The sequence below is a fragment of the Phaethon aethereus genome (genome assembly GCF_964289735.1).
Source record: "Phaethon aethereus genome assembly, chromosome: 1".
Lineage (NCBI taxonomy): Eukaryota > Metazoa > Chordata > Aves > Phaethontiformes > Phaethontidae > Phaethon > Phaethon aethereus.
Window position 1 is genome coordinate 84,224,531 of NC_138575.1, and position 144,179 is coordinate 84,368,709.

The 144,179-nt window shown below is 40.4% G+C and overlaps 5 protein-coding genes across 6 annotated transcripts; 4 read left to right on the top strand and 1 right to left on the bottom strand.

Annotated features, from left to right (window-relative positions):
- Window positions 1–3,848: 3,848 nt before the first annotated feature.
- On the bottom strand, window positions 3,849–24,540 carry FERRY3 (FERRY endosomal RAB5 effector complex subunit 3; the record flags this gene model as incomplete). Of its 2 annotated transcripts, XM_081999899.1 has the most annotated exons (13): window positions 3,849–5,203; window positions 6,202–6,269; window positions 7,473–7,530; window positions 12,487–12,689; window positions 14,251–14,319; window positions 15,434–15,562; window positions 19,059–19,256; window positions 19,990–20,096; window positions 20,964–21,085; window positions 21,178–21,277; window positions 22,922–23,103; window positions 23,939–24,084; window positions 24,363–24,540. In XM_081999899.1, 13 exons carry the CDS (start codon window positions 24,538–24,540, stop codon window positions 5,111–5,113), a joined length of 1,653 nt encoding a protein of 550 aa, XP_081856025.1. In that variant the 3' UTR covers window positions 3,849–5,110. The 2 variants fall into 2 exon arrangements, with proteins under 2 accessions (XP_081856025.1, XP_081856026.1); XM_081999900.1 differs by lacking the exons at window positions 15,434–15,562; window positions 22,922–23,103; window positions 23,939–24,084; window positions 24,363–24,540 and having other exon boundaries at window positions 21,178–21,264.
- Window positions 24,541–26,080: 1,540 nt separating this feature from the next.
- Window positions 26,081–35,527, top strand: RAD51AP1 (RAD51 associated protein 1; the record flags this gene model as incomplete). Its single annotated transcript, XM_082012960.1, has 9 exons — window positions 26,081–26,100; window positions 26,886–26,935; window positions 29,935–30,076; window positions 30,876–30,985; window positions 31,316–31,390; window positions 32,033–32,188; window positions 33,327–33,482; window positions 34,377–34,523; window positions 35,400–35,527. The coding sequence occupies 9 exons, from the start codon at window positions 26,081–26,083 to the stop codon at window positions 35,525–35,527; spliced, it is 984 nt and encodes a 327-aa protein (XP_081869086.1).
- Window positions 35,528–59,063: 23,536 nt separating this feature from the next.
- On the top strand, window positions 59,064–87,379 carry DYRK4 (dual specificity tyrosine phosphorylation regulated kinase 4; the record flags this gene model as incomplete). Its single annotated transcript, XM_082007754.1, has 14 exons — window positions 59,064–59,087; window positions 62,983–63,066; window positions 64,419–64,568; window positions 70,078–70,213; window positions 71,378–71,541; window positions 71,925–72,061; window positions 72,983–73,123; window positions 75,131–75,269; window positions 77,568–77,649; window positions 79,455–79,627; window positions 80,447–80,507; window positions 81,061–81,190; window positions 86,556–86,710; window positions 87,144–87,379. The coding sequence occupies 14 exons, from the start codon at window positions 59,064–59,066 to the stop codon at window positions 87,377–87,379; spliced, it is 1,812 nt and encodes a 603-aa protein (XP_081863880.1).
- An 8,950-nt stretch (window positions 87,380–96,329) lies between these two features.
- LOC309405993 (DBH-like monooxygenase protein 2) lies at window positions 96,330–111,889 on the top strand (the record flags this gene model as incomplete). Its single annotated transcript, XM_082000974.1, has 11 exons — window positions 96,330–96,494; window positions 99,473–99,619; window positions 102,566–102,649; window positions 103,845–104,012; window positions 105,421–105,523; window positions 106,194–106,360; window positions 108,175–108,266; window positions 109,902–109,998; window positions 110,211–110,270; window positions 111,293–111,423; window positions 111,709–111,889. The coding sequence occupies 11 exons, from the start codon at window positions 96,330–96,332 to the stop codon at window positions 111,887–111,889; spliced, it is 1,395 nt and encodes a 464-aa protein (XP_081857100.1).
- Window positions 111,890–116,419: 4,530 nt separating this feature from the next.
- Window positions 116,420–132,518, top strand: LOC309406071 (uncharacterized protein; the record flags this gene model as incomplete). The annotated part of the gene is made up of 7 exons (XM_082001088.1): window positions 116,420–116,501; window positions 119,403–119,471; window positions 123,970–124,059; window positions 126,979–127,094; window positions 130,832–130,936; window positions 131,593–131,702; window positions 132,277–132,518. 7 exons carry the CDS (start codon window positions 116,420–116,422, stop codon window positions 132,434–132,436), a joined length of 732 nt encoding a protein of 243 aa, XP_081857214.1. The 3' UTR covers window positions 132,437–132,518.
- Between the last annotated feature and the right edge of the window lie 11,661 nt (window positions 132,519–144,179).

The following is a 144,179-nucleotide window of genomic DNA, read 5'->3' on the forward strand; positions in this document are numbered from 1 at the left end:
AAAGCTGGGAGAAGAGTGAAGGGGGGAATGTTTGGAGTGATGGCATCTGTCTTCCCAAGTAACCGTTATGTGTGATGGAGCCCTGCTTTCCTGGAGATGGCTGAACACCTGCCTGCTGATGGGAAGTGGTGGATGAATTCCTTGTTTTGCTTTGCTTGCATGCACGGCTTTTGCTTTCCCTGTTAAACTGTCTTTACCTCAACCCATGAGTGTGAGAAAGGTTATCTCCACCTCCACAGGCAGCAGGCACCTTCCTCATGCTTATTTAATGGGACACAAGCAACAGACCAAATATAGTTTTCCTTACGCAGGGTACACTGATACATCTGTCTGAGCTGATGGGTGGATCATTCCTGCTGTATTCTTCTACTCCTGCCACACACAGCATCCTCTGTAATGATACTGTTGGTAGGTCCTCCAAAGCAATGGACTTTGGACATGACACTTTGTCCGTACAAGATGTCCTGGAGCAGCTTACACAAGGCTGAGCTTGCAAGACTTCACATCTTACATCAACTAATTTCAGTGGCTTTTCTCTTTCAGAGCGTTTATTACAAAGGGTGAATGCTGTTTTTCTCCCTTTGCAGGTTATTCTGACAGATAGGGGAATGGAAATAAAGAACCATGAACCATCTTTTTTTTCCCCATCATCTGGCCTAATCTCCGAGAAGTAACCTTAAAAATTTTGCAGGCTTCTCATTGCTTCCTCTACAGCCTAAAATCACCAGGATAGCGTGGATCATGTAAAGAAAGAAGTTAGCACATCTCAAATGGGAATTAAGATGCAATTTATATGCCTACTTCAGATGCTGTGAGCCTGTCACCCACGTTTAGCCTGTACCGACCTATAGAAGTGCTTGGTACTGCAGCATGGGAATGAAAATGTTTCCAGGAATTGAAATGCTCTGCTTCTGAGCATTCATAAATTCATCTCCTTTTCAACAATAACAATCTCATCAGCAACTCGCTGTGTCCAAGCTCATTCAGATTACCAGTTAGGTTACATGCTCTTGATGACCCAGTCTGGTAGATGTGCCAAGTCTGTGATGTCCATCCTGGCAAACACTGCTGTCATATGAAGGTCCCCACTTAATATAAAACCCCACCCATTTGAGCACTTCATTGAGTCACAGTTCAATTTGCTTTTCTATCTGAGGGGACTTAAAGCCACATTTGCTACCAAGTTACAGACTTTGCTGGCAGAGGGCTATTAGCCCCTTTGGCCTGTCGGAGCCGCCCCTTGTGCCAGCAAGCACAAGGGAGCACAGCTTATGACAGGTGAACTGATCCCATCTACCTGTAACTGCTAGACTTCTTTTACCTTCTGGGTCTAGTCCATCTCTCCAAAGTAATTTTGATAACAAATAGCTCAGGCCATAATCAGGACAGAATATGCTCTTCTAAGGGCTCCTTCATGTATAGAATACCACCCTGTTGCTGGACGTAGTCCCTTCTTTCTCTCAAGCATAACAAGTTTCACCAGGGTACTCAGGTCATCCCCGTCTTGCTTCTGATGACTGTTGTAGCTGGTCTCCGAGTGCTGTTCCTTGGGAACTGTGTTTGCTTTGTTCCACTTGCTTCTAAATGTTGGGGTAAGATTACAAATTAGCGTTTAAATGCTATTATAGCATAAAGTCAAGCCCTTGAACTTACACAACCAGAAATAAGTTTGTACTTGCGCATAATAGTATGTTCTTCTAATTCTGTGGTCCCATGGGACCACAATTCTGTGGTTGCTACTGACTTCTACCACATCCAGTATACAGTATGAAGTAACAAACAGGTTTATTTTTATGCAGCCCTGATGGTCTGTCCCGATACCTCAAGAAGGCATAATAGATAGTACAGGCAAGAAATAAGAGTAAATGTGGCATGCAAGACTAATGCTCAAAATACTACAGAAGCATAAATTGAACTTTCTTCTAATGAGGGGAAAATGAGGTACAGACCAAACAAATTGATCGACTTTTAAGCTCACAGAAATAACAGAACTGGGTTAGAATTTGCAATCTTAAGTCTCCTTTATATTATATCCCCTCTCTGTAATCACCTTCTGTGGCTTCCCTCATCTGCCATGCAATGGGAAAAGTTATAACATCTTTCAGCTGTGCTTCATTAACTTAAGACTCTGCTATCCAGAGTCAACTATTGCAGACGGAAAGACCTCCGACACAATTCTTACCTCCCTGGGCAGTGACATCTAGCAACAGTGAAATTTCTGGAATTGCAACAGGGTAAAAGCAGTCTGGTCAGGACAAGGTCTCTAAATCTGTTTCTCAGCTATCTGCATTCTTCTCCTCCTGTTTGCCATCAGTCACCATGTAAGCAAAGGGATGCAGATCATATAGCTGAAGACAACAGGCTGAAGGTCAGTTAGCCATGTCCTTGACAAATTGAGACTCTCTACACTTTTTTTTCTTGTCATAACCTTAGTTCAGATTCTATAACAGGCACCTGCAGTTTGTACTAGTCACCACGAGCAGGTTGAAAGAGCTAAACAATGGCATTCGCTCTTCATTTCTCTTAGTGGCAAGGACAATTTATTCAATACAAGCCACATGTACAGTTTTATGCAACATTTTCATGGCATTAAATACTGTCATCCTTCCAAGGAATGCTGCACTGCATATACAAATAGAAAACCTCATGCCCATTGAGTCATTTTCCTCTTAATCTCAAATAGCTTCTCATGACCCAAACAGGATTTCTCACGTGGCTTTACTCCTGTAAATTGCAGTCCGTATGCTACTGTTCTGTATAGTTGCCAGGTACAGATCAAACAGAAAGTACAGTTTAGGTCATCCCATCTCTATATTGTTTTCCTACACAGACAGCTAAAAATCTGCTGCTAGCACTACTTCCTTCATAATAGATATGAAAAAGGGGAATAATAGATGTATCAAGAGCCCTTCAGTCTGGCAGGCTAATTGAGCATTTACAAGGGCCAGGCTTCAGCACAATTTTAAGCTGAACTCATAGTTTTCCCGTACCATTCCTACCACTTTGATTTTCCAAAACCTCACCAATAGAACTTGTTTGTTCATTTTAGTATCAAAGACCAATTCGTTATTATGCCAAAAAGTTCATACGTAATCTGCTGAGGACTGAAACCACACAGATTCAAAAAATGAAAGGCAAAAAGCTTAATTATTTTCTTAGAAATTACTGTCAGTTTTACGTAAGTGGTACTAAATTGAATGGTGTCTTCATGTTTTGGCAAAATAACAGGTGAATTCAGGCATAATTTTTCTTAACAAAGAGTCTAGAAGTATGAGAGAGATGATTTGCTCAAGAACTTTTCATGTTCCATAGGCTACTCGTTGGTAGATGTCCTCACAGAAGGAAAAAAAAAAAAATAGAAGTACCAAGTATGTAACACAGACCTCTTTTACAACACAGACAAGTCTAGTCTTACGACTTCTAAAAAAGAATACTTCTGCTACTGCACCTTTCACACACGGAATAGTGGTTAGAGCACTTGCTTTTCTGGGACCAGAGTTTGATTTCAGCTTAAGGCCAGCAATGTAAAATGAGCTTGAACAGGATTAATCCAGCTCCTTCTAGATGAATTTACATCCTTCTTTTCTAGAACACCAAATTAGGTGTTCATCACATTACTTGCATGATTCTTCTTTAGAAGTTGCTGGCAGAGGAAAAGAAAGCATTTGACAGTTCAGCTATAGATGTTTGCTAGGTCACTTACATGGCTTCTGTACAGCATGCAGGACTCGATAAAAATACTACGCTAAGAGTTCATTAATTACATAGCAACTTTATAAACATCATGAACTGATTAATATTCCTTTGAGTCTCTGTGAGAATTTTACATTTTTTCCCTAGAAGAGCTTTACAATCTTCACATTTATAAAACTAAATGATAATAATATATATTTAAAAAGAAAAAAAAAAAATCACACTGAAAACAGAAAGTAATTTGATTTTTAATTGTCTTCCAGGATCTCCAGTTTTCAAGTGCAGCATTCTTGCAACACATCGCAAGAGATTTCGGATTCAAAGCCAGCTCTGCCTGGATCCCCGTGCTTCCTACTGAACAGAACTGTGGACTTCGGAAGGCTGCCTGCGACCTTCACTATGCCAGCTGCTTCGCTGTGAGCCCAACTCTTCTGGCAACCCCGAGAACCCCAGTTTCAGACAGGCCTCTCCCTGTGGCCACGCTCTGCACTGGAGGAGTTCACTCCTTCTTCCATCTGCTTGGGTCTGCAGCCGAGTTCAAAAAGCTTGACTGTCCATCATAGGGAGGCAGGGGGGTGTTGGCTTTTTTTTTGGACTGTATTCAAGTTTGTCCCAAGAAATTTCATAGCTGTATCTTGAGTTCTGCCCAGCATTTCTGATTAGATTGTTTACTCATAAAACATCAATAATTAATAAGCAGCAAAATATACCTGTACAACACACAGGACTGCAACACAATAGTGCTCCTATTAAGTTGTTCATTTGACAGACTTGTCACTGTGAAATCTTGAAATAAAGCAAAACTTAAACATACTAAAATATAAAAAAAAAAAGGAATTTCCTTGATTTACAAAGTGCAGCATGTTTAATGTTTGCTTCATGGCTTTCATTTTCTAACAGTAAAATGGTAAAATGATCCAGTAATACATTCTATTTCACGGTCACTGTGACCCTGAAAAGACAACTGTGACAAATTACGTCAAAGTTATTCTAAGGTGACACCTGACATTGTTCATATTTTTTTAAATGTCACTGAGCAAATTCAGAAAATGTTTTTAAAACCCAACAACCTGAAGCCCACCTAGAAGATCCTATTCCTACCATAAGCTCTTACTCCTACTACTTATACATAAGAATCACTTATATTTCTGTAATCACATAAAGTTACACTGAACATCTTTCAGATAAAGGTGAGGAATTCAACATTAATACTGTGCGGAAACAGAAAGCAAGAGGCAAAAAATAACGGTTAACACCCTAGTACAGAGATCATTTATCTTTTATTACAATGACAGGATTCTTGAAAACAGAACAAATACCAATTCAGGGTCATTATCCCTCAGAAAAGAGACATGCCAGTCCAGAATCTCTAATCTCGTCCTTTCCCAACAGGATGCATCTTACTGCTGCATAAAATTCAGTGCTTAGAGGTCAGAGTCAATGTAGAGGATACTCTGAAGATTTGTGGAAGCATATTACTCAGTTGGTAAAACATTTCCTCAGAAATTGTCTAGGGGAAAAAAAAAACAAAACAAAACAAAAAACAACAAAACCACCAAACAAAAAAACCCGACCAGTAAGCTTTGGCTTTTTGCTGTAGATCGGAAGAATTAAGCCCCTCTCAACTTTGTTTCTTGACATTTAAGAGAATTGCTGTTTTTCAGAAGACCACAAATATTATTTTCAAACTATATAATTCTCTTTAATTCAATCAAAAGAAGACGACTGACCAAAAAATTAGTTTGTATATTTATGTGACATATCTGTTTCCAGTGGATTTCCTATTCCAGTAATTGATTATTTCTGCCTAGCATAAGCAGGACAGCGCTGTTTGTTATCTACAGGTCTGCTGCTCTCTCAGTTCCAGGATTAGATTCAACTTCACTACTTAGTTTATTCTTGGCTTCCTCCTGACTGAAAATACACTAATTATATTATATTACACTGACTATATTATATATTACTTCCAGTACTGCTTTTTAGAACAAATAAAACTTAGTGATGGCCACCTTTGGAAAACTTCCCATTTCTGAAGATCATCTAGAACTCCAGATTAAATAATTTCAGAATTTTAATTACAATTAGCTTCAAATACCTAGAGTCATTAATGACTTTGTGGAAGCATGACTGAACTCTGTGCATTGTAACTTTCCAAGTTGTTAGACAATATGACTAATAAATGCCTCAACTTACATAATGCAAGGTTATGTCCAACCCTTTAGAGTAAATAATAGCAAAAAAGTACCCTTCAAAGGTGAAGTATTCACCATTTGTAATGGTGAACTTCCCAGTTTGAAATTTGAGCATCCTCAGAAAATACTACAGGATATCCAAAAATACAAACCCCTCTTATTCCTGTTTCATAGGCAAGGGACCAAACCCACAGTGATTAATTTAAGATCACGGAAAAAGAGCAGGGCATAGCAAAGAAATCAAAACTAGGTCTGTTGACATTTAACTTCTTGTTCCAACAGTCTCCTAGGTTGGTATGAACTTGGTTTAACCTACCTGGGGTACCAAGAATTGTACAGTCCGAGAAATTCCTCCATCCCATGAGGCCATTTCCATCATGAAACCTAAAAAACAGCATTCACACTACATGCTTTACCTATGCAATCTTCCCCATCAATTACACCATTATCAAGCAGTGAGGGAATTTTCACATACAATTAGGATTTTAACTGCCTTTACTAGGGATGTCATTATTTGCATTTAAATCAGACTTGGCCAATCTCCTGACTGAAATCTGCTTTAACTGGAAAAATCTGTCTTATGGAGAAAATCAATATATCCTTGAAAAGGAGAATAACCAGTCCTGCTGTACAGCACAGTGCTAGCTAGCAGAAGTGAGAGGTTTCTCCAAATATGTGTTACGAGTTCTTTCAATGGCTTGCTTTCATTGAGAAATAGCTCTTTCCTTTAGCTCTGCTGTGACCACATTCACGTGAATGAGTACAAGCCCGTTGCCAAAAGCACACTGACAATCTGGCAGCAACAGAAACTACCTGGACTTACTTACATAGTGAAGGTTCAGCACTCCTTTATTGCTCAAGTTATGGCATGGCATTTTTATGCTAGCATTTCCTTATAAATGAACTACAAGGTCCACAGGAACACACTAGTGGCAAATAAAGATACTAAGAAAAATACTTGTTTAATGAAAGTGTCTGTCGTGAATGATATGCCATTGTGAAGTACTAAAGGTCACAATAGGAAGAAGTTCTGCAAGTAGGTGGTAGAAAGAACATTAACACTACTAACATTTTAAATACTCTAAATGACTGGTTCAAGTATTTAAGTGCAGCACACAAGAATGCAGTAAGTAATAACACCACTTGGAAAGACAGAAAACCAAGCTGAGTCATGAGGCCTTTCCAGCAAAGAGATGAGTTAGAGTATAAACTAGTCTTGGAATAATGTGGGGAGCCATTGTTTGGGGCAAAGTACAAAGCACACTGGAAATTATACTGTAGAGAACCACCAGCTCTTGTCCTCCTTCAGAGATTGCTCAAAGCAACAGTAAGCACTTTTTCTTCTACTGTCCATGTTTAAATTTTAAAGATGCTTTAAAAACATTTTTCGTCTCCATTCTAAGTGTCTGAGACTATTTCCTGGTATGCCAGTTAATGATTTTAAAAAGAAAATATATACACGTATGTTTTAAAAAACAATAAATTATTGAAAAACACTTTTTTTTTTTAAATACACAGCCTGAGTTAAGGCTGGATGTCACCAAATGCAACACAAAAAAAACCCAGCTGAAGCATCCACTAACATACCTTTGATGCACTTGAACACAAGCTCTGCCCTCTTCAAGCACCATGGAATGGTCATTTCCTAAAAATTAGTAAATGAAAAGCCTCAATGCCCAACCAATCTAACTAACAAGAGTAGCAGGGAAGTTATTAAAAATCATACACTTTTGCCATAGAGAAACATTTTCCCATTCAAGCAGTATTACAGGCCATGAAGATGGATTCAGTTTTCCAGAGTATTCTAGGCAGGTGGTATATAGGTGACCACAAAAGTACTGCCACTGCTTATTGATAGGCAAGCCCAGTATCAGAACAATCTATACATTTTTTTAAACCGAGATCTTGAATAAAAATATTGCAAATAATCCTATTAGTGTAATTGGAAATGGGTCTATTTAATTCCCCCATGGAGCTTCAGAAAAATCTATAATATCCAACAGATAACTGTCAGATTCGTGCTTCAGCTAGCCAAAGATACGCTCTTGACCACAGCTTAACAGCAGTAACTGATGATTCCTGGCTACTCTTCATGAATGTGGTAATGGTTTATTGGCATACCCACCACTGTCAGTAAACACCTTCCCTCTAATACTGGAACTGGAAGAAGCCCTTCTCGCCTACAGATGTATTTATGTTAAGAATTAAAACAAACAAAATCCACCTTCATCTGATGGGAGAGTTTCATATATAAACAGACAGCAAATTCTTACTTAAATACCAAGATGGGATATGAAAACCACACTGGTTTAAGATATCTTAAGATATGGCTACAAGCACTGGTCTAAATAATTTAAGTACCTGTTTAAATGCTTTAGTACCTTAAACATTCTTTGGCTGCATGCTACAAAGTGAATTATATCAAGATGAACATGCCTAGTCAGAGACAGAATGTCACTGTAAAAACTTCTCAAAATGAAAATAGTACCTATTTGTTCTGATGTACTCTTCAACATCAAAATGAGCACTTTCTAGCCTGAATATAGGAATAAATACATGGAAGCAAATTTGTCATTCTCTGTACATTTTCCAATTTAAGCTTTACATAATTTCCTATTCAGTAAAGCCAGCTTTTATTTTGCAATGTCAAACACTGTGCAATCTGCCATTTTCAAAGAGCTTAATTTCAGGATTAAAAAAGTTATTTGAGAAGCAAGGTTATCTAAGAATGCCCGTATACTGAACTAGTATACTGAACATGGCAGCATTAAACAACTACTGAAAGTCGAAGTTCCTACTTAGATGGGAGTATTTCCTGCCATCTCCAAAATACATAATATGTTAAAAACAGCATAAGATAGAAATATCTCTTCTGAAAACTTTCTTTCATGATGTAAGTCACTGCATCAATAGATGCTGCTTTCAGGGTATACAACACATTAATCAGACAGAACAAAGCTGGGCAACTTTTTTTTTCCCCCTAAGCTTTCTGGAAGAAACACTTGGTCTTTGGTATAATTCATCTGCCTCTGTGTGCTTTCTGTCAAAAGTAACATAAGTGTTTATTGTTGGTTTTGATCACTGTTTTGGCTTAGGTAAAAACCAACTGTCTAAAAAGAAGGGTCCTGTTGCTCTGAAGGCAAGTCAGGAGTACTTTGTGTAATCAATAAGGTGAACTAAGCCTTAAAAGGCTTATCGAAACAGCAGGATATGACAATATTCCTTGGACTATTTCAGAGGAACATATATGTTAAATCTTGTGGGCACTCAGGGAAATAACAGGTTGAATCCAGAATGTCACTCTGTGCAAGCCACAGAACTGAAAATGACGCAGTAGCAATTCAATTCTAATCCACCTTTAAAAAGTTAAGTTCTCACTATTTTGCCATGATATCAAGATTTTTTCCTATATGCAAACTAAGTAACAGTTGTGGAAATGATGAAGGATTGATTAAGTACCAATTCAAAATACAGTGCAGGGGATAGGAAAAAAAAAGCAGCAAACACCATCTCCTAGAGTGAGGTTTGGTGAATAGCATTCAAGAAAGTAAAAAAATACCTGGAACTTCTGATTTTGTTCATTAGCAGAGATACCACCTCACTCCTTTTTAGGATGCAATGATTTGTTGTCAAATTAAGATTTATTCTACTTATTAAAAAAGCAGCCAACTTCATTGATTAGAAAGATATGCTGCAAACCTTTTTATTCAAACAAATTTGTGAGAGACTACATGGGGCTGCTGCTTTTATGAAGTTAAGGGTTTATGCCTTTGCAGAACAATGTCATAACCCAGTAGTGAAAACACTGAAGTCCATATATGTCTTGTGGGAAAAAGACTCCAAACCAAATTTCAATGGTTAATTTTAGTAAGTTAAAAATTAGTAGGATGTTTACTCTAAGTACATCTATGCAAATTCTGAACACTGTATGAGCAGCTATACATATAAGGCAGGAAACTCAGATGAGAGATATCTGAGATTAATACAGCCATCAATAACCACTCTATATACATAAACCATGTTCATAAACATTTGTTACACAGCTTACACTCCCTCCATCTCTACTTTTTTTCAAAACATTTTTGTCCTAACTTCTGGTAACAGTCAGGTGCCCGAGATCCCCGAAGAATCACATTTTTCTCAGTGTTGCTGTGTGGACAACAGCAATGGCTCCTATGTTGAAGCTACCAAGGAAGTATGCCAGCTCTAGCATTTTTTAGCAACACCATGCTATTACAGCCATTTCATTCCCCAGTTTATGTATCAGTTTATATTACATCCAGAACAGTGATCAGACAGTAATGCTTCAGTTGCCCTGAATTTGAACTTGTCTGCTTTTGCCTTTCCCAAGAATCAGACACAATTTCTTTCCTTTGTTTAATTTCATGATCAGAACAGAGAAATCTGTTTTCTTGTTCTTGTCAGAAGAAAAACTAAGGAAAACAGAATTCCCGATTTTTTTAATAGAAAAAAAAATTAGCTTTACATGAAAGTCTAGTAATAATGAAATGTAATGTCTTCATTGAGATTGATACACACATTTCTGTGAGGTTATAAACACCACTCTTCCATCCATAAAAGAAGAAAACCTTTAGGAAAAGCACAGAAAAAACTCACGATGAATGCCTGTAACAGTAAAGCATGCAAACATCTCTGCAGCTGTGCTCCTGGTTAACCACTTTACAAAAATGTTTTTATGTAGGTGGTAAACACAGATTCAAAACTGGGGCTGCTGAAGGCACCAAGTTCAGGTTAACTCTCAGAAATCTGTTATTATTCACTTTTCCGGCAACAACAAGTTACATATTCATGTGTTCCAAATGAGGTCAGCCAGCTGCAAAGCACTGTAATAAGCAATGTTGCTAACGCAATTCATACAATGCAGTTTTGGCTAAACATACACTTATCATACAGGTCACTCTCTGCTTACGCTGCAAAGACTTAAAACTTAATACAAAAGGTAAATTGTTTTACCAGAACCTTTTTAAGAACCCAGCACTAGACAAGAAGATAATTCTTCAGTTTCACCCACCCAGGCAACAAGACACTCTCAAAGCATGTTGAACACTTGGTCTTGTGCTTTATTTCTACTTTGAAATACAGATGTGCAAATGAAAGCTAAATCTAACAAGGTTTAAAGAAGAAATAAAAATAATATAGTCAGATGGCAACTTGATTCATAAAAAGGTCAAGCTGTGAAACACAGTAACTGGGTCCCATGAGTAACCCAGGCTGCTGTCCTGCAAGTTGATTACTTGCATCTGTGCCCCAAAAAAGGTCTTGATACCAGGGAGATGAAAAATTTCAGAAGTAATATCATCTGTTCCTAAAAGTCTACTTTTATGTATGGAAGGATATCCTTTAGAAGCTTCATTATTGGACATTTTAAATTTTTCCATTGCTTGCACTTTCACAATAGACCCTGATCTTGCAAAAGGGGGACACTTCTACACTGTGTTCCAATCCATTTCTGTTATAAAAAAAGTCACTGCTAAAGGTAATCCACTGGTTAGCCTTTATCTTGCTATTAAGTCAGGCACTTTCAAAGAAGTAAGTTTCAATGCTGCCTTTCCAAGTGAAAAATCAAAGGGTTATTTAGAAAAAAACAACAGACTATAATTACCCATGCAAGCGTATGAGTAATGGCAGCATTATCTTATTTTCCTCATTTCTTAAAATTTATAGACTTTTCACCTCCTAAGAAGGAGAGGCGTGAAGCTGTAACTGCCTGTCCGCTGCTTCCCTCCTTGCCTTACCACCTCCTTTTCTTCTCTGCTACAATCTTGTGAGCCAGATGCGACAGAGGACAGAGGTCAATGGCATTAAATTACTATGCAGTGTGAAAAGTTACAGTTGAGTAAGAGACAAGCTCTACATTAGTGTCCCACTGAAGAAGAGAATGCAAAAGCTCTGCACAATAAGTAAGCACATTTGTAACAGCAAAGAGCCTCAGCAATATGCTGCTTCTTGCCCAGCTGGTATTTGGGTGACTTAGAGAGGAAACAGGGACAGAAATTAAGGATGCAAGTGATTAAGCAGTGAAGAAGGAGACAGTTCAGAGCAAAGGTGAAATTTGGTTGCTGCTGTGTAGGGCTGAGGTGATAAAGAGTGGTGTTTAGGGATACAGAACTCTAAGCCAAGCTTTGCTAGTTCTGCTGCTCATAAAAAAAAAAAAAATCTTAGTTTTAAGGTTTTCTAACTAGCAACAATTAAAACTGGGAATCTGGTATCACTATTGCATCAGCAACTCTGAAGATATAGTTTCTCAGCAAGAGCTGTTGCCAGAAGACTTCCAGGCACGTAGTCCCATCTTTCATCAATACTTGTGCAACTGTGCAATGAGCTGGATCACGGAAGTGCAGTTTCCAAATGAGGGGTGGGAATAAAATCACACAAAGTGATTCAGCTAGCTGAAATGCTTTGAACCGGTTCAGTTTCTTCATTTGGGTCACCATATGAGTGACCAGCACAACGATGTGGCAGGAGCCAGTGACTGGGATGAACTGTCCTATTTGGCTTAAACCAGCATGAAACATACCCTCTGCAAAAATCACTTTTTGTTGTATCCTAGAAAATAAACCAAATTTTTACATTTACTTACTTCTGACATATCGTGCACCAACAGGAGAGGAATACTAATGGTAGTAATGTCGTGTGTGCAGCAAACTTTGAGAATGTTTCTGAGTCCCATGATTGCAGGATCCCGAGCAGTAATGTTACCAGACCTTACATTATCATCCACACAGAGGTGAAAAGCAACATGAATTTCAGAAAGATTTGAATGGCGTGTGATGTAGAATTCTCCTACAGAAGAATATAAAACAAGAAGGCAAGATATCACTGTAGTGATCCGTACTGAAATACAATTGTTACATAACATGAGGATAGGGTCAGTTAAGACAAAAGGCAAATACAAATATACAACAGAGATCAGAACACATACATAAAAGAGATTAAAAAAAAGCTAGAAACCAACTGATCTAAAATCTCTTGGAATATCATTGTTTTACATTCATCCTACACTCACTTCCCTGGTTTGATGTGTTTCAGTGGCATCACGGACACCTGGTGTAATAAGACGTAACAGTGCCAGTACAAGCGGATATGATCTATATATAGCACGAAACAGAAAAACACAGAGGAGGTGTAATACTCAAAATATATAATGTAAGCACTGAACTGCAGACAGATGTGGGAGGCGGAAACACCCAAAATGGATGGGTTAAAATAAAGGATGCAAAAAGTCTGTGGAAAAAGATAGCGGATTACATTACAACTGAGATATGTACTTTAATACAAACGTATCAATGATTATTAGGATTTAAAATAACTCATAGCAATGGGAACATTAGTTACAAAAACATTGTTTACAAAAAGTTACCAAGACATCTTGTTGGGGGTATTTTTAGACTTGGTATTCTTTTATCATTGGTAGAGAAAGAATATGGGTCAGTGAAATGTAGGTGTCTCTATCTTACCTTTCCACTGGAGATCAAAAGTCTATACTAGGGTCAACAGAAAAGCAGGTATGCAATACCCCTACTGTTTTGGTCAACAGATAAACATCTTTCTGCAAACCTATTCTCACTGGTCATTTTATTTAAGATACTACCCTTTGTAGTGGGACAGCTGAAGAACAGGTATGTTCTCCTTTCTGATGTCTGCTAAGGAGGTAGTAATCCCAGCAATGACCATCTAAGAGTAATAATACAAAAGCCACTGCAGCAAGATTCACCTGCTAAGGACCCAGGTTGATTTATACTCCAGTTATACTAACAAGACCTAAGACAGTCATGAAAGCAATTTTAAGAAGCCCTGTTATTCAACCATGTGTTGTATGTATTTAACTCCTCCCTCCTTGAACTGTGTATACATCTCCGAATTCCACAGCAGCTTTCCTTACTAAAAATCACAATATATACAGAAGGTATTTCCTCTTTGAGATGAATGGATCTGTACATTCTTAGGAGTTAAAAAAATACATTCTAAAATGCTTTGTTGTATCACAACAGTGACATATATACAATTATTTTCAAAAACAAAATTAGTTGCTAGTATTTGAGTTTCACCTTTTCCCAAGATGCTCAGAGATCTTTTTTTCACCCTCAAATTCTGAAAAGAAATTTTAGGCATAGAGAAGTTAAGTGATTTGCCCCAAATCACATGATGCAGTAGCAAAGCTGGGAATAGAAACCAGATGTCCTGACACCCAGTTCTCTGCCTTAGCCACAAGAACATCCTTCTCTTCTGATTGAGGTCAACTCAGGTTTAGTTTATAATTTATGTTCTGACTTTAGAGCTAAAAATGGGCATCTATAAAAGACAATTTGCTTTAAGAAAAGGGGGAAAATGCAACAGAACTCACCCGGCAAAATATTTGACTGGTTTCGTTCACTATTCTTCAATTTATCTTCATTTCCACTACTTCTGTTTTCTGTGTATAAATACATAGCACAAATATTAAACATATCATCTACTAATTATGCTTTCGCATGAAAGTTTGATGTACTGAGATGATACCTGACTTGAATTTTTACCATAAAGGCCCCAAAAAGCAGGGGGATGGTGTTTTCGCTGTCTTTTCAATAGACACGGAACTGAACTCTATCTCAAATCATTAGCTTTCTTACTTAATCATCCTATGATATCTCTTCATTTGGACAAAAGAAAACACAGTATTCTCAGACATAATACTAAACTTTACAAATTGCCCCCACAACTACATAGTACCTTGCTATTGCTTTCTAAATAATGTAACTGTTAAAAAAAAAATTGTTCCTAGTATTATATGAAAAATTTTAAAGATATTTACATAAATCATCAGTATAAAAACACCCTCTGTATTTTCCTCAAGACCGCAGCAATATGCAGGTTCCTAAGAAAACTTGTTTCTCTATGTACACTTATGAATCTAGTTGTGTTACTGATATATTTAAATCACAGAAGTAGTTCTCTGCGAAACAAAGTTTCACAACGTACAAGTGCTGCCTTAACACCATGTGGTCAGAAAATTTCACAGCCATTTGTAAATATAACTGCAAAGTAAACCATTCACAAGGATTTAGTCAGCACTAAAAAGTATACACATTTAGGCAATTTGTTATTAAATTTTCAGCGTTCACTTTTAAGGAAGCGAAAAAGCTGTAACTCCTCTTCTGCAATTTTTAAAGCTTTACATTTAAATAGAAATAAAAATAGTAAAGTCAGATAAAGCCTGTGTTGCTACAGGCAGTTTAAACAGTTTAAACTGGAAAGCACAATGGCCCTATGCACTTCCAATGCTGTTGAAGTGTGATCAGAACCTAAGGACTTACACTTTTTTTTGGGGGGGTAAGGTATGTCTGTTATGGCAGCAAAGACATCATGTGAACATGCTGTCCGTGAAGAGAGAATTTCATGCAGACTTCTCAGAGTTTATCAATAAACTCAAACATTCAATTTTATAGATGAGGTAATTCAAGAAGAGTGAAATCAACTTGCCCATAACCATAAACATTCAGCTGACCACTATTCTATTTCAAGGAAAAGTAATTTTGGTTGTCACTGACCATGATGTCTTTTCGACTTACTGCTACGCTGTGCTCTGGCCTTAAGTACAACCTTCTGGACAATTTCAAGCTGTTCTTGAATTCCAGGAAAATGGAAATCCGTGCATTCTTGGCAAACAGTTGCAAAATCTAGGGAAAAAATAAGATTAAAATCCACCTCGTAAGGCTGTGCTTAGTAACCTTACATAATTCTGCTCTACTGCTCAAGCAAGGACAGTTACAAAGGCAACCCCCTCAAAACAAAACAAAACAAAACCAACCCAAAACAGACAAAGCCCTGCCGTACTCCTCTTTTAATTCTAAAAAATTTCTGGCAGAGACAAAACATTTTTTGAAAGAAATTAATTGCTTGGGGGGAAAAAACCCCCACCAAACCCTTGAGTGTTGTTGTTCTTCAAACAAAACCACCCAGACAAAAAACAAACCCCAAAATAACAGCAATAATACATGTGCATTAAATGCAATTGCTCTTTGAAAATAATGTCTTATTACTAAGTCCTTTATCTGTGATATTTCAAACATACATAATAGATACTTCCAACAGCAACAACAGCATTCCTGTTTGTTTTGAAAAGTGAGAGCTATTAATCAAATTCATAAACAGTATATTTGGAAAGCTGTAATTACAGTTCTTCCCCTTTAGATCTCAAAACATAGATCTGAAAGCTAAAGAAAAGTATCATCAGCTGAAAAAGACCAGCAAGTTCCTTTTCCTGATAAGCAAGTATTATGTCAGACTTGGAAATATTGCACTGATAATTAGGATCATAACATACTGCCTCTCTGACTGGTGTTCTAAGCTTCTTACTCTAATGTCCAGACATCTCTCCAAGTAAGTCAATGGGAGCCAAAACAAGCTGTTAGCAAGGAGCTGGACTATACTAAGCAATTGCTACTTGCTTCCCGTTTTGAGGTACCTGCTCTAATGCTCCTTAAAGTTCTTAATGTACTCTGATTGACTATCCTGGGAGCATCGTATACTCCTGTGAACAGGCTGTGATAGGAATAGTCACAGTAGAGAGAAAGGTCTTAATCTATTTTATCTTTTTACATGAATTCTCCATCATAAAATCTATTTTCAAAAGGTTTTATTAAATTCTGGTGTCCAAAGCCAAAGGAGGAAGAAGGTCATATTCCAAAAGATTGCGTCTTCTGTGTCTATCAAGATAAAATAAGGTCACAAGACACTCTATTTGAAAGAAGCAAATGAAAAATCTCTTGTATTTAAATTAAAATTAACTTTAATTTTAGTTTATCATTTCTCTAAGTGTGCTACACCTACTCAAAACCTCAGTCACTGTAGCCCTACAAATTCCTAATATAAGACACCAGAGCTAGGCAGTGCATAGATATAAAGTATATAAAGAAACTATTCACCTAGCTTAGAAAAAAAAGTCTGAAAGAAATTAGCATGTTGAAAGTTCACACACAAGTACAACTTTCTGTTTGAGGCTGTTTTCTAGAGATGTGTCCAAATCCGATTTCAAAGGTATATTTTGCTAGTTGCTGTTTACACATTTTAAGAAACACAGAAAAACATTGCAGTCATGGTTTTTAGTCCTGCAAATACCTCACATCCTGATTTTGAGATAAATTGAACTATTTTTGGGTAACAGATTTACCAAAGACGCAACATCAAAATGTTTGCCAGACACAACAGAAGTAACAAAATACACTAAATGAAGCACATTCTTAAGCTTCCTCCAGATACAGCTAAGCAAATAAGGTCAACCAAGTAAGTTGCAGGACTCTGCACCACTGCTTAGTGCTTGCTGAGTGATTGGTGTTCTCAAAACAATGCAAAATGCTTGGATAAATAGCATGCTCACAAGAAGCTGATCTACTCCAACTACCTTTGAAAATCCAATAGAGGTTTGAGGGAGCTTCTAGTCCATCACAAAATAAAAGCTCTTAGGTTTGTATTTTTTCCCAGCTTTAAAACAGAAGCAGAAAATTGTTTCTGCACTTTTGTAACCAAGAAACTTAGACTGCACAAGCCACGACCTCTAAACAGCACATGCTTCTTACCTTTATCATGTAAAGGTCTTCTATATAGCAATTTTATGAACCTTTGAACCCGCTAGCATATTTATTTCTTAAAGATCCTTTTAGGAAGAAGAATTGGTTCTGGCTAGTGCTCTTGCAACAAACAGCTTTAATAGTTTAAGAGCAAAGTGTCCTCTCAAAGGTGTTTATTACTGCTCTTCTGCCAGAAGTTACCACTGTCACCACAGAGTGGATTTAAAGAAATGTGCCCAAACCTCAGTTGCCGCCTGTAGTGGTTTGGGGTCTCAGTACAACCAGATGTTCACCCGTACTTTAAAGTAATACATCCAACTAGGTCAGAGGAGCTGAGACATGAGTCACATTCATTTTTGCAAGGTTTTTAAAAAGAATGGTGGTGCAGATAGCTGTGGAACAGTTAAGTTTGCTAAAGTCCCTTCGGAACTCAAAGAAATCAAAATTTATTGAGGGTAGTATTTTAAAGACTGTGATACAGTCCCTTATTTTCCCTTCTACAGTAGCTGCAAGATGTTACTGGTGGCTAGAAGATGCAATTTTGTGTTTAATGGTATTCCTTAAATGTCCATCTCCTCTTATCACTTAAGATTTAGCATAAAAACAAATCTTCTCTATTTGTTATTAATTTAAATATTTAAGCAGTAAAAAAAAGTAACTGAAAATGAGTACAAGTATGAAATAATACTGTCAGAATTAAGCAACTTGGAAACAATAGCGCAAATGCAACTTTTACTGGTACACTTCCTTTTCCTTCTTGCTACAAGTCTGATTCCACACTGTTTTATCAACCATCAATTTTTTTTTTTTTTACAGCATGCTAGAATAATGACAAATAATAGTGGCTCCAGACAAAAAGACATTTAAAATATATATAATTTGGTATTAAAGTTCAAGACTGAGGTGGGCAAGTCAATAACGTGGTTCAGAGAAAGCCTCGGTGACCAAAATTGGAAGAGGAACAAACACGTCTCATTGGTTAACCTTGATACAAAACACCTTCATCATAGTGTCCAGTTACTCAAAAGACATGCACTTAAAATGGCTACTAATCAAGCTTTCCAGGGGTAGGCAAGCAATATTCCTACTGTTCATTTTAAATGGAATTTATAGTGCTGCAGATATCTAAAGGACATGGTATTTTTATATATTTACTTATCAATTTAAAATCTTAGCACATTTAATTTTCATCTTTGCAAATAAGTTTCAGTATGCTAATCTGACATTAGAGAGTTAGAAGGCCTTGTAATAAGTCAGTCTAACACAGGGAAATCAACACTGAAGTGTTCACTCTAATATGCTTCTTACTCAAGCACAAAACCTAGGAAAGAAATGAGAGAGATAACAGCACATCAGAGCACAGCTCTGTCCCCCATCCTTATCCATTTCTCTTTTTGCATTTGTTACCCTTTTGCAATGCCATGTCCAAAACATTAGGGTCTCCAGTAAACTTTAATTTTACAGGGAATATTTTTTGTGAGAGAAGACAGTAAGTTTCTAAGTGACATTTGTTTTCACTGACACGAATATACCCCATTGGATTAGATGACCTTAAAAGGTCCCTTCCAACACAGAGATTCTGTGATTCTATGATGAGAGGACTCACCTCTTTTGATGCCGCTATATGAACTGATACGGTTATCTACCAATAAAACCAGGCCACAGAGAGAAGTTGAATAGAGGGACATTGCAGTTTGAAGTCTGTGAAGTTTTACTCCACTTCGATGATTGCGCTTATGTTTACAGAAATCCAGCATATCGGCTCTCAGTAATCTCAAGTTATGCATGGTCTTCAACTGAGCTCCTGTACAGAATATAGAAGATTTTAATACATACAGCAAAAGAGAAAACTCAGGATTTTTATTAAAATGCAAGGGATCAAAGTGCACCCCTTAATTGTTGCGAAAAAGATCTAAGGGAAATTTAAATCAGTCATACTCAAAGAAAGTTCTTAAGCATATATTCAGTTTTACATACGTATCAGCAATTTACAAAACAGGAATAAAAATGCAGTATTTTCACATACTGTCACAAAACAAGGCTTATCTATACCCGAAATGAGCCTTGTTCCCTATTAGAAGGCTATGAATGAAATACTAATACAGGCAAAACAGAAGAAGTCTCTATTCCGCAAACAAAAAGTAAAAAATTTAAGTATCTATTTTTCTGTTTATTGATCATGGGAATTGAATTTAATACCCGCATTGTCTTACCAAACATAAGAAAAGTTAAAATATAATTTTTAACTGCTACATGTTTTGATGTTAGTGTGCTTTTCTACAATAGTGACCTTGCTTGAGTGGATAAAACTTGCTTCTGGAATGCTTTCCATTAAGTATATTTCAGGTAGCTAGATACTGTTTGATACAGTTTATACTGTACTGTACTTCTCTTGCACATGTAAAGAACAAATATAAAACAATTACAAACTGTATATATTATATACATTGACGGTTAAATACAGTAAATAATACATGGCTTAGATACATTCTATTAGCATCTGTTATTATGTTTGCTTTTCATGTCAGTTTACTTACCCAAGTGAATAGTAAAACTTTCTTCTAACAGCCTTTGCTCTTCATAAATTCTTCCATTTCCTTCTACAGATTCTCTCAGCTGACTGGGCTGAACCTTAATTTCATCACTAAAATAATGAGAAACGTACTGGAAAGTGTATCGTAATTTTTGTTCAAGACCAGCAATAATTTGTGAAAGCAATCCAAAGTTTTCTCAGCTACTCTGGAAATCATGAGACTAAATCCATTAGAATGAGCTCTAATCATCTGCAGTTTTACCCTTCTGGCCTGCAATACTGCAGGTGCATACCAGCAAGGAAGAGTAGAATCCACTGTTAGATTTACACTACCTAGCTCATTTGTAAAGCATTCTGAGATTGAGAAACAAAAATAAGAAAGGAATAAAAGGAAAAAGTATTAATTATTCTCAGCCTATTAATAATACCCAAAATCTTATTTCTGAAGTTACTAGATAAAACATTTCTTTTTTCCCCCGCACAAAATGGGAAGTTAAAAAAAAGCCAAATCAAATACTTCACAGTGTTCAAACTAGCAGGAAATATTTCAGATATCAGTTTTTTTTTTTTTCCTAAATTCAACTGTCTCATAGTAAGTGAAAAGCCAAACAACACCTATTAAAAAAATTGTTATACTGTTATCATTTATTAAGCTACAATTATTGTGTAGAACATCCTTAAGTGGTAACAGAAAGCCTTGTGAAATAGTGTTGAAGATAGACATTGTAAATAAAGGCAAAATAGGATGAAACCCCATTCAGTACAAGTTGTAGTTTAGTGCATTAGAACACTTTCTGGTACAGAAAGTTTATAACATTACACTGTTAAGAAACTCATAAAAACACATTTAATTATGATGTTTTATTTGCCTTTGATTTTCTTTGACTACCCTAATTAAATGGCTAATCTGAAATAAAGATTATATAAAAGCAAGTCCTTTGAACAGATGGAAGTAAGCAACACAGAGAAATTAAATACCTGATTAAGCTGTTGTTTGGATTCTTTAGGTCCTGATGAAGCTTTATCACCCATTCCTGATATTCCTGCTTCTGGATAGCAGTAGATTGTTTTAATTCATTGGTCCATTTGTTCTCCAAATCCTAACAAAATAACAGTGATAATCTGAGTGTTCTGGGTTTTCTTCTTATAGACAATTTGCGTGACATATTCTAGTTCACTGAACTTAGTTTACCTGCTGAGACTCAAAATGCTGAGCTGCTAATGAATTTACATCTTGGTCCGTTAGTGATTTCCCTAGCTCTTGCATCACCTTATCCATTTCTGCTCCTTGTCTGAAAGGGAAGCAAACACAGGTTTACAACAAGCAACACTTTCAAAAAACTGGCAGAAAACACCCATTGCTGTCAATCCAGTTGCTGATACAATGATCAGTTGTGTCAGTCAGCTGGTCAATGCTCATCTCAAGCAGAGATACAACTGAACACATAACTGAAAGATACATTATGCAGCACACTTTGTCCATCTGCTCGTTTTGGAGTTGGAATTCATACATTTAAGTCTACCCTCACAGATACTCAAAAGATATTAGAGTATCTCCAGATACTCTAATAAAGCATCATACTATCCTTTTCATTAGAGAAGTTTTTGAAATGGACCTACTCAGTCCCTTGCTTTCCTCCCACCTCAACCACAGTTGGTAAACACCAGAAGTAGGCGAAACACACCTATTTTTAATCGTCAGATGAGCTTCCAGCTCAAACTACATTCAACAAGGGGACCTGGAGTTGAAGGACTGCCCTGCTATCATCAAGGCATCCAATACCTCGTCCCTCCTTAGTCTTCTTAATCCCTGGCTTCACTTAGTCTTTCACATTCAGCCCTGTCTTCAGCATGGAATTGATTGCCCTAGCACAGATTTAGCAATGAATATCCACAAAACAAATTTGAGCCGAGGGTCAGGGATTCCAAGTCAGCTCCTGTGTAAACAGAACACCACCTATGCTCATCTGGGATAGTGTCAGCTGCCACTGACATATGGATTTTCTTGATTATGACAAATAGATATGATAAATTCCACTGGAGTCAATACACAGCTACATCATACCAGAGCTCTACAACACTACTGCTCTTAGGATTAAGTGCTCTTTCTGCTATATGCATACTTGAGAACAGTCAATAAGCACAAAAAAGGTTTGCTAACACATTATTGGCAACATTTATACCCAAACTAGAAATATGTATGGTTCAGTCCAGAAAAAAACTATTTAAAGAGATATGCATTATATAACACGAGCTTAAACACACACAATTCAGGAGGAATACTGCACTTCAGTGCTGAAACAGACCTACAGGAAATATTCTGGCACCTCACACACACCTATAGTATTTAGTATTTATACTATATGTATATTTGTATGTATTCATTTTCCTTAACTGAGTCTCCTTAACCAAAGGAGGGGGGGGGGGGGGGAAGAAAAACCCACATTCTATGTGTCCCCTCTTGTGGACAAAGCAGCCATCTGCAGCTATTCAAGCTTACTCAGAAACTCGGGATCCCACATAGACTTTCCTAAATTTCAAATTCAACAGTTTCTGATTTAACGTTGGTTCAAGTCTTCTGCTCATCCTTTGTTTTCTAGATATCCTAAGCACTTTATGTTGCTATACCACTTACAACATGGATGAAACAATGGAAATACAACCTTATATTACTTTGACAGCCTTAGCATTTATTATTTTCAATGACCGAGGAGAATACAACATAGCTGAGCCTAACAATATAGGTATTATGTGACTTTATATAACAATGTAAGTATTATATGACTTTAAAGAGGGAAACCATGAAACTAAAATAGGGCTTACATGGACAATTACAAGTTGACACAACTTGTCCTATGAGTTGCATACACACAGTGGCATGAACCCCTATTTAATACGAGGCGGGGGGGGGGGGGGGGGGAGGAGGGGAGGAATACCTTTCCCGTAGTTTTTTCAGTTCCACATCTCTTTCACTGATTAATTCTGAGATGCTAACAAAATAATTGTGTTCCAGGTTTAGCAGCATTTCAGAAGCTGGAGAATGTATCAAATCATGATAAACATCTGCAAAATCTTCATCCCAGCTGGTTTCTTCAGGTTTTGCATATTCTAATGTTGTCTAAAAATTATAAGAGATTTTAAAGCATATGGTACCTTAAAGGACATATAAGGATCCTTCATAATGGTGGGGCAAAACCAACTGGGCATGCACAACCTTCAACATACATGAATTACCTTTCCTAATTTGAGCTTTCTGTATTCTGCTTCAGCTTTAATATTTTTTCCCTTCCCATATCCTTTTTCTTGCAAAGCAACTAACAGCAGACGAATATTTTGGAATGTTTCAAAACATTCTTCTATATTCCATGGTAAGCAAATTCAATTCCTCTAAACTTTTCCTCAAAGGCAGCATTTTTTGTCCTTCTTTTTTTTTTTTTCTGCTAGGACTCCTGCAGTTCTTTTACATTCCTCTGTTTTGAGCATCACATGCAAAACTGGATGCATTACTCCAGCCAAAGCCTCATCATTGCTAAATAATGTAAAATAGTCACGAGAACTTAGAAAATGAGCTGAAGTGTCTCTTCCAACTATACACTTTCTCTTTGGAATCTTCATTGCTATTTTTGAGATTTAGGATAGGAGTACCACTTTACTAATCTCTTGCTTTGATTCTAATGCACTATAACCTTTATGTCTATTTTTGTTTCACTAGCTACTTGCCTCTCAATTTTGTATGTTTTAACGCTACTAAATTCAGAAAAAACCTGACTGAGAACTTGTAGGATGACCACTTAATGATCACTTTCAGATAAATAGAAAAAATTCTAAGAATTGATCAGTAAAAGTGAATTTCAGTGTAATTTTGCATCTTCACAGATGTGATTCTGTCTGTACATGCACACACACTCCCACAAAGCAAGTCCTGAATATTAACTTTTCAGTCTTAATCTTACCTCTTTATAAGCTTTAGCCCAAGTATCTGCCAGCTGGTTTATGTCTACTTTTCCTGATTTCACTGCTTCCAGAGCCATTTCAGCTTCTCTATCATAATCTTTTATAGTTTCGTCTTCTATGAACTTATTAAGAGACTGCTTCAGGTCTATTATAACAAGAAGAAAATGGTCCATCAACAAAACATGTCAGTGGAAATATCAGTAATCATCTATGAAACATGCAAATAAAGTTCTACTGAAAACCTTTTACTTGGGCATCTTACTTGCTAGCACTGACAGTAATTTTCTTTAATGTTTTGCTGTTTTAAAAACAATTTTTTTTAAGACTGTTCTAGAAAATACCCTTCTTGCAGTTTCTTAAAGCAGGCTGTAAGACACTTATGGACATGGATATATGATACTAATTTAAGAAATCAATTCTTACCATTTTCTACAAAGCATGGCAGATTGTGCAGAAGCATTAGACGTCCATGCAAATGACTAATATTCTCTTGCACAGGGAATTTGAGAGGCACAGTAAGCACCAAATGTTGATTTCCAGCATTGAATTTGTACACATAGTCTCTCTCCTTAGTGCAGGTCTTTCCTTTATTAGGCTTCATCTTCTTGAGTTTATTGCCTGCATTAGCAATGAAAATAACATGAGGTACATTCTTGTAAAGTCCTAAGTAAAAAATGCTAACTAAAACCATGGCTTTGTTAATAATTAAAGGCTTCTAGCAAGAAAACTTAAAATACCAAATTTTTTGTAGATACTCAACCTCAATTTTGACTTCCAAATACACAGGTTGGAGCTGAAGCATAAATACCATAAATTTTGGATAAATTCCAAAACACTGAATGCTTCTCAACTGTAATTGCATGTATCAATATATGAATTTGGCTAATTACTCTTACAAATTACAGTATAAGCCTCCTGACCTAAAGGCAGAACCAGGACAGAAGGAATCCTCATAAATAGCAAAGTTTAACTGAGACACTGTAACTGCTGCCAAGCATGTCTCAAAATCTGAAATCCTTCACAGTGCGTTAGGGTTTTATTTCCTCCTTTCTGCAGGTGGCAGACTCGGGGGTGGGGGAAGGGGGGCAAGTTTGCAATAATTTTTAGAATAGGTTTGTTTTTTCATTTTGTAATCTCCTTTAGGTTAGAACATCACTGTTATTAAATAATAACATTAAAAATGAGCCAAAAGAAATGCAAGAGAACTGTCTACAGGATGAAAATACAGGCTAGGCATGCATACCTGTATCAGTAATTTTTCCCTGCACCATCACTTCTCCACCCAATTTACATGCCTTTTTTTTGAACGTTGCCTGCAAAGCTGGACACATTATTCCAACTGAAAGCTCCCCAGTGAAACTTCCCCAGAGCTAAAAACAATCGTCCAAGGAGAAGAAAAGCAGAAAACTAAAGGAAAAAACCTGTACTTTCCACAGCAAAATTCACAGGACCAGTTTATAGGTTTGGGGTTTTTGTGAACAAACCTACATGTCGGAAATCGGTTACATGAATCAGTTAAAAATCGCTTCACAATAGTAGTAAGAACATGTCTCTGACCCCAGTGCAGCTGAGCAGCCGGCCTGCCCCCGCAGAGAGGGGGCCAAACCCTCTCTCCAAAACCGGCGCGGGTGCCCCCAGCTCCACCACAAGCTCTGGGGCGCCAGGCCGGTGGCCCACGCCAAGAGAGGCGAAACCAGCTCCCGTCACCGAAAAAGCAGGAGCAAAGCTGACGGCGACAGGGAAGGGCCTGCAGGCTCACGTCCCCCTTTAACTCCCCGCGACAAGGCTCCAAAACCCCAGGGTAAACACAGCCCCTCAGCTCGGATGGGGCAGCACCCGCAAGGACTGGAGCCGCTTCCCCGGCCGCCAAGGGCGGGAGCGGCAGCAGCCTCCTCCCTCTTCGCTCACCTGGATGCCGGGAGGACAGGCGAGTGGGCTCGGCCGCTGAGGAAGGAGGCGACGCCGGGCAGCCCCCGCCTCGCCGTCAGAGCCTCCGCAGCCGCAGATTCGGCACGCGCCCGCTTCGTGGCGAATGTGCCGGGCAAGAGCCCAAGGCAGGAGAGGCCGGGCCAGCAGCCTCGTAAACGCGCAGGTGCCCCGCCCCCGCGGCCGTTGGCTGCCGCGCGCCGCCCGGAGCCGGGATGGCGCGGCCGGTGAGGAGGTGCGTGTGTGCGTCGGCTCGTGGCGCACCGTGCAGAGCGGGGTGGGGGGCGCAGGGGCGCGAGCTGCCGCCGCCCGGCCGGCCCCGAGGCGCGCGGGCGCCGGGAGCTCGCGCCCAGCGGCGCGGCGCGACGTTTCCTAGAAAGCCGCAGGCACGCGTGCCGCCGCCGGCCGTTGTCCGCCCCTCGGCCCCACGCCTCCTGAGCGAGCTGCGCCGTGGCCTGCCGTAGCGCCGGCCTTCTCGTCCAGCTGGAAGGAAGCGCGGGGCTTCTCCTTGGGGCGGGCGGAGGGGGCGACTGTGTCCCGCGAAGAGCAAGCCCTGGCGGGTGGCGGCCCGCGGGTGGCTCCCTGGCTGAAGGGTGGGCGTGAAAGCGCTTCCTGCGTGCCGCGGCCCCCCCGGTAGGTAACGCCTGCACCGGCGGCAGTGCCGCGTAGGAGACGGCCCAAGAGGTGCGCGGGAAGCGCTTTTCAAGCGCTTCACCTCCACAGGTGACCCAGGAGGAGAGAGGGTGTCGGCTGCACAGTGCCAGCTCTGAGGCAGTGTGGACATAGGGAGCATACAGTGCCCCCGCAAGGAGAACAACAAAAAGTACTGCTGTTCTGAGGTCTCAGAAAAATCCAGGAGCTATTCCGAATGACCGTATTGTGTACAATGGCGCTGGTTATACGCACATTTGAACATACATTGCTTTTTTTCTTGTAAAACATGACTTGCACAAAGATCGGGTGTTGGCAAGTCAAGATGCTCAATCTGGAGGGATTAATAGTGTATGTTTTCTGCCACAGGAACAAGAAAATTGTTGATTATTCTCAGTTTGGGGATTTGGAAGATGATGGTAAGCAGCATGTTCTTGTACATAAAAAAAATGCCAAACACTAATGCAACCACCCAAAATACAATTCTTAATGAATTAATTCATTGAGAAGGCTGTTACTGTTTTCACTGGAAGTAATCTGGGAACAATGTTAAATATCCTAATATTCAACAAGAGTATGATGGCTGTAAACCAGAGTATAACAAGAAAACATTGTGTCTTGTTGCGGGAAAATCTATTTCTCTCCCTGCCTCAATTTTCAGTGGTAATTGGTTGCTCCGTGTCCTCCTGATGTAAATCGGAATAGAAGGCAGTTGTGAACCATCTGTACGTAGATCGAACATTTCTCCTGCAGCTCTGTATCTTGATAGGTTTTGAGTAAGGTCATAGCAGTCAAATTTTGAGTTTCATTGATAAGAAAAATAGATTGCGAGCTATTTGTTTTCACCGCAGTCCTCCTTTACTTCTAAGACCTAATGGGTGTTAATGCATTTTTCTTACAGAATTTGGTTGCTTTCATATTTTTTTTTCCCTACCCCCATGCTGTTTGCAGGATCCAGGTAACAGTTTGAATTGGTGGGAAGGGGAGGGCAAAAGAAAGTAGTGGTGAAGGTCTTATGTGAATCATATGCATTAATGCAGATTCTTAGTTTAAATGTGGTGCATGGCTTTTCTTGGTTTATAAGTGACCTCTTGTACTATTAGAGAAGTGTGAATTCGCAGAAACATTAGTGATCTTTTCTAAGGTTCTCCATCGGTTAGAGAATGTTGAAGATTTTTTTTTCCTTATTTGCACTGTGATATGCAGTGTCGTCAGAAGGAAGGCAGTTTTCATGCTTTCTAATTGTCATTGAAAAGTGGAGAAAGGCACTCAGTCTTTAATAGCCAGTCCAGGTATCCACAGGATATTCAGCCCCCTGAGCTGGAAGACAGGGATGGAGAGCACAATGTACTCCTCATAATCCAGGAGGAAGCAGTCAAGGACATGCTAAGCCACCTGGACACCCACAAGTCTATGGGGCCTGATGAGATCCACCCGAGAGTACTGAGAGAGCTGGCGGAGGAGCTTGCCAAGCCACTCTCCATCATCTATCAGCAGTCCTGGTTAACAGGAGAGGTCCCAGAAGACTGGAGGCTTGCCAATGTGACGCCCGTCTACAAGAAAGGCCGGAAGGAGGATCCTGGGAACTACAGGCCTGTCAGCCTGACCTCTGTACCAGTGAAGATTATGGAGCGGTTGGTCTTGAGAGTGCTCACAGGGCATCTGCAGGACAACCAAAGGATCAGGCCCAGCCAGCATGGGTTCATGAAAGGCAGGTCCTGCTTGACCAACCTGATCTCCTTCTATGACCAGGTGACCCGCCTAGTGGATGAGGGAAAGGCTGTGGACGTTGTCTACCTGGACTTTAGTAAAGCCTTTGACAGTGTCTCCCACAGCATTCTCCTGGAGAAACTGGCGGCTCGTGGCTTAGATGGGTTTACTCTTCGCTGGGTGAGGAACTGGCTGGATGGCCGAGCCCAGAGAGTTGTGGTGAACGGTGTTAAATCCGGATGGCGGCCGGTCACAAGCGGTGTTCCCCAGGGCTCGGTTCTGGGGCCGGTCTTATTCAATATCTTTATTGATGATCTGGATGAGGGAATTGAGTGCTCCCTCAGTAAGTTTGCAGATGACACCAAGTTGGGTGGGAGTGTTGATCTGCTGGAGGGTAGGAGGGCTCTGCAGAGGGATCTGGACAGGCTGGATCGATGGGCAGAGGCCAACTGTATGAGGTTTAATAAGGCCAAGTGCAGGGTCCTGCACTTTGGCCACAACAACCCCATGCAATGCTACAGGCTTGGGGAGGAGTGGCTGGAGAGCAGCCCGGCAGAAAGGGACCTGGGGGTGCTGGTTGACAGCCGACTGAATATGAGCCGGCAGTGTGCCCAGGTGGCCAAGAAGGCCAACAGCATCCTGGCCTGTATCAGGAATAGTGTGGCCAGCAGGAGTAGGGAAGTGATTGTGCCCCTGTACTCGGCACTGGTGAGGCCGCACCTTGAATACTGTGTTCAGTTTTGGGCCCCTCACTACAAGAAGGATGTTAAGGTGCTGGAGCGTGTCCAGAGAAGGGCAACGAAGCTGATGAGGGGTCTGGAGCACAAGTCTTATGAGGAGCGGCTGAGGGAACTGGGGTTGTTTAGTCTGGAGAAGAGGAGGCTGAGAGGAGACCTTATCGCTCTCTACAACTACCTGAAAGGGGGTTGTGGCGACGAGGGTGTTGGTCTCTTCTCCCAAGTAACTAGTGATAGGACAAGAGGAAATGGCCTCAAGTTGCGCCAGGGGAGGTTTAGATTGGATATTAGGAAAAATTTCTTCACTGAGAGGGTGGTCAGGCATTGGAACAGGCTGCCCAGGGAGGTGGTGGAGTCGCCATCTCTGGAAGTGTTCAAAAAACGTGTGGATGTGGCGCTTCAGGACATGGTTTAGGGGACATGGTGGTGCTGGATTAATGGTTGGACTTGATGATCTTAAAGGTCCTTTCCAACCTAGTGATTCTGTGATTCTGTGATTCTGTGATTGTATTTAGTAAGAGGCAATATGAAAATGGTAGAAAAAGCAGAGCAGCTGACGTTTTTTAAGAAGGGGAACAATTCCCAAAGCACCAAGAACTCTAAAACTGTTTAATGACAATGATTATATATATGTAATTGATTGCTGTTCACTTTATCAAAAGGTGTATTTCTAGTTACTGAAAATCTGGTAACACATTGGCCATTGAAGCTTTATTGCTGTATTGGTAATAAAAATAGAAATAATTACCCCTTGAATAAAAGTATACGCAAAAAAGATCTTGTTAAATTTTCATTTAAAATACATTTAAGAATAGTGTAGTTATTGTGTTCTTTAAAAATAGAATTAATTTCAAAAAAGGTCATCTTTGGTATATTTTCAGCGTATGATGAATTTAAGTTGAATTACTTCATTTGGTCATATGGAAGAATACAGGAAAGCTCATTAAAGCTTGTTGCTGTTTCCCGAACAGATGAAGACTTTGCATGTCTAGCTGCACCGTCAAGTAAAAAATCCAGAACACAGCTCAAGGAACTAAAGAAGGAGAGAAAAGAGAAGCAAAAACAAACACACAAAGAATTGACTCCATCACAAAAGCAGACACCTAGTAAAAGGTGAGAAATGTTGAAATGTGGTCAACTCTATGTAAATCTGGATTTCAATAATGGTATTTGGTTTTTTCCTTTTTTTTCTCTGGAGTTTTAAGCAGCTGAGAATAAAGTAACATACCAGTGTGATAAAGTTTTTCAGCTTTACTTTTTTATTTTTACTTTTTTATAGTTGCAAATCAGAGGTAATGTAATTATGCATAGAGTCTTGTCTGAGTTCAGTAATGAGCTGTGTCTATTTTGTTACAGCTCTAAAAAACTCCAGCAAGCAACCTGCATAGGTGCAGAAACAGGTTTGCATTCTCTTAGCTTGTCTTGGTATCTCTACAGTGCAAAATAACTGTAACAATTCTGAGTTACTTAAGGACTCCTAAAATGGAGAAATATAGAGACAAGTTTGACTCCTTGAAAGCTTGATAGAAAATACAAAGTCAGTGTCAATGAAAAAACAAATCTGATTATTTTGGTGGTAAAGTTGTGTATGAATATTACATTTCAGGGTGGTATTTCAAACACCTGTAATCCCTTTTTTCTGTGATAATACCAGTTATTAGTTTACATATATACACACACAATGTTTTGCTGTCATAATACTTTTAAATGTAGTGTGCTTTAAATATTAGTGTGTACTTTGTCTAAATCTTTTCAGGAGGTGGTATTCATAATATGATACGCTATAAGAATGTATTGAAATATTAATCTCTTTACAAGTATTTGAATTTTAAAAAGTTCAGTGAGTCAGAAATAGATCTGTAACGCTCATGTCCTTGTTTTGTCATTTAGCATGTTTGGGTTTTTTTTCCAGGATATCCTTGGATGACAAACTTTATCAAAGAGATTTGGAAGTTGCCTTAGCCTTATCCATCAAAGAAAAATCTGCAAATATCCTTGAAGTGCAAAATCCAGAAGAACAAGGTTACTTTACAGTTCAATGCAACACACTTTACATGTAGTGATTTCAGACATTACTATTTTGCAGTGAAATAGGTTGAAAGTCATGTTTTATTTCAAGGTGTCATGATATGGAAATGAGAATTTCTAGGTAGTGCCTGTCTTCCTATGTTCTTGTTTTTTTCTGTGAGAAAAATAACTCTTCTATAAGATCTTCCAAACACATAGTTTGATTAGAGACAGATAAAAATCTTAGATATTTTAATTTCTCATCTTGACTTTTTATAATTTGGGTTTTGTATACTAATATTTTATATTATTGTTTGTTTGTTTGTTTTCTGGATCCTAAAATAGGTAAGAATATTGAGTCAGAAAATGTACACAGGAGACCCCTTTTTTCCAACTGCAGTGTAGACAGTGAACTTTTAGGTAAGCCATTCTCATACTCTGTCTTTTCAGAAATACCATTTCAAGATACACTTAAGTAGTTTATCTCTTCTTTGTTTCCATTGGTTTCTGTTTTTCACTTACGTGGAAAAAAGAGTGTTTATCTTAGAGACTGAAGGATGCATTCATTTTTTCATTAAAAATTTGCTCCCAGTCTTAAAATTGGAAAACCTGTGATTGGTGAAGGAGATTGTTACAGATCACTAGAAATTAGTTGGAAAAAGTGACAGACGTGATGTTTTTAGATGCTGAGTTTATTACTTCTTCGAGAAGCTACTCTCCACTGCTTAATGTGTCCATGATGCCTAAGCATCAAATAAATGTTACCAAAACACTTGCTGTGCCGTTGGAAACTTTTAAATTTTTCCAGTTTTATTTTTGGTCTTCTGTTCTTTTATTAGCTTGATTACAGATAAATATTGATAACTTTCATAACCAGAAAGTATAGCTTGGTCAGTTAAAAGAGTAAAATGAGAATCACATGAAAAGAAGTGCTGATGATAAGCTTCTGGATAGTACACTTCAAAATCACAAAAATGAATTCCGGAGACTCAAATACCTGCTCCTTTTTGAGAATAGATTTACTGTGAATTTTTATTAATTAGACAACCTTCTCTTTGCTAGGTCTCAATCAGGTTATGGATGATGATGTACCTAGGGGTGACTCCTCCAGGCAAAGGACAGCAGCATCCAAAGTTCCAGCATGTCAGAAGAATTTACTGACCATTGACAGTGATGATGGAGAGCATGCTACTGACTCTGAGCCAGAGTCTGTACCCAGTAAGCTCTTCTCTATAAAAATCCCCTCCTTAGATGTGCTTTGAATGTGATGCCTTATATTTAGTTCATATTTTCAGTGAAATCCATGCTGCTTCTATTGTATCTTCCCCCCGTGCCTTACCGAAGCATTATGTTTTAATAGTAGTGGCATCTCAGTTTGCACTTTGACAGTAAATCTAAACATTGGAGCTTATTCATACACATTCCCCAAACTAGTAAAATGATACTGCTTCTCTGCATTTGCTGCAGTATGTCAGAACAAATTTCTTCTACTCTCTTTGTCCAGGAAAATTTCGTCTCTTTAAAGAGCGTCTGTTCATTTTTCTAGCTGTCATCTGGGGTTTGTGTCAAAACAGTGACTCGAGAGTAGTGTCAGACGTTAGTGCTTTCAGTATTGGCTTTGTTTAAGCTTATTTAGAAGAATAAGTAGCCTCCCTTCTTTCCTCCAATTCTCAACTCTTGGAAAACCGTGCTTCATCTAATGAGGTCTGTCTAGCCTCATTGCTTCTGGTAGAACCCTAGTATTGAAGTGCCTGCAGAGTATGATAGACATCTCTCTCTCATTCCCCAGTGGTTAACATGTCTGTATCCATTCTTTTATTCCTTACTGCAAAGTTTATTGGAAAATATTTTTAGAATTGTCTGAAATAAAATATCAGGGGAATAATCCAGATATTTCTGTCGATAGAGAACTGTTTTTAAGATTTGCTAATCTCTGGGGGTTTTTTTAGTAATAAATCTGTAAAATCTTTCTTACAGTTGAAATTACACATGGAGTTTTTCTACTTTAAATAGCCATGAGTGAGAATATGTAAAAATCAGAAACCCTGCCAAATAATTTTAACTCTTTCATCTTGCACACATGGAATATTGGTAATTCTGCTGTTAAAATCATTATTGTATGCAGTTTATACCAGGGCATTCCATTATTGAAGTACAGAGCAAGAATTCTGTAAATACAGAATGTTTTATGGAGGCTATTTCTTTCTCAAGATCCTCATATAAATATGTGCACATTTGTTTTACTGTATCCTTAAAATACTCTGGGTTCTTTATGTCCAGAATGTGATTAGAAGGCCCTGGAGTAATATTAAATTGTATTTGCCGTAAAGAGATGACATCCCTTTCCTTGCTGTAGGTGAGGAGTCAGAAGACGACTCAGATTATAGTGAAGGTGATGATGAAGACTTTGCTATGGAAAAGAAGAAAGCCAAAGGAAATAGAAAGAAAACCAAACAAAAGATGCCAGCTGAAAGACAGAAGACAAGTCCCAAATCCAAGATTAATACTACAGGTATGTTTGTCCTGTGAATTTGAAATAGACTTCTTTATTATAAAAGCTCCTTTTATTTTCATGGAAGGAATAGGTAAATTTGATTGACAAACTGACTGTGCAGGGTTATGATGAAAATGACTACATGCAGAGTAAAGGGAGGAGACTAGGAAAAAAATCCTGAAAGAAAAAAAACCCACTTTATAGTAAACTAACACTCCTTACAATAAAAGAAGACAAAAGCAAATAGACAGTTAATTTATTTTTATATAACTACATCTAGCTTTTAAGAAAAGGTTAAATAACAATGAGTGGTCTGAGGATTTCTTTTTTTAATTATAATCTCAGAGCCTCCTCTTGCAGTTGCATTCATGAATTTTTAATTCAAGGATAGCTAAACAATGCTAGTTCTACTAACCACTTGGCAAAACACATTAAATGTGCATGCCCTTCAGAGTTAATTGTTCACTGTGTTGCTAACGCAATTGACTTTTAAATAGCTTAAGAAAATTCTTATCATGGTGTTAATCTTGTGTTTGACTTGGTAATGTGTTTTAATTTCAGGCCTGAGTTTACAACATGTAATTTAGTTTAAATTCGTTTTAATTATAACAAGGAATGGTTTGCTTTGTGTAGCTGACAGAAGCATCTTCTTTCTTAGAAATTTGGTATCTGGCAGGTCTTCAAGAAGAAATTGTTACACTGCTTATTTCCAAACCGGGATTGAAATTCCAGCGTATAACAGGACTGACTGTATAAATACATACTGTTAAAGATGTGACAATCTAGTAACATACTTGTTATTTCACTCAATGTAGAGAGCTCATGCTGTACAATGATCTATCACTTTATGCAGTGTGATGATTTCTCTGCTAAAGAGTACCTTTCTAAGGTTGCTTTTATTTTCCAACTAAGTATCACCTGTAGTTTCTCCTTCACGGATAACAGAACAAAAATCTGAACCAACACAAAAGATGATGCCCAGTTCTTCAGAAACAGTTGGGAGGCCTCTACATACATCAAGTCCTGTAACAGACAAGAAGCCTAAATGGATACCACCAGGTACCTGTAAGATTGTGACTGTAAACATTATACATTAGTTGACTTAAGCTTTAAGCAATCTCTCCTAAAAGCAAGCAAACAAATAAACAGTATTTCAGAAAAATTACTGCCTTTTTATAAGGAAAGTTATTCTTTTGAACTTAGATTGAAAAAGAAAAAACTATCTCTGTGCTTCTTTTCCTCTTACAGCATAATCCTTAACTCCTTTACATGGGGAGGTTAAATAGATTTTTCCAGAGTGTGGATCAAATCTTCATCAAGAGATTGTCTTGTGGCCATTTCTCTCTTATTGAGAGCTTGCTTTATCTCTGGTAAAATGCTGCATCTTTATGTACTCTAAACAAACAATATTAGAAAAATGTTGGGAGTGTTCTAATTGCTCTAGTAAAAAGCAAATGCTTAGGAGCTTTATTTTGTTAAGATGTTTGAGCATGCTGCTGCTGACTCCTGCCGCTTTGATTTTTCTTCATGTTTACTCTTCTTTTCTGTATGCATTTCTTTCTGTTTGTCTCCTTTCTCTCAAGCCTTCCTTTCCAACTTGGAATTGTGCTCAATTGTGTGATTCTCTGTGGAGCACCTGAAAATGAACAGCACACTGGGAACAGTTTTTCTGTGCTTGTCCAGTGTTGTTCCACTGTGTTGCTGGTTACTTAAAAATGTGTAGCATACCTGCTGCATTGGCTTCCAGATTGATTCCCTGTGAGTATGCTGATTTTCACGTGCTTCTGTGGTATATTGTTCAGACCTTTTTACAATGTCTTTGGAATATTTTTTTTGTTCTACTGTAGAAACTATAAAAAGACAGCAGTTATATGATTCTTTTCTTTTTTCCTCTAAACTTCCTATACCTTCTTTTTGTTTTAAAATTGTTTTCAGCTGCATCAGGAAGCAGTAATAACTCCATGAAATACGTTTCGGTTAAGTCACCTACTCAGTGTCTTAGACTCGGCCTCTCCAGACTAGCAAGAGTCAAACCACTGCATCCCAGTGCTACCAGCAGTTAAGTGGTCAGTGACAAGGTGCCACGTGAAGGAAAAGACTTTGGAAAGTGTTTTGCTTATAAACAGAGGATGGGCAGCAAAAGCTTCATGGCATCATCCGTTTTTGGAGGACTTTTTTCTGTACATGTCTAATACTATAATGAGTTTTATTCTGCAAAATGCTAGGCATCCTTGTGTGCTACTGAATAATAATATTATTTTATCAAGGTGACATCTGCGTCATACTCAGAGATGTGGATTTGTGATAATTTTAATTCTCTGATATCTAAACTCTTGGCATTAAAATAGTCTAGACAGCACTATGGCAATTATAGAATTTGATATCTGAAATGGATTCTTAACACAAGTGAAAGTCACAGTTTAAGAAGTATTTCTTGGAAGAGTGAAGTTATTACTTTCCACCCCATTCTTGGAAAGTTTGTCACCACTCTCTTAAAATCTGTTAATGTTTGCATACCTTATATGTGGGTTTTAATGAATTTTTATGTATTATAGATATAAATGTTTTTTTAAATGTTGTATTTTTTAAAAAACAAAAAATACTTTTTATAGTCTAAATAATTATAGTAATTGACTTTGTTAGTTTTGAAAATCAATTCTAAATTTTGGCTACAGTCCTGCAAATATTTTCGCATGTGCATACTCTTATTGGAAGTCAACAGCATTAGTCAGGCTCAGACAGTAAGGATTTTGCTTTGAACTCCTTGGTCTTCGTTGAAAACCGTGATACCATACATAGTGAGGGGACTTTGGAAAACGTTTGAAGTGACAGTTACTGAGTAATGTGCCTGAGTTTTCAAACTTACTAGTCCACAATGTAAATAATTTTCTTTCTGAGTATATAGACTATGTGAGATGACACAGCAGATGCATTTGTCCCTGGGTTACTTAAGGAATCTGGTCATGACTGAGTGAATTGCATTAAAAAGGAACATACAGCCCTATTCAGAGTAATTACACAGACAAAAGCATGGTGCTGCTGAAAGTAAAACTGTGGTATGACAAATTACTTTTTAACTGCATAGTACTTACATTATTAAAACAAGATACTAATAAATACATATTTATTAAAACCAGTATGCATATTGCCTTATGGAAGGAATGAGAAGAAATCTGTGAATGAAAATCTGTTTCTGAGAAACAAGGAAACCTGGGCATTGTGACATAGAATCTTGCATCATCCGCATTTTGGATGCCTGACTTCTGCCATGGAATCTCATAGCCCTGAGTGAAGTGTGATCCAGTGTGCTGGGCGAAGTGAGTTGAGGAGGGAAGGCACATGCCTGCTGTCTCTAGTGCTTGTCCGACTCATTCGTGAGTTGACTTAGCTCGCTAAAATGGCACAACAAAAAAATAGAAGTTTGCAGCAGGTTGACATCAGATGAGCTTGAAACTGCTTCTAGACAAGGGTGAAGCAGGAGTACCCACAGGAGGAAAGGTAGGTATCCAAAAGTAATGCTTGTGACAACTAGTATGCAATATGTATGTTGTGTTATTCCTCTCTTGATTCCTTTTCTTTGTGCTTGCTCACTCAGCCCCTTTCTGGGGTGTACGTGAGCACATGGCTGCAGCAGAGTGGGAAGCACAGAGAGCCGTGGGCCCCAGTGTGGTTTGTTGCAGCATCCCTATCCATTGCCCCTCGTTCACACTTCAGTCCTTTTCTTTCCAATGGGAGCGGTCACGCAAAGAGCAGCTCTGTGGTCCCTCACTGCATGGCAGTCACCAAGTCTCTTTCTGCTGAAGCTAAACTATCATGAATTGTTTTGCTTTTATGTTTTTTTCAGGGATAAATAAGATTTTGTGTCATTGCGCATTTTCTTGCTACAGGGAAATTTATGTAACAATGCAAAGTATTTTCTCAACGTGGTGCTTCAGGAAAATATTTTTACAGCTGGAAGATTTAGTAACCTTTTTACCTCACTTTCCTTTTCATCTCTTCCCCCCCCCCCAAAACATACATTTGAGATTTGTGTTCCTCTGTTTTCAATCTTGTAATCTTTCAAAAATTATGTAATTTTAAGTCTGTCACCTGTCCTTGAGCCTCTCCTTGAGTTTGTATGGGTTTCCAGTTCATGAGGATTTTCCAGTATTTCTCTAGGGTTTTTTTCTGAGTGAATTTCCACATAGGCAATTAGAAAAAATGTCTTTGAAAGGGAAGTAGGAAGTGTACTTGGTTGTATGTTACAAAGCTACTCTGTACCTGACCTGAAGAAAACAGGTCTTGCTGGTAGGTGCAGATTATTTTTAAAAAAGGCAACTTCTTTTCTGTCCTAGGTTATCAAAGGACATGGTCAAAAGCAGCCAAATTGATTTGGGGGCTGTAATTGTTACAGTAATTATTCTCTTCTGCTAGTTAACAGAGAGGTTGTCTGTGTTATTCTAGCTGCTTTCAACCTTGGAAAATTAATTTTTTGCTGAAAATAACATTTACAGTTCCCTCATTGCTCTGAAGTCTAGACAACACTACATAGAATTGTCCGTGCATCATTTCTCCAATAGTTGCACAATGGTATGACATGAAATGCATTTTGATTTCAATTTGTAAAGCAATCAGACAGTGTATTGGTTTGTGTGTCAGAGTTTACAGTTTTCACATACTTCCTGTTTTAGAACTGCATCTGTATTAGTAAAAAAGAACAAGGTCGTTAAAGAAGAGATTGCTGTTGGTAATGTAAACTTTGTTGCCAACATCCTCAAAGTCATGACTGTGAGTAGATAACCTGTACGATCTAGCGATTACGTCTTGCTTCAGAAGAGCAGAGGGGTTTTCCAGTGTTGATTGTGACTCCGGATATTCCTAGAGACGGAATCAACTGCACGGTAGTTGAAAGCTGCTGTTGCACAGCTGTGTGAGTGGATCGTTTGCTGTGCCCATGGGGATGCAGGCTGGTCATACAGAACAGGGCTGCATCACAAAAACACTCGGCAGAATTCCACCAGCCTGAAGACGCCATGCTCCAAGACTGATACATAGGCTTGGTCTGAGACAAGCTTAAAAAAAATAATAGTTGAAAATGGCTAAAATTTAGGGACACATCAGCATGAAATTGCTTTGACTAGTCATAAAGCAGATCTATGTACCTCCAGACGTTCAATGTCACCTGTGCATCTCTCACATCCCGCTCTCCCTGAGAGTACTGATAACACCATGTAAAAAGAGGAGGAAATGGCCAGACAAACAAGACCAGCAGAAACCTACAAAGCAAAAGTTAAAGTTAATTACGGCAGATTGGTGGGATAAATCTGTGTGTCTGGGGACACCTATGGCACCTCTTTGCTCTCTGTGCCACTTTTAGACAGTGGTGATTGACTGGGCATTTCACAGAAGACACATCTCTCTGCATTAAGATCCATGAATGACAGCTTGGCAATTAACATTGATGTTTTGGCATGGTAACTCGTTAAGAACTGCTGGTTTAGCAGTACCTTTTAATGCATTAATGTTTAGACTTTAGATTTGATATTTCTGATAATAAATGCAGAGCATTATTTAAAGCAGAATATTCAAATAGGATACAAAGCAAGAGCAGAGCTCAGCCTTCTTGATTCAGTTGAACATAGCATTTTAGAACATGCTGAACAGGCTGGCGGCAGATGTGTATTTGGAACCTCCAGCATCAGAATGGATAGACTAGAACAGAACTGAATAGAATATTTTAGTTGGAAGGGACCTACAGTGATCATCTAGTCCAACTGGCTGAGCACTCCAGGCCTGACCAAAAGTTAAAAGCATGCTGTTAAAGGCATTGTCCAAATGCCTCTTAAACACTGACAGGCTTGGGGAATTGACCACCTCTCTAGGAAGCCTGCTCCAGTGTCTGACCACGCTCTCAGTAAAGAAATGCTTCCTAATGTCCAGTCTGAACCTCCCCTGGTGCAGCTTTGAACCATTCCTACACATCCTAACACTGGATACCAGGGAGAAGAGATCAGCACCTCCCTCTCCATGTCCCCTTCCTCAGGAAGCTGTAGAGAGCCATGAGGTCACCCCTCAGCTTCTATCTCTGAACTAGACAGACACTGTCTCCTTGGCTGCTCCTCATAGCACATGCCTTCCAGCCCTTTCACCAGCTTTGTTGCCCTCCTCTGGACGCATTCAAGGACCTTGACATCTTTCTTAAATTGTGGGATCTGGAACTCCAGGTGAGGAGTTCCTGAATACAATGCAACTGTTGAGCCTCTGGTCAACCAGTAGCCCCGGGTCCCTCTCTGTAGGGCTGCTCTCCAGCCTTTCCTCTCCCAGTTTACACAGTGCCCAGCATTTGTTCTTGTTAAATTTCATCCCATTAATCATTGCGTAATGCTTCAATCTGTCTAGATCCCTCTGCAAGGCCTTGTCACATTCAAGAGAAGAAAATCATGCTCTTGGATCCAGCTTCCTCATATATGTTCACTGACTCTTATCCACACTTGAGAGCTCCATTGCATAGTCAACATTCGTAGTCCATAGAAAAGTGGCATTTATTTTCTGTGGGAGTTTTGCTCACTAATGAGGTTTGAAAATGTGCTAAGGAAATCTGAACCGTTTTTATGAAGCCTGGATTTTTCACTGATTTTGAATTACTCTGTGGTGTTCAGAGAACAGCTGAGAAAACATGGTCATAGATGATTATTTCTATGGTGTTAAAATATCACAGTGGGGTAAAGGAGTTAGGGATCTTGATTTGGAAGAATAAGTATTCTTCCTCAAAACAGTTTTATCAGTGTTACGATTTTTCTTCATCCTGGTTTTCTAGTCTATGTACAAAGGTAAATAATTTCATGACATAAACAACAAACATTAGGAAAAATATAAATTAAAGAAAGTAATTGTATACAATTCTAATTGAGGGAGTTGGGGATAGATAAATAATTGGTGTAGTGACTGATGAGTTGTAAATTAGTGGAATAAATTATTTAATGTGCGAGTAATCTTTGTGAAAAGCTGTCGTTTAGCGTTTGAGGTGCTTGTTATATAATATTTTTCTACTTATACGTTCTTGAAAATAGTTTTGTTCGGCTTTGTTTCTATGCTCAGACTCAACACGGCACTGAATTTCAACAAAGAATATCTAAGAACTTGTTGCAGAAAGTACCTGTTAAAATTTCCTTTCCTGGGGATCAGACAAAGTAAGTGTGGAAGAGATTCTGAGCAGTTCGTATTCCCAGTGTGGAGGCAGGATCCATTAGTCCTGTCCTGACAGAGGCGTGTCTAAATCTTCTCTGAGAGTGGTGGAGAGTCCCCAGCTTCCTCGGGTGATCTGTTCAAGAACCTGAGTCTAGCAGAGCACACTGTTAGAAAGCTTTTCAGTAGCGGCCATAAGATGAGATCTTTTGAGTTTTTCGTGGAGCCTGTAGGCTTGTTACATGCTCCTACATCTCCAGGTGTAAACTGATCTCTTCAGACTTGGTAGAACTGGAGTCTAGTCAAACTCTAATGCTGACATTGTTTGAATCTCTCTGTGCAGTGTAATTCTTCCTCAAAACATTATTAACAAACTCCTGGATATTGCCTTAGTAGTTTTATCAGTTTGAGTTTTTTCTTTGTGTTTCTGTCTTATCCTCACATTTCTGGTAACAAGTCTGGGAAGGGGCATGAGAGAATATCAAAATTTTGCAGCTGCAAGATTAATGCAATTTAACTGACCAGCAATTCTTAGTGAGCAATCATTTCCATTGTTTAGCATTATCTTGTAGAAAATGGTATGTGCAGAGGATAATATGTGTCCCATATCTATGAAATATGAAAAATCATTAGCTACCACTAAATATGTAGTCAAATACACATGCTGCTACCATCACCATTAATCCATGCCTTTGCAAAGCATTCCATTAATGGCTTCACTGATTTTTTGCATGCAGATTGGTTGTCTACTTGCTCTTGATACATTATCAGTCATGTTACCGTCATCAGGCAAAGATCACTATTTCAACTTCGATTATTTCTGAAAGAAACCTGAATTTATTTTTGATTCAGAAGCTGTCAGCTTGTGAATAATTCATTATATGATTCAAAAGGTCTGAAACCCAGCCCTCATTTCCATGGTCTGTATTGGTTATTCTCAGATATTCTGTTAATATGAAATTCTGTATCTTTGGTGTAGCTAAATAACAAAGTTGTAACAATGCTTACTCAGAGCCATGAGATTTAATAAGGGAAACAAACCTTTTCCTGTTATTTTTGTTACAGGAGTAAGAATGCCCAAATACCGTTTCCTGACATCAATTGCATCAGGAATTCCATGCAACTCTGTGGGCTGCTCTTCCCCAAACTGCACCTTAATTTTTGATGGAGGGTTTAGGTGTAAGTAACGAGATGAGATGCACAATCTCTAGGCAGATAAATGTCACCTGTCTTTCATGTTTGATCACTTTTGTTGTTTCAACCTTCTTTTACCCAATAGTAACGTATCTGCTCTCTACAACTACCTGAAAGGGGGTTGTGGCGACGTGAGTGTTGGTCTCTTCTCCCAAGTAGCTAGTGATGGGACGAGAGGAAATGGCCTCAAGTTGCACCAGGGGAGGTTTAGATTGGATATTAGGAAAAATTTCTTCACCGAGAGGGTGGTCAAGCATTGGAACAGGCTGCCCAGGGAGGTGGTGGAGTCGCCATCTCTGGAAGTGTTCAAAAAACATGTGGATGTGGCGCTTCAGGACATGGTTTAGTGGGCATGGTGGTGTTGGGTTAGTGGTTGGACTTGATCTTGAAGGTCCTTTCCAACCTTAGTGATTCTATGATTCTGTATCAGTGCAAACCACAAAGATGAAAAACCTGCGTTGCCACTTCCTGTGATCCTCTCTGCAGAGACCTCCTCTTTGCATTTTAAAACAGTTTGTCCTGGTACTTCAAAGAATTACTGGTCTGTCTCTGCTCGTGTGTGGCATTGCTCTCTTGAGGGGAAGCCACAAAGCTGTGAAAAAAGCAGATCTTATTTGAATTAAGACTGTTTCTGCCGTGTTGAATCTTTCAGTCCTCACACAACCAATATTCCTGATGCTTGTGTATATTTTAAACAAAGACTTTGAGCATGCATTGTTCCCATATATTTGGGATATTGAAAATCTGAAATTTCATTTTCTTACCTTTTGTTTTTTGCACACCATTTGTGTTTTATTTTAATTGTTTTTGAATATAACTCTAATCTCCAAAAAGTTAAAGGTTAGTTTTCCCTAGCCTTGACTGAATAAGAGCACAGAAGGACTTGTGACTGTGTGTAAAAGACAGGATCTACATGTTCCTTAGTGTATTTAAGCTTCTCTCTATCTGGTGCTCAGGCTTCTCAATTCCTCTCACAAAATTCTTTTTTCATAATTACAGTCCTTGGGGCCAAGGCAATCATATTTATGGTGTCATTAAAAATTCTCAGACTCTGAAGAACAAAGAAATCATCTGAAATAGGAGACAATAGAACTGATAAAACATGAAAGACACATGATATTTACCTGTTTGGAGATAGAGCATGTTGTAAAGTAGAGCCAAAGATGACAGATTATATTTCCATTTCCCTTCTTAAACAGATGAGATATCTTACTTGAGTATCTCACTTTTTTTACTTCCAGTAAATGTGTGTAAATCTTGCTTTCATTCTGTTAATTTTGCAGGTTTCATTAAACTGAAGGATTCTAAAGAGTTATAATCAGGTAGTTCTTTAAGAAATACCTTGTGAACCTCATCTCAGCAGAAACGTTAGAAGATAGGTGCACATTTCTTAGAATGCAAACAGAAGCTTGTAACTATGTCAGAAATCAACATTAGAGGGCAGTACATTTAGTATTCCAGTACATTAGAGCTATATGGTTAACATTTGTATTTGCAGTGTATGCATATCAAAGAGTTGGATGACATATGTGAGCACCAGAGGATGTAAATACAAATAATGCACTACAATGAAATTAGGAAAAAAGAAATAAAAACAGACAGTGAGACTATTAGGTGGTAGTTGCCAGTGTAGTTAGCTGTTCCTCAGGTCTGCTGTAGATTTTTTTTAATGTAGGTAGTATTTTGGCAGAAAGCAAAATAAGAATGAAGACATTCATATATCTATACTCTTCTTGCATTAGCAGTAACTGGTGCTGCTCAGTTCTCAACAGCCTACCATTTGATTATCCAGTGACAGTGAGTCTTAGAAAAGTGAGATTCGACTCTAATCCCTATAGAAAACAAATATGCACTGATTGAGGATGATCTTCTAAATCTTTTCCATATTTGAGATCTATTACTCTTGGAACACAAGTGCTTTATAAAAAGGGCAATTATCACTTCATAAATAAAATATTACATCACAGTACTCTACTAGTTCCCTAATGTATCTTGCAGCTTTAAAAGCCTAATATGTCTTGCTGAACAGGAAAAAAGTAACCAGAAGGTATTCTAACTATCTATATATTTTGCAACAATTTCTTTTGAATAAAAAATATCTAGAATAGAAAAACAAATAAATATTTAATAAGCATTAATCATCTTACCTTTTGTCAAAGTATATCAACAACACAGTTTTACTCATATATTTTCATAGATGAAGTAAATACCAATGTTAGTAGGTATTTCCTGCATTATTTCCTTCAGTTCTAAACTTTAATGTATAGTTCTTTTCCAGATGTTTGATACAATTTTTCTCAAGCATTTTTACCTGGGTAAAAATCATATTGATGTAACCGGTGGGTGCAGTCCAGCTGATTCAGTTTCTCTGTCACCATTTCATAGGGAAAAGTTACCTACAAGTCAGAAAACGTAAGAATAGACAGATTTTTCGTCTTCCCCAACGAGTCAAGAAAAGGAATGCATTCAGCACAAGCAAAGGTAAGAGAACTGCATAGACCGCAGAAGTTGGAGGCGTAGATTTAACTTAGCAGTAATTCGGAATGCCATAGTGCTTCCCTGTGTTGAAATTAGGTAACAATTGGCAGCTATGGTATGGTATATAATCACTCAAATCCTCCTTCATTCTCTGTGTGCCTCTCACAAAAGCCAGTTGCAATTACGCCCTTGTACCTGGAGCAGTGCAGGGAAAACTGTCTTCCTGTGCCTTCAGACAAACTTCTCTCTAGGGACTCGAGAGGACCAAGGCCCCTATAGTGGCAGGGTAGACCATGTCTTAGCTTGGCTTGCTCCTTCCCGCTTACACATTTGATCGATTGCTGTCTCAGTAAGGCAATTCTCTCCTGATTTTGCCTGTGTAGGATGTTCAGAAGAGCATAGCAGGGGACTCCGACCCTCCTTCACAGCCTGGCACCTCATGTTCTTCAGTGCGTTGCACCTCCCACCTTCCCCTGTGACACACCCAACATATTCTTGACCAACACCGACCGTTGTTGCCCAAAGATTTTCCAAAGATGTGTTGATCTGTCTCTTTGATGACTGAGGGAGATCCAGAGGTCTATTGTCTGGGGGAACTGCTGACTGTGTGTTCCCTGCGTGAAAACAAAAAGTGATAGTATTAATACCAGATTCCCAAATAATCCTGTCTTCTCCTCCAAAACTGATATTTTTTCTGACCCATGGTTGTACAAATAATAGAAAAATCAAATCATTGCTCTACGCAATCATTTATATATTTTAACCTATGCTAGTGAGTGAGCCATGTTTTGCCACAGGTGTTATACATCTGTGATTATTATGAAGGGGATTGGAAGGATTGTGTTTTGCTGGAGGACCAAGAGCAGAGTGATGATCCATATGCATTGTGGGGAAAGTAGTCTTTTTTTTTTCTTATAAATGTCAATGAAAGTGAGGTAATCAGTAACTGAGAGACTTGTGGAGGTAGCAATAGAATAAGAATGAGAGAAAAATTCAAAATTATATATTTTTTTTGTATTAAATGTTTGTTCCAATCAAATTTGACATATGGGACAACTTCCATATGTCAGTAGTTTCACAGGTTGAGAATGAGAATTCTCAATACTGAGAATGCAGAATAGCTGCCTTACTCTTACTTGAATTCACTTAAGTAATAACAGTACTCCTGATGTCGTCAATTCATTCTCAATAATAAGTCATTAAATGTGGAAGTCATAGCTGATTCCATGATATTGTGATTTCTTCAAGTCCTGATTAATTATTAAAATGTTGATGATGTTGATTCTTGACAATAAAAACAATCTCTGCTTGAGTGCTGACAATTATTCTTTTAATATCGTTAGCATTTTGGCACAGATTTTGTTCTGTTATTTTGGTGCTACCAGGGAAAATCAGTGATCCAATGAACTGACTGCTGGAAATATTAATGCTTGTGTGGAGCTTCCTATTGAATAGTTACACAATATGGAATACGAAAGGGACAAAACATAAGAAACTGGAAGCTAAACAAGTTCCTGCTATACATAACACGCTGTACGGTCATTTCAAAATTAAGTAAGAATGAAGATTGTTAACACTGCCTCAGCTAATGTATGCTGGCTGCCACAGCTCTACAGAGCAGGGACACAAGCTTTTACTTTCTTCTAAACGTAATCACAGGAGGGATAACATTTCAAAATTTAGTAAAAGTCCATTTTAAAATAATGGACAAGTGGTGAAAGTTTTTAGGTTGACACAATTTATGGCTAAGAATTATTCACAAGCTGTAAGACAGTATCTCTCTTTTTCTTTTCCTCTTGACACCTTTCTCACCTGGTATGGCTGCCTTTGAGACCATGAGCAGTTAACAATTAATATTTTCAATTCCTATAATCCCCAACAAAACAGGCCACAGCTGGCTGAGATATTTCTGTGCTCCCAGTTTAAATGTCAGACAGTAATAGCAGTGTCAAAGCACGACAGAGATGCTACCAACAGGGTAGTTCCATTGGCATGGCGAGGCAGCATAGGCTGACAACCACAGCTGAAAAAGGCACTCGAATACCTCCCTGACCCTGATCACTTGTCCTTAACCGCAGGGAACGTTTCTGCCACTGTATGGTGAATTGGAAGAGCACTGATGCAGGTTAAAACTAAGCTGAGTTTGCTTTGCTGATTTAATTTTAACCTGAGTTATTTTTTGACCCAATTTGTTGTAGGACTTCATGAACATTTGTACTGGCATGAAGAAGGGGACAGCTGAGGATTAAGAATAAATAGCGAAGGGAGAAGCAGACTTTCCCCCCCGCACCCCAGCCCCCTTTTAGCAACAGTGCTAGTTTAAAATGCTCATAAAACTCTGGTGCTCCTCTCTGTCCTGCTGTAGCCTGTCTCAGTGTGCATGAAGAGACATCTTGGACATCTCCATGTTGTTCTCAATTGTTCTCAGTCTAGACCTATCCAGACTGCTGTTTTTAATTCTAAATCTTAATTCGGTGTATGAGAGAGTAACATTTTTTGAAATGTGTGTTAATTAAACCCATGGTGGGCGAGAGCAGACAATAGCAATGTTGGATATATGCAGTTTCTTCTGTATTTGGCATTTTATCTCTGATAACACGTCCCAATATGAAAAGATGTGATATGTGATGGATATCTGCCAATTACCTACATTTTATCCTCTCAGAATATGACACTGAATTTCAACGAACTCAATTCAGGAAATTCACTCTTAACGATAACAACATGATTTAGGCTACCAGGTCCAGAACTTTAAAGTTTGCTTCAAAGCCAACTGAAATTGTGATCAGTCTTGATTTTGGGAGGCTTTTGGTCAGGTCTTTTGAAGATAATACCCACTATGTTGGTTTTTTTTTTTTAATTATTTCCTGGTGACCTTGGAAAAGCCCAGCAGAATTCACTGAATGGAGCAATTCTGAGCTGACCTATGGTGGATACCCTAGGAAGGAATGAAATCAAGGCTTCGTTGTGTGCTCACTGCTTGGCATGTAGAGACTTAATTTTACCTGTCATCTTTTGCACTTGGTTGCTCTTTTTTAACGACGTGGATAATTTCTCCCAGCATGGCGGGGTATCTCTGTTTAGGACGGAGCCAAGATAATGAAGGAGTTGCCTTTTAGGGTGGCTGAATCACAGTCTCTTCAATGTAGAAGAGTTTGGCTGAGCATTAAATATGTCTTTGTTTAATCAGGTTATGGCAAGAGGACACAAAGGCTTTCGACACTGAAAACTGCTTTAGTCTCAAATCTAGCAAGACAATAGAATTACATTAATCTAAGGTGCAGAGGTTCTTGCTTCCTGCATCAGTGTCCAAATAGTATTGTTAAAATGGCCTTAAGGACTATTAGTTGAAGACTCACAGGCATTTTTATTTCCCCATTTTCCATTTATAGAGACAAGTGATACTTAGTTATGCTTGGTCATAAGATTCCAAACTTAAAAAAAGAACAATTTGGGGAATTATCTTTCCTGTCCCAGACCTCTATTTCAATCCCATAAACTGGAGAGCTCCAAAGGAATTGGTAATGTTCTGAAACCTTTTAAGCAGTTTTGGAAATACAGTAAAGTATTAGAACCTCATCCATAGAAATCTACTGAAATAGATCACATTCACCGCCTCCAGTGTACAATTTGCTCGATTATGGGTTACTCTGGCTTTAACAAATCTTTGAATATTGCTTGTTAAAGGTTATAACTTTTTCAGGGAATTGAAGATAAGACGGAAATCATGACGATAGGTTTATATAATCTGTAACCATTAGGGTTTTAAAATTCTACTTGTCCTTGACCACTTCAGCATTCATTGAATTTAGTCGTATCTTACATGAAAAACATTGATTTTCTGCAGGACACGACATATGCTAAAGCTTGTGTCCATGTATATGAAGACCTAGCAGGTTCATCCTAATAATCTTAACATTATCTAGTAGTTCTGTAATGGCTTTAGGTAGAACTCAAATCCCTTGTAAAAGATGTTTTCTTTGTCTCTGTTCACATGGCTGAAGCCACTGCAAGCCTGCAGGTTTTTGAAAGGCAGGCCAGCTGGTATGCTTGAGAGAAAGATCCTTAAGTGAGCACTTCTGAGCTCATTTTCCTGCCACGTGGATGTGTCTTAGCGCTCTTGTGCCTTGCCTGGCTGCCCTCACCCGTGCCACTTGCCCTTCTGACACATCCCTGCAGCCGGCGTGGGGCAGACACGGCCCAAAGCCTTGTCTAGGAAGGCTGAAGTGTGCCCATAAGGGAAGGGCAGGTGAGATATACTTACTGAGGCCTCGCTAAATTTAGGCTACCTGCAAAGAAACTGTGAATGTGAAGTGGAGAGCTGACAAAGTTCCTAGGAACATTTAAATCAGCAAGATATAGATATAACACTGATCAGTTTTGAAACCATCATTTAAAGAAAAACCGTGGTCTGTATGGGATGTATTTTCTACCTCTAATTTATGCGGCTGTATATGGAAAACCTCATTCTCCTCATTTATCACCTTCGTGTACTGTATCTGCATTAGCCCCAGTGAGGTTGTAATAAACAGTAAGTGGTAATAGAGTGTATATTCTCTGCTGAACTGTGTACTCTTTGGAGCATGAGTGAGCTCATCTCCGCTGAGATCACGTCCTGCTTCCCCTTTTTTTCATTTGCTTTGATTCATCTTTCTTGCCAAAGAAATTTGGAGGCAGATTTTTCCAGCTGCTCCTGAAAGAGTCGGGAAGTATGAAGTGATGTGAAGCATTCTGTCCTCCACACATCACAGCCAGCCTGCTCCTAAGCAGGAACTGTGCCTAACTCCCGAATTTTGATCCGTGTCATTCCTGAGACATGTTACGCAGCAGATACTGCAGTAGTTCCTATGTACACTCGTCATGCTTTCTGTGCATCTCCCTGCAAAGGAAAAGGGATTTATGAGCAAATTTTTGTTGTGTTAACATGTGATATGATTTATTACTGTTCTGATTGTGATATTATTTTACACTCTGTAGTTGAACGTGCAGGGAGTGTCTTTGACACAGGGTGAGAAAATGAGTGTTATAGTCCAAAGTGTGAGACAAGACTGTGGTAACACCAGTAAAAAGACAGGTCAGCACAATCTTTGTGTGTATGGTAAGAAGTGATATTGCAATGTTACAGTCACAGAACTGTGTAGGTTGGAAGGCACCTCTTGAGATCATCTACTTCAACTCCAATTATTCTTTGTACAATAATATATAATGGTTAAGGAAATAGTTCTCCTTTGACATCTCTCTAATATTCCGTGTATTTGTAATGTATGTGAAGAGAATATTATTAAAATATTTCCCCAAGTAATAGGAAAGTTCCTTTATTAAATACATATTTTTACTGAAATGCCCCTGGGGCATGATTTCTAACACGTTCCTCCTCTCCAAACAGAAAGTGAGGCAAAATATATACTTAAAATCTTTTATTTAAATTAGCGGTAGCAATGCACACGTGCCAGGTTTGGCACATCTATCTTTAATATAGTGACATATAATGTATAAAAATTCAGCATGTGTACTGAGATTCTGTCCGTACCTGGGTCTAGCAAAGGCTGTAAGCACTCCCCTTTGAAGTACATAGAACTGCTTGCATACTTCAAATTGACTGTCTGCTGAAATATCTTACTGAACCTGTGCCTCACATTGCCAATTAACTCATGTCTCCCCCACAGAGGTGTTGCCTTAATCACATGTTATTCAAGCCTTACTTGGCTGCTCAGTTTAATAACAGCACATGAAGCGTAGACGGCAGTCTGAATCCCGGGGGTTTCCCACGGTGTCCGGGCACTGAGAAACATCTCTCCAGGCCAGTGGTTGCCAGCTGATGGTGCTCATCAACACCAGGGGTGAGTCGAGGAGGTCTGCCAGGCTTGCCCATGTGGCCGCTTTGACAAACACAGCGCTGCCAGGAGCTGTTAACACCTCGAGGAGGATGTTCAGACTCTTCTCACGTCTTGTGAACCCATGGGAGGCAGTTCAGGCCCTTCTCATGTCTTGTGTCCCTTCCTCCTCACACTGCAACACCTCTGTACCTCTGGCTGCAGCCGTAGCACCGTGCTTCTACGGAGGCTCAGTGCTGCTGCAGGTCTGGGGAAGGAGGTGGACATGGACTCCTAAATGAGGCCCTGGATGAGAGTGGGAGGACGTGACAGCAGTGAACCACTGCACTCAGCATGCACCTGCATTTCTGAAACACCTAAGTGCCTACAGCATTTCTGAAAATTGGTTTTTGGCCACTAGAACCTGTGTAGCTAAGTGTAGATACCTTGCAATAGCTAAAAGTAGATACCCAGACAGTCCAGCCTCCCTAAATAAGGTCCCTGGGCTTCACATACAGCCCTTGCAGGAAGGCAGAACCATTCAAAACACCCAGAGGGAATCACCCAGAGCTAGTGAAAAGCAAAATGTAGGCAGAGGTATGTGCCTGGAAGTTGCATCTTGCCTTTACATACTTCCACCTAATCATTAGATCTCTTTTTATTCCGAATCAAAAATATATGGAGAGGGCTGTCTCTATTTTTCAGTAGGAGACATGTACTTGCAATTGTGATAACTAAGGATATAAGTGAAGTAAGGCTTGGAGAGAGAGGTAATTTTTTTCATCTGTCTAATTCAAAATGCTGGAAAGACAAAGACTTACTTCTTTTTGTTGTTGTTGTTACTCTTGGTTTTTTCTTCTTTTTAATCTGGGTTCTGTTTTCTGATAATAATTAGGCAGTTCATCTACAGAGTCAAAGTTTGTTCCTGTACTTATCCACTCATTCAGATTATATTTGCCATGTACTTTTTCTATTAAATTATTCACTAGCAGCCATGATAAACTGTGGACATCTGTTTTGTTGACTGGGACTTGATTTCTCTCAGTTTAGGAGTCATAAAGAAGTTTCACATTTTCAGGTGATTGCATGTACAGCTACCCCTGCTGTATAACAGTTATATGTAAAGTTATCTATCTATCTGCTTTACTTGCGTTTTGCATTCAGAATTGAACTGTCCAGTTTTGAAAATGTTTTCAAAACATGTGTTTTCAAAATGTTTTCAAAACAATGTTTCTTTTTCTTAAATTGTCTCTTCTTCCAAGATTCTTCTCAGGTTACCTACAATCAACCTTTGCTATTCAACTGCAAAAGCCTGTGATAGCCTCTTGGTGTGTAACACGTCACTGTTCTGCAGTGATCTTACATTTTCCTCCTCTTCTACCTTCCCCTTGGCTATGACCACTGGTGTCAGCTTTACATGAGGCTACATTTTGTGGGTCTGTCCATACCTAGCAGTGTTAAGTATCATTAACAGCCCAAAGTTGTCCTGACACCTGACTGATAACTCCACTCAAATAATGTATAAAAACATGAACCAAAAAAGATTCATCAAGTAAAAACTCCTCAAAGAACCCCAAACCTAGGCAGCAAAAAAATGTAATTCATTACATGCATCTAAATTGATTAGTATGCATTAATTTGCTTTGTAATTTTTCTATTTAGGCTTGTTGTGTATGGCAAAGAGTTTTGCTCCATACAGGTAGTTGCAAGAATCAGAGGTGTAGTGAAGCAGTGTGCAAGAGGAGGCTGTTGCACTGTTATACGTGTGGTTTTAATAAACCAATTATTTTACCAGAGCACTCTGTATGAAGAAATGAAGTGATTCTGATGACAGAAGAGATGTGGCCTGTGATTAGCAGCAGGTCTCTAGAAACTTCTAGGGAAATACAGCAAGTAAATTATTTGCAAGACCGACATGAAAATATTAGTGTAATGCAAATGGGAAAAGTACAGGAAGACACATAACGTCACTGGCATTGTTGCTCGATGAGGCTTGGGGTCTGATCAACAGAGAGGAAGGAGGCAGCTGCTGTAAGGCGGGCAAACATTTAACACCGAAGTAGATGCTGCCGTGGCAGAAAGCACTGTGAGTTTTAATTTCCAGGAAGGTAGTTCAGCTCTCAAAGGTCTGGGACGTGCCTGACGGGGAGATCCACGCTGGGAAACGGGGAGATCTGGACTGTCCCCTGCTCAGACTCCCATTTGCGGTACCCATTCAATCTTCCACAAGTGCAGATCTCCTTTAACTCTTTCAAGTATCTGAAAACAGTCAATTTGCCCCCTCCCGACACCTCCAAATTAATTTGGCATGTATTGTAACCTACAATAAAATACTTGGAGTTATTTGGCATCTTTTGTGTGTCAGGTTCATAAGTATCGTGTTTGTGAAAACTAGGAGAGTCATGACAGGTTTCTCAATGCTTGGGTGAAAGCTCACATTTGCCTCGTTGACTTCCTCAGTTCATAGCAACTGTGGGTCAGGATCTGGGGAATGATCTATCTTTGACTAGAGTTCACAAAAAACTTACTTGTTTTCATACAGTTTCTCCATTTTCCATCACTTTCCTTGTCTCCTTTCAAGCTATAAATTTGACTCCCAGAAACAGATTCACTGATGTGAATTAGAGCAGGATATGAAGGCAAAGCCATAATTTGTTCATTATAGACTTCATAGTGCAAGCCTTTCCATTTATTATTCTCATTGCTGTATCTCCTGCCACGTGGAACAAACTCCTTGCTGATTCCCTAAAATCTTTCTCAAGCTTTGAGAGTCTATTTGTTTTGTAAGAAAAGTTACGGTCTGCAGATTTTATTTGGTTTTTGTTTGTTTGTTGGTGGTTTTTCTTTTTTTTTGTTAATGGAAACAGTTTTGGGCTTTGACTTCTTGGCATTTATGTTTTGTCATCCAATTGCCTTTTTTCTTATCCTTCTCTTTCCCCTTCCCTCCCTTTTTTTTTTCAAATTTCCAAAGGAAATAAAAATTGAATAAGGAGAGAATATGATTTCAATGTCTCTGTGGTCCTGAATCTTTTTTTGCATGAAAACGTTTTGAAATAAGCATCAAATAATATTAGTGTTTGTAAATTTTTTTTAAACATTAAAGATAAAAGAAATTTAACTGGTATTAATTTCAGTCTTTCCCAAAAAGCAGATCTTGAGATTTCTCTTTTTCATTCCAAACCTACTATGGCTTTATTACCATAAGGCTTGTGTTGCTTTTCTGCTTTTTTAAAATCTTTCTTTCACTTTGGCAAAGATTTTGTCTACATTTTTCTGCTCTTCATGAACCAGGAATTGCTTTATCATTCTCAGAAGAAAAGTAAAGAAAATAATGAATTGAGACTAAGTGTTAGCTATTCCCCCATGTAGCCTCTCAGGAGTACAAAAATAGATTACAGCGTGCTGAATAAAAGATCACTGAAGTCTGTTCCCTTCATATTCCAAGCTTAAGCTTCTCCTTCTGCAAGCATTTGTTTTGCTGGTGGAATATCTAAAAGGCTGTCAGGATGCATAGAGGATTAAAATTTAAGCAGAGACAGGACTACCTAGGAGCAGCCATTCAAAGATTGCCAGTAGTTTTGAGGGCTAAGAGGAAGCTGTGAGTGAAATGCTTTGCGGCACTCTTTGGATTCTCACTAGAGCTCTGAATTACCTTTATTAGACAGCTTATCTTTCTGACAGGAGTGCTAAAGCTATGCTGTGTCTTTGAAAAAGGAAAAAAAAAAAAAAAGAAGAAAGAAAAGGAAAGCAAATTATGCACCTTGTGGTGCCTCAAGGGACGGTTTTGCAATCATGCTGAGCCTAATTGACGAACATGTTGTGCTTGTGCTAAGTCCTCAAAGATTTCATAGCACGTCAGCAAATATGCTACTATTCGCAGTTCAGTTTGATATTATTTGGTTTGTGTCAACGCTGTGGAACTGTGGTAAAACAACATGTGATCTGATTCCAGCCAGCTCACCCATTAAAATCATCAATCAGCCCATGCTATTATTCATAGAGGGGCACCTGTGTGGCCAGGCTGGATTAGATGAACAGTAGCATCAGGTTTAAATTACAAGGAGAACAATTTAATGGAGCCAGATTTAAAACATGGAGCTTTATCATTATGGGGAAAGAAAGAAGCAACGAGAGCTGCTGTGATTTCAGCTTCTTCAATACCTCTTGTTTACGAATGAGAAGAAACAGAAGAATCCAGCCTAAGGTACCAGTGGTTGGCATTTGTTTTTCTTGTTTGATGTACAAATGTTTGTATCAGGTTACGACATACCTGTTGTGAGGAATGGAAAATAACTATTAGAAAACAGAAGGAAGACAGTTTGATCAGTTGCACCATCTACCATCAGTTCCATATGATATTTTTATTGGGTTAATCATTATTTTAATTTGTTGGAGAAGGGGAATTAAAATGACAATTTTTAATGAAAACATTAACATTATTAATGCTGCAAAGTTAAGAACTGTTTACATTTTTAAGTTACAGGAGTATCTTATATGTTTCTGCATAAATGGTGAGCAAATGATTAATTTGTAGAATCCCAAAGTACCTATGGTTCTGCAAAAGTTTTCTGATTGACCTTTTGGTTTATGTGAGAGGGTTTGTCGTTTTTAAAACTACATGTATATTGTAGACAGATGGTCTATTTTTTATTTTGGAGAAAAAAAGATGCTCTATAGAAATCCTAGTGAGTTGTATTAATCTGAAATCAAAAGTCCTGCCTTTTTAAAAATGCATGTTTCTAAGTTTAAAGCTAACATTTTATCCTTTTGTTTAAACTGACTTTCTACAGGAAAATCAATGTGAGGGGTCATTCACTGATGTGCTACCAATTTTGTACTAGTATAACCCCTCTTAAGTAACGAAGTTGTGAAACAATGCCCCTGGTTTTCCTCCCCACATGGCATTCTTTAGGAACTCACCTGAATGTACAGGTGTATGTCTTGAGGTTTATAGTGTTTGGGAAAGTATTTAGTAGGTGCAGTTACGAACTATACAAGTGCTGAGAGGCCTTGATTGTTCTGGGCTAGCCCCTCCGGCTTCCACTTCCAGTCATCACAGGGGTGACACAGACGTTTCCCAAGTTTGACGTGCAGATTGGTAGAAACAGCTGGAGGTCTTTCTTGAAAGGAAGATCTTGTAAGGCTTTCAGGGCTTAATAGGAAAGTTAAAAATTCTTTTCCATCGTGATAATGATCCTACTTGCCTATCATCTATTTTTGCCTATGACTTTTCAACATACCTAGAGCTACGTTTCATCTGTGCACCCCACTCGATTTACATCAGCTTATCTGGTCCATGTCCAATTCCTGCTTCTCATGTGATTCCTCTTCAGTTTGTGAGTCCAAGAATAACCATATTTTCTGTTCTTGGAATAGTCATAAGGACGGACTGATGCTTTAGAAAAACTTGTTTGAGCACTGATTTCTAGGCTATGTCTGTTGCCCAGTCTCTTTCCTAGAATTGGTGGTGTTGCTAGGGTCCTGGTGGCTTTGTACAGCTGTTTGGAAAATCCCTGTGTATCCAAATTCTATTTGAATTCAGTCATGGACCCTTGCTCAAACGTTAGGAATTATCTCCAAGGTTATGATAATTACATCCTTACCTAGACAATGCTTTAATTTCCTCCTGTGTAGAACAGCATTCATGATTCTTATCTAGCTTTTGAGTCCTCTTAGAACTGAACAGCATTAGTAATTTGTTTTTCTTGCTTGCTAGGAGAAGGAGCACATCCTAACCATGATAGGAGTTGTCAATAAACTTGAAAGAGTCAACTTCTAGCAAATAATTTAAATGTTAGAAACTTGACTTTATCATATCCCAAGCTTTTGCACTTTTCTGTGGAAGACGCACTCTTAAGAAGTCAGAAACTGTGTGACCGGCTTTTCCGCTTCCAGCAGGCTTGGACTAGCTGGTTCATCTGGTGGGACCTTTGCTCAAGAAAATATATGCAAAACTTTAAATCACCCATTCCCTTTGCACTGATTTTGCAACAGTCTTATTGACATAGTACATATGCTTTATTACCACAAATAGAACAGGAGTGGTTTAAGAAGTATTCTGGCAACTCCACTCACATTATTCTTTAGGGACTTAGAGTATTCACTTCCCCTGTTTCAACCTGCAGTGGCAGCTTTCTCCATGGCACTGGTCAAGCCTGTATGTATGCCGCCACACAGGGCTGGACAAAAAGGCTTCAGTGTATTGTTCCTCTGTATCTTTTGTCCTCACTCAGATCAGGAAGACTGAAGTGCAGGAGGAGCACAGTAAAGGGTATAAAGAGTAGAATTAATCTAATCAAAGTTTAGGGATATAGAAATTCAGGATAGCTAGTCTATATTATTTGCATGGGCTCCTTCCCAAGTCAAGCCAATAAAAAGAAAGGGGTACCTCCACAGGGAAATCTATTTACTTTGAACATTTAGGCTAAGATGGAATGAATCTTCCTCCCACTCCAGAATGCCTGTTCCTTTGCAGGGGAAGTTTTTTAACTTCCTTTACCTCTAATACCATTCTGCTTCTCAGAGATGTTGCCGGATTTAATAAATCTGTAGTTAAGGTTTTGTCTACGTGATCATCACAGCCAGTGATCACATCCACAGGGAATTTATCTACCATTGCACTTAGCTCATTTAATTAAATAGCTTTCAGAAATGGCTATTTTTTAAATAATGAGTTACAAAGACCGTAACTTTTTCTTTCAAGCTTAAAAAAAACTGTTTTGTGATTCATAGCTGAAACATTTTATGCACTGTTTTTTACTTCAGTGTATCATGACTGAAATGCAGTAGTAATCCTGGCAGGTTTCTCTTGCTTTGATAGTATTGTTGAGAAATGTGGGACAAAGCAGTTTCTTGTGTTGTCAAAAATTAGTTGGTCCTCTTCAGGTATGAGAATCATCCTAAAGATTGCTGTACGACTTAGTACAGAAAATTGGAATATGCTTACAAGAATGTAATAAAATAAAATTAGGATAATAGAAAGCATTACAAAGCATGGAAATAAATCAAAGAAAATAAAGTAGAGGACATTCTTCTTAATGGGGGACAGTTGAGTGCATGACCATATCTGTCCTTCACTCTTTTCTATGTAGGCTGTCCTAGGAATGTTAATAGTTTCTCAATAAGAGTCAAAACCTGAAATAGAAAGGTATGGCCCAGAGGGTTGTAGAGCTATGTAAAGCTGTATTATAAATCTTCTAATTAAAAGAATGGCTGTGCTACAACAAAACAGAGGGAGTGCGGTGTGCAGCTTTCTGTCTTATGTACCCCACCTCATACATCTAGCACAGCTGGTTGAAAGAATAACACTGAGTGCTATTAGCAAGTGCTGGTAGTGATCATGGTACCTCCCCATCTATGTAGTACATAAATGTGGTATCAACAGTGGACTGCACTGATAATTTCTGGTATCACAAACCTGTATTTTCACAGTTAGAATATATGCCACACACTACATTAGTCAAATCCCTTCTTATGAACCTTGGTGAAAATTGCTCAGAAATGCATGATATACCTGTGGAATACAAGAGTTGGAGTGGAACTAGCTGTACGTGCTTGCTCTTGCCTGTTTGTCTGTATATATTTGTGTGGGAGTCATTTAACTTAAATACAACAGATGGGTGGTTTTGCTGTTTAATTTGTATTCCAGCACATGGCATCTCCATGCATTCCCGGGGCTGAACCTGCCCTGCTGGTGTGACAGTCTGTGTGGTTATTTGGCTAGAGAATGAGAAGTTTCTCTTATATGTGAAGTGTAATACTGGGGAGGATTTCACAGAATCACAGAATCATTAAGGTTGGAAAAGACCTTTAAGATCATCAAGTCCAACCATCAACCCAACACCACCATGCCCTTTGTTGAGTAGAGAGATGCCAAGCTTGGAAGAATGGAAAAGTGTGAGTGATGCACCTTTTAGGGTGGTGTACCTCAGCAATTATATTAGGCAAGGGCATTGTGTAGACCACCATGCATGCAAAAAAATACCTGTTTGTCCTTTAACCACGCTGTGAAAAGTGGTGCTCATTCCAGGAGCATTAGCAGCCTTCTAGAATAGCTTCTGTGGGTGAACATGTATTTTTTCTTTGAAAACCCTGGTTTCTGAGTGAAAGTAGAACTATTCTGGGTTGTTGACAGATTTAAGACCGGCAGGGAACATGCCATTCTTTGGCTGTATGAAGGAGGAGAGCACATTGTATTTTTGGTGTTAGATATTCCCCTGAAAGGGTGGGGGTATAGGGACGCCTCCATCAGTGCTCCGTCACACTTGCACAACACCTGCAAGAGGAAAAGGAAAGACAGGATGGCAGCTAAGCTCTGTCTCACTACCCATACCAAAATGAGAGCCTCATTTTCTACAGGGCAGAGCAACTCTGCACTGATGCCAACAAGAACCATAGACCAAGGTGCCACAGTTTGGTCCTCAGTAAATGACATATGATGTCCAATGAGAAATCAACCCTTGAGGTATTAATCTATTTCCATTTTCCAGGCTGGCAGTCTAGATGAATAGATTTTACTCACTGTATAGCAAGGTCGTTGTGACAAATTTTGAAAAAATACAAGTTCAAGTGTTTTTTTGGATTCACAAGCACAGTGAGAAAGAACAGACTGAGACGGCAAGGAGAACAGCCAATCCTGTTATATTTGTCTTTCTTAATACTGACTTGCCATGATAAATATGGAAAATTATATTTGGCTAGAAGGAGGCTGAGAAAGGGAACAGATGGCCACCAAAAGAATACTAGAGCAGCTAATAGTCACTGGCATATTTCCTGGATAAAAACTTAAATCTGAAGCCAAGGAGAGAGATTATCCATTTTTTTCCTGAGCAGGGTACTGTGTATGAAACTGCTCCTGCTATGCTCTGACTAGATGAAAGTGGGCTTCCTGAAATGCATTCACTGAATGGAATAATCAACCTCTATCCTGCAGTTAACGGCTCTTGCAGTTATGCTGACAGAAATAGTTGACAAGGTGGGGAAAATGTTTATGTTCCTACTGTATTTTGAGTGAGTGAGAGTGCATTTGTTATGGCTTTTTAATATATTGCATGATTTAATACCTACATTGCATTATCTCTATGTATTCTACAGGCTTTAGTCAGTTTTGATAGAGGAGAGAGAGAAGAAAGTGCCCATTTAAATGAGGAGACAATGGAGTCTATATTTTATATAGTTGTGTATTTTATAATTTCTAAAATTCTAATGCATTTCTGATTTCTATAGTCAACTGGGAACTTAAAAAAATAAGCTGACATTTGGGGAATTATGAAAATGTGTCACAGTTTCTGATTTTCCAGAATGCTGTATGCTGAGTACCTAAAATTCTTTATGACTGCAGACTAGGTAGTGAATGAGGACATTGTTCTGTTTCTTGAGTGGTAATTGGGATTAGCAACGTAATGGCTGGTGATACATGATTTGAAGGGCTGGAATAGCAGGAGATGATAGTTTGGGATTGAAGTGCAATATTGGAGCTGTAGGACAGGCCGAGTGCTACAGGAGTAGGACAGCCAGCAGTGAAATGGAGTGGAATAGTAACAGTTGCTGCAGTTTTTCTTTAGAGTGCATCTGCCAGTATTAGACCAGTCACAACAGCTCAGCTGTAGATCCCACACTAGATGTACAGGATTTTGCTAGAGGAGCAGCTGGTGGGTCATCTGGATGAAGACCATCAAATAAGTCACTGTGCGGACTTAACTGATTGATCCACCTGCTCCCCATTCAGCCACCAGCAGGACTGTTGTAGGCACAGATCAGCTTTTCCATGGATAAAAGATTATGCTATTTACCTATTTGGGAGAATGTTATGAAGGGTTGATCAGTTATTGATTTTAAGGTGTTTTGAATAAATTGCCCAAAGAGCACTGAAGAACTGTAAACCCTTAATAAGTAGGTTTTGAGAAAGGGAGACGAAGAGAACCACAAATTTCCATGATAAAAAAAAGGCACAGCCATGGGCTGATGGACTGATTTTGCTTTTGCAATGTAAAAGGAGAAATGTCCATCTCAAAATCTTGTTAATCTTTCCCCAGTGAATGGAAATTAAATGGATTCCAAATTCTGGCAGCATATCTTGGAGCTCAGTCACCTGCTTCCTTAGCTCTTGCTGAGTTTTAAAGACATTTCATGAATTGTTCATGCTCTATTAGTAAATACAATATATATTGAAATTTATATCTAGCAATATAGACATCACTGCATAGCCTTTTAAAAGTATTACTAAGAAACAAAATGTCATTTTGGAGTGAAGACTCTGTAGTCTGTACAGGTACATGAAGTCCACTGTTTCTTTAGTTCTCAGTGATAGCTGTTTCTTTCTAAAATCTTGGCTTTTATATTGACCTGTAGTTAGAAAAGCCCAAAGTGGTTAAGAAACTGTCTCTAAATGGAGTGTAATGTTTTCATTAGTTCCAGAAACTGAAAAATAAAGCTAGCTGGGAGTAAAGTATAGATGAAGTGTGGGAAAAAGTATAACATGTACTAAAATTAATAGTCTTATTAAGACCTCGGTTGATATATCTAGTAGAGTTATGAATGTGGATCCCAGACTCATCTTCAGAACAAATGTGATTCTCCCTTGAAATACGTAATTTGCATGTGAAGTGTTTGTCTGTAAAAATACTCTGGCACTGGGTTTTCCATAGACCATCTATGTAAATTCACATTGGAAGACAGTGACCAGAAGGACATTTGGGCAAAGTATACCATGCTTTAGGACATTCATATGTAGGATGCAATAATGCAGTGCCTCTCTTCTGGGGGCATTTGTTGTGGTGGCTCTGGGGTTATGTTGGATTTAGTTAAGTGCATGATCCCTTAACCCTGGTCAGCTGATCTCTAGTTCCAAATCAGAATCACTGACTCTGTCCTGCAAAGTCAGTACCTTTCCCTTTCCTAATATTCTCCTCTGCTCCACACATGCCCATGACCTTTGCTCTCAGACTGTACACAATTAGCATAATAAGGCTAAACCTAGAGCTGTTTCGCTCAGCTTGTTCTGAATCTGAAGTTCACCCTTCAAACTTGCAGAAGGACATATTTATTTATGGGGTTTTTCTCCCTTGACTTTTCAAATGAGAAGAAAGAGAAAATGCCTGCCATGGACACTAACAGCACAGTTGTCCAAAGGGCGGTTTCTAGGTGTCCTGCCCAGCTTTAGTGGTGCCTTCGTGGCTGACGGTTAGACAGTTGAAGCTGCATGTCAGAGGGCAGCATTCCCTTCGTGTGGTCAGGTAGATTTGTACATAGTTTTCTCTCCATATCTAGCTTGGAAGTGTCTTCTAGAGGTCTCTAATCTAACCTCACCTCCAAGGATGGAGATCCCACCACCTCTCTGAGCACCTGTTCCATACTTAGAGAGGAGGATGTGTAGGAGCCATTGCACATGCACCTTCAGCTTGATCTGCACCTTTGTGTCAACGCTGACGTGCCCTGGATAGATCGGGCTCTCTGTATGTGCATGGGTAGGTTATACACCAGCTGCCCTCACCCACTACAGCTCCTGTATACCTGCAGTGTATCGGGACAGATGCAGCGGTTCAATCTGAGTTGTGCCTCCTCCTTCCAGGCTCAGACCGGGGCCCTTTCGACGCAGCGAGGCTGCGCGGTGGCAGGCGTTTATGGCACAGGCCAGCAGAAAGCACACTAAGCGTACTCCTCCGGTACGCAGACGTATTTTCATGTGGACTAACTGAAGTCCGTGACAAAGGCCTTTAAAAAGTGATCCCCTGACACTGATACTGGCACTGGATAGACTAAAAATCATTTTTAAAGAGCAACTACTTTACCATCAGCAGGTGCTCTGCCCATTTAAGACTGCGTGACAGATGCAGGCCATGCGAAACAGATGAAGAAGAATACCATGCTGCTTTATTTAAGTGTTTTTCATCTGCAGCTAACAGCCATAAGATAATTTTGGCTGCAAATTTATTAATTTGAAACTCCAATTTAGAGTTCCCCACTTATGCCTCCAAGATCCTCTTCTTCTAGAGAAAATATTCCCGTTCTACCACTGCAAAACTTCTGTAGTGGAACTGATGTGTCTGCTTGGATAAAGATGATTTTTTTGACTGTGAACAGAATGACATTGTGTCTCAGAGCCCAGGGACAAAGCAGCACATTTGGCCAAACCCAGTGGGGTTCACTCCAGCATATAGAGCAGAGGTCCAAGCTGCTGTAGCCACAGAGTTTTCAGTATCTATATTATTGTAAAGATTTCTGCAATTCACTACAGTGAGTTATTGGACAGAAATGTACAGTGCTACTTATCATGTTCATCTTTATAAAAAAGCTGCTGAAAGCACTCGTAGAATCTTAAAAATGATAAGCTGCTTAGCACTTTCCCCATGTTTCTTTTTTTGTATTTCTTGCTTATATTACCTCTCCATTGGAACCTATGGATTTTTTTCTATATATCAGTAAATTTAAAGAGTGATTTGTGTTTTTATAAAATCTGTACCACAAGTTGAATCAGTTCAATGCTATGAATGACGGATGGGCTCACAATCTACCTTGCGAGGCAGTTTAAAGCTGTCCTTCCAAGCAGACTCACTCTCTGCTTTTGAGCACATATATAGGGACGGCAAAGGCCCCCCCCTTCCCCTCCACCGACCACATGGGCATATCAAGCATGCTGAGAGACATAATAGGCAAAGCAAGCTGTCTCTGCACCTGCCCACAAAACAGCTGTTCAACTGGGAGAGGAATTGCTAGAGCATAGAGCATTTTCAGCAGCTTTTGTGGTCCTCTCTCATACACTGCGTTGGCACAGACACTGACACAAAGGAAAGAAACACAGAAACCATACAGAGATTTCAGGATTTTTTTTCCAGAATTATTTTTATAAAAGCATCATTTCATGTTTGCAGTCTTCCCATGTGGATGCATTTTCTCAGTCTCAACTGACTGTTCAAGAGAGAGATCATCTGGGGTCTAACAGAGTCTTCCATCAGGTATGTGACTCTTCAGCTGACTTTAAAAATATCTGAATGCTTGTTTTCTAAGACACCCCTTATCATAAATGAATCAGAGCAGAGGGAAGTCCTTTATTCCTTGCCCTCTTCCATTCCCCCTATAGCTGTATGACTTTGTCCCAAGTGCCTGTGAGTATTTTGGTTTTGCTTGTTGTTCAGTAGCATTTGAGGCACCAATTCTGCCCAGCCACTTTTGTTTCTTGAAGCTTTCATGGCAAGTCCACTGGAATCTCATTTCTAAGGTTTTAAAGACTTTTCCACAGTATTGGAAAAGAACACTTATTTATTCAAGTTGGTTGGATTGAACGCTTTATTTCTATGCTTTTTGAAAAAGATATCAAACCTGTCCTTTGTTGTTAAAAGCATGACAAATATGTTTCTACCCTTCCCTGGTGACAAAAATTTCACAGGCTTATATGGGTTGTAACCTTAACTTTCTGGACCTTGTTCTGCATTTGATAGCTTATAGTTAATCTATTTTAAATCATTTTTTTATTATTTGCCAAAGAAATAGTCTACCTCAACAATTTTATTTGCTCATAAGAATGTGATTTCTCTCACTTTAGATATCCAAGAATATTAGAGGTTCTAACATTCATAAAACTGCATCCTTAAATGACTGACTTTAAAGAATGAGTGGTATAGAAACGTTTTGCAAATAACAAATGGGAGAAATCTAAAGGAAGGACTAGTAATCCTGGAATTTTCAAACGAGTATAAGTATATATTTTTCAGTAAAATTTGTACAGAGCTTTCCTTTTCCTCACTAATGAGGGGTGCAATAAAGGGGCCTAGTCAAAGTGGCCATGAGGAGGAAGGAAACATTGAGAAACGAGTGCAGGGGAGACCCTCCAACTGTCTCCACCCCTGGTGTTTCGCAGCAGTCTAGTCCCAACTTCTCTTCCACCACCGGGAACAGCTAGTGCTGTTGCCTGCCATTTACTCTTCAGGCCTGCTTGTTACCCTACGTATGCTTCATTTTCCCCACTCAGAGGAGTCCTGCTGCCTGGAATAGCTGTGCAGTCTCCAGGCACAACCACCGTTTCCAGCTGAAGCCGTCACTGCTCTGATGCTGGATGGAGACGCTTTTGTGGGGAAACTTTCATGCCCCAAAATGTGCCGGGCTGCTCGACTGCCTGGACAACCTCCTTCTGCCCATTAGCACAACGGGGAGCTGCCAGAGAGTGTCTGCTCTTTTCCCCTTCGCCATTAGGTGCCAGAAGTGAACCATACACATTTTCCAAGGTTTTAAATCCCCCCGTTTTTCGAAGCTGTTACACAGGACTGCTTGCTAGGTCGTTGTATAATATTTACTTATGCTTTCCATTTAGAAAGTCAGTCGTGGTGTTCTTTCCCTCCCACATCTGGAAGGTCAAGCAAAGCATGGTTTGGTTGCAGACACTGCAAACCCTGCCCCCCTTGAAAGCAGCCTGCCTCAGATAACAAATAAGAGCTTGCAGAATGTCCTCCCCTCTCTCCAGGTGAGTGGGTTCTAAAGCTCCTGGACATCTTGTGTGTGACTGGTTAATCAGCTTCTCTCTAACGTACTGCTAAGAGAGTGTCCGTGGCAAAGTGTTGCAAGTGTGTTTGTGTGTGGCGAGAGGAATAATTTAGTGTCAGGATTTGCATCAGTCTCTGTTTTCAGCCATAGTTAAAAAGAAAAAAAAGGAAGAACTATAAACAGTCAAATAGATAAATTGCTTACCTGCATGGTTGTGTGTATCTCCAGATATTTTGATGGACACCCAACATCACAGGAAGTTTTTTAAGTCATCTTTCACTTTTGGGGTTCTTTTTTTCTTATTTTTTTCACAAATCCTATGTCCCTCCCCTGATTGAATTCTTCTTCTCTCCCCAACAAATCAGGGACCTGCACTACTCACCACCACTACTCTGATCACTCCTTTTTTCACCTTTCCTCTGCTTCAATGGAGTCTCTTTATTGAGAGACTTGACAGTCTCTCCACAGGGGTCCGACATGAAGTCTTTTCAGATCTCTTATACTGGAAGACCCCACATAATGCATTTTGTTTGGGAAGTCAAGAGTCTTCTCAAATACTCTGACTTTGAAATTGGCAGCTTACTGCTACTAGGAATTATTTGATTTGATTAGGGGGCGGTGTGTCATTGGGTGATGCTAAAAGATGCAAAATAACCTGAATGATGAGGCGGAATCTGTTAATCTCCAAAATAACGTAAATTTTCTTTAAAGCTTAATTCTGTGGCCTTAGTAAGTCAAACCTGCACTCAATTCCTACAAAAGCCAATGATTAAGTTTTGCCTCTGTCCTGGTTTTGGCTGGGATAGAGTTAATTTTCTTCCTAGTAGCTGGTATAGTGCTGGTTTTTGGATTTAGTATGAGAATCATGTTGACAACACACTGATGTTTTAGTTGTTGCTAAGTAGTGCTTACACTAGTCAAGGACTTTTCAGCTTCTCATGCCCTGACAGAAAGAAGCTGGGAGGGCGCACAGCCAGGAGAACTGACCCAAACTGGCCGAAGGGATATTCCACAGCATATGACATCATGCTCAATATATAAACTGGAGGGAGTTGAGCAGGGGCACCATGGCTCAGGAACTGGCTGGGTATCGGTCAGTGGGTGGTGAGCAATTGTATTGTGCATCATTTATTTTCTATATTATTATTATTATTATCATTATTATTATTAGTAGTAGTAGTAGTATTTTCTCTTCCCTTGCTGCCCTATTAAACTGTCTTTATCTCAACCCACAAGTTTTACGTGTTTTCCAATTCTCCTCCCCTTCCCACCGGGGGTGGGAGGGAAGGAGTGAGCGAGAGGCTGTGTGGTGTTTAGCTGCTCGCTGGGGTTAAAACACAACAGCATCTGAAAATTAACCATCGCCCAGTTTTATTTTCTGTGAAAAGATTGGAGCCAAGCATTTTACAGTGAGGGTTTTTTTTATTGTTTAAATGGAATTTATAGACTTCTATAAGAAGCTGTGTAAACACCAATAAGAAAGCCTTTTGCTTGGCTTAGAAATGCCAGGGGAGAATAAACATTTCAATCTAGAAATCATGATCATGTGCTGTCTGTTTTGGAGACCTTCTTTGTTTACCCTTCCTTAGAAATAACACAGCACTGCTGAATGGAGGGAGTGTGTATTGAAATGGGGATGGAGTGGAGTTCTTAAGCTGAGACTCAGCAGGATAGCAGTAGGACTGACCTGTGTCAGCACAGACCTGTGCTTCGGCTGTTCAAGTGATGTCCCTCGTACCTGGCTGCCCTGCTTTTGTAGCAGTTAATATTGCAAAAAAAAGTAGCAAGGTTGGATGCAAGTGTGGGAAGATTATTTAATTGTAAAACAAACCCATTTTCACTTGCACTAACCCATTCTTAAGCCAAAACTCACAAGCACCAAGATGCATGTATCCAAGTGGTAGCAGCCAGGACTTCTGCAAGGACATGGTGTACTAGAATTGCCCACTGGTTAGTCCATATCACATCTCCTGGGCTTTCTTGCTTTGGCAACCATGTGCTGGTTATTGAAGATGGCTTTTGTATCCTTCTGACACTGGGAGACTGACCTTTTGCGTCTCTGTCCTGTCTCACTTCTGTGAGTCACCAGGACTTTCTCAAAGGATAAGAAATGATAAATAAATTAAGGAAACATTTAGATTGGAAGGGACCTCTGGAAGACATCTAGCCCAACCTCCCACTACAAACTTGGAGCAAGTTGTTCAGGGCCTTGTCCAGCTGGGTTCTGAATATCTCAAAGATTGGAGAGTCACAGCTTCTCAGGGCAACCTGTTGCAATAGTGAACCACTCTCATGGTAAAAAATGTTTCTCCTAATATCTAATCAGCATTTCCTGTGTTGCAGCTTGCATCTATTAGCCACATACCCTTGGACCATGCACCTCTCAGAAGAGTCTGGCTTTGCTTCCTCTACACCATCCTGTCAAGTAACTGTAGACAGCAGCAAGATCACCCCTGAAGCTTCCTCTTCTGCAGGCTGAGCAAATGTATTTCCTGCAGCCTCTCTTTGTACATCATGTGCTCCGGGCTCCTGACCGTGCTCAGACCTCTCCCCTGAATTTGCTCCAGTTGGTCGCTGTCTTTTCTTGTACTGGGAAACCCCAGACTAAACACAGTACTCCCAGCATGGTCTCCCAAATGCCTGAGTAGCGAGGGAGAGCACTTCTCCCACCCTGCTGGCTATCCTCTTGCTAATACAACCCGGGATGTGTTTGGCCGCCTTTGCTGCAAGGGCAGGCTGCTACCTCATCTCCACGATGTTGTCAGGCCCTTCCCTGCAAAGCTGCATTCTTTCAGTTGCCTCCCAGCCTGTCCTGTTGCATGGGTATATTCTGTTCCCAGTGCAAGACTTAGCATTTGTCTTTGTTCAACTTTAGAAGATATCCACAGCCTGTTTTTCCAGACTGATGATGTCCGTTTGGACAGCAGCCCTACTATGGTCTGCAGATTTGAGACGGTGAACTCATGCATTGTCCAGGTCATTAATAAAGACACTAAAGTGTACTGGCCTTAGTATGGATGCCTGAAGGATGCTGCCAGTAACCAATTGCAGTTCTTGGAACCTGACCGTCCAGGCAATTTTCCACTCACATTATGATCCATTAATCCAGTTCATATGTCACTGTTTGGGCTTCAAGCATGCTGTGGGAGACAGTGTCACAGGTCTTGCTGAAGTCAAAGTATACAAGATCCACTACTTTTCTCTCATTGGCCAAGCCAATCACATCCTCAGAGAAGGCAGTCAAGCTATTCAGACACTGTTTGCTCACAACTTAGGTTGGCAAATCCATACTGGCTGTTCCAAATCAACTTCTTGTCTTTCATCTGGTTGGAAATTTCTTCCAAGAGGAATTGTTCCATAGACCTCCCAGGGACTGAGGTAAAGCTGCCCAGCCTGTAGTTACCTGAAGCCTTCTTCTTACCCTTTTTGAAGGCAGGTGTGGTGTTTGCCATTTCCAAATGGTCAGGAACTGCTCCTGATTGCCATGAGCTTTCAAAGATGATTGCGAACTGCCTTGCAATGGCGTTGGCCAGCTCTTTCCACACCCTCCTGCATCCTATCTGGTCCTTCAGGCTTCAGTATGTCCAGCTACTGTTGTGGTCCACAAACACTACTTCTAGGATGACAAAACCTACCAATGAAAAGCATTGAGTACTTCGGTCTTTTCAAAATCCTTGGTCACTAGGTCACAAATCCCACTGGGCAGTGGACTCACATTTCCCCTAGCCTTCCTTTTTTTGCTGGTGATGTACTTACAGAGACTGTTCTTGTTGACTTTCACATCCCTTGCTAGTTGCAATTCCAGCTGAGTTTTGGCTTTCCTAAACATGCCTGCGTGTTCAAGTAGCATCTCTTACATGTATCTCAGATAACCTATCCCTGCTTCCACCTTTCTTGTGCTCCTTTACTGTGTTTGTGCCCGGTCAGAAGTTCTCTCTTCATTCACACTGGCCTTCAGCAATATGTGCTCAACTTTCTGCATGTTGGAATGGACTATTCTTGCGCTTTAAGGACATTGACTATGAAGATCAATGAGCTCTCCTCATTTCCTTTGTGGTCCAGGGCAGTCTTCCATGGGTTTATGATGAGAAGATCCCTGAACAAGCCAAAATCTGCTTTCTTGAAGATCAGGGTTTGTAGTTCTACTGCTTGTCTCACTCACTTCTCTGAAAATCTTAAACTCCACAATCACATGGTCACTGCAACCAAAGCTGCCCTTCCCTTGACCTTCACATCCTCAACCAATTGCTCCTTACCTGTGAGTAATAGGTTCAGCAGCACACGTCAGATCATGTGCATTAGGAACACAGTCCAGAAATCTCCCAAAATGTTTTTGCCACTTCAGCAGATACAGAGGTGACTGAATTACTCCATGAGTATCAGGGCGTTTAGGTTGTGATGACTCTTCCCTGATGTACCTAATTAAAAGCTGTTCTCACTAGGCTAGCAAAGCTGTTTGCAGACACTCTTGCCTTGCTTCATCGGTTGGATCCTGTTTCTGCTCAGCAGTTCTTGTTCCTCATCCTATGTTCATAGGAGCCATAGCCCTCCCTGTAGCTTCAGCCAGGTATCGACCCGTTGGATGCATTGTTTCCAGCTGAGTCTTTTCGCCTCAGTGAAGGGATTGAGGAGAACAGGACACAGGCTCCCACATCTTAACCCAGAACACACTGTCTTCTGTCTCCTTATCTGTCTCTCTCTTCTCTCCAACCCTCCATCATCACTTCATGGCTTGATTCTGTAAACTATCCTTTATTTTTTTCCCCTTTCTGGGAGCCTTAAGAATCTGCATGTGCTGGAATCTTGATGACTGGCTGATATAGGTGACATCTGTATATCCTTTCTTCTGCAATTTGCTCTTTCAAGTGTTTCTGCACCCACACAGGCTCATTCATTCCCCATTCATACTAATTTTGATGTTGATTTTTGTTGCAAATTTGGATGTGCACAGACCCAAGCTGGTGTTGCTGATTGCAGTTCTGTGGGCTGCACAACTCTCCGGCTGATGTGCCCACAGAGGAATCCGAGATGGATAATGCCTATTATATTATCTTTTCTTCCCTCTGTACTAGGAAGACCATAGTCAGATCCTACCCTACTTCATGCAAGTTACTGCAAATTAATCAAACCATGGCAGTTTGCAGCATTTCTAGAAAGTGAGTGCCCATGTATTGAATGAACCTAGAAGATGAACTTCCTTCTCTTATTTAAAAATTTATCTTTCCATGGTCCAATAGCCTCTAGTGCTATTGGCAGAATTTGCCCTTTGGGTAAGCAGGTTATTCTGGTCCCCAAGCATGCTTGTTCTGTCTCAGCACAAAGTTGACACTCAGCAAATCCAAAATAAATACCTTGCAGGTTTGTCTTTGGGGTTGTAGCATTTTTTAATGTATTTTTGTATATATTTATATAATTGCAGATCAGCTGAATGTTCTTGAAAATAACTGAAAGCAAAATTTACCCTTTTTTTTTTTTTTTTTGCTTGGCAGGAAAACGGAGCTCAAGGCAGTTTTTCCCAATTTAACTTTCCAGACAGTCTTCCTGAAAGCGATACCAGAGCCCAGACAAAACCATCAGAACTGGAAAGTACCAGCATCAGTGTCAAACTGCCTATGACAGCTTCAGGTAGAATATAACAGAGCATGCTAGAAAGACTGAAGTGGCAGGCGCCTGCATGGATACGGAGTGTATGCAGTCGGGATACTCAGTCACCAGAGGTCCCATGCTAAATGGTCACTGAACTATTTAACAAACCAATTGGAGGAAAGGAACATGGATGGTCTTGGTGATTTCTAAAAATCCAACTTGGGGATGTATGCACCAGGAGAATGAATAGACTAACACAAATATATAAATAAGTATGCATTATACAAAAGAATGTATATTTGACTAAGACTTGCGACAGGTCATGTAGGTGACAGCAATATTCTATTACAGTGATAAAACACTTCCCACTTGCTTGTAGCTATGTTAAATTGCGTTTTGAAAGTTCTCAGATCGAGAAAGTTTCCGGCAGAGTTAATCTATTTTTAGAAGGATTCTAGGGAAAAAAATAGTAGTGGCCTTTTGCTTTGAAATGGTTTAGTATTCCTGCATTAGTGGATGAAGATCCGCCACTGTTTAACAAAACACCCACGTGCATGCCTAGAGAACACGTTGATTTGTAATGCTGCCATCTGATTATTTGTCTAGATTTAAATGATGTAAGTGGAGGTGTTAGGGTAGCTGAAATGTTTCTATGCAGGAAGAATCAGAACTAGGACAACAGCAGATTTGGGCCCCATTTAATTCTTAACCTCATGCATCTGAGCTGGACAGTTTCTATCAGAAAAACAAGTATGTGAAAGCTTTGGTTAACTAATGCTAACTGCCATTTAATAAATATAACAATCAAATCAATAAAAACATACAATTTTTTAATGTAAGCTATGAAGCTTGCTGAAGCAGATGATAGGCAACAGATGGGATTTTCAAAAACATCTAGGTACATAGCTTTGCTCAGAATCAAATAATTTTTTCCTAAGCTCTCAAAAGTCTTGCTGACAGATGATGAATGCTTTGTTGAACATAATACTGTAAGTTGGAAAAAGAAAAAGAAACATAAATTTGTGCAAAATGTCAATGTAGAATCATAGAAATGCTGGTTGGAAGGGATCTCTAACAGTCAGCTTAGCCTCCTGCTCGAAGAGGCATGCTCAACTGTAAAATATTCCATTGTAAAAGCAATTTGACATCAGGTTTCTGACATTGTATTGATTTTTGGTTTTATATTCTTTTTTTCTGATATAGAAGCCTTGAAAAATTTTAGAAACCAGTTAACAGTCTATGAGCAAAAAGAAATTTTCAATTATGCAGAGCTATGGTTTCTTGGGCTGGAAGCTAAAAAGATTGAAGGTTTGCCTGAAACCCAGAATAATAATTGTTATGATGATGAGCATGGTTCCTACTTAAAGGTAAGTGGAAAAATTATGGCATTCATTTTCAGCTAAATAAGTTTGTAGTGACTGTCTGCCACCTCTTCAGTGATCTATGTGAGATAAATATTGTTTCTAGAAGATAAATATTCACATAGTGAAAACATCAGTACCAATCACTTTAAAGCTTGGAAGAGAATTCTAAAGAGAGACCCCCTTTGCACCTCATTCGGGACTGATGCAAGGTAGGTGAATTAATGAAGCATGCACATGTTATTTTCTCTGTCACCCTTGTTTAATGTAGACTTCACTTGCTACCAGCTCAGCATCTTTCACAGACAGTAAACACACACACATGAACTACTTTAAAGCTTGATCTTTGTTGTACTGTCTGAATCTGAACTATTTGTTTTCTTTTGAAGGTTTTACATGACCATATTGCGTACCGCTATGAAGTGTTGGAGGTGATTGGGAAAGGGTCATTTGGGCAGGTGGCTAAATGCTTGGATCATAAAACCAATGAATTAGTGGCACTGAAAATAATAAGGAATAAGAAAAGGTGAGACATCTGTTGACTTTAAATCAGTACAATCAGCTTGTTGTTATGTAGGCCAATGACAACCTGGGATGGTGTGAACAAAGAAAAATCAACCCCCCTGTACATCAGGCTTTCATTAAATACTGAGAACAGAGTGAAGAAAGGTGATATCAGGGACTCAGAATTGGCCTGGACCCAGTGGAGACACAGTCTGTGAAAGCTAGCACAGTTTTTCCAGACTTACAAGGACATGAGGTCCTTGTGTATCTGTGACACAGTTAATACACAGTGCAGGTAACCAGCCCTGCACGACTGAGAGCTGAGAGCCTACATTCCCCTCCGAGACTCCAAAACCACAAGAATATGCTGGGAGGCTCCAGTCGCTCATTTTAACGTGAAAAATTCTACACCTATGATCCTAAGCAACCTCTCCTTGTTATGTGACTGGTTACAAATTTTTAGCTGAGTTTAGCCTGAACCAGGGTCAATGAAGCAGATGAGAATGATGCTGTTGACTACAGCAACAGTTTTAGCTGTTCAGTTTTCCCCCTCAGTGAACATTAAACATAAAGATGCTCTTCAAAACTGGCTGCTTTACTGTGGTAAGTGTGAAACATGGCCCTGTTTGAGTAAACAGAAGCATTCCTATGGACTTTGAAAGCACTAGGATTTTACTCTGGATGGTCATCTGAGACTGTTTTTCATTTAAATATTTTTTTCAGACAAGTCAAAATAACTACTCTTAAATGCTATATAAGGCCACTATATTTAGACTAGGGAACAACCACAACGAATCAAGGTTACAGTAGTTAACAGGGGTGAATGGTAAATTTTTAATCTTTGTCCTACATGTTGAATTACAGTGAGATTGTGGTGTTTGCAGCATTTGTATTACAATAAACTTAGACTGAGTTAATGGTAACATATCATGTGATATTTCAGATTTCACAGCCAGGCTTTGGTAGAAGTGAAGATCCTTGATGCTCTTCTGAAGAAGGATAAGGATGATACACACAATATCATCCACATGAAGGAATACTTCTACTTTCGCAATCATTTCTGTATTTCCTTTGAACTGTTGGGGTAAAGTATGTTTTCCTTTACGTGAACCCTAAGGAGCATTGTAGATCTTGTGCCTTACAAGCTTTAATTTTTATGCTTTCTGTGGAAGAATGTGCTTCTCTTAATGTTACAAGAAAGGAACACTATCTATACACAGACTGCATAACTGAGTCTTTGGTCACCAAAGGTGAACTGAAAAAGGCCCTGTTCAGACTTCACATGGAAAATGACATGATCCATCCCTTATTTTCTGTGCCATGTATTGAAGTCTCCTTCTGTGAAAGACCTGAGAGGAAAAGACTAAAACAATGAATTCAGGACTGGTAAACTTCAGGGCATATAAATATGAATAATATTAAATAATTAAAAAGTATTGCTGTTTCTTGCTTCCTATAAATGTATGGTGCAGGACATGTATTAAGAGCAATTTTGGATAAATTTTTGGGAAGTCAGACCATTTTATTCACCAGCCTCCTTGTAATCAGGGCATCAAACTGTAATTACAGAGGTTACCCACAGTTACCCATCCCTTCAAGTAAAGCCCCATTGCTGCACGTTTATAGCCCTTGCTGAAGATTCATCATCATATGGAAGATCTCAAAAAGATCTCAATTCATTGTGTTGCTGCATGTGAGTCTGTCACTGAGAGACACAAAGGGATAAGAATAAACCCTCATCCTCCTTGTCTCCAGGGAAGACACAGACCATTTTTGTCAGAAAGATGCTGTGGAAACTTGTAGGAAAACATTAATGGGATAGCCAATATGTTCAGTTCTTTACAGGAGAGTTGAAGACTGCTTGTCATACAAAAATTTTATTCTGGTGAAATTTTTATTGTGTCTAAAATACAGTGAAAACCTCTTAATTTGTGAGCTGTCTTCTCCATCAAGTCCTCGTAACTTCTTTTATTTCTGAAGGAATGGGCCTTGCCTGACACCAGTGGACGCACAGTGGGGAAGGCAGAAAGCTACAGTTGTTTATGTCCTTGCGGACATGTGTGGTCCTGCTGAGGACACCTCTTGAGATCATATTGCTGCAGACGTGCTTGTGCATCCCTTCAATAGTCACCACTCCTGTGGCCATTTCCTCCTCTGAAGAATGACCACACATTAAGCACTCAGTACTTGTCAGGGTGCCGCCCAGGCTGGGGGCTCCCTGGGGATCTGGCACCAGGAGCTATGGGGACTCCCTCGAGTCCATCAGGAGTGCTTGGCAGCCAGGAGCAGGGCAGTGGAGAGGCACTGGGGCAGCCCCGGCCTTGGGTACAGGGATGGGCCAAGGCTGGGCCCAGCTTGGTGGGGCTCATAGCAGAGCTGTGGGGAGCTGGAGACCAGCTGTGCTGTGGTGTCTCTGGGGCAGGTGCTGATGGCCCTGGGGTCCTCGGCCGTGGGGATGTCAGGGGAACCCCAGGATACTGGGCAGGGCAATGAGGGCTGGTGGTGCCCTGGGGGTCTCAGGTCAGTATTCACGTGTTGCCAACCGCACTCGGCAGAAGATAGCACAACATCATTTAATGCCCTACTGGAAGGAGCTAAGATATGATGGTGGCAGGAGGGATATAAAACCTGAACGAGACCTGAATTTATGGGACTATTTATCTACAAACAGTTACTGCTGATTAAAACTCTTTAGATGAAAAAGATTTACACAAGGTGCCAAAGCAGGGACAAATGAGAACAAAAGGAAACTGAAGAAAATTTCTTTCTCTCAGTTCCTGAATGATAGCTGTTCTTGGTGAAAAACAGCACAGCTGCATAACATAGCACTGAGTTTAACAAGCAAGCAAGTCCACTGCCATTATGTCTTCTTCAGATCTGGAGGCTCAGGGAGATGTTTGTGCATATTACATGCAGAACAGCATTCTCAAGGAGGAAAATAGCTAAGTCATTTTCTTCTGCATGAGTCCTCCCTCAGGCAGGAAGACAGGCTAAATAGTCTCTTAATGCATTGTAAAGTAATCATGCCTTTAAAAATAAGTTCCCTAATCTTTCTTCTGCTTTCTGTCGTCTTCTTCTTCCACCCCCACAGAATAAATTTGTATGAGTTGATCAAAAAGAACAATTTCCAAGGTTTCAGTTTGTCTTTAATTCGACACTTCACTCAGTGTGTGCTGAGATGTTTACAAGTGCTCTACCAGGAAAGAATCATTCACTGTGATCTGAAGCCTGTAAGTACAGTCATTTCTTAACCTGTTATTCTGTACAGAATACATTATCTTCAACCTATTTTTTATTAATTGAGAGGAACTCTCAGAAGAATCCTTAAAACCCAGTAGGGTATTTGTACAGAAGCTATAGTTTATTTCAGGCTGTATTAATACCAGGGTCGAGTCTTTCCATTGATTCAGCTCATTCACTGCAGTATTGTATGAGATTCTCTGGTTGCCAAAATACATGCAAATAGGAATACAATTCAGGTAATGACTTTTTGCTTAGAGAAAGAAAAAAGTACTTGTGAAATGAAGTATTTCAATATGAGGGACATTATAATGCAAGGAGATATTCACAAGGCAAACTGTTACAGGTTATCCTGTTAAGTCTATTTAATTTCATATGCATAAATATAAAATTAAGTAGTCTAGAAAATGACAAAGCAATTCTATAGTACAGTATTTAGGATGCTCACCTGTTTCTGGAGGAACATCTGTGATTCAATTCCTGCTGCTCTATTTGCTAAACCTTCATGCTAGCTAGAAACATTTCTATTCTCCTTAAGCCCCAATCTTAAATTTTTGCAATTTTCCGAGATTTCTAAAGTATTTTAATCCTATTTTAATTCAGGTGAATGTTTCTCTTGATTTCTTTTTCAAAATTGCAAATGAATTAATAGATAAATAAATAAATAAATAACTCTCAAGTAAAAATGCTAAGGATGAACTTCTGCTCTCACTTTGCCTAATGTATCTTGACTCAGAAGTCTGAAGTGTCACATACTGTCAGTACCCATCATCTTGCCACCATCTTTACTAGACCATTTGCAGTAAGAAGTGAGGCTTGCAAGATAACCAAAATATCTTAAACAGAAAAAATTAGCCCAGTGGGAAATCTGTTTCCAGGCAGCCACTGACAAAGAATGAGGTTGGCAAGATGAATGACTGTAGTCTGTATTTAAATAGAGTAACATGTTAGTGAACATTTATTGAGTTAACTAAAAGAGAATTTTGTTCTCATTCTACAATTGCACAGTTTCATGAATTTAATTTATGTTGCCTGAAACTCACATCTGTTATTCCATCCGCCTCCTATGAGATTTCTCAACATAAGGTAGAGTATGGAGTTTCTCTGGACGTCATGGTAGGTGATCACTGCCCCCAGAACCTGGTTTTGCAGTTAATCAGCTCCCTTGCATTCTGAGAGATTCACTATTAGAGACCGAGTCCTACCATGAGCATGAAGAGAGAGCTAGCTGCAGAGAGAGGATACTTCTTCCCATAACAGAACCAAGATCACCTGGGTAGTGGAAGTCAGTCGTTGCCTTGTCTTTCATCAGTAGCAGCTGTAATGCACAGTATTTCCTTATGAGTCCACTAATTACCCGAGAAACTGCTTTGTCATTATTTGGCATCATTACTTGGCATCAATCTGGGAATTGCTCAGTTGTTCAAAGCTTTGACATATAATCACTTTAAAACTGGTTGGTAAAGGTAGCCATCTCTCTGCTGAGAAGTGGAGAAGACTATGATCAGAAAGGAAATCAAAGGAAATCCTTAATTTAGATAGATTTTTAATGAGGATAAAATGCAACTCTGCACAACAGAGCTAATAGGCTATGCTTACTCATCAATGCAAATATGCTGGCTGTTTAAAAATTACTTCTCACGCTGGAATTGTGGGCACACAGTGCTGTACCCATCTGCACCCAGCTAGTAATCCATAGTACCCTACCATGTCCATTCATCACCACCTTGGGATCTCTGCATCACACTGTCATGAGGTGGAGAGAGATATGCCGACAGTCTCGAGAAAGTTGAAAGCAGTGGAGGGAAGAGCTGTGGAGTGTGATTCATTCATGGGACAGGGGATTTCATGGTTACAAAAGGATGGTTCTGGTTAATTTAGCACAGCATGCAACCAGATGCAGTGTGCCTTTTGCTAGATTAACAATAATGAGTTTTGGGGAGCTCACTCTTCTCACACAATCAAACATTCTCACTGGCTGATGCCTTGACAGCACCACACGCTGCACAGTGCAGTGGCTTGGGTTGTACATGAGAGACTAGTGTCCCTGTCTAGCCAACCTTCAAACTGGGTACCTTTACAAATCTCCCCACTGCTTTGCTTAATTGCGCATTATTGGATGCCTACTCATGCTAGGAAATGCATTCCCAAGGAAGTTGTAGTTTGAAGTTTTTATTATGCAGCTAAGTGTAAACCCAATGTGTTGTGCATTGCTTATTTTCCAAAGTGTTCACTAACCTAATGTGGTGTTAAAACCCTTTTTTCCCTGTGATTTTTTTTCTCTGTAGGAGAACATATTATTATACCACAAAGGCCAAGGTTCAGTTAAAGTTATTGATTTTGGATCAAGCTGCTATGAACACCAAAGAGGTTTGCAGAAAAGTCAAGTTGATGTAATTTTCTTAATAAGCTTTCTTAATTTTAAATAATGTGGAAAAGCTATTTCTTTGAGCTAATATAGTGACCTATGCCCCTAATTACAATCTGATGAACTGTTCAGCCATCGGTGGTGGAACAAATACTGGTAGTAAGACAAGGAAGGCAAAAAATGCTTTATGTTTGTTCCAAGCCAGTTCCTCTACCCCTGTTGAAATCTGAATTGCATTTGCAAGAGTGGTTAGCTGAAATAGGCCCATGAGGATAATCCCAATACTTCACTTAACAAGGAGTTTATCAGATCCAGAGAGCCTTTCTCAGTGGGATGGTTACATTACAATTGGTACTTTTAGGATGAATACAACGGAGGAAACAGGAACGATGCTTTAAGTTTAGAAAGTCTAAGTTCAGGGGTTGTTTTTTTTCTATTAAAGACTTCAGTAGAATGTGCAGGAGATAACAAGAACAAAATTTTTAAAGGAGAAACGAATGTATAAAAATTCACCTAATAATAATTCTTAACATTAATAGTCATATTGTAAAGCAAGAATGATATCATCATCAGGAATGCAAATATCATCTGTTAAAAAAACCCAATCACAACAACAAAAAACAAAACTAGAGAAAGAAATCTGCACTGCATTTTATTAACTTGGGAAAAAAACCCCTAGTCTTAAATGGCTCATATTTTGCCTATGAAAGATTGATATTTAAGCTGAGCCAAACCTGTTCATCTATAGTTAGGGATTCAGACCATTAGGTTTAAAACCCAGTTTTGTAGAGGCGTGTAATCATTTTAGGTTTTTCCATGTTTGAGTAGAATGTAATCTGAAATGCAGCCTGAAATATTTGCGGAGAGCAAATGGAAATTTGGAACAAATTGGAACAAAAACAAATGGAAACACAAAACAAGTGAAAGAAAAGATGAAGCATGACTGAGGAGACTGTCAGCTGAAAAAGGAATTGGTACAACCCTCAAAGTGGTACAGGATTAGAGAGTAGAAAGCAAAAACTCAGCTATTAATTTTTGACAACAATGACAAAAAGCAGAAAACAGTTATGCAGTTGGTTAAAAGCACAAGGGCACAGATTGCCACCATGGTACGCTCTAGCTGTACAGGTTTGGTAAAATCACATATTGTGCAGCATTTACTTTTCAGGATGCTTTCCTTCCAGAAGATGTTGCATATGTGGGGATGCAAACAAGTGCAGAAATATAAACAAAGTGACCATCAGAGAGATGGGAATAAGAAAATAACAGAACTTGCATGCTATAATTGTGTTTAGTTGTCTGAATGACAAGAGGTAAAAGAATTAGTCTATTCGCTATGATGAGTCCCAATCTTGGAATGAGATCTTTTGACATCTGCTGTGGGGCTATAATGCATTAATGGGGAAGGCAGTAGGAGATGTTCCCTAGGTGCCAGTGAAACCAGTATTTCCTACAGTGAAAGTCTGTGATAATGAAGAACTGTTGATTGAGGCAAGGGGAAGACCTCCAAATAGGAAAATGAACATGGAGTAAGCTGAATCACAGCATTAGTAGAATAATTTCTTTCAGTAAAACTTGTTGAAGAACAATTTCCAAATAGAATAGTGTAAAGTGTAACACTCATTGGTTTTAGGATGGAATTAGAAAAGGTTTTAAAAGTCTGTGTGAGCAATCTCTTAATGGCAGCTAATGGATAGAGTAGATATATGATGCCTGAACATATATTTCACTTTTATGTGCAATCTGGAATCCACATTTCTGTCCCATTTATGATATTTTGCTTGTCTAATTTTCTCTTTTGATATAGTGTACACCTATGTTCAGAGCCGGTTTTATCGCTCACCTGAAGTGATTCTTGGCCATCCTTATGCTATGGCTGTTGATATGTGGAGCTTAGGCTGTATCATGGCTGAACTTTACACAGGCTACCCACTGTTTCCAGGGGAAAATGAAGTTGACCAACTTGCCTGCATCATGGAGGTAACTTTTGGGATTGTCATTTGAATTACATACTCATTTGATAAACTACACAGCCAGCAACAAAGAGAAATGTCAAGAGATGATGAAATATATTTGTCTATGGTCTGGCCTTTTAAAGGGGGGTTTATTACAGCCAAAGGGCTCTTCGAAAGGATGGGCTCTAATGCAAAACTGTTATTTCCATTTCATGTGCCAAACACTGTTTTGTACACTCACTGTCTTGCTTCTGAAGGAAATATATTATAATCTGGTCAGAATTTGTACAGAGAAGTTAGAAAAAAAGAAGCATATCTAAGGGGAAGTAAAAGCAATCCAATTATATCTTCATCTTCTCTTAGAGATCAAATATGTGTTGGTTGGATTGGATGTCCTTAGTCCAAACTCCTGCTGAGAGAGAGATTTTTGTTAGCATTTGATTAGTCAGCTGTGTCTTTGTCTAGCAAATCTTGAAAACCTCAAAGGCTTGAGTAGAAACTCTCTGGGTCATCTGCTCAACTGCTGCTTTACCCTCCTGGTGAAAACATTTTTCCTGATAGTCACCCTGATTTTCTCAAGCCACAGTTTGTGGATGTTGCCCCTTCTTATTCCGTCTCTCCCACCAAGGAGTTTGGCTCTGTAATCTTTGTAAATGTTTTTCAGAGAGTTTTAGGAATTTACCGTGACATCTCCTGCCTCAGATCACCTACCCAGTGCTAATGTTAGAATAGGTACAAAATGCACTTTTCAAATGGAGGATGAAATACCACATCTCTCCTGATGATTGTTATGTATTTTTATGGAATGAAGAGTAACTCCATGAATTCATTTTCTATGTTGAAGGTATTGGGTCTTCCACCAGCTGATTTTATCCAGGCTGCATCAAGGAAGCGAATGTTCTTTGGTAAATGCTTCTGATTGTTTCTCCCCTCCTGGAATCCTCCCTGCTAGTTAATCACTAGTTAATAGCACTAGTAGACAGTGGCGTCAGAGAACCTTAGCTGCTTCTTAGCTGACAAAACTTCTTTCAGGAAGAGGTATTGAGGAGAAGCAAAAGGGTAACATGAGGCCTACAGATGAACCTGGTACTGTGCCCTTCATATCTTATGGGCCTCTCATGGCCGAGGCAATAGGGAAAGGATTGAGAAATCCATTCCACTTGTTACTCCTTAAAAATGCTATTGCTAAAAGGAATGCAGTGGGCCTTGGGATTAACTTCAATCCTCTGGGTATAATTTGGTTTTGGAAATTACACAAAATGAACAAAACTCCACAGTGTACGATGCAGTCTCTTAGTACGTAACCAATATTGTTTGCCAAAATGCTGTCAGACTATCAATCCAACAGGGCAAATTGGGAGTTAGTGAGATGGATATGGATACTGTTTCTGCAACTCTCTTAAAGATTTGGTACGGATTTTTAATGTGATTTTTTGAGCATGTTTTTATTTTTTTAAGATTCCAAAGGTTTTCCTAAATCCATAACTAACAGCAAGGGAAAAAAGAGATGCCCAGACTCCAAGGATCTAAGCACAGTGCTGAAAACCCATGATGCTGGTTTCTTGGACTTTCTGAAAGGTTGTCTAATGTGAGTTCACAGTTTTCACTTATGTGCAGCAGGCTATTTTTGACTTTGCTTTCATTCTCTTGTGCCTTTAAAATCTTTGTATCTATCTGTTGTCTGTTGGGGGGGTTGGTAGAGTATTTTTGTTTTTTGTTTTTTTTCCCCTCACAGTAGCATTTGTGGATAACTATTATTATTCACAGCTTATTGCAGGGAGAAATCATTGCACAAAAAGACTGTATGGGATTTGCCCAAGGTACAAAAGAAAGCTGACATCATCATATCTAAAAGCAGATCTTCATCTTCTGATACTGGAGACTAAACTCTAAAAGCAATGGTTTTTACCCATTGAGGCCTTTGCATTAAATCCTTTCTGTTTTATCTGAGATAAAGTTTCATTCAGATAACATCGATAATGGTAATGCACTGCCCCAAGGCAGTGCATATCTGGAGATCAAAGTTTGGTTTTGTACTTAAATCTAACTCCCACTCTGGTGAGAAGGAAATCTTTCCATTTCCTCCAGCAGGAGTTATATTTGAAGCTGCCTTAACTGTCTTGAGTGCCTTGACTATATTTTCTGTGCTAGGCCTTGGAAAAGGCAATCAGGAGATACGCTGTGGTATCTGTATGAAAACGTTTCTGATTCTTTGAATATCTGCTCACAAAGATCTTGCTCTTTGCGCGCATGTTCCCTTGGGTGAGATCAAGCTCTTTGTAGTTCCACTGCACCATGCACCTCCCCCTTAGAAGAGGATAAAAAGGCAAAGTACATTCAGCCACGTCTCCAGCCCAGAGTCAATGGTATTGTTTGCTTGCTGCTTCTGGACTATGGTAGTTAGTGTGGATAATTAGCACAGTTACCAGAGTGTTACCTTGTAGTTTGCCTACTGACTTAAGCCCTTTTCCTCCTTATCATAGTTATACTTATTTTTCATTGACAGCAGTCACATTGCACACTTCAAGAATTATTTGATAGACTGTATTTTTCCATTCTCTTGATAGGAATAGGTTTTTATAAATCACTGGCGCTCAGAATGTGAGAAGCATCTAATATGTCTCGGATCCTGTAATTTCTAGGATAAACTGTTGACTTTACTCCAGTCAAGGATTTTGCTACTCAATACCTAGTATGACAAGTGGTCCACAGTTGTTTTCTTAAGGGAAATTGATGATTTGCATGTTCTTGTAAACTGCTAAATGCAAATAACATGTAATTGTTAACAGTCTTCACAGAAGGTAGAAATCCCACAGATTCTCTATGCCAGGAACTTTTTACCTAGTATCACAGAATAATTTAGGTTGGAAGCGCCCTCTGGAAGTCATCTTGTGCCATAAGAAGAGCTGGTGGGGAAGGCGACTGGCCTGGCTGAACAGGGAGATTCTGCTGGGACTCAGGAGAAAAAGGAGAGTTTATCACCTTTGGAAGAAAGGGAAGGCAACTCATGAAGAGTGCAAGGATCTCGTTAGGTCGAGCAGGGACAAAATCAGAAAGGCAAAAGCCCAGCTAGAACTCAATGTGGCCACATTGATAATAAAGGATAGTAAAGGATAATAAAAAACGCTTCTATAGATATATTAACAACAAAAAGAGAGGCAAGGAGAATTTCCATCCCTTACTGGATATGGCGGGGAACATTGTCTCCAAGGACGAGGACAAGGTTGACATACTTAATGCCTTCTTTGCCTCAGTCTTTAATAGCCAGACCAGGTATCCGCAGGGTATTCAGCCCCCTGAACTGGAAAATGGGGATGGAGAGCACAGTAACCCGCCCATAATCCAGGAGGAAGCAGTTAAGGACCTGTTAAGCCACCTGGACACTCACAAGTCTATGGGGCCTGATGGGATCCACCCGAGAGTACTGAGAGAGCTGGCGGAGGAGCTTGCCAAGCCACTCTCCATCATTTATCAGCAGTCGTGGTAAGTAGTAAAGCCTAGTAAAGCCTTTGACAGCGTCTCCCACAGCATTCTCCTGGAGAAACTGGCGGCTCGTGGCTTAGACAGGTTTACTCTTTGCTGGGTAAAGAACTGGCTGGATGGCCAAGCCCAGAGAGTTGTGGTGAATGGCGTTAAATCCGGCTGGCGGCCGGTCACAAGTGGTGTTCCCCAGGGCTCAGTTCTGGGGCTGGTCTTGTTCAATATCTTTATTGATGATCTGGATGAGGGGATCGAGTGCTCCCTCAGTAAGTTTGCAGATGACACCAAGTTGGGTGGGACTGTTGATCTGCTGGAGGGTAGGAGGTCTCTGCAGAGGGATCTGGACAGGCTGGATCGATGGGCCGAGATCAAGGGTATGAGGTTTAATAAGGCCAAGTGCCAGGTCCTGCACTTTGGCCACAACAGCCCCATGCAACGCTACAGGCTTGGAGAGGAGTGGCTGCAGAGCTTCCTGGAGGAAAAGGACCTGGTGGTGCTGGTTGACAGCCGGCTGAACATGAGCTAACAGTGTGCCCAGGTGGCCAAGAAGGCCAACAGCACCTTGGCCTGTATCAGAAATAATGTGGCCAGCAGGAGTAGGGAAGTGATTGTGTCCCTGTATTCGGCACTGATGAGGCTGCACCTCGAATACTGTGTTCAGTTTTGGGCCCCTCACTACAAGAAGGACATTGAGGTGCTTGAGCATGTCCAAAGAAGGGCAACGAAGCTGGTGAAGGGTCTGGAGCACAAGTCTTATGAGGAGCAGCTGAGGGAACTGGGATTGTTTAGTCTGGAGAAAAGGAGGCTGAGGGGAGACTTTATTGCTCTCTACAACTACCTGAAAGGGGGTTGTGTCAAGGTGGGTGTTGGTCTTTTCTCCCAAGTAACTAGCGCTAGGACAGGAGGAAATGGCCTCAAGTTGCACCAGGGGAGGTTTAGATTGGATATTAGGAAAAATTTCTTCACCGAGACGGTGGTCAAGCATTGGAACAGGCTGCCCAGGGAAGTGGTGGAGTCACCATCTCTGGAAGTGTTCAAAAAACGTGTGGATGTGGCGCTTCAGGACATGGTTTAGGGAACATGGTGGCACTGGATTAATGGTTGGACTTGATGATCCTGAAGGTCCTTTCCGACCTTAGTGATTCTGTGATCTAGCTCACCCTCCCACTCAAAGAAGAGCAAACTTGGAGCAGTTGCTCAGGCCCTTGACTGGTCGGTTTCTGAGTATCTCCAAAGAGGGAGATCCACAGCCTCTTGGGGCAACCTGTTCCAGCAGCGAACCACACTCACGGTGAGAGCGTCAGTGGCAAAGTGTCTATGTGTTTGTGTGGGGGAAGAGAGATGTGATTTAGTGTCACTGGCATATAATCTGTTATCACAAAGTAAACGGGACTTTTTAATAAATTAAGTACTGTGGGAGAAGAAAACTATTTCACGGCTCAAACATGATCACGTGTCTTTTCCAAGACGGTCAGGTTACTAAGCACTTTACAGGGTAGGAGTCCATGGATCCTGCTGGTATGAGGTCTCATTTTATTAATAGGTCTTTTTGCTTGGGAGATGGTTACTAATGAGGTTTTACTCATCCATCAAACTAAAACACTGAGCATACAGGAACAAACTTTTGTCTGGTTGCCTTTAATACTGACCTCTTGCATAGGTGCAGTAAGGCTTTTGTGGTGAATTTGGATCCTAACTTGCACTGTGTAATGGCAGCAGAAGCTCATCCCATACCTTTTCCAGTGTTACCTGTCTCTTATTCAAGGCTAATATTTTGTGTCTTCTTTAGCACTGACTGTAAGTTTCTTTCTAGCAGTTCAGTAGTACTTTCCTAAAGAAATTCATGCTAACTTGTGGTTACATGAAAAAAAAAAAGATCCCTCCCTGTTTCACAAGAAGGTTGCTTTCAGTGGTCTCTTTGCTAAATCTGTATGAATCATTGATCCATTTTGGTTTGCTGGCTGAATCAGAACATTTAGAAAATCATTTCAGTGGAGCAAAAAAACCCTGTAAACAAGTCATTTCAGGTCACACAGGAAAAAATGTTATGTGTTGGGGTTGTTTAAATTTTCGAAGGAACGAAGTAAAGTTTGAAATGAAAACTCTTTTTGAGACAAAAAGTATTGAACTATTCTGTCTTGTTCAGTTGTCAATCTGTGTCTGTCCAAAGCAGCCTGATACATTTTCCATGACTTCACAAATAGTTTTGTTCAACTTCTACATGCCTGTTTTGTGGATGACACCCCCCGCAACCACTCAGTTCCTGTGGTGACAAGAATCTGTTTGTTTTCCTAGATTATTTCTGTACAGTTCTGGACAGCACTGACATTAGGCAAATCAGAATGAAACAGTCCGCATGTAGAGATTAGTGACAGAAACATTCGGATTGATATGAACGCGGTACGAGTGCACATGTGTGTGCTTTTAAGCACTGGAAGAAACAGCAGAACAGAGGCTGAAAGAATGGCGTGTATTCGTAGCAAAGGACACTGCTCCCACCTGTAAAACTGTTGTTTGTGTCACAGCCAGGAAGGCTGCGTTCTGCTGAGACCACGGCACAGGTGACCAGCAGTGAAGGAAAACCTCAAAGTTCACAGCAATTGCATGGCAACAAGGTTGCAGAATGTCACATATGCCGTTCATTTTCCTGTTAGCCCAAAAGGAAAACAAACATATATTCCAAAATACAAGGAAAAATAGACCCTACCTTGCCCAACGTTTATGTAGATAGAAGTCAGCAAGGTTCTGATGTGAAGGACCATGCCCAAACAACAGGTGACTTCTAAAGGATATAAAAGATCTGTCTAAAGACTAGTACATCATCACCGATCAAGAATTAACCCCAGAGATGTGATGAGGACTCAGTAACTGACAACACTTGTCCTCCATGTGACACACAAGTGGTCTTGGCCAGAACATGGTACTTTGAGTATGTGGATGTGAAGCTGAGTGAATGAAACCTGTGAGAGGATAAACTCAATTGTAGAGATTTTGCCAAAAAAATCACCTTTCATTTCCATAATAAGTTCTCACATGACTTTTGTTACACTAAGTCTCTAAGTAGTTTCAGCTGCAGTTAAGTTAGGGAAGACATATCTTTTAATGACTTACCATATGTCTCTTTCGTGTTCCCTTTCTTGGAGCTTGTGTTGACAGAACATGAAAAACCTCAAAACAAACATTCCGTAGGTCTCCACCCTCACAACACTGTGAACTGCATATTTTTGCCTTTAAGTATGGTTTGATGCTGCAGAGGGTTTCATCAGCAAAGCACATAGTGCTGAAGTAAATAAAAAGTTTAGAAGGATGGAGAAGATCACGTAAGATTTTTCCTTGTTTTCAGTTAAAATTCTTTTGTTTCAAAAAAAGTCTTCATGACATGATTTTCAGGAGACAATAATGAATCTTTTGGCTTAAACTGACATTCAGTTAGAGCTGCTGTTAAACAACTATTTGTCTACCATGGTTTTAAGGTGGGAACCTGCCATGCGCATGACTCCAGATGAAGCAATGAAGCATGCATGGATCCAGGAACCAAAAATATACAGAGCAAAGCAGAAAACACAGACTTCAAGGAAGCTGAGTGATGACTCTTTCTCTACGCCAGAAAAGAAAAAAGAGAATATTCGTAAGCATGTGCTACCTGGAGAATGAAGTGCATTTATATCAGTGTTTGCTATTTCTTTAAATTTGATATCATCTGTCTCAAGTAAGGTGTGGTGATAATACGCAGTGTGCAGACAATGGATGGTCATTGGAATGTGGTGGATAGAGCCACTATTCCACTACTTACATCTTATAGTGGCTGCCAGCAAGAAGACAGGGGGTACTAAAGATTCACATAGAAAGTTCTTTTCCCTACTGACAGCAAAATAGTTGTGGTAACTGACACCACACCATAGTGCACTTCAATTTCAGAGCAGAAGAATGCATCAGTGGTGGTTGTAAGATTCCAGAGAAAATATTCAACTGATTTTTTGTGACTTAGTGGCAATCATGTGTTTATCTGTTGCTAAGAGTCTGCAGTCTTACCCTATCATTTTATTTATTTATTGTTACAGAAAATATCTGGAAAGATACGGCTGACAAAGGGAAAAGTGAACTGGCTGCAAGACTGACTCCCACTGTGCCCTCCACAGGCACAACAGAAAACGATGTGCAGAACACAAGGAAACATGTCATTCCAGAGAAACATTTAGAAACCCAAATGGAAATGCCTATAAAAAATTATCAAGCAGAACACAGCGGTGAAACAGCTCTTCAAAAAAATTCTCTTTTTTTCCCACCAATTAAGTAATGCACAGCACAAACAATGATTAGTTCAAGCTGCATACCTGGTATGTTTTGTAGTTTTTATTTGTACTCAGGAATATAAGCTGTATCTGTATGTACATGGGCTGTGCACATTGTAAGTATATTTAATGTTCATTTTACCCTGAAATAGTCCAGGCAGCCAACATAGAATTTGAAAGCCATTCCTTTTCCTCATCCATCCACACTCTTCTTGTGATCAGAGATTCTTCACAACCAGCAGCAATAAAATGGAGACTGTAGAGGTGGAGAGTGACTTATTCTTGATGTTATACTAGAGGTTCAAATTTTAGATTTTCCTGGGCTAAAAGAACAAATGTATTGATTGAAGAATCTGGATCCTTTCACTTACATCAGCATAAATCAGGAAAAATTCATGGATAGGATTACTGGATTTACTTCTGTATAAAAAATAGAATTCAAACCCAGTATCTTCACTTCCTTCTTCTCTATATCTCCCACTTTTTTATAGTGAAGCACTAGATGGAAGCCATTGTCACACCTTCCTAACAGATTTAGAAATATAAATTACATTCTTTAGCTCTTCAGCAGCAAAGGAGTGGTATACTACTTCTGCAGGGATGCCACCCAGTATTCATATCAGGAAGGAGGATGGATTAAAGCAAGCTGTCTTGATTCAGGGAAATTGTCCTCCACAGGAAGTTTAACCTAATATTCTGAAAAAAACCCAGATTTCTACAGCCCCTACGATTTCTATGTTTAATTTATTTAAACATTTATCTCTCTGGACAACAGACTGTCCTTTCAGTGCATTTGTAAAACACCCACCTCATTATGACTCTTACACTTTACCGTGGCTTATAGACAGTACTGCAATTTAAGAGGAAGTAATGAGGAAATTGTCCTATAAAATACAGCTGTGACTGTAGCTGTGATATTGCAACAGTCCCAAGAGAAGTAAACAGGTGTTGGTAGGTGTTAAGAGTCACCATAACAGCACGCTCCCGCAGGCTCTTTGTGCAAAAGGAAAACCCAGAGGGTATGAAAACAGTCCTCGCGCAGCTCTGATGTAACAGCGAGCAAACAAGCCGCCTGCCAGGGTACGGGGGTGGCCGCATGGCACAAGGCCTGCAGCAGCGTGCTCTCTTGCTGAACAGAAAGGTGGTGATAGCTGTCGCCTTGGGGGAAACGGGCCGCACGATGCAGCAGTGACCTTTCTCCCGGCGCCCGGCAAACCCCGGCACTCATGAAGAAACACCAGGAAGACGAGCGGCCCACGCAGGGCAACCGCCCATTATTGGGTGTAACGGAGCAGCGAATTGCGAGGGTGTTTTGGCAGACGAGTATCGCCCTGCTGCGAGGCAGGCACTGCTGACAAGCAGGCCACCTTGCAGTACCAGAATTGCCTGTACCTCTGGCTTCAGAGAGACTCCTTTGCAGCCGAGCCCTCCCGGAGACTACAAAGCATTCCCGTTGCCAGAATGGCGTACTGGGAAAAGCGAGTTCCGTTACGCACCGCGCCCCCGTGGTCGCGCAGAACACCCAGGGTGGGTGAGCGTCTTGTAGCACGTGGGCAGAGCTCTTGCCACGTTCCACAGAGAAGGAGTCCCACCCCTGGTGGGAGCTGAATGAAGGAGTCATCAGTTTTAGGAAATGTTCAGGTAGGTTTTTACAGATACTTGGAAAATACTTTGGCTGTTTGTTTGCAAGTAACACAGACGATAAGAAGCAAAGGGTTTAAGTGCAAAGGTTCAGTGTGGACTAAGAACGGGAAGATTACTTATCCTGATACCACTTAATGTAAAAGGTCAGATCCTTACATCCTCGGAACCACAATTTGTACTGTTTCGATTCAGTTGCTCTTCATTCCCCATCTCTGTTGTGGTTCATTTTCTTGACCGCTTAGGTAGAACCAAGTGAAAATGTCTGTCCTTCTCACAGTTGTGCACTTGTGTATTTGTCTGCTTCTACCTCAGCAGCAAATTTTGGGGTCAATTATACCAAGTTGCTCTTGATAGTTTTCCTTGGTCCTAATGAAGCTGTAAACCTCATTTGATGTATGGGCTTGTGTGCTGGAGCTGCATTTTCTTCACGATTAATACAATTCCATATCTTTTTGTAATAAGCAACATCATATTACTTCTCATGGCATATACGGATGGGTTTTTCCAGGCATTCATAGAGTTGAGGGAAAAGTAAAAAAGCCACCTGAGACTGCAGTTCAGTTTGATTATCCTTCTATCCACAGAAGGCAGGCAGATGGCATTTTACTGTAGCTAGCTGGCTGCCATGTATTTCCTGTCTTCCCTTCCTTCCTGACCTGCTGTTCTTTTTTAGTTCATTCAGCCTCCACAGTGATTTCCATCTTCAAAATCTTTACTTTATTAGTAAAGCTCTTTTTCTAAAATGTGTTGGATTTTTTTTCAGACATGACAGAAATAAATAGAAATTACTTGGCAGAAAGATCTGGCCCTCAGATATCATCACTGCTTTCACATTTCTCTGCAGAAACAAGTAGATCCATCAGATACAGGTAGCACCCTCTTCTCTGTGCTGTAAGAAGACAGCCTTCAAAATGTTGAGAAGATCCTTCTGACTCCTGCTCTGCTTCAGCCACCTGCAGACTGGTAGCAGTCTCATAGGCAAAAGAAACACTGAGTGATCAAGTTACTTCATTGACAAGCGCAAACCATGCATCACATTTTGTTTCTGTATGATGTAATGCCATTTTTTAACCACATTTGCCAAGAAAACGAGGTGTCTGCTTTCTTGTCTGTCTCTGCACATTGGTGTGCCTATCTTCCAGTTGGTGTCCTCTTCTGCCATTAACTCTTCAACTTATTAACAGACATTAGCTGGGATAGGCAGAGGAACAGTGTTCTCAAAAGTATTTGCTTCTGTATGCTACAGTTGACAGAGGAGTGAGACCCTGTTAGTGTTATCAGTGAGGGAAAGGCAGGAGAATGTGGTTATGGTCAGTTCTGCTGGCCCACTGAGCAGTGTGAGAGTGCTGGCTGCCCAGGGAGCACATGTCTGTTTCTGCATCACTGTAGGGATGCGCTCTCTCTTTTCCAGGAGTTAGGCCAAATAAAAGCCAGTAGGGGATACGGGACATAGAAAGACCTGGGCATTTTAGAGTGGAGGTAACTGATTTGGGGTGTAGGGCTAGAAGAGGTGTCACAGTATGGGGAAATGCTGAGAAATCTTGTCATTGAGTTGAACAAAAGTTGCAGGAACCAGCACTGTTGCAACAGTGGGACACAAATCTTTAGGAAATCAAGTTGTGAGAACACAAAGGCTCAGTGAACAAGCTGTTACACCTCTTCTGTCTTTGAAACTCCATTATGAGAATGTTGTCTTTTAAAAATAATAATAATGCATGCTCCTAGGCCCTGCTGCCTTTCTGGAATTGAATGCATTTTGCAATAACTGCATTTCACCACCCTTCTTGGGGAGCTGCCTAAGTATAATTGCTATAGGTCAAATGCATGGTCATTGCCAGAGCCCAGCCCAGACCACGGGGATCCTAACTCCTGTGCCATGGTCTTCCTCGGGCTGGATCCTGAAAGCTAAAGATACCATCTGCAACCACCTTCAAACACCACAATCCCAGTTTGTGTAATGCAGAGGTGCAGCTGGTTGTGAGGTGTTGCCTAAACGCTGGCTTTGGATCCTTCACTAATGTTTCAATGCCATCTACAGGTTGCCTGTATTCAACTTTGAATGCATCCTAACAGCTCTTCTTTAACTTCCCCTCCCCACCCATAGAAGAGTAATAGGTCTGCCAAATATATCTCATAGAACAATGTGTGACAGTGGTGAGGTCTCCATTTATATCTAGAATGTTGTATCTGGGAGCAAAGTGCTTGAAGGTTATACCCCAACCCAAATAACAAAAAACCAAAAGCACTCTATGTTATATAAGGATAGAGTTGAGTCATGAGAGTGCAGCAGTATGTCTGTACTACACTGAAAAAAAAAATCTTAGCAACTGCTTCACTGAATCAATGCAACTGAGAAGCTCTCAGAACAAAGTACAAGAAAGCTAAAACAGAGATTTTGCAGCTTGCTCCCCGCTGCCCTTGTTTTGCATTGTTTCGATTTCACAGTGCACAATGCACACATAACGTGTTATGACTCCTGCAACATCTGTGTGAATAAGCAGGGATCATCTACCCTGGGGCAAGGTGCTAACCAGGAGTGTAAACTATTTGTAAGGCTGGCTTTTATCTATGTATCAAACTTTTACTATCTATTTATGAGTAAAAAAATTTATGTTCATCAGACTGGTTGGATAAAAGCCATTTGAATTTTTGAGTTTGCAGAGAGACTTGACAGAGAAAGTAAGAGATTGGTCACATTATTTCCAGATTATCTTTTTTTTTTTTTTGTAAGCAGAATTGTAATAGTAAAATCATTGGTAGGCACAATGCATTGAAGAATTGTAATAACTTGTGATAGGGAAACTCTAGGAAGATTGAAGCTCTTAGAAACAAAACTTTCCCAACTGTCAGCTCTGTGACCTTGTGCTCCAAGGACATTACTTGCATGCTGTGGAAACCAATCACTTGTTTAACAGGAGTATTGAATAGACAAAGCACTAAGAATTATATCCAGCAAAACACCCAATCTTGCCTTGGAGCTAGGAAGAAACAAGTGATAATAACAGAGAGTTTCTTTAGTGGGATCCTGTCTGTTTCTGTGGGAGGTAGACAGGTTTCTGCATCCTGGGGCATGGCAGGACTCTCGCAGCAGAGGACATATTCCACTCTCACCATTCCACACCTATTTCCAGACAACACACTGCTCAAACAACCTCTTCATTTCCACTCACCATCCTCCAGCTATAAATGAACTTCTGGTTTTGCTGCCTGCCCAGGTTTGTGACCTCCACAAGCAGAGACCCTCCTGATAACTCCTGGTTTACAGCACAAGGGTTTATCAGTAGGCACACAGTTCTGTGGCTATAGGTGTGCGTATTTCTCATATTTTCCCTCCTATTCATTGTGCGAGACAGCAAATGCCAACTTGTCAGCCTGGGCACTGGTTGTTGTTGACCCTCTATCCTTCCAGTGCTCAAATGACAAGTCTGTCAGCAAAATGACTATGTAGATACTGTACTGTTTCTATCTGTTCCAGACCTTTACCCATAAACTGTGATGCCCTTGCCTTCAACAGTACTTCTGTCACCTCTTTGAAGCTTGGGAAGGGAAAGGGAGCAAAAAGACTACAGTCCAACAATTCCCCCTTCCCTAATTATCCCTCACATGCTCTTGTACTATCTCTTTCTCTCTTAGCTCACTTTGCAAATTACTTAATATAAAGAGAACAATCCCCTCTCTGTCTTCAGAGTTTTGCTCTGAGCAGTCAAGATTTTCAGCCTGTGAAAAGAGAGAGGGCTTCTCACAGCTACAGTGGGATGACTGCAGGAATGGGAGTATTTGTGCAACGCTGCATTGACAAAACAAGCCAACAGCAGTGAAAGAGCTGAGAAATCATGTTAAGCCAAGGTGAAGACCTTTCACAAGCCACCTGATGAAAAAATCTCTGCCAGCACCTTTCCTTCAGGATTGCATGCTTTACTCAACGAGGAGCCTGTATCTCCTCTGCTTCTGCTACGGCCTCCCCGTATGATTTGTAGAAGCAATCCTGCAGGTGTGTGCCAAAAGGTAAGTCAGCTTGTCACTAGCTTTCAGTCTACAGTTCTTTGAAACCTAGAGGATCTGGGATGGCTCTAAACATGGAAAAGGAAGGCTGTCAAAGAAGTGCAGCAATGTGTGGTACTGAATGCAAGGATATTTTTAGCCTGGCTACCAAAGGTTCAAGTTGTTGTTCTGTCAGATTATCTGTCTAGGTAATCCTGCTGATTAATTTTACTTCAAATAGTGAGCATAATATGATAACATTATATTGTTAGAACAATATTTTATATAAAATATATTATATAATTTTTTTAATATATAACGATATTTTGTAACAGTAATATCACACAATATCTTGTAAGGAGTGTCACCCATTTCAATATGATACAGTACTGTGCAACACATTGCAAAGCATAGCAATCTGAAATCATAGAATCATTTAGGTTGGAAAACACTTTTGAGATCATCGAGTCCAACACACTCCAGCAACTCCATGTCCTTCTTGTAGTGAGGGGTCCAAAACTGAACACAGTATTCGAGGTGCGGCCTCACCAGTGCCGAGGTACAGGGGCACGATCACTTCCCTACTCCTGCTGGCCACACTATTTCTGATACAGGCCAGGACGCTGTTGGCCTTCTTGGCCACCTGGGCACATTTCCAGCTCATGTTCAGCCGGCTGCCAACTAGCACCCCGAGGTCCCTTTCCATCGGGCAGCTCTGCAGCCACTCCTCCCCAAGCCTGTAGCATTGCGTGGGGTTGTTGTGACCAAAGTGCAGGACCTGTTACTCTCAAATTAAATCCTGCCCTAAAAGTCTCATAGCTATTCTTCAGCAAGATTTTGATTTTTTTCACACTAAGTTTGGGGGCATTAGAACTAGATGTATCAAAATGAGTGATTAGTTTTATGATAAAAAAATGAGAAGACATTTAAGAGGTATAGAAATGCTGCATTTTGGATTCAGTCCATGTCACTTCTGTAATTTAAAACATAGTTGTTTTGTCTAAGTTAGTCTAGGCTTCCTCTGGCACTGATCATGAAGGCAACCTAAATAAAATACCTTTGACTGGATTTCTAATTTTGAAGTGTTCTCTGAAATGAAGGTTGCGTTTCTTTCCACGTTTCCAAAACAAGACTCTGTGACTTTTTTTTTTTCCAAAATGGAGTATTTTGTTTAAAAATTTGGCCTAAAAGAAAAACAAAGTTGTTAAATAACCTCAACAGGAAGTCAGATATTGTGAAGTGAAATACTGACATTGCTTCAACTGGCTGTAACAGGAATCCTGTGTTTCCTACCCTGCACTGCAACAGGGAGTTGTCGAGCTGGGGAGACACGGGTGTTAGAGTTGGCTGTGTGACAGGGATGTGCGTGTTGCCAGCAAAGGGTTTCAGCAGTGGAGCCTTCAGGGTCATTTCAAAAGAGTACCAGGAATAGCACATTCATTCTTCTTCATCTCCTGAGTTTGTTGTACATCATCGTAATCCCCAAAGAGAAAACTCAGTGAAACATCACTGCTTTCCTTTTCTCGCAATGTGTCTCTGTCTGCTGTCTGAGGCAGATCCGCAGAGGTGCCATTGCACCCCATGGTTCTGACTCTCCTTCTTTTCACACTTGGCTCCTGTATGAGCACTTAGTTTTTTAAAGGAAGGTGTTTTTATCTTCTTTATTCTACTCAGATCGTCTATAATTTTATAATCTTCTTTGGCATGTTGCTCACTGCCAAACTGTGGTATCTCCCTGTTCCTGGATATCTCGCCCATGCCCCTCAGCAGTGGCATGCAAACACCACATCCTGCTCCATCAAAGAAACCATACAATTCTAATCTTTGTAATCCCAGGATAGTCATGTCTCAGTTGCATCCCCTAATCTCATGCTCCTCTCCATGTGAGAAAGGGATTTTCTGCTTAAAAGCATGGAGAGCTAGCAATGGTAAAAATTTCTCACACCAGCAGCTCTGCAAAGCACCCTAATGCAGCTGTGCAGATTCCCTTCCCTTTTTCCCTCCCTGCTTCATCATTAACTCTGTCTTTGGTCCTCCCCACAGAGGTGCTGAAGTCCCTCAGTTTTGATATCACTGTGCTGTCCTAGCCTTGAAATACTCACTTTCCATTACCATATCCCTCATCCCTGCTTAGTGTCCCCAGAACAGTGGCTTGGGCCTCTCTGGAGCAGAGAAAATTTAAAATGTTGGCATTGTATTACAGAATTCACAAAAGAAACTACAAATATACTTGCTGCCTACAGCAGGACTGACAACAAAGCAACCTGGGATTCAAGCAATCTGTATGCAATTTGATCTGTTTAAGCCCTGTCAGATTAGATACCTCTCCTTCTCTGTTAATCATCTGTTCTGTGAGCACGTGTCTCACCATATTAATACAAATGGGGTTTTCTAGGCTTTCCTAGCAAGTAAATAGGAATAAACTGCTACATCCTTCAAAATCCACAGACCTGCGCTCTGTTTTGTAGTGGATTATGCAACTGGGAAGATAACGAGATGAGATGAACAAGGCACTTCCTGGCAGAACTGGTTGGAAACCTGCTGAGGCTCTTTGGTTTTCATATCATTAAGCCGAAAGGTCTTAGGCAGGGCAACAGATGATGCCCTTGTCTCCTTCCACTCACTCTCACCAAGGTATAGTGCATGGAGTAAAGGCATTTTTCTTATTCTACTATTCCACTACAGTACAGGAGTCCTTTTTATGTGCCACAGTAGCTTCCTGTGATAAGCCATAGCACTAAGACTCACTAGCCCATTCCCAGCAAACTTGCCAATAATCACCACACAAGACAATAGGGTGGCATTGTCAGGGTTCATTTCAGCATTTGCAACAGAAAGGTAAGTTAGTCAGAAGAGTCCCTTTTGCTTGGTGAGGAGATCCAGCATTCAACCCACCCTGAGGAATACTGGGTAGGAGGTAAACATTTTGTTGCTTTTTTTGGCTGTGTAGTACAAAACAACTCTTAAAAATATTTTCAAATGTATATGGGATGGCCTAGTACGGTTTCACTGAGGCAGGGTGCCAGGACATGTTATGTAAAGTGTTGATCTTTCCTACATGTTAAATTCGATATAGAACAGTCAGTTTCCACTCCTCCTTTCTGGCAACAGGCCCAGCCTCATGCACTTCCATATAAACTGGGCCCCTCGTAGCAGAATAGCTGCCCAAGGTATCAGCAAGACTCAGAAATGGCAGTGGTCTTGTTGATGATGGCAGTTCTCTTCACAAGAATCAAGGGTATGCCCTTCCTCTTGTTCCTCCCATGCTTTTGTTCTGGTTATCCTGCAGCTCCACTGCTGCGTTTCTCCATCTTTCTGGAGCCTTCAAACATGGTCTACCTCCGCTGGGACCATGACGAACAGGAGATGATAACATTTGAGCTGCAGGTCCATACAACTGGTTGGGTGGCATTTGGATTCAGCCCTCATGGAGAGTTGCCTGGATGTGATATTGTGATAGGAGGTGTCTTCCCGAATGGCAGCATCTACTTCTCTGTAAGTTGAAAAGGCTTCCTCTGCATCCCCCTTTGCCAACGGTCATGCTCCAGGTGTATTGGCTTGAAAGTACATGGGCTTAACTGGCTAAAGACAGATGTCCAAGGCCATTTGAGACTCTTAGTTGGGCATGGCCTCTGACTGACAGTCCAGAAGAGCCCAGGTCTTCTGCAGGTCCTGTGTCATGCCTTCTAGCTCCATGCAGCTACCTGAGATACCTTATGGTGTCCCAGATGGCACTAGATGATGTTGTTTAGGCAGATAAACTGATCCCTCTGCAAGCCAAAACCACAGCCAGAACCAATTGGATATGACTGAAGCCATCACCTACCATAAAGCTAGAAGAGGCTGCTGGGAGTGTAACTTCTGATTCATCCAAACCAGAGGTCAGTTCAGCCAGGAGTCAGATGTGAAACTCCCATGTTTTCTCTCACTGAAGCTCTTCAAAGGTTAATTTACTTGGTTGCCTCTGTAATAAGTACAGACGTGTTCACCTCCAAAAGTTGCTTCTTCCTGATGATCTTAAATGTCTCCTGTAGGAATAGGATAGAACATCATTGGCAACTTGCTGTTTTTCCCACTGACTGTAAAGGCAACCACTAAGGACAGATGCCTTATGTTAGAACAGCTGGAGTTTAGAGGAACAAAATGCCACTGAGGGTGCTAAATAAAAAAACAGTGTTTTTTTGTTTTGGGGTTTTTTAATCATGTAAGAGAAAAAGGCAGGTTAATGTTATCCAGATACAAAAGGAAGAAGAGTTTACACTGATGAATTGTTTGCCAAAACAAGTCACAGTGGTTTTGTTTTGTCCAGCTGTATTCCGTTCCCTTTTCACACAACAGTAAAACATGTTTTGCATGAAATATTGTCTTGGTGCTTATGTAAAATGGGTGAGCTTTGGAGGGGGTGAGGTAGCTAGCCTTACTTATGGTCTTCAGTTGGTTGCAAAACTGCTCTTGTAATACCCAGTTTTGAAATTTGATTGTGACACAGACAGGCAATTTTTGTCTATGAATGACTACAGGGAAAAAAATTATGACCAATTTAGAAGAAACATCTGTTCTTTATTTTTAATAATGATTTTTTAAAAAGTAATTTGGGGTAAAACCAAAACATTTGATTTCTCTTAAAAGAACACCCTGAAAGGAAAAACTGAAGTGTTTAGTCTCAAAAATATTAAACATTCCATTATTTTCAGAAGAGATATTCAAGATTCTTAATGATTTTCTGTATTGGTAGCTGAAACTGCTTATGTTATAAAATAATTTTGGTCCCACAAAAGGTTTTTTTTAACTTTCTCAACCACAAAAATCCACATTTGCTCAGTAGGGTGTATATCACATCCACTGAACTGGTGAAACAGACAGTTTGAAGGAAAAATATGCTAGTTACTGTAAATGGAGTTTAAGTGGGCTTTTCCATTTGTGTTCTTCCTTCTAACCCTTTCTCTTTCACATCCTTGGTTTTTGTTTTAATTTTTCTTTTTACTACAACCGTAACAAATTCATTATCTGAGTAATGTCCAGTGAGTGAAAAACTAGCTAAAAAGGCTTGTTTTCACAAAGGTGGGGTTTTTTTCAGCTGTTTACTGCCTTCCTCTTTCATAAGATATATATAATTTTAAATATTTTATTTATTTCAAAGTAAAGTAGCTCATTTGCAGACTACTTATCTTTGAATTTTGATCTTTTAATGAAAGAGTGCAACAGGTATTTCAAAACAGTAGGAAACCAAAAGCTGTATTTTCAAACTATGATATGTCTCTCTCTAAATTGAGCATTTGAGTTAGAGAAAAATTGCTTAGAGTATTCTGAAAGTCCAAATCCATGGATAAATTCAAGAAGAAGAAAGACTATTAGAGGAGATAAGGGGAAATTTAGCAAAAGCTGTAAACTGGTTTTGAAATAATGACTTAAAGGAACAGAGATGGGAGGAAAAAATACCAGGAAGGATTTCACAGAAAAATATGCTTCCTTGACCAGACTGTTTTCTGGTAGAATTTTTCTCTTCTTTTTTATCTCTCCAAAGTTGAGTACTGCAGCAAAACTTTTCAATGTAGCACTTAACAGCTGTACATTAGGGACACATTTGCTTTGTTATGTTTCAGGTTTCTCTTGGAGACATTTTCATCCTGTCTACAGCCACTGTCTTCTCATTTCTGGTCATTTGAACTCCTTTGCCACAAAAAAATGATGCAATCTCAGTCAGTCAGCTTGGACTTTACTCCTTTTTATCCTTCTCTCCTTTCTGCAGCTGTGTGTACAGTCCCATCTTTCCACCATGTATTTTCATAGCAGCAGTTATTGTGGCCCATTCTGTTCCCAGTGAGACTTCTACAGGAACTAGGCATTTAGGAGCTTTTCAAACTCTGCCTTGTGTTTCTGTGCCTTTTTGCCAAGTAACAATTGCATGTGATGACCTCAGTCATGAATTATTTGTCTTTTTCACTATGCCTATGCTGCTAAAGCCATTGGTTAGCTTGTAGTTTCTAGGAGAGCTTTGCATCCAAAACCAGGCCCAGGTTCCAGGTGGTATGAAAAACCTAAGAGTTAAAGTAGAAGGTTTGGTATGGCCAAACTATTTTACTTTTGAACTACCTCTGTTTTTCAACAGGTCTTATTTTACTTCCCACCCTGTGTGGTTGTGCCAGATGTGCTAAAATAGCCCCAGCATGCAGCAGGTCACTCATGGAGCAGGGAATATCCTCTATGATCCATCCTACCCAGGCCATCCTCTGGGTGATGAGACCCAGGGGCTAGCAGCCTTTTCCTTGAGCAGCTGGATATAGCAGGGACTGGATGTGAGTTCTCTTGAACTGGTTTGTGGAAATCACCAGTGAAAGTAGCGGAGCTTTTTGGAGAATTAAATGCTTTGATAATTACTTCAGTCCCACCAGTGGTACTTGGAAACATGACTTCTTGGAGGGTAGGAAACTCTTCTCTTCTCTCTATTGGTTTGATCACTGTTCCTTTTATAGGACTGTCATGTGGTCGATGAGGCAACCCTGGAGGAAGATGACAGCCAGGACTACCAACTGCTGTCAGTAACAGAGAATGAGACCTCCACCACCATGCTGTTCAAACGTCACCTCCGGACATGTGACCCAAATGACCTGGATATCACAGTAAGAAAGGGGGTTGCTCAAGCAACGTCTCAAACAAACCTGCTCTCATGTCCCACTGTATTCCCAGATCAGATCTGAGGATGACAGGTTTTTCTCACAACACTACAATAACAGGGTTATAAAGAAAAACATGGAACCATACAGCCACACGTATAATGCCCATTTCAAGGGCACTATTTTGATGTCACTGATGTTTTCTTTTAATGCTTTCCATCAAGGAATTGGGAAGATGTTTTCTTTTAATGCTTTCCTTCAAGGAATTGGGAAGATATAAATCTCAACATTGTCTTAAGTTTGAACACAGCTCTTCAGAATCCTGTTCATTTCTCTATCTCTTTCTTGTTTGCCACATACAAAAAAAACAGTCTAATCTGGGAGATAAAGTTTTTGTTTGCCTAATATAAGGCAGTATTTTGGTAGGAATTATGTGTAGAAAATTTAGAACGCTTTGAAAATCTCAGTCCTTCTCTCTTGGAAGACCTTCATACTGGTATTGACTGACATTAAAAACTTGGCCAACCTGAACTGGTATTTTAAGTCAGAGGTTTTTCCAAAATATGCTTTGCCAAGGTTCACAAGCACACTAATGCACACACTTTCAGAACTCTGCATATATAGACACTGTTTAGACTGTTTCACCTCTACTTGAGGGACCTCTGGGTAAATCAGCATTATCCAAGGCTTAGCCCACTCAAAAATGTTTGTCCAGAATTATGCGTACATTCACCATTTTTCCAGCATTCAAATACATGTGCAAATGACTGGTTAGATGCCTTTGTAGACACAAAACTTCTTAATGACCTTTATTAATTGAAAGAAGGATAATCCCATTCTGAATGGGAAGAACCTCCAGAGTTCCATGGCTCCTGCTGTCCTTAGATGATGGGGCAGATCCTGGCAGATCATTGAGTGCATTCATGCTCAACAGCAGCTGCTAATGGGGATTCAAGGGACTACAGTTTTGCTAGCTTTTTGTGTAAGTCCCTTAGTAATTCTTTGTAAAAATTTCCCAAACTGTATTAACAGTATATACAGATAAATGAACTGCATCTGCTTGTTCTAGGATATGCAAAGATCCGAAAATCTGATCTTTAGCATCATTGTACAGATCCCACAGCTAGAAGAGTATCTAGACACTCTAAACATTTAAACACAAAATGATCCAGGTTCTGAAATCTTTATGAAATCCCTCACAGCCTTTTTTTCAGCTTGCTTTCATTTCATATACCAGCACTTTAAACACATGCATGCTTTAATAATGTGTGTGAAATGATGGTACATCTTTCCTTGTGTCTTTTCTAGCTATCACCCTCTCTGTGGGAAAAAACCATTATGTCTTGTGTGTTACACTGCTTACTTTCTGTTATATGTTCCGACACGTTGTCTGAGTGTCTGGATGTGTACCAAATACACACAGTTATATTATTTTAGGTGACTTTTCATTGTGCATGGTTAGTATGTGGATTGCAATTTAATACATGTGTGGTGGCCTAAGGCATATGATGTGGGGTGAATACCTGTGTGTGTGGTTGATGGGAAGGAATGAAGGAGATTTTCCAGTGAAACACTCCCATTACAGGTGGATACAGCACGCCTTGTTACTGCATTTGGCACTGACGACACAGTCCAATTCTTTAAAGGCCAAAGATTTTCCAAATCTCTTTTCTTGATGAGGTCCAGAGGCCCATCTGACTCAACTGGCCCCAAAACATTCTTCACCTATGACCTGAGGCTGGACAATGTAAGTATTGGATAAGAGTGTTAACTGACACGTTAAAAAACTTCCCCTTCTGCCTTTCTTTACAAAGTTGATCATGACCATGCTGGACATTTGGCTTGCACAGGTCGAAAAATGGATATGACTGATCTTGGAAACATGGAAATAGAGCTGGCAAGAGTGGGAATAAAGTGAGATGGGAAGGCTCGCTGTGTGGAGGTCAGAGGGCTTACTTGTTAGGAAAATGCTGTAAGGCCTATCCTGTTCCCTTGACTAGAGTTTAAGGAGCCAAACACAGGCTGTGCTGCTGTTGAATTGCAATATAATTAACTCAGGCATTTATGTATGCAGGGATATTGTTCCATCCATATAGACGTGTATAACAATATCTAAAATATACTGAAGATACTGATTTCCATCTTAGTTCCGTGGGAACTACACAATATCACAGAGAACAGAAATAATGGGTATACATTTAAATGCTCTGCGACAAGTCTGGCTAAGAGCTCAGAAAATGCAATACACACTACTGGGTGCGCTGCCTCCAGTATTAATTTATACAGCATCTCAGTGTCAGATATAAGGATTTACCAGGAGAGCTGGAGCCCCTCGTTAGCATCGTCTCATGGTACATGCGCCACCCTTGTCAAATGGAGTCCAAAAGTACCAGCTCAGCGTAGTACTGCATTAACACCTTCCCTCTTTAAATAGTATCAGCCCACACAGTCAGCACTCACTCAAGACAAAGCAGTATCTGCTGATCAGAGTGGGCAATATTGCATAGTGAAGAGAGGAAGTATTTTTATGTAAAGATTTATAGGATTAGTGCTATCATGTGTTGTGCTTGTGACTCCAGGAAACCGGCAATTAAAATTGTTGATTGAACTGGTTGGGTGTTTCCTATGCTCAGTTCATGTTACAATAGGCAAATTAGTAATAAAATACCCTTTTGGAAAAATACAAAAAATCTGAAAGAAAAAGAATTCAAGACCTGACGGTGCTGACGTGTTTGCCCTTCACCAGAATGCAGTCTCATCTTCTCATCTCACTCATTGGTGTCAAAAACGAAGCAGTCACTTGCTAAATGCATCATCCTTCCTGCCTCCTCCGGTTCTGGGTCTCATTCTCCTTGCACTGCTTGCCTTGGCTTCTCCCTTTGGAGAAGCCTGTCACATTATTTAGTTGCCAGCAGAAGCTTCAGGTGACTTGTGGGTCTGTTTCTTTTCCAGTTTGCTGTTCCAGCTGAAGAAACCAAGTATGCCTGTACTTTTATGCCACTGCCCATGGTCAAGCAGAAACACCATATCTACAAGGTGAACTCATAGGCTGTATTACTGGGAAAAAACCTGGACAGGACAGACTTGCTCCTTCAATCATGAGCACAAGTCTGTCTTTTACAGCATTGTAGTATAAATTTTGGAGCATTTCATCTGTCCTTCACTGCCATTGGGATGAGCCAGCTAATTTGTCTGGCTTGTGTGGAGATAAGCTCTGTCTTATTTCTAGCTGTGGAAGAACCTTTGTCTTTATGTACATCACACCTGAAGGAACCTTGCTTCAAGTCTGATGTCTCAGTGTAGCGAGCTCAGGCCATGTTACTTATTGGTACCTTTGAGAGCAAGGGGAGCCTCCAGAATTTTCTGCATTTGAAAGGACTTTTGCTTTTGTCCTTGGAAATTGATAATAATATTTATGTAAAAAGGAAAACTAACATTTTTACAGTCCTGTTTTCAAGACTGAATGTGCAAAAAAAGAAGAGCAAAGAAAAGAAACATCAACTTTGCAAAGTAAACCTAGCTTATTTCCCAAATTAAGATAACTTTGCTTCAAGGTCAAGCAACCCTTCTCAGTTTCGGTGGTTTTGAAGATTTAAAAACAAATGTTTCTCTGCAATGGCATAAGGCAAAATTTCATAAGGAAGTATTTGCATGGACTGGGTAAAAGAAGAATTTGACAGATAATCCTACCGAACAAACTCAGGAGTTTTAGTCATTTCTTGTGGTAACACTGGGATTTTGAGGCCTGATCTCATCAGTGCTGGTAAAAAGTTCAGTGATTCATGAACAGATCCAGATTATTTGTGAGGTTTGTTTTAAACTATGTTAATTATAGCGCTTTTGGAACAACTGAGGGAGCAGTGAATTATAGTGAACCTGACATCAAGGTCCCTTATCTTGCTTTGCAGCCAGAAAAATGCTGTATGAGATCAACTATTTACATTTCTAGTTTGGAAACACACTGTCCGGCATAACAGGTCAAATAGACACCCCCGTGACTGATTAAGGGGAAGTGCCTAAGAGGAAGATGCAAATCCTTCCTGAAAAAATGGTCTCTTCTGGGTGCATACTGAAATGCATAGATAGGTGATCATCCTGTTTACCACCCATTTCGCAAATCAGATTGTATCTGTTTGCCTAAGCTGTGGTTAACTGCTCTTTCTGGTTGCCTGGGAAAGAAGTATTTTAGGGTTGAACAACAACTTTTTTTGACTTTTTCTTTTGGTTACAGTTCGAACCTGTAATAACGCCCCACAACATAACCTTGGTTCATCATATTCTTGTTTATGCCTGTGGCAACGCCAGTGTGTTACCCAGTGGCATAGATGATTGCTATGGAGCCAATCCAGATTTTGCCCTGTGCTCACAGGTGCTTGTGGGCTGGGCTGTTGGAGGAGAGGTGAGTCTTGTCAGCTTTTTCAGTAAGACCCCATAGTCCTGCAGGGCCAAACAAACTGAGGAAGTTTCCTCATACTGTCCCCACTTGACTCTACTTCTGCTGCATCAGGTGATGCTGGCAATTTCTACGTAGCTGTCATCACTCTGTGTATGTGTGTATGTTATTCATATCTATATTAAACAAGTTTTATATGTCATATACCAAGGCTTTCATTCTGACCTTTTGATAACGTTGCCATTAATTTCACAAAATTATCTTTGTGCTAGTCTTGCATGACAGGAAGAAGTGTACCTACTTTCTGCTTTTTTTTCCTACTGGCTCTGCCTCTTTTTCAGCAGCGGAAAATTAAAAGTTCAGTGAAATTGGTGCTTCTAACTGAGTGGCCTAGTTAGAAGTCAGTGCTGCAAAAATTTCATCATCTAACTTGTGCCTTTCAAAGCAAAATGTTATTTTGTACTTCTGTAGTATGTATATAAAAGGGGACAAAGAGAAAAAAGAGATAACTTTTAGACAAAACCCTTAGACTAATTTTATTCAGATTCTGTATTATGCAGTGCCGATACTGATATGAAATTTGCTGCAAGAGTGTACACAGACTATAATAATTTCCTATTAATTATAGTATAAAAATAAAAATGTAACCAACATAAAGGGTAAATTAAAAATAAATTTTGAAAATTCTTCCTTGTTTCAATTCCAAATGAAAAGAAATGGAACTGGTAGAATTTCCCAAAACATTTTGATTTCTAACAATGTCAAAATAAACATTCAGAAATGTGAGAAAATAAAAATTTTCTTTTTGTAAGTTTCCAATCAAGAAAAAACAGAGAAGTGTTATCAACTAACTACTCCATAGAACTTTTCTCACCTGGAGTACTGCATCCAGCTCTGGAGCCCTCAGCACAGGAGACACAGACCTGTTGGAGTGGGGCCAGAGGAGGGCCACAAAAATGGTCAGAGGGATGGGGCACCTCTCCTGTGAGGACAGGCTGAGAGAGTTGGGGTTCAGCATGGAGAAGAAAAGGCTCGAGGGAGACCTTATTGCAGCCTTCCAGTGCTTAAAGGGGGCTTATAAGAAAGATGGGGACAGACTTTTTAGCAGGGCCTGTTGCGATAGGACAAAGGGTAATGGTTTTAAACAAAAAGAGGGTAGATTGTGACTAGATGTAAGGAAGAAATTTTTCACAATGAGGGTGGTGAAACCCTGGCACACGTTGCCCAGAGAGGTGGTAGATGCCCCATCCTTGGAAACATTCCAGGTCAGGTTGGACAGGGCTCTGTGCAACCTGATGTAGTTGAAGATGTCCCTGCTCATTGCAGAGGGGTTGAACTACATGACTTTAAAAGGTCTCTTCCGACTCAAAGATTCTATGATTCTATGTACTTTATTCCTCCTTTTCCTCTTTAGTCTTACCAATTTCCAGATGAAGCTGCCATTTCCATAGGCACACCTTGGGACCCACAGTACATCCGACTAGAAATCCATTACAGCAATTTTGACTTGTTACCAGGTGGGTAATGCTGGGCAGTTGTCTGACAAAGAACATCTTCACAACAGACGTCTCAGACCTCACCTACATGCCATTAGAAACAAGCTTCTGCATTAAATCCTCTCATATGTTGCTCAGTACAACCTTTAGGATGCTAACAGTCAACTGGACTGGACCCCCATTCAGGAAGAACTTAAACTTTAGAAACATAGATAGTTATACCTGCTTAGATTAGATGCATCTTGCCATTGAAAAAGCTGAGCACATCTTCCTGCTGTGATACTAGTGTGAATGTTAGAGAAAACGTCGGGGAAATGTGGGCACCATGGGAAAAAGGAGCGGAGTGGGAAGGGACAGAGTGGCTGTAGGAGATACAGCTGTATCAAGGGTCAGAATTAAGTCCTGAGAGCCTAATAATACCACCTCAGGCTTCTGCCGTGACCTCCAGCACTCAGTCCTTATGATGTGATGAAGAATGCCACCATGGTATTTGCTATCATTTTACAGAATGGGAAACAAAAGTGTGGAGCGATTTTTCAGGAATAATCTGAGACTGTAAGCAGGCCTTCCTGTTCATTTCTGCCTGCTCCCAGCTGGTGATCAGGAAAGAGATTGCATGTGTTGTTGCTTCAGGCCCTGCTTCTGATGTTTCTTGAGTCATTTCTGAAGAGAGGTCATTTTTTTTTTACAGGCCTGATTGACAGCTCAGGGATACGAATCTATTATACGCCAGAGCTACGGAAATACGATGTGGGGGTTCTACAAACAGGCATCTTCACTTTCCCTGTGCATTTCATTCCTCCTGGAGCAGAATCCTACAGATCCTACGGTCTTTGCAATTCCAGCCAGTTTGATGAAGTGAGTATGGGGAAAGCCATATGAAATCCTTCTTCATCTTTCCCACTTTGGGTTTTCGTCTTGCTCTAGACATGTCCAAAAGCCATTTGGTGCAGGATGCCATCTTAGCCTCCATTTCTGCACGTTGCAAAATGGATATCTATTCCAATAAAACTGCTCAGAAGAGACCCAAGATTTGGCCCGAAAGCATTAGCAGTCCTGTGTAAGTATGTCGGAACCATGGCTTGAACACACATTCACCCCCTCTAAGTGAAAGGGAAACAAAACCCAAAGGATGTAGTGACTTCCCAAGACACCCGAAGGAGTCTGCTCTACCACATGCAAGAGACCTTTGTCCTATCATAGGTGTGTGGTACTGGTGCAGGAAGGCAGGTACTAGGTTGGGAGGATGTGGTGCTATCTCTCAGGTCAAGAAGGTACCTCTAGAGTGGAGATCTAACATCCCACAAAACACAGCCAAGAGGCTGCTAACAATAATCAGCTCCAGTGGACTGTGGGATCCAGCGGTTTTATCCTCTCCAGGACTGCTAGATGTGAAGTTGCCACTTTCCCCTTTTCCAGGCCCAGCCGGTGCTGAGGCTGGGGGCAAACTCCACAGATACAGACACCCCCCACCCCACCCAAACACACACCTCAGAGAGCAGACTCAGCTGGCCACAAACAGAACAACACAGACAGGAGTACAGTACAGGCACCACATAGACACAAACAATGCCCACAGGAGCATGGGCAACACATATGACCCAGTCTTCTTCCTCCTTTCTGATTAATCAATCAGGCTTAAAGTTCACTAGAGGAACACAACCATATGCTGACTCACTCAGCTCCCATAAGTAATCACATTTGTTGGTCTCTCCAGTTTCTGGTCCAGGTCATAAGTCCTTTCAGCACCTGTGCCCAGATCCAGGGCCCAATTTATCCAGGTTTCTGGCCTGGACCTTGTGTCTCTCTAGCTTGAAGTTGCCTTGTGGATCATCCCACCCCAAAACCACAGGCACACGCAGTATAGAGAGCACATTCATACAGAAAACAGTTGGGAACAGAGTTTAATAAGATAGTCTAGATTGCAGCAATCAGGTACCAGCTTTGGGCAGACAAACATACTATCATTCTACTTAAGCACAACTGGACTCTCCTTTTCTTCTCTCCAATTTCCCATGTTTGTTTCTCTCTTTCCCTAACTTTGACCTCATCCCTAAGCATCCAATAATAAATTTTGCACATTCCCACAATCCACTTAGAATATCCCATAAATTTTACACAGTCCCACAATCCCCCTTGAACAACCCATAGCTTTGCTCCCTCTTATGAGACCTGTGGTAATCTTGTATTTCTTCTTTTCATCAATTTTCAAAGATGTTCTTTGGACCTTTTAAGGTTTACATTTTGATGGTTCTTTTAATGGCCCATTGATCAGTGTCTTACAATTTCTGCTTTTACTCTTTCTATTATCTGCTCTTTCTTAGAGTTCATGTATCTGCATGTTTAACTTATTACGTCTCCTGCATCTTCTCTTTGCACTTTACATAGCTGATAGGAAGATATGCTTACAGTACCCAGTATGAGGTATCACAAACTGACAGCTAAGCCAGAGTACCTAAAGCCAGAAAAGCAATTTTCAGAAAGGCTCACCAGAGCAACCTTTCAATTGGCATTGACCTACCTAAGGAAATGGGCTTAAACACCCTCTAAAAAAAACCCAAAAAGATTACAATTACAGAAGCTCCATCAAGCTTTTGACTTGATAGGCAGGCCTGAAACATAGTGCTAAGGTCTGACTGCCAGGCTCTGACCCACTTCATCTTGAACTGCAGATGAATGGGATGCTGGTTCCAGATCTGCATGTCTTTGCCTACCTGCTTCACACCCACTTATCTGGCAGAGGAGTGAGAGCTGCTCAATACAGGTAAGAGAAGCAACTGATGTCTGTGCCACGGGATCAATCCCTGCCTTTTGGGCTAGAGTGGATGAGAATGGTGTTCCCAGGTTAGTCTCCATCTGTCTGTCAGTGCAAGGGACTTCAGTGTCTGAACTGTAGTACAAAGAACTAGCTCCTAGGGAAAGAATGATCAGCTCAGCAGAGAGTAAGAGACTGGGATTGTGCCAAAAAAACAGGTCCAGGCAGTGAGCTCAAGCACTGGCCTGCTGTTCATCCACACTTGCCAGCTGCTAGACAGTACCCTTGCGTAGCGTGGTCCTGCTAACCAGACTCTCACCTCAAGGCATGGGCACGGTTCTGGGAATTGCGTGTACCAGTTCCCATGGGCTGTATGGGCAAAAATACACTGGTCTTGGTTTCTCCACCATTCTCCTACACTAAAAACTTCAGCACCCCTATGCACTCTCTGATCACACCCTGGTCCATGAAACATGAATTCTCAGTTTCAAGCTATGAAAATAGCAAATCATGGTCTGCAGCATAGCACTTGAACACTACTTAGAATTTGAAAACTAAACAAAACCCAGAACTAAAAAAAAATTGTGCTTTAGGGCAAAGAGGCAACACAGAGGTCCAAGTGACTGGTAGTACAGGTACAACGTCTATCTCCTCTTTAGTTTTCTAATTTCAGAATAACCTAACATGAGCCAAGCATCATACTGCAGACGGTTACAGGGAGGTAGACACTGAGTCTGTGCCAGTGAACCACAGAACAACCCATGATCCTGTGATATTTAGCAATATGGGTGTAGTCTGAGAAGCCACAGCGATCTCTGCCTCTCTACCCACTCCCCAGCACGCCAAGGAATGGGGCTTCATGACTAGAAGCTCCTTCAAAGGCAACCTCAGAAAAATGGGACCAGCACAATTGTCTCATAGGTAATTTCCCCTCTCTGACCAGTAGTAGCTGCAAAACGCTCACCTAGCAGCCTCTGCAGCCTAAATGTGACACAGAAAAAGCAGGGGAAAACTTTTTAAGAACTTTAGGAAACCAACCTGGCCTGCTATAAGTAGACAAAATATATGGGAAATCTGTAACTTGAAAGGTACATTGTGAATACGCCTGCTCCCCAATTATGCCTGCCTGTATCTCTCATGAGTAACACATTATAACTGGTGAACGTGGTTGTCTCTTGGAAAAGGAGCAAAGTAGACATCAATAAAGCCTATTGACTTCAGAGCCATCCCCCAGTTTCAATGCTAGTGATCTCCAGCCCAAATTGGCCTGACACTTAGATTGCTATGCTAGACAGCAAGAGAAGGGGAGTGAGCCTCCCTCTGTCTCACTAGCTAGCACCTTCCAAGTGTGTGCTCCAAGTAGCAGCGTGTGATACGAACAGGACAGTTTTCCTTACGCTGCAGGAGAAAATGGAAGGTTCTGTCTCTTTGTTAGGAATCACTTGAGGTCAGTTTAGAAACGACTAAGGTAACAGTTCAATTTACGTAGGATTAACATATATCTGAGAAAGGACCTTTACAGACTTGACCATGCTAGGACCATATCTTGAAGCCGTCTCAAGCACAGGCTCCAGAGCAGGAATTGGTTATTCCAACCGCTCCCTGGAAACATTAAAACTTTCTCTCCTTGTTTGTCTTCCCCAGGAATGGTGAGCAGCTGGGGATCATCTGTGAGGACAATAAGTATGACTTCAGACTGCAGGAGATTCGGGACATGAAGGAAATCCTCATAATCAAACCAGTACGTTCCTCCCTGGGATGTAGCTGGGGGGGGCAGGCTGGGGAGGTGGCGAGCACCAGAGGTGTCAGAGCACATCGACATATTCTGTCCTTCATTCCACATCAGGCTGTCAACCATTGTTTTCACAGTTTCCTGGTTCCCTATGTTGTGCGGGGTTGTTTAGCTTGCTTTGCTTGTATTGCTCTGACGGTGTGACCTACTGTGTTCCCTAGGGGGACGAGATCCTGGTTGAATGCAACTTTCAGACACTGGATCGGTCAGAGATTACTTTTGTAAGTTTGTTTTTCTACCTACAAATCTTACATTGCTTTTAAAATTAGTTTATCACCATTAAAATCTTTTAGGCAGACATATATGTCTTCCTCAAGCAAATACGGTCCTGGCAAAAACTTCTTCTGTCAGACATAATATCATAGACATACTGAGGCATGCCTTGCACAGTGCTCCATGGCTGGAGAGTAGTTCTCCAGCAAGACCATCCTACTAAAGGCTTATGAACAGATCCCAAACTGTCTTGCACCTAATACCATACAAGATAACTTGTCCAAAATGTCAAGCGCAAGTAGCAAAACCTGCATCTGAGTTGGTTTTCAATCATTGCACATTTGGATTTAGTGGACAGGCAGAAGTCAAATACAGAAACTGATGTAATGTGGCAGCAGGATCTGATTTGGACTTCGCAAAATATGAAGACATATTTTTTAGTTCTTCTTATTCAGACCAGGCATCAGTTTTGCAGAACTTAGCACGTAAACAATTATTGTCATATTTAAGCTTCATTACTTATTTTAGAGCATATGCCATGCAGAGGAGTTAATGACATTATTGCACTTAGAAATGTGCACAAGAAACTGAGATTGAGCCTAAAGAGGATTAAAGAGTTTACATTCACAGAGAGCAACACTGTTTGATTTGGTTGGGTCCATTCTGAAAGTAGGGATCAACTGAAAAATTCTAATCTGGATATCATGCTCAGTTAATTCCCTGAATGTTTTAGTTGAACTTTCCAAAGTTCCAGATTTTCATATCTTGTAGACTGAAACACAAATATAGTAGTCTTCCTGAAGGAGAGAATAAGTAGATTTAGGTTATAAAACCACAGAGCAGCCTATTTATCAGACTCTTGTGAGGATACTTTTATTCTCTGTTTCTAATTATTAGAAAAACAAATTAATTCCATTTTTTTTCACCAGACAGGATCTTCATGAGCTGTGAACAAGAGTGCTTTCCTGAGGAGAAATAGTCTCCTCGTTGTGTCTCAGCAGACCTCTGAGTCATCCTTATGTCTTTGCAGGGTGGGCCAGGCACCATGAATGAAATGTGTCTCACATTCCTCTTCTACTACCCTCGTAACAACATGTCCAGTTGTATGGGCTACCCTGACATTTTGTACATTGCACATGTACTCAAGCAGGAGGCCTCAGAGTGAGTCAAGTCAACATGTTTCTGGAGGTAGCAGAGCACAATGTAGCTATGAAGAATGGTAAATGGAAAAGATAATGAAAATGAAATGTTGCTGATAGGGAAGAAAGAGCCATCCATCTGGATCTGTCAAGTTGAGCTCCCTTGTTACAGGGATCTATCAATGGTGACACTTTAACAATCTCTTCTCCTTTACCTTTTTTGCCCCTTCCTTTCTTTATTTCTCCTTCCTCATCTTCTCATCATTTGTCTTCTCCACCTCCCCATTGCCCCTTACTCTCTCCTCAGTGCACTGGAAGGAATGATGGCCATGGGCTTTGTTGACTGGGACAATGAGACTGTCAAAATTGCAGAGAAAGCAGCCAAGGAGGCAGATCAAGTAGTCATGATTAAAACCATTAACGTAAGTCCCCCTTCTGACCAATTTGTGGCTGGGGAGATGGAGTCTGTGCTGACGTTCCGAGAGTAAAGCACAGCTGAGAGATAGAGCCAACACACAATGCCTTGGGTAACATCAGCTGTTCATAGTTTATCCATGGCTACAGGAACCGAAAGGAATTACCTGAATTATGAAGTCGCTCCTCGTAGGCTGCAGTTGCAACTAAGTGTCCAAGGCATATTTAGTCACCACTTAACTTTGAACTTAAAAAGGTACAAATTCTTCTCCAAAGAGAAAAAACACTCTTGCATCTTAGCAATGTAACAGTGCCTAGGGGGTGATGACATGGCAGGGTATTTTTGACAGGATGAGCAATAAAATAGTGCTGAAGGTCCCTCAGACAACACGTATACAAAGGTGGTTAGGGTGATCCAGAAAATCCACATACATAGGACATAGATTCCTGGCTTTTACTTATCTGGCTGCATTTCAGGGCATCAGCCTGATACCTACTTATCTTATAGATAAATTAGGGAAGAAAATCTCTTAAGTTGAGAAAGGATCAAAATTCCATCTTCTCCTCTCTCAGAGAGCTCCTTTGCTGTCAGAGGAGTGACCCATGTCGTGACTTTCCCTGAGGTGGCTAGTTACGCATCCAGATAGCAAGGAAACAAACTAAAACACATCCAAAACTTGCAGTGTTATGCCAGAGTCTTGTGGCTCGCAACTTAAAAACTGATCATGTAAATTTATTTTTCCCTCTTTCCTTCCATCCCCAGGAACTCCAGAGAAATGAGACTGGTCTAATCAGAGACATTAGTATTCCAGAGCGGGCTGCCTGTCACAATATTTCTGGACACCTCTCACTGTCAGGTCTGAGGGCCACTGCAAACCTTCGTCTGACCACAGTATGCACTTCTGAGTCACCAACCACCAAAGAAACTGCTTCACTTCCTCTTCTTTCTCTCATACAGCTGGTGTTTGCTTGGCTTATCTTGGCCTCTGAGTATGGGAAGTGAGGGGCAAAATACCAGAACAGATCACTGGCCCACTGAAGAAGTCTCTGTAATTACCACCTGGTAGCACGGTACTCCAGATCTGATGAGAGAATACCTACATAATAGAAAATTGTCTCCCTTTGGAAGAAATAGGTTCAACAGGCACTGGCATTTATTTTATTTTCTTAAAAAATACTTTCTCATATAGTTTGTTCTAAATCAGAAGAACTATGTACTCTAATGCAGTAAAGACAGGAATACAGTCATCTCTTCAATAGCTGCTGCTTAATTATTAAATCCAGAGCTTTCATAGATAGGCTACTATATGTATTTTCAGGAATACAGTCATGTCTTCAATAGCTGCTGCTTAATTATTAAATCCAGAGCTTTCATAGATGGGCTACTATATGTATTTTCTCACTGGTATTTCAGTAATCATTATCTAGTGTCAAGCTACCTACACACTACCCGTACTTAGGCCAGTATAGAAAATTAGGCTTCTTAGTTATCAAATAATGCCTTTGATTCTAAAACTAGTCCTGCCATATCCAGCAAGAAAGTATATATTCCAATGACTGCATGGCAGGGAATTTACCTGCTGATTCCCAGGTAATAATGAGGCAATGACTTGGAGTTTACTGAAAAATAGACTTTATACACCATCATATAGCAAACCCATGAATTCCAATTTTACAAAAGCTAAACCGTTTGCTGTTCTCTTTTCTTATGTTTTTCCCCAATGTATACATGAGAATTAGAAAAGCAAATCTGATTATAGTTGTGTTCTTTGTCAACATACTGATTCTTTGTTCTTTGCCACCATATTCTCAAATTTCAAATTTCATACTGGTACATTTCAACAATTCTCTCCCCACTTTTCCCAAGGCAGAGTCTCTGCTTATTTTGACAATAATTAGTACACAAGGTAAAAACACTCTCAGACTTTAAAAACAAGCATCACAACACAGAGTGATTAGGAGGGTAACTAACCAGGCAGAATGGATTCCTTCCTCATTGGGCTGATGAACATTTATTAGCTAGTAATTATCCTGGCTAAAACTGAAGCATGGACAGAAGAAAAATAAAATATTTGCCTGAAGGCAAGCTCATGAGGACAACCCATGAGATTCTAAGTGAATCATCCAGACACCCAGAGCCACGTCGCAAATAAAATATACATTTCTGAGATCATTGTTCTGTGCTTAGTAACATGATCTTAATTCTCACTAAACATTTTCCTCTTCAGATTACTGTGGGAATAAATAACATTCCTTCTCACTCTCAGTTTAGCCAACTCACAGCAAGGCGGTAGTGCTGAGTGACACATTCATCCTCCCTTGTACTTAATGAGGGCAACAGACTTTAGCATAGCACAGCATAGTATAGCATAGCATAGCATAGCATAGCATAGCTGGAAGGGACCTACAACAATCATCTAGTCCAGCTGCTTGACCACTTCAGGGCTGACCAAAAGTTAAAGCATGTCATTAAGGGCATTGTCCAAATGCCTCTTAAATACTGACAAGCTTGAGGGATTGAGCACGTCTCTAGGAAGCCTGCTCCCGTGTCTGACCACCCTCTCAGTAAGGAAATGTTTCCTAATGTCCAGTCTGAACCTCCCTTGATGCAGCTTAGAACCATTCCCATGTGTCCTGGCACTGGATATCAGGGAAAAGAGATCAGCATCTCCCTCTCCACTTCCCCTCCTCAGGAAGCTAAGAACAATGAGGTCACCCCTCAGACTCCTTCTCTTCAAACTAGACAAACCCAGAGTCCTTGGCTGTTTCTCATAGGACATGCCTTCCAGCCCTTTCACCCTGGACGCATTCAAGGATCTTAATATCCTTCTTAAATTGTGGCACCCTGTTCTCGTTTTGGCTGAGACAGAGTTAGTTTTTTTCATAGTAGCTAGCGTGGGGCTGTATGTTTTGTATTCGTGCTGAAAACAGGGTTGATAAGGCCAGGATGTTTTCATTATTGCTGAGCAGTGCTTACACACAGTCAAGGCCTTTGCTGCTTCTCACACCGCCCCAACAGAGATAGGCTGAGGGTGCACAAGAAGCTGGGAGGGGACACAGCTGGGACAGCTGACCCCAACTGGCCAAAGGGATATTCCATACCATATGATGTCATGCTCAGCATATAAAGCTGGGGGAAGAAGAAGGAAGAGAGGGGGGGCATTCGGAGTTATGGCATCTGTCTTCCCAAGTAACTGTTATGCGTGATGGAGCCCTGTTTTCCTGGAGATGGCTGAACGCCTGCCTGCTGATGGGAAGTGGTGAATTAATTCCTTGTTTTGCTTTGCTTGCATGTGTGGCTTTTGCTTTCCCTGTTAAACTGTCTTTATCTCAACCCACGAGTTTTCTCACTTTTACCCTTCTGGTTCTCTCCCCCATCCCGCTGGAGGGGGGAGTGAGGGAGTGGCTGCGTGGGGCTTAGTTGCCGGCTGGGGTTAAACCACGACAGGCCCAGAACTGCATACAATGCTCAAGGAGAGGCCGTGCCAATGCTGGATACAGCAGGACGATCACCTCTTTTGACCAGCTGGTTTTGCTGTGTTTGATGCACCCCAGGGTGCGGTTTGCCCTCTGTGATGCAGCCTGCCCTGCCGGGGCATGCTGCTGGCTCGCATTGAGCCTGCTGTCCACCAGCAGATCGGGCTGAGTGATTGGGCTTCTCCTAGCAGATTACATCTGCTGTCAGTGCAAAACCTAAATCTGGAATTTTCCAGTGGTAAATGCTGCTATGAGCTAGGGTATTTCCTCTAACGATGATTCACAGCACAATGTCCACATAGCTGCATCTCCTGCTCCAGGAAAACATTAGTCACGTGGGAATGAAGAACCTGGAAAGCCTAGGGCTTGTCTCATTTAGACTAACATATTCCAGTTGCTGCCTTTGCATATTTAAGCACCCTTAGCCCTTCCCAAAACAGGCTGGACCGATCCTGCTTTATGACTCCCCATTTGCCATCAGAAGTTACCTACAGAAAGGAAGAACGTGTTTCTGAGCTGCACAAAAGCCACATTCCTCCTGACACAGCAAGTCAGCTTGGTTCTGGTTTAGGAGAGTTGCAGACACATGACAGAGCCCTGAAGTGTAGCAGGGTCCTGTTTCAGCAGCGTTGAAATCCTCATTTGGATGAGGGGCAAATATACCATGCTTTCAGATGTCTGCTGTTGAGAGCACTGCCTTCTGGACTCTGCAGGGCTGCTCCCTGTGATGTGCCGTGGGTCCACCATGAGAGCTTCACTCTGCTTCCTGGGGATGACTTCCAGATCTCTGTACTTCTCTTCTCCATTCCATGTAATAAAATTTGTCTTTTCAAAGCGGGGGGAGAGGAGACAAGATGTCAAGATTTGGAAACTCAAAATACTACTAATGCCAGAACCACTTCCCAACAAAGGTGACCACATCAAGGCTACAATCTTACATTTGACACTCTACCGTCAAAAGATCAATTAGAATTAGGCTTCCCTTCTCATTATGAGTTTCTGTATGACAGAAAGCAGAAAGAACAACTTCCTGAAGGTTAGAGAGGGGAGGGAACTATGAGTTGTCCTCAGTCCAGAGTACCATTTTAAAGACAGCAGGAGAGAGAAGGAGAGAAGGGGGAGCAAGAATGTCAGAAAATCTCATTTATGCTGACTTGAACTTGACTGAATCAACCAGGCCCAGACTACAGAAGGTCATTGATGTCCAAGGTAGGTCAATCGGTCTGCACTGAACTTTCTTTGTATTCTTCAGCCTTCTTACCACACATTTTGAAAGAGTGGCGTGGAGCAACAAAGCCCCAAAGGGGACAAAGGAAATGTGTGGGGCAGAGCTGTGAAAAATGCGCAGGCAGGGTGTCTACTTAATTTTTTTACCAAAACAAAGGGGACCGTTATATAAGGTCTACATTTCATCTGTTAGGGTGGAAGTGCGAGGGGGAGTTTCTTGTGTGATATTGAGAGTAGTTTCTATCAGTTTAGATTATTCCACATCTGAACATCGTTTGATCCTGAACCAGGGACAATCTCATGAGGCAGACTCTGATTCCTGCAGCAAACTGATCAGGAGATTGAGTGCCTAACGCTTCTGTTGTTCGAAGCGGTCTCACACATAACCTGTTTCTGCTTGCTGAGCATAGTAGGCGTTGCTTCGGGGTTTTTTACCTCCTGGCTTTGTCTCAGCATACTACTTGTTTAATAAATCAAAGATTAAATGTTTCATGGACAGATTTAGTTTAATCTTGTAAAAATGACTTTGCAAAATTCTAACTTAAAATTTATCTTTCTTTAATGCCCTAAGAATTATTACATATAATTTTGCATTGGTTTTGCTACATCTGCATAAAATTACATCCTAAAATAACAGACTTCATACACTATGTGTTTAATTTTCTTTTTTCTTCCCTTTCTTTTTAACCTTATGATCTCTTTGACAGAAGTAGCAGTTTCTATTTCTTGCAATCCTGTGTTTGTCTTTTGCATAAAGTGTGATCCCTTGGCATCTATTTTCAGATGGCTAGAGTTTCTCAGGCCTCAGGAAACAGTGTTTCCATCGCTTCTTTCAAAAGATTACTTCACAGCTAAATTGACAGGCACCCACAATAGATGCCACCTGATTAAAAGTTCAATTTTCCTTATAATTTATTCCATGTACTCCTACTTACAGCTTTTATATAGTTTTTACAGCATTTTTATGGTTCTTTGCTTGTGCCTTTCTGGAAAACCCCTATCAACTCTTGTCTTCTGTGTGTTCGCTTAATTTATGCACAGTATTTCCCAGTGATTGGGGAAATCAAACTCAATCAAGTTCAAATACTGGCTTCTGTCTCCTTTTCTTTTTCCTCCAGTTTGCTATTTTCTCTTTGATAGTGGATTCCGTGGATCAAATGCAGTGTTCACAAAATAATTAAATTAATTCTGTAAGCCAGAAGAATGCACTTAAACTCATCGAAGACATTAACTCTGTAAGGTGATAGAAACAAAGGGGCTTAGTGCTGTGTATCAGGATGACTTCAAATGTTTTATAGAATTAAACCATCATATTTCTTACTTTCTACCCTCTTTTTATGGGTCCCTTCCCTGCCTTCCTTCCCCACATACTTTCTGCCATACTCGTTTGTGTTTATTATCTGCAGATGTTAGAATATTTTTCACTTTTCTCACCATCTTATCGTTAACTAGTAACCCCTTCAAATTTAGCATGATCTGCAGTTTTCAGGTTTGCTTCAATATTGTAGCCATTTTCACCACTCACACATGGATGTGAACTGAATCATACAATCTTTGGGTTGGAAGGGACCTTTAAAGGCCATCTAGTCCAACCCCCCTGCAGTCAGCAGGGACATCTTCAACTAGATCAGGTTACTCAGAGACCATTCAACCTGACCTGGAATGTTTCCTGGGATGGGGCATCTACCACCTCTCTGGGCAACCTGTGCCAGTGTTTCACCACCCTCACTGTGAAAAATTTCTTCCTTAGATCTAGTCAAAATCAACCCTCTTTCAGTTTAAAACCATTACCACTTGTCCTATTGCAACAGGTCCTTCTAAAAAGTCTGTTTCTTCTAAGCCCCCTTTTTAAGTACTGAAAGGCTGCAATGAGGTCTCCCTGCAGCCTTCTCTTCTCCAGGCTGAACAATCCCAGCTCTCAGCCTGTCTCACAGGAGAGGTGTTCCACCCCTCTGATCATTTTGGTGGCCCTCCTCTGGCCCCGCTCCAACAGGTCCATGTCTTTCCTGTGCTGAAGGCTCCAGAGCTGGATGTGGTACTGCAGGTGGGGTCTCAGCAGAGCAGAGTAGAGGGGCAGAATCACTTCCCTCAACTTGCTGGCCACACAGTTTTGCATGCAGCCCAGGATATGGTCAGCCTGCTGGGCTGTGAGTGCACATTGCTGGCTCATGTCCAGTTTTTCATCCACCAGTACCCCCAAGTCCATCTTGGCAGGGCTTGCTCTCAATCCCTTCATCCCCCAGCCTGTACTGATACTGGGGGTTGCCTTGACCCAGGTGCAGGACCCTGCACTTGACCTTGTTGAACCTCATGATGTTCACATGGGCCCATGTCTTGAGCTTGTCCAGGTCCCTCTGGATGGCATCTCATCCCTCAACTGTGTCAGCCGCACCACTCAGCTTGGTGTCATCTGCAAACTTGCTGAGGGTGCACTCGATCCCTCTGTCTATGTCATTGATGAAGATATTAAAGAGTACTTGTCCCAATACGGACCCCTGAGGGACACCACTTGTCACTGATCTCCATGTAGACATTGAGCCATTGACCACTACCCTCTTGATGCAACCATCCAACCAATGGATGGATAAGACAGACAACCTGAGACATTTTTCTCCAATTCTGTTTAGATTTAAAATGATTGTGCCATAAGACCCATGTCTCCTCTGTTATTGTCTGCACTGAAGATAAATCAGATCTGTTTCTGCCTACAGCAAGTCCTCTAAGGTGTGAATGCAGTGGACAAAAATATTATTCGGGCATAGTTAATCACAGTCATAAATCAGCTGCTGTCATGTGTTTAGCAGTTCTTATGATTTCAATCATTCAAACATTTAAGCTGTTTCTCAACTTTCTCTGTTGTCTATTATTTTTGCCTGGTTTTAGGTTCTACATATGCAGAAGTGAAAGTGCAACCCCTAGACACAAATGTGTCAGCTAGCTACACATCATCCGGTGAGTTTTTAGCAGTCTGCTAGAATGATATGAATTTAAACAATGAGAGGAGAGGAGTCTGTTCCTTATTTTATAAAAATGGAGTGATATAAAACCATATGGGAGACAGGAAGATACAGTTGTCTGCTTTATATAGCCAGAACAGCATGCAGTTGATGTGTTGGGTTATATGCAACTAAACATTTGTTTGCTTCACTGGCATAGGAACACAATGATATTTTGGGCCAGACCAAGAAACCATCTAGCCCAGCCTCCTGCCTCCAACAGCAGGCATAAGCGAACAACTAGAGATGAGTAAGAAAAGGGTAGGCATACATGATACCTTCCCATAATACTTCCACATGCATGCACCTACTCAGGGACTTCCTGAGACAGATGTGTTTCTACTTACATACCCTCAGTGGATTTCTCTTCTACAAACTTGCCCTTGGTTCCCCACACAGCCCTGATTTCTATACTGTCTTTTGATGAGGGGTTCCACAGTTCCTTTTTGACATCAGATGAAGAACCAGATGCATTTTTTTACTCTGAGCTGGCTTCCTATTAGCTTCAGCTGGTGTTCCCTCAAAGAGACAGTAAGCACACAAATCCTATCCAAGGTCTCCATGACACTTGGGATTTTATACAAGTTAGACATAGCCTCTTCTTAGTCGTCTCTTTTCCATACTACAGAACTCTAGTCTACACTGTCATTTACTGCTTCCCTTCTCTGAACATTTTCCTATATGCTTTTTGAAATGGGGGTAGTAGAACTGCATGCACCATTGAAGGTAGGGGTGAATCATGGATTTATAAAACCATGCAGCAGACAATATATCCCTGGTTTTTATTTGTTTCCTTTCCAAACAATTCCTAATGCATGACTTGATTTTTTGACCACTATGGAGCACTGAGCTGATGAACCGAAGAACCCACCTTCAAGTCACATCAGAGCCCATCATCCTATAAGTGAAGTTGTGACTGTGGATCCCAAGGTCTACGCAGGTCCTTGAGCATATGTTTGCCTCCACTGAATCTCACATGCTTTTGTGTTGCCCAGTTGCTCGGTCTGTCAATGTCTTCCTGGAATCCTGTGCAGTCTGCTTCTGTCTGTGCCCGCCCGGATAACCATGTGTCACCAGCAAATTTCTTCACAGCAGTGTATGCCCCCTGTTCCGGGTTGTTTAGGAACCTGTTGAGCAGAGGTCCCAGCACAGGCCTCTGGCAAACTCCACTGTTTACTTTCTTCCATTGCAAGAACTAATGATTGAATCCTTCCTTCCGCTCCCCAGCGTTTAACCAATTATTCACCCATGCCAGGACCTTCCCTCTTTTCCCATGGCACATTTGCTCTTTCACAAGTCTTTGCTGACGGACATTGTCAAATTCCATTTGAAACCTAATCAAATCACTCTTATTCACATGACAGTTGACCAGAGAAGTCAACAAAGTTGTAGAAAGGACTTCCTTTCAGAAAAGTCCTATTGAATCTTCCAACTTGATTATAATTATGCCGTTGTTCACTAATTCCATGCTTTGTTATAGTTCCCACTAGGTTCCCTGGTACAGTCTCAGAACACAGGAAAACACTTTTTTACTGTGAGGGTGGTCAAATGGTGGAAGAGATTGCCCAGAGAGGTTATAGTCTCCATCCTTGGAGATATTCAAAACCTTACTGTGCATGGTCCTGGAAAACCTGCTTCAGCCAACTCTGCTTGAGCAGGAAAGTTGGACTGGATTAACCAAAAAGGTTGCTTCCAACCTAAATGATTCTGTGACTGTGTGGTCAGGACAGCATGCCTGAAGTTCACAGATCTCTAGAACTTTTTTTATTTTTAATTTACATTAGATCTGTTACTTTCTAGACCCTGGGTAGCAAGGTAGCTTTAAGGGAGAGATTGCAAAATGGCATTAGTAATCTAGCTATCTCATACCTAATGTCTCCTGGAATTTGTTACTGTACCTATTTTTGTAATTGGGCCATATGTCTTCAATTTTATGCAGCTCCTCACAAGAAACTGTCGTGAAATGGAAGATCTACCCAGTTCTTACTCACATCAACCCTGATATGAGGGATTAATTTAGCTTCTCTACTATGGTCTTATCTTCTGAATGCTTCCTGGATAGCCTACAATCTACTGGCCCACAGTTCTCCAGCAACGTACCTTCTCTTTTTGTGTTAGAAAACAAAATATGTTTGAAATACATGTGCTCGAAAACAGGTGTTTGAAGTCTTTTCTTTCCCAAGTTCTTTTCTGTTTAATTGTTTTGGTTTTCTTAATATATGATCTTTAATCTCCCAGGGTTTGTGATACTTTCTATTTTCTTCATTTGATATCTAGAGCTTCAGTTTCCCTGATCCCAGATCATTCTTAGTAAGTGCCTTTTATTGGCCGTGTGTTGCCAGGATACTAGGCTTCAATAATATATGGTCTTCCTGTGTGGATTTAATTCTCTCTTAGCACCCTTTTTTAGCTTCTTTTTGATAAGCTTCCTGTAGTTTCCCTCTTTTATCCACTAGCACTCTATTTTTCCTTATGTAGTCTAGTACTATGATGACTCTCTTCTTTTTAACCACTTCCCCATACACATAACATGTTGGGATGCTGTTCAGTTACCCAACCAGAGGTGTCCAGAGCCATCTGGGAAGCATTAGGACATTCGGTCTTCCTTCAGTATGCAAATCTGGAACTCCACAGATTCTTGCAGGTCCTGTGTAACATCTTCCAGGTCTGTGCAGTTATCTGATACCTGAGAGTATCTCAGATGGCAGAAGCCACTCATTTTCAGGTACCTGACATCTGAGTATTTTAGTCTAGGGTGGGACTTTCCAGGTCTTTCCAGCTTTTTTTTCCAACTTCCAAGCATATGTGTGGAAGAAGGTGTGCCATAGCTGTGGTTTCCTTCTTAACGCTTTATTTAAATGAGTCAGTTTTGCATTTTCTGTTTGACTGTTTCTACACTCTGACCTTTCCTTTTCCTGATGACACAGTGGTTTTGAAGTCACATGTAATGATAATATCACCCTAAACTGCTCTTTAGCCCGTGTCAGCTTCCCTTTCCTTATTTTAAGAGTGAGTTACAACCTTCAGCCCCTGCCAGCTCATTCTTATTAATTTTAAAAATTACTGAAAACTTTCTAGATATCATGTCCAGAAGCTTGACTCCCTTATAGTTAAGGCAAAATCTGTTCCTCCAGAGGGTTTGGGCAATCTGCAACCAGCTGTGTCCCAAATTCCTGAAGAATTAGACATCTGGATCCTTACCGCATCTTCTCAACCAGGTGCTAAAATGCTGCCTTTTCATTTCTCCCTCCAGTCCTGCCTAGGGTACTAGGACCATTTCTGGAATTGTCACCTGTAGGATTCCTGGTCACCAACTGCATTCCTACAAGCTTCCATTTTGCCACTAAAACTTCTATCCGTCCTTCCCAGTCTTGTTGGTGACCACATGGACTCGTGTATCAGTAGACAGTTAGCACCTATCAGATAGATTTGTTGATTAGTGCAATCAACATGTTTTCAGGGTGCAGCTATTTCCTGACCAAACCTCCTCAAGCAGAAAACTTGACAGCACAGAGTTCTTCTTCTGTGCCCTCTTCTTTCAAAGACTGGTTTAAAATCAGTCTAGTTTAATACTATATTAAGTATGACAGCTTCTTAGCATTTCAGTAATTCAAATAGTAATGCACAAGTAGGTGTGAAAATGAGGTTAGCAGACAGAACAAACCAGTTAGGATGAAGATACAGGATGACTTCCTCATTTGTCTAAAACTGTTTACAGAGCAGGGGTAATATCAGCAAAAACCTCAGTTTGGTTTTCAGATCCTAGTTCCCACATAGACACCATGAACTTCAAAGACAGCAAAAGGGTAAGTAAATACTCTAGAAGATATGTGAAGTAGGAAGAGATGGAAAGCTCTCCTTTACCTTTTAATTCAGTGTCTGATGAGGCCAGTTAGCCACTAAACACATTATTTGTCCCTTCTTGGATCTGCTTGTGCTCCATAGCACCTGGCCAGTATCCACTGAGCTGGCAGACTAATGAATATTACAAGGACGCCCTTAAAGTAAATCCTGAAAAAACCCTCATAAATAACAGTCAAAATAGAAACAGGAGAGAATTCAACTCCTCTGAAAAATTTGCTTTGTTAGGGCATATAACATGGAAGGATGTTTCTCTGGTAGGTTGATTGGGTTTTGATTTCACAGTATTTTGAGAGGGCAGATAAGGATCCCAGTGAGCACTTAACTCTGCTGTCAAGTGCAGCAGAATTTAACAAAGTATTCTAGGGAATGGAAGAATGGTTCAGGTTGAATGTCTGTCACAGAAAAAAAAAATGTGTCCACAACGTATCTATCACAAGAAGAGCAAGCATCAGAAGGGACAGCATTGAAGGGCTTTGCCTAACTCAAAAGGGTTGTCTCAGTGTGAGCCTGAAAAGGGCACCTTTAAAGGAAGACAAAGGGTTGCTTTTGCAGTTGTTCCTCTAATATTTATTTCTTCTATCTATCTGTAGGTAAAAGCCGTTGCTCTAGAACAGTTGTCGCTGTATTGGTTGCTGTGATAATCCTCCTGCTGGTCTTAGTGGTGTGTCTGACACTCACATGTAAGTCCTGCTAAAAATGCAATAACTGCAATTAATTTGTGACTCTCACCCACTGACAGAGATCTATGTCGTGACATCCAAAACCAGCAGCAATGGAAGGTTAGTTTGAAGGCACAGGACAGAAGTTTTTAGCCAACCGTGGCCATAAGAGGAAACCCGTAAAAGACTCAAGTGGTTTGAAAGTCTAAAATTCCAAAAGAAAAAAAGCCAAAACCCAGTTAAAAACATGACAATGTTCAAATAATGAATAATTTGTTATACAAATGGTTTGAAGAAACAAGTCAAGATTCGATAATGCCTATTAGTATCATGATTGCTATCTGTGAGAATATTTCAAGGCGATAATCTGGTATCATGTCACCAAGATGTCCATAACACCAAAAATCTTTAAATAAATATGACTAAACGCTCATTTGAGAGCCGTAGCTAAGTCCCAACTGAAAGGAATTTGTTTGCACTTTATTTGAATAAAAACCTAGTACCAGGTCTCCCTGTATATACGACACCAAGTTCATAAAAATCTTTGAACTACATAAAAAGATTTTTTTTTCTTAGAAAGAAAGCATTCTTATCTCCATTAGAAAAAACCAAATTTTAATAGAGCCATGTGGTACTTTCCTTTGAATATTTTCAAGGAACCATTTCTAAATTTCAGATGTCGTTGCTTGTTTTTCATCCTTTGATGGTTCAGCAAGATTAAGAGGTTTCCACAATCAATCACACTTAAGTCTCAGACTTTGCCACCTACTGAGAGATGCATATGGAGAAACTCTTTGTGAAGACATGCCAAAACCTTTGATCCATGGGACTTAAAAATAAGGTTGGGGGAGGTAATTGTTTTTTCTTTTTCAAAGCAAAGAGTAAAGGACAGATGTCTGATAGTGTTCTGACCTTTACAAAATGTAAAATACCACAGGAAGGGCAAAATTAAAAAAAAAAAACAAACAAAAAAAAACCCCACAACATAATAATGTGAAATTACCAGTATTTAATAGGGCTTTAAATGAGGAGTTGAATGAGGGGCCGTTAGACTTTGATTCAGGTCTGCTGTCAGGTATAGCTACTTCGTTGGGTTCGGCACTGCCTCAGTGTGGTGGGTTGACCCTGGGGGATGCCAGGTGCCCACCAAAGCTGCTCTATCACTCCCGCTCCTCAGCTGGGCAGGGGAGAGAAAATATAATGAAAATCTTGTGGGTCAAGACAAGGACAGAGAGAGATCATTCACGAATTACTGTCTCAGGCAAAACAGACCTGACTTGGGGAAATTAGTTTAATTTATTGTCAATTAAAATCGGAGCAAGGTAATGAGAACTAAAACTAAATCTTAAAACACCTTCCCCCCACCCTCCCTTCTTCCCAGGCTCAACTTCACTCTGGATTTTTCTACCTCCTCCCCAACAAGGTGACACAGGGGGATGGGGAATGGGAGCTGTGGTCAGTTCATCACACGTTGTCCTTCCTCCTCAGGGGAGGACTCCTCACACTCTGCCCCTGCTCCAGTGTAGGGTCCGTCCCACGGGAGACAGTCCTCCAACTTCTCCAATGTGAGTCCTTCCCATGGGCTGCAGTTCTTCATGAACTGCTCCAGCCTGGGTCCCTTCCACAGGGTGCCATCCTTCAGGAACTCCATGCTCCATCATGGGTTCCCTGTCACAAGTCCTCACAGGAAACCTGCTCCAGCCTGGGCTCCTGTCCCCATGGGGCCACAGGTCCTGCCAGGAGCCTGCTCCAGCGTGGGTTTCCCATGAGGTCACAGCCTCCTTTGGGCATCGATGTGCTGGGGCGTGGGGCCCTCCCCGGGCTGCAGGTGGAGATCTGCCCCAGCATGGAGCTCCATGGCTGCAGGGGCACAGCCGGCCTCACCATGGGCTTCCCCAGGGGCTGCCGGGGAACGTCTGCTCCGGCGCCTGGAGCCCCTCCTGCCCCTCCTGCTGCCCTGGCCGGGGGGTCTGCAGGGCTGTTTCCCTCACACAGTCTCACTGCTCTCTCCGGCTGCTGTTGCCCAGCATTTTTTCCCCCTCCTTAACTCTGTCACCCCAGAGGCGCTGCCACTGTCACTGATGGACAGCGGTGGGTCTGTCTTGGAGCCAGCTGGCACTGGCTCTCTCGAACACGGGGGAAGCTTCTAGCAGCTTCTCACAGTAGTCCCCCCTGCAGCCCCTCCGCTACCAAACCCAATACACTCATGGAACCAAAAAAATACTCCTAAGAAACTTGAGATTTAAATAAAATTATTTTTAAAATTCAATTGCATACAGTTTTCGCTTGTACTTCAGATGAAAACTGTTGCCATTTTGACTGTTTTATTTCTAAGTTTTAACTTTTTATGAGTTTTCCATATGGTTTTCTTTTGCCAAATATACTGTTGTTGACGAACAGCTTGTTTAAATAAACTTAACTCTCACTTCTTGATATTACTCCATTATACAAGAACTCTGCAGGCCAGAAGGCATTTCCCATTTCTGTTCATGAAAATGACAATAATTTTACTCATTTGAACCTGACCAGAAATTTTTATCATTTTTAGAGTAGTATAATATTATTTTCTTTTTTCTTGAGAGAAAATTTGTCTGCTAGTAAGTAAAAAATTGGTCCTGCAGTTCATGAGCTGGACTTCCAAGAACAGGCAGGTCTGACTTTGTTTCAAATGTTCCTTCATATGAATTAAATTTTGCTCTTTTCTGAAACCAGGGGCTGATATCCAGCCTCAAGATACATGCATATAAATTCATATATGCATGAAAAACTTATGATTTCAAACTGATTTTTCTGTTTCATTTTTTCTTGTTCGTCTAGGGATTCAGTAAAAGGCAAAGAAAGTATCAAGGCTTCCTTTGTCAATTAGCATATGACTAAAGCACAGTAAAATTCAGTGTTAAATTGATCCGATCAGAAACTAACACATTGTTGCTTTGCTAGGTTTTGGTGACTTTGAACCATTTTCAGTAATGCTGCTGTCTGAATCTCTCAGGCAGATTTCAGAGCTAAAGGTCACAATATTCCAGGAGAAAATCTTGACCCACCATTTAGGTGTTGTAAATTGATTTCCATCAGTAGGATAATCAAGGAGGATGGTGTTTGATTTTTGTAATGCATGCCAGTATGCATTAATTTCTAATTTTTCACAGAAATAAATGCTTTAAAATTATGTTAGGTAGTTTTAGTACCAGTGTTTGGTACTACTATATATTAACGACTTCAGGGTATCTTTACAACACAACTTGTGCCAGTGTTTCACCACTCTCAACAACTGTTTTGCACCAGGACATGCCAGCTTATTGTGATTCCAGTAAAAAAAAGGCACTCAGACTCTGTTAGGTATTATTTAAAATGCTATTTATTAGAGCCAATGCTATAAAGAAAGAGAGTACAGTATAGAAAATCCTAGGTCCTTTCAGATGCTGGGAGCCCTGAGCAAAATTACAGAACAGAGGAACTTGGTCCAGTGTCTCTGGTTTTCTGGAAAAGCAGGTATAATAATTTCCAAAAATAATACTGTTATTTCATACTTACTTCCCTTTATCACTCACTGTCTGGCTCTAGACTTGCAGAAGGAGCTGATTAATCCTTGGTACTAAAATTGAGACTAATTTTTGTCACTGATCAGTTTGGAGTCTCTGGTGGTCCTTGAAATCCATCTGGACATTTTTGGCAGTAGGGTTCCTGAAATCTTGATGGTCTTATAGATAAAACTAAACAAGATATGTGGGGAAAAGTGACATATTGTATAAGACAAGCGTATATTTGTTAATTATTTCAATGTTGAGTATTCTACTGAATCATTTAATGTAGTAGTTGAGGGGATATTTCAGCCATTAGGAGTATTTGTAGTTGCCAGCCAAAAAAAAATCTATATTATCTTTATGATCGTCATAGGGCTAGAAGTTGCTTCATTTTGGCCATGGAGAATTCTCTGAGATGGATTTGGTAGAAAAAAATCCCCACATGTTAAAGGCTGGTCAGGTTGTTTCTCAGAACAGGCATAAGTGTGTCTAGTGAAAGGCATTTCCTTTCCTGAAAACTTTTGCTTTGCCAGCATTCTTTGCTTCTTGAGGAAATAATTAAGTTTTACAGCATTCTCTGAAAGCTGTGTATCTTATTGGAATAAGATATTCAATCAGGGCACAAATGCTCCTCAGGTTTTTTGTCAATAAAGATTTGTCTACAGAGAATGTATGGGAACAAGAGATGCTACATTTATGATAAAATAACGTATTTTTGCCAGAGGTGGGAACAAGGAAAATATGGATTCTCTGTGACAGAGGCACTCATCTCCCAAACTCAATAGTTACTTCTTGTTGGCATAGTTATAACTACATCTTGGTGCGCTGAACCCTTTCCAAGGTATCATTCCTACTGTACTACAGTCTTGCATCTGTAAGGATGCACAGGTACTAGGGAAGTGGTTCTACTCCAAAGAAAGTAAGAGCTCAGGATTGCCATCTTCCTGGTTGATAGTTGCAGTTTGGATGCTTTAGGCTAGAAATCCATCCTTTCACTACTTATTTTCAAAGTCCAGAAGAGATTAGGTGTCACCTAATCTAACTGCCACTTCACTTCTTTTCCTTCATCTTGTTTTTGAGCTTACTCCTTGTAAACAAAATTCTTCCTTTAATATTCTGTATCTTTTATCATTGGTCTCTAGTATGAAGTCTGCAGAAATGTCAGTTCTTTCATGCTCCATGCTGTTCTGGTGCAAGTTTTTTAGAACTTTCTTCAATTCAATCTTTTTTTTCTCATTTTTTATATTATTTTTTAAAAGGAATTTATCAATTCCGGTTTTAAGTATAAGAATTCTACCCGTATGATTTTTAGTTTAATGTTTCTTTACTGTTATTATTCATCCCTTCATTGTTCAACTCCAAATAACCTCAAAAAATGCCTCCTTAAACTTTGTTACAGACGATTTAGTAACTCCCAGTCAGTTGAACTGATAATACCCATTCATGGCATGCACAATTGTGTCTTTAAAGCAGGGGTTTCCTTTAAAGCTGGGAGAATATCAAGATTTTCTTACTGCTACACAGAGCTGGCTGGAACATAATCCTCCTTTAGCCTGTTAACTGTGAATGATCCTTAACTCCATACTTTCAACAGAATCTAAACTCTTGAGGGGCTTTCTAAACTAGTAAACCCAAAGCCCTGAGAGGACATGAAAAATACGTAAAAATCATACAAGTTTCTCTAGTAAACTAAGCATAAGTTTAGTTCATAGGAGGCTTCAGCTATTTTCTTCACCCTCTCAAAACTCTTTTTTCTGCTTTCTCTGTGATAAATTCATGCAGTCTAGCTAGTCATCAGATAATAAAAATAAATTTGTAAACCTCCCTCCACATGGTCCCTCTTTCTGGGAATCGGAAGCCTCCTGTGGAGCACAGGTCCCTCACAACCACTGTGTCAGAAGAAAGAGGAAAATCAAGGCTCTTTCAGCCTGGGTATCTGCTTTAAAATCTAAAATGAACACTGTTGTCTCATTTTGGTCTGGGCGACCAACGCTGTTAGACCAGCTTCCAGCTGGGGCACAGGCGTGCCCTGCCTGAGTATCTCACCCCAGCTGTTTTGGGGTAGGAGCAGACAGTGACCACAGCCCCAAGCTGTGTGGGAGCATGCTTAACCAAGAACAGATGGGCTTGAGCACTGATCTCTCAAAGACAGCTCTTATTTCTTATTGCTATCGTTACGTGTATACTATACACCACGTTTACCACTACTCTGAAAATGTGCAGAGCATTTTTCATTACGCTTCAGAGTTAGGCTCTTCAGAAATCTGCTCTATAGTATGGTACTACAGGTGTTGTTTTTTTTTCAATGGAGGAGCAAAAAGGTGAGGAGTAGGCACTCTGTGTGGGATAATGGTGGGGGTCAAAAAGGTCTAGAAGACCTCTGACAGTGTATGGCAAAACGGTTAGCCATTCAAAGCACAAACTGCATTCTTATTTCCAGACCACCAAACTGCAAGCGGCCCACCTGACTCAACGACATTCTCCACCACCTATAAAGAACCACTAGGTAGGTAATCCTCTGTCATTCAAAAGACAGTTTCCAGAAGCCTGTTAGATTGCCTTTTAAGGCGGGGTGGGGGGTATAGATTTTGTTCAGAAGAAAAGCAAACACAAAAGTCTGACATCTTGGGAATAAACAACCTTATGCTGTACACTCATAGGATGAGCTCTGAAGGCCAGAAGCATTTCACATTTTCATCTTCCTTAAAAGTAGTGCTTGGTCAGCACCACATTATTTACTCTTCTCATGCTAGTGCAGAGGAGCCCATGGCTAGGTGAATGGACATGAGTGTAACAGTCCCTCTGGCATCACAGCATTGTAGTGAGCATGATGGATCAATGTGAGCATACTGCTTTTCAAATACACCTCCATTCTTAAAATTTTAACTGAGTGCAATTCCCTTTTTCTGTTTAGGAGCTGCTGGATATCCAACAAAACTGTATCATGCAGTCCCCGTCTCCTTGAATCATATCAGCCTTTCCAAGTCCCATTCCCTGTTCCTCCCAGTACCCTGCCTGGCAATGGAGAGGAATGTTCTTTCTTTCAGTAGCATCACTATGCACTTGGGCTCATATTAGTTACAGAGACTGGCAGGCATCCCTAGTGGTCTGGTGAAAATTATAAGCAGGACCACACAGATACTTTTCTGGCTCTTAACTTACTCTTTTGTAACGGGATCCTTTCATTAGCGTGAACATGGATTTTTCTGCACCTGTTCTTACCTCCTGCAGGCTGCCCTCCACGCTGGGAAAAAAAGGGGGAAAAATGCTACTTCTTTTCTGAAATCCAGGAAAAAAAAGACTGGAACACCTCCCGTAAAGAATGTATTGACATGAATTCAGACCTGGTGATCATTGACGACAAGGAAGAACTGGTGAGATCTAAATTCATGGGGTTGCTTCTAGGGTTGCTTGACCTGTATGCCAAAGGGCTGATGGGTTACACTTCTGTCTTCTCATTTTAGATGTCTTTGGGGGTCTACTGCTAGCCATATACACCAAGCACCTCTGTATGGTAGCAAACACCTTCACAGTAAGATGCATCTTGATTCCTGAAGTCTTGCATATGGAATCTTCTCTCCCCAGACATGGTCCCACGGGAAGATTCAAACTCTCTACCTCCGACTTATGTTTTAAAGGGATTTAGCACACAAACCAGGATTAAACAAGTTGAACAGACACTGATTTGTGAGAGCCATGGCTTTGATGAAAACTGAAAAGGCTTTCCCATCACAATCAGAATAGAAAAGTGTCTCCAGGTATCAAGTCACACCTGGCTAACTACTATGTATGTAGCTTTAACAGTATCACAGGTGTATTATTCTATTTAGACTATTCCTAAGAAGCCCCAGGAAGAGAGATGAGATTAAATAAAAATGGAAAAATTCAGTCTCTGAAGCTGTGGAAAGAGATGTTGTGGCTGGATGCACACCATTCTTTCTGTGTTGGCTAATTAGCACTAAGTTTTTTGTGTACCTCTAGTGAAGAAAATGTAATTTTAATATATTATCATTGTTTATTTCCTTTCTAGCATTATCTTTCCTCACGATCAAGTGGTCATTACTACTTACTTGGTCTCATATACTCTAAGAGCGAGAAGAAGTGGAAGTGGATTAATGACATGGAACATAGCACAAACATGTAAGGCTATGCAGCAAGCCACTGTGATGCAACATCTGGAAACAGTAAAAAAACCAAACTCAAAACAGAGCCAAAAACAGGGAGTACACGCGAGATCAGGGACTGCATTTTGTAGCAATCTGATTCCTTGAGATTCTGGTGCTTCGGCAGATCCCTGTGACAAGTCAAAGGGAGCCCATAAATGAGTCACGTGGGAACACAGACATGTCACATCAGGATGGCAAGAGAGAACACAGCTTTATTTCTGGAGGGGAAGGAGGAATCTGACTAGATGGAGTCCAGTGGGGAAAGAAAGGATGTACCAAGCAGGTACAAGAATGTGATGTTAGAACCACTGAATGGAGGCTACCAAAGAAGGGGGAGGTGTCTGGATGGGAAAGCATAGCCTATATACTTTTGTTGAGGTCTGGGGAAGAAAATTAAGGAATGGGAGGAAGACTCCCAACAATGCAGCTTCTAATCCCACTGACAATAATAAAACTTAGCAGCAAGGCCGGGTGCCACTCTGTCTTTCACGGATGTGATGCTGACTGCATTGCACCCAGCTAGGTCGGGAATGCAACTAAATCTTTCTCTCCCTGTTCAGGTTTATCATAGGAGGAGACTTTACCAACTATTTCTGCACTGTCATTGGACATGGCAAAGTAGAAACTGCATCTTGCGGTGGATCCTTAACAACAGAGAATATGTGTGAAAAAGCTGCAAATATTTCAGAAAGGCAGAAGGATAGCTAAAAACAAGAGGTCCAGCCAGGGACGTCATCCCCAGCTTCCTGTAGGAGTGGCAGATGGGATTCGTCTCACTTAGCTGCCTAAATATCTGATGAAAGGGACTCTTACAGGCTCTCTCTATATCCTTGCCAAGCTTACCACATTCTTTCCCAAGATGGGTGCCCAAGAATGGACTGATCCCCCTCTAGAAGAGCCTGCATTTTCACACATGAGGAGTCTGAGTGACTTGCTCATACCAGATGCTGGACTTTGAGGCAGCCACTGTTAGGTGATAGGAGTCCAACTTCGATGATATAGGTGTGATCACAAACAGATCCTACCTCTCATAGACACTTACTTATATACCCATACATTCACAGTCCTGCTTGTGCACGAGGAGATACTTCAAAGCCTTGTCATGCACTGGTCTTCCCTGCAGCCACGGGAGAAGGTTAACACATATTTATATTTTGGATCCTGCAGAAAAGTGCAACCACACTCATTGCCATGTATCATAGATATGATTGACAGGACAAAGTCAAATATGTGTGTGTGTGTTTGAACCTTACTCTGTAAAAGACTGTTTCTGTTAAAAAAAACCACTGGATACCAGACCCTGTGGGGCTAAAATGTGATCCACCAAAAGTGAAATGATGCTATACCACAGCTCTGTGCATAAAATCACCACTACTCCTGTGTAGGTCAGGGAATATATACCAGATTTAGACCTAACCCTGCTGGGGAAGGGCACAGGATGAAGAGCAGTAGAGATCACCAAAGCCTGAAAAACAGAGTCACAATGATAGCTCAACTGTACAGAAAATAGTCAAATAAAAAACACAGTTACCTGTGAAGAAGCTGGTGAGAAATAAGAGAGTGACCTACAGAGAATGACAACACAGAGGACTGTCCTGCTTTTCTTGGATATGATCAAGGGACAAAATCATGCATGAAAGTTTTTCCTGCACAGAAAAGTTAGAGCCAACACCAGAAACAGGTCGTACTGGTAGAGCTGAAATGTGACCGGCAAATAGTGAATATTACCAAAGATCTTCCAAAGTGCTTCAGCAGCTCTTGGGATCCTAGGGCTTTTGTGAGTCTGAGGATTATCATCCTTACTGTGTCCTTCGAGGCAGAGTAATTCCTACTTAAAATGGTGCCATTCATGGCGGTCTCCATCTGTGGGACAGAGAAAGCTCTGTGAACTCCTTGATGTGATGTCATGTTTTCTCATTTAAAAAAAAAAAATTTTTTTTGCTTAATCACAGGATTTCTACTCAGAATGTTGTGGCCAATGGTAGTGAAAATTGAATCATACAGGAAAAATGCTCTCAATCTAACTTAAAAGCACATTTTGATGTCCCTCAGACAAGCAGTACTTCTCACTGCCCTCATTCATTAAGACTCTTTTGAAACATATTTGTAGTCCCCCCACTGACCTTTAATCACCAAAGAACTAAGTAAGAATATGTAGCTGTAACAGAATAATCTCAGTGGCAGAACCCAGAATCTAAACTATTATTTCAGAAGGAAGCTGTGCTGGAGGGGCTATTTTTTTGTACTCGGTTTACTGGAGGGTGTGGGAGAGGGCTCTATATTGTGTTATGGAGCATCCTGGAGCAGGGCTGCCCTTTTATTTTCGTATGCCAGCGGCTGCCCTTTGATCAGGTGGGCTCTACTGAAGGCGAGGGGCAGGGAAATATCTTATCCCTGGGAGACACTGGACCTAAGGGGAGTTTGGAGGCTTCAGCAAGCAGCAGGTCCAAGCGGCTGTGCATCAGAGGTGACAGAAAGGGGGAAGCTGCCCTGAGGCCACTGTGAAACTGCATGAAGTCCATCAAACCCAGAAAGCCACAGGACTAAGGAGCAAACAACGCTAACAAGGAAATCTCTAGCAAGGGAGGAAGTTTGATTTAAAGTGGTTTATTTACTCTTCCTCTGTGCTTTCGTTGTTCACAAAGTTATCTTTTTCTGAGTTTGTTATCTTAGTTCTTAAATAAATCTTAAGTTTACAGTTTGGGATTCTTTGATTATCTTTTGGCATGCCCACTGCAAGGAAAAGGTGAAACATTTCACACTAACTCTGACTTGATCAGGGTCTCATCCTCATACCAAGGACAGGGAATCACACACCAATCCAAACCTAACCTCTCAGGGCTTCTGTGGTTGATGCCTGCAGAGAATTAAAAGGCTGGGTTTAATTCTTTATGCAGCTGGGCAATAGGCTGACATTCATTTGGATAGGTTAGGCTGACAGTATCAGCCTCACAGAGCACATCCTAGACACATGGCAGTCTCCATTAGTGACCATTATCAAGAAGAACCTGCGACTGAGGGACACCTCCAAGATGTGTTCCTCAGGACTTGTCCTGTTTTCATAGACCTATATCCCAGTGTATTTCAAGCAAAATCTCCACAGCTGCGTTGCTGCTGATAAAGGGACTAACCAAGTGAACCCAGAACCCAGAACCCAAAATGCAAATGTGGCCCTAGGAAAGTGTGCTCAGTAGCGAGGTGCAGAGCTGAAGTCTGCCACAGAGCTGCATCCTGGTGATGTCCTCTGTCAGAAGGGACATTCCTTGCAGCCCTGTTTCCACCATCCTGTCTACTACTCTTGACCCAAGAGAAGGAAAGGTTTGTTTGGTTTAGAATTATTTTCACACAAATGCTCAGCAGCTTTAAAATTAAAATATACATTTATCACATTGGATTGTCCCATTCTTGCAACAACGCTATCCCCTACAGTCTGTGTCAGGATGGTAGGCAATTTGTGCTCCAGTCACAGACTGTTTCCATATTCCACTGACATTTTTTACAAAAACATTTGAAAAACTCTCAAAATTTACATGTCAGGAAATATCAGGTTTCCCAGCCACCCAGGACTAACCGGGTTACTCTGCTCAGTTACTGAATGGCGCAATGTTCCTCCAGCGTCACTTCCGTGGTTGGTGAGAGTTGTCCTCTCCACTTTTAGCTGTGAAGCCACTTACATATAAACATTATTTCCATGGAATTCTCCCCCTGCTTTGTTTGATTTTAGTTAACCGGAATGATCCCTTCATGAAAGTAGCAACAAACAGCGCTAAGTGGCCGAGTACATGCTGAAGAGAAAATGTGTGTGGGTGTATATGCGTGCATATAGACACAAATACACACATTAACCCTCTGAAAAGCTTCCTTGGTTAAAACTATTTGCTAATTAAACTCTGCCCACATTCCATGTTAAGGAGGCACCATTCTGAAAAGAAGAAAAAGCCAATGTTTCCTTTCCTGCAGGATCAGCTACTAGATGGGGACCATGGCAGGAAAGAAGGATCATTTCCAGCATAGGAAATGCAAGTTTCATCCGTACAGGGGCTTTTTTGGCTCGTTGGTGGGGGTTTTTTTCGTTTTGCTTTTTGTTTTTCTAGTCCTGGTAACTTATGCTTGAGCATGTTGAGTACATACCAGATCTTTGGAGAGGAAGTTACCAGATTCTACTGAACCTCTAATGAGCATGTACAAACCAAGATATTTAGGGGAAAGGGTAATTTCCCTATCAAATTTCTAATCTCCATTTGTGAAGATGCTATACAGTTTCAGTGAAATGGCTGTATATATACTTTTAACATGACTAAGAATGTGCTTTTTTCCTTATTTCAGCATTAGAAATAACAGAATTATTGAGCTGAGGCTTAAACTATAGGCATTACTGTTTGCTCCATCTGTAAAAAAAAGAAAAAACCAAATGTTTCTGAAAGTGCCTGTTGATATTTCCTTGCTTTTAAAAGGCCAGTTTTGCTTTCTCACCTAGAACTTTGTTAAGAAAGTGTCCCTTCTATATCAACAGAAGTGCTTGTTGTAGTCCTGAACTGGTAGGAATTTCCTGAAGAGCCCCTTGCTCCTCCTGGTCCCTAGAGTCTGAGTGCAAGTGAGCCATACAAAAGGCTTCCGACAATTTAGTCAGCACATGAACTCTATCTTGCAAATTAGTATAACTATTTTGTCTAGGTGTGATATTTTCTTGCAGATTGGTCAGTTATTACTCTAATGTAGATCTGATATGAAGTAGCTTCTACTTGTAAAGCATATTCTCTTTCCTTCATGAGCGGAACAGCAGAGTGACTGTATAGTAGCTACGCCTGTGTGATTAAAATTTTAAAACTTTCAGCATTATTAAGGCCTAAAAATGTGCGAACATTCTTTCTTGAGGTGTTTCAACCCTAAAAAAAGATGAAGCTAGTTCTTTATTTGGCTTCCAGAATTTGTAGGCATTTATATACATGCATTTATCTTTTTAGAGAACTAGACAACCCCAGAGTACGAAGAAAAAACCCAACATAACTGAAGTACCATATTTTTGGAAATGTATTTTTGCTTTCACCTTTGAATTTGGGAAATCATCATGGCTTTGTAGAAAAAATAGCCTTACGACAAAAATGCCTTAACGAAGGCATTGAAGGGAAATCTGGCTGGAGATTAAGGCAGGTAGGTGCTAACCAGAAACTGAAACGCTGAAAGGTAGATCTCATTTCTGGTGTTGCCAAGAAGCTAGATTTATCTGCTAGAGATGGAGACCTTGGATGTGTTTAAAAGTAGCCAAGTTGGGCTCTGAGTGGAATTGCAGCACAGTTTTAGTGAGGAAGGCTTTAAAGAAGTGAGTTCAAAAGGACAGCAGGTTTGGGCAAAAGCTTTAGACTGTGGCAGAAATTGCTCGTTAAAACAGAGTATCGCATTCTTGAAGAGAAAAGGAAACAGCATAGCAACAAACAAATATGACAAATGCTCAGTTTTCAGGGAGATGTGTCTCCCACAGACTTCTCTTAAATATAGGAATATATTTTGTAGGACATCAGTGGAAAGGAGCACAAATTGTAAAATGTCATCAAAAGATAGAATTATGACGTCTAGGACAAAGTTTGAAGATCAAACAACCAGACACATACTAGAAAAAAATAATTACCTCAACTGTGCAGGAATCTGCTGAGAGAATAAAGTGAATTTACAGAACAGTGGGGTTTAACTGTAGTTTTAAAGAAAAATACGGAGTTTGCTGAGAAAGCGATGTAATTAAGATACAAACAGAAAATAACGTATCAGGAAACTTAGCACTGGAATAAACAATAACAGAGGACCCAATATTTTTTCATGTGCTTAATGTGCTTAGGAGTTAATTTTTTTAACTGGTGATGGCATAGGTGCCTGTAAAAACTTGCCACTGTACCAAACATTTGAGGGTAGCAATTTTCATAGTAACACGTCTTATTTAATCTCAAAAATGTGTTTTCAGATGTAAATTATTTTCCCACTTCCTGCTCATCACCTTTTCCAAGTCATTTATCAGTAACTTCCAGCCTTGCACAACACTTAGAGATGCTTTACCACTAACTGAAATATGTTAGTCATCTCTCCTATCTCATAAATCAACAACAGGATTTCATCTTGCAGTTACTTCATTTCTTCAACAAGAATTTCACAACTGGATACAATGAAAGGCTTTTGCAGAGCGCAGCTGGCTCCCTTATTGCCATCTTGACTATGGAGAGAACTGGAAAAGACAGGAGAAATCCAGTTTTCAAAAGCAAAAGTCATGCTTGTTGAATTCAGTTGTGTATCAGTGGTATCCAGTAATGATATTAAAGTAGCCCACAGACTAACCCTGCTGAAACATTACAAGCTAGAGATGGCAAGGAGCATATAGGCAAATTAAATATTTGCTATTTTCTCCTTAATTATTCAATAACAATTGCTAAGAGTGATGAGTCTAAAACATGTAGTATTTTACCAGACAAGCAGGAGGATAACACAATATCCAGAAAATAACTTTCACCAGTATTTTACAAGAATTTGTAACGAGCACTTCGGATGGTAGAGTTGGGAACACAGGAGGGCCTACAGAGAACTTCGGTGTAGCTTGAAAATGGAAAAAAGACTGACACAAATGGTATTCTCTGGAAGAATTAACACAGCATAAAAATGAACGTAGGGTATGTACTCGTGCAGCATTAGAGGTCAGATCAATTAAAAAAATCTTAATTTTCCCCCAGAAATTTTGATTCAGCTACACTTTGTGCCCTGTGAATAGCACATTATTACTTTATGCCAATAAAACTCAGTAAAGCAGGTATCACCTTCATGTACTGAATGCACAATCTGTCTAGAGTACATGTTGTTCCCCCATTTCTTGACTTGCTGTGTTGAGTAGCTTTTCCTCTCTCCTCAGGACTGGATTACTGAATGACAGGAGACCTGTTTCATGAAAGCTGAAGACACCTGTGCCCTATCTGTAGAGCTTGGGCATGAGATGAGTGAGGAAGTTGGATCTGGTGTTGGTGGCTGAGATGAAGCTATACTGAACCTTTCTTATGTGAACCCCTTTGCCAGTTCAGGAGGACATTTGTTCAAGGCCAGATTCAGACTAAATCATGCAAATTAAATGTAGAAAAAGGTCAGTGACACCATTACTCTTACAGAAAAAAAATCTGCAAAAGCCACTTGTGTTACCTAATGAAACAAAAGACCTTGAGGGACCAAGAACATGCTTTCAGTGCAGTTTCACTGCGTGCGAATAGCATCCATTTCCTTTGTATGTAGGAGGCAGGTTCGGAGCATGAATAGGCCTGTTTGTTATTCAGCTTATTTTTGTAAGTTTGAAAGTATTAATTACAGGAAAAATAGGTGTAATTAATGCCTTTTAGTGACGTTTGATAGGAGACACAAGTAATGTGTAGGCATCTGTGATCCCAGAGGACCCTCCAGGTCACAAGTCTCTGCCAGCTGGTGGTAAAACTGGTGGTAAATACTGTAACTCTGTGGCATCTGATCGTTCCCGTTTCCATCACTGACTCTAAAGCACCCAGTCTTCTTCAAAGGGCCAGTAAAGCATAGATGCAGCCTTGACAAAGAAACAGCACCTTCCACTTGCTGTCAGATTAAATTTACTCTGCCGCAGGGCTTCTGGAGGATCATTGACAGCTATGGATGAGGGACCAGCTAACATTCCCCAAATACCATCTCTGATATCATCTGTTCCTTGTATCTAGACAAACTACAGACTGCTATAGTCACCCCAGTAACACAGGCAGTTTTAAAGTAAGTTTTTAAGGAAAAGGTAATAAAAATCACAGAAGTCAATGGAAGGAAAACAACAACGTGAATCTTTTCCCAAGGGCAGCTCATCCTGGTCAGCTTTCTCTGAGGAGATGACCAACTCATCTGAAATTAGCATTTTATTAAAATATTTGACCAGGATTCCACATGCGAAATCATTAACAACTTTTTTGGAAAAAAATAGCATATTTAATACATTCAGTAGCAGCCTTGTTGCAAAATGCAGACATCTGCTAGTAATGTCTGAAGTGACATAAGGTTATGTCTGATAAAAAAAGACTGGAAGACAATGCCAAAACAGGTGAAGACCCAAGTGTAATACAGTAAGAACAGCATGACCTGAGGAGGACTGTATCAAAAGAAACTGAATGAAATGGAATAGCAGAAAGTGCAGTGGTGCAGATTAATAACAAGAACTAAATGGGGAGTTTAGCAGTTGGAAATGACAAAAGACCTGTATACCTCAGTCAGTGCTAAGTGACAAAGAACCACCAGTGTAGTAAAGCTGTGAAAAGATAGTAGAGCAGTCATAGAATGTATTGGACTAATATTTCCACTAGAGATGAGACATATTACTACCATTCTACAGGAGAAAAACACTCCTATCTGTAACAATATGAAGAGCTCAAGCTATCCATGGTAAACCTGTAACAAGTATAGAGAATAATAACCAGCAGAGCCAGAATATGGAGAGGATGGATCTCACAAGAGACGACAAAGAAAGTTTGCATGGACTAGCTTAGTAAAATGGCACATATGGAGGAATGCATTTATGGCCCATAGAATCATAGAATCATAGAATTGTTTTTAGTGATGAGACTCTATATGTCTCATCACAGAAACTCTCACTAGTATTTTCTTCTAGACATGTAAGGTATCAAAAGACATTAGAGATACACTGGCTAAGAAAGTAATGGGCATGTTGATAGATAAATTAACAGATGGCTAATATTGGCATAATAATTTTATAATAGGTCCTCTTCTAGCATATGAATGGAAGATACCTTGAATTCCTTCTTTCTCAGATCTTTCTTAGATGAACAGACTATCATTGAGGGACAAGGAGGGGGAGTAAGGAAAAAACCTCATTAGAATAAGGTTGTGAGTTGGAAATAATCCTGTCCCAGCAAACGACCGGAGGAAATGGGAAACACCTCATAGAAATCAGCTACTCAGAAATAATTGACTGTGTTTCATGTGATTCTGAGAAGGCTGTGGACCTTGAGAAGTACACGTGTCTGTGAAAATGATGGCAAAGTTGCAAGTCTCAGGAGGATTTAACATCCATTACAGAGCATGACTAGGAGAAGACATATCATTAATCTTTCAATGACATTCTTGAAAACAGCTCAGACAGAAGACAATATGGATGAAGATTCTGACTTTCATTTTTCTCTCTTTTTTATTTCAAATTGAAAGTCTGAAAGCAACCATTTCAGTTGAGATGTAATTCAACTAGAAGCTGTGAATGATCTGTCTTGTGCTGTCCCACCCTTTTATATTACAAAAGTATGCTCAACTTCCATATTGGATAGGAGACAATGACAGACCTGAACACTACTCAGAGGGACAGGTAACTATAGACAAGGACATTCCTACAGATTAATAAGAACATTGATAGACACAACTCCAACCGCTGACTGGTACATGGTGCTTGCACTTCCACAGCCGCCGCTGCCCTGCAGCGTGGGTTTCTGTGCTCACCTCAGGGCTTAGAGAAGAGGTATCTCTGGGCTACTCACAGCTGTGTGTGAATCACTGCCTCCTAGCTCCTGTGGAGGGGTAGTCCATGCAAATGGACTCACCCATCACAATTATTCTCTTTGTTTCAAAAGACACTTTCTAATCTAGCATATAAATTCGAACCATTTCTTGGTTTTCATCCTGCCACAGAAATAAGCAAACAGTTTCCTTCCACATCCCTCTGCCCCCATGCAGTCTCATCTAACAGAGAAAGAGGAAGCCCCAGCTGCGAAACTACATTATGCAAGATAGAATGAAAATCTCCTGTGCTAAAATTAACACCCCTTTGCAACAAATACTTCCCTCTGCAACTGCCTTGCCCCCTCTTCTGGTGGGGGCAGGCCTCCTTACCAGCTAAATGTCCACAAAACTTGAGTATGCAACGTTCAGCGGAGGAGGACCAGGGTCATGCAGTAAGTGGGACGCACCTTGAAAGTATGGTTGGCTTTTTGAAACTCTCCCTCACTGAGAAAGGGCAGTCACATCAAGGTGACAGAGAAACAAGAACACTATTGTACCAACATAAGATCTGTAATAGGAGAAAGAAGAACAGAACTTTAACATGGAAACTGGATGTAAAGTTACACTTTTGATCACAATCATGATTGCAGAATGTAAGTGCCAACAAATTCTATTTGTTTGCACTGTAGATAATTAAGAAGCCACTGCTGTGGCTTTTACACGAGGCATCCTCTAAAACAATTTCAGTAAAAAGGACGGATGTCAGTATACAGTAGTGAAAGGGTTTCTTTATACATTCTGATAACTCCTTAAATGAATGGTATAGTGACTCAGTAATGTAGAAGTTTACTGACAAGAAGAACGTATATATACTGGCATTTATTACTAGGGCAGTGTTCAGCTCCTCTTCTCTGCAGTATACCAGAGACGTAGATATGGAAGACATTTTACCCCCCACACGGGATACATTTTCTAAACCCAACTGCATCAGATTTACTTGCGCCTAGTCAGGACTGCACAGGGCGCTTTGAGTCCCCAATTTTATGTTTGTATATGCAGTATCAGGTATTACAGGAGGTAAACAGTAAATAACTATTGAAAAAAACATATAGGCATGCCAGTACTTGGAGTAGATAAGAAAAAAGGAGTCTTGTACCAGCTCTGTGAGCATAATAATCAGTCAAGGAAACACCATATACCCATTCAAATTGCTTTTGCCTATTGATCTAGGCTGTTTCAAATATCTTGCAAGCAATCTACAAATAAGATCTTCTCCACATGGCATGTCTGCATGCTACTGTGTGGTGCCAGCATTTCAGCAAATACCTCAGCAGCCGCTATAGCACATTCCAGTCGCTTTCAACCATTTGTGGAAAGAAACTTTGTGTGCCTTGCATGAAAACAAACAGTTTCCAGGCTGAAAACTCGGGCAGTTTTCACATCTTTTTAAGGCTGGTCTTTAGAAGACAGGTGCGTTGTAGTAAAGACTTCTAAAATTAATGGTCATTATTATTCACTATCATTCACTACAAAAAAAATCACTAAAATCTAGAGGAATTCAGGACTTAAGGAAAAAAATAAAATTATTGAGTAGAAACATAGATAAAAACTAAGTATACTTATCCAAAGAATTTCAGTGCAGACAGATCATAAATTCCTGCTCTTCTCCAACAGGCCTCAGCAGAGGACAGCCTGAGAAAAACACCCATGAGATTTATTAGAGCTTTTGTGACTTTTCAGCATCTTTGGAGGTTCTACTTTTGTTCTCTTCAACAGTATATTTTTTTCTATTTTTTTCTCTTCCACCAGAAAATTTCTGAGGCTGGGCAGGGCTGCCTTCATCTTTCTCCTAGAGGCTGCACTAAAATGGGAGTTCTTTGCAGTTCATGAGGTCAGTTTGTAGTATCTTTTCCTCAAGGGTTTCATGCCATGAGAGCCTGAAGAACTCAGAGGCTATATGGTAACTAACTCATGTATTCCACTTGTTTATCTTAAAGTACACTGAACTGGCTGTATAAAAGGAGGAGCAACAGAGTATGCTAAGGGTATTAACCCTCCCTTCCCCTCCTTTTTCAGGCTGCTTTTTTTTAAGTATTTATGAAATTGGATAGGTTTTATTACATATAAACACTCTGTACACATATATAAGGCTGTTTTAGTTTTTCATCACAAATTCAGGCATTGTCCCTCTGTCTTCTTGGAAATCTATGTGACAACAGAAGATGTATGGAAACAAATCTACAATAACTGAAGTTGAAAGTGATTTTAATTCTAACTGTTCAAATCATTTGCTCTTTGCCATTTTTAATTACTTGTATTTAGCAGAAAAAAAGTAGAAGAATTCTGTTCAGTTCTGAACCTTGCCAACCCGGTTCTTTGGGGACACAGTAGGCCTCCTGCTCCTCAATGCCATGAACAACGTGGGGAACTTCGGTGGGATCTCCTTAGACCAGATTTTACTCTTCTAGCATTTCTAGTTCCAAAAATAAACACACACACAACTCCCCCCCCTCCTTCCCCCTCAAAAAATCAAAACAAGAGTAGCAGCACAAGCCATTTGTTTTTTTTCATCAGAAAGTCTAGGGGGAATCAAACATTATTTACTTCCACAGTCTAAAATAGCTGACTAGGGGAGGTAAAGAGCTCCAAAGTGAGTATGCACAGGCAATACCAGAGCAAGCATCCCACAGTCTCACTGACCACATATCCTAACATGAAAAATCCACGGCAGCTCTGAAAGGCAGAGAGACTGACATCTGCGCAGGGACTTTTGTCGTGTGAACATCCACCTCTAAAGCTTTGGAATAGACCAGTCTGCACTTTTCCCATATTATATGCATCCAAAAGGGCTTTTTGAACCACTAAAACCTTTACAAGTGCAAATGTATGACAACGACCCCTCATTGAGACAAAAGACAAATACAAGGGAATTATGAACAAGACATCCCCACTCACAGCACCTTCCTTTCCTCCA